Consider the following 136,209-nt stretch of genomic DNA (forward strand, 5'->3'; position numbering starts at 1 on the left):
CCTATCTCCAATCTTCCCTTCCTCGCTAAGACCCTTGAGAAATCTGTCACAAATAAATGATGTGACTTTCTACAAAACACTGCTTTGTTCAAGAATTTCCAGTCAGGATTTCGAATGCATCACAGTACAGAAACAGCACCGCTGAGAATAAAGAATGATCTTCTACTTGCATCGGACCAAGGACTTATTTCTTTTCTTGTCTTGCTGGACCTTAGTGCCGCATTTGAAACCATCGACCATTGTATCTTGGTGCAGAGACTAGAAAATTTGATTAGTATTAAAGGAACTGCACTGAGCTGTTTAAATCTTATTTATCGGATCGATCCCAGTTTGTGTTTGTGAACGGTGAATCATCGAGGACCACCAATGTTGGTCACGGAGTCCCACAAGGTTCTGTGCTTGGACCGATTCTATTTACCCAGTACATGCTTCCTTTGGGCGACGTTATCAGAAAACACCGCATAAACTTCCATTATTATGCAGACGATACTCAACTGTATCTGTCAATCAAGCCAGAAGACACCAACCAGCTTGTTAGACTTCAAATCTAGTCAAGTCTTGGAGACCTCAAAACTTGGATGACCTGCAACTTTCTGATGTTGAATAGGCCCAGAGCGCTGTTAAGAATCTTAAGTTCTCTTCGACCAGGATGTGTCCTTTAACTCTCATAGCCTTCAAGGACTTTCTTTTTTAACTGCGTAATACAGAGCGCCATTGTCCAGCATTGCCCAGCCTGCAGGCTACAGCAGATGGGTTACATCTGATGTTGGTTACGTGAGAGGGTGGTCCTCCTTGACATCTGGCTAAGTATTCTAAATATTTGAATCATTTCTGTCATATATAATGAACATATTGTGAATCTTCTACATTTTTCATTCTGTAGGACATCTATAATCTAAAGAACGTTATTCCTCCTTCTCTATCCACACCAACTCTCTCGGCTCCATCATTCGCTCGCATGGTTTCTACGTCGATGACACCCAACTAATTCTCTCCTTCCCTCACTCGGACACTCAGGTGGAGGCACAGATGTCTGCCTGTCTGACTGACATCTCTCAGTGGAGGTCCGCTCACCACCTGAAGATCAACCCTGACCAGACTGAACTACTTCTCCTCCCCAGAACTCTCCCACCAAGGACCTGACTGTTAACTTCAACAACTCTGTGTCAATGTCCACTCTGACTGATGGAACCTCGATGTGAGACCTGACTGCCAACATCACAGCAACATCACGATCCTGTAGGTCCACGCTCTTCAACATCAGGAGAACACGACCCCTTCTCACTCAGAAGGAGGCGCAGGTACTGATCCAGGCTCTTGTCATCTCCTGGACTATTGTAACTGTCTCCTGGCAGGTCTCCCTGCTCCATTCCACCTCTGCAGCAGGGCAACTGGTCTTCAACCTAAATTCTCCCACACTCCTCCTCTCTTCACTGGTTACCAGTAGCTGCCTCATCCAGTTCAAAGCCCTGGTGCTCACGGAGCATGCTGTGAATGGATGGGGTCCAGTCTCCATCCAGGACCTGGTGAAACCCTCCATCCCAACATCAAGCTGCTTGTTCCTCACTGAGAGCAGAACACTGGACTAGATCTCCACTCTTTGCTGTCCTGCTCCTAGATGGTGGAAGGAGCTCTGTGATGACATCAGGACCACAGAGAGCCTTCACATCTTCACACTAAAGACACACCTCTTCAGACTAAACACTAACACACTGCAGACCTTAAACTGGACTTATAATGGCACTTTTCTATAACATGTTTTGAAACTGCTTATTTGATGAAAAATGTACTTTCTTGTTCTTCTGAGTTTGTATCTATGTGTGGAAATGCACTTATTGTAAGTCGCTTTGAATAAAAGCGTCAGCTAAATGACATGTAATTATATATTATATGCCTCCTCTGCCGATCTCCCTAAGGTCTAGCGTATCTTACTTCAATTGTTGCAGAAGTAAAAAACACTCATTTTTCTGCATCACTTTGAGACAGGAAGTTCCTGATTTCCGATTACGTAGATGAAAAAAGGAAGTCCTTGAAGTCTTCTTAAATGAGAGTTAAAGGACATATCCTGGTCAAAGAGAACTTGAGGGTGCTGCTGGATACCAGAGCTCTTCCATCCAGAGAAACTGTATCACATGAGAGGTGACTTTGAAGGCGCTCTGGGCACATCAAGATAAACCATCTTGTCTGAGTTGTAACCAACTGACCGCACTGCTGGTGAGCTGAAGCAGAGCCCAAAGCAGACCGGACTCTGATTGGACGCTGCTGCTGGTGGATGAATCTGATTGGCTGGGGGGTGGCGTTGGCTCAATCCTGTGGTTGGAGGATTGTGTGTCGGAATGTGATTGGTCAGAAGCCAGTGCCCTGGCTGCTGGAGAATCCACAATCTGAAAGCAAAATTTCACCCCAGAAATGAAATAAAATGGACTAATTGAGAGCATTGTTATAGTCATTAGTGGTTGTTACCTGTAAGATGTTTTTGAGCGTGGGCGGGTCCTGTTTAACCCTAGAGCAGACAACCAATAAGAACTGTGCCTCCTCCACCTCAGTCTGGGAACCAGGAAGTGCACAGAGACCAATCAGCTTCTGGGAGCAGAGAAAGGTGGATGATACCATCACGACGCCAAACTACAGAAGCTGTGTCTCAGAGTCGCTCAAAGGCTGCATCCTTGTAGCCTCCAGCAGCCTTCTAGTCTACCTGGGCTGCTCCTCCAACAAACACATAGGCTGAACCGAGCCTCTCTGAAATGGGACGGTCTGTCCTACTTCCTGCTTGCGTTATCAGCTTCACCTCCATTGCTCCCGATGCCCAGCAACCTGTTGCGCTTGACAGGAAAAGCCTTGAAAGCAAAGTTATTTCATTTATTTTAGGAAGATATGCTTCTCTTGCGCAGCATGATATATTTCAGGCTTAAAGAAAAATATTTTCTGGCCATTTAAAATTCAAATGAAATCAGTTAAGCGTTGAACTATATATAAAACCGCCACAGCGTTAGTAAGATATTAGTCAGCCGCTAAAGTGTGAAAGTTTAGTCAAAAAAGTGACTTTTCACTAATAACTACAGAGCTGCTTGTTGTGCGTTTGTTATAAATGTGTGTTGGTACATTGAAGGATAACATGGATGGACTTAGGACCCAGGGGGGTTCAGGTGAGGGGACAGTCTGGGGGGGGGGGCTCAGTTATGAATAAGAGAGGTTTATTCTGGTCTTGTGTGTCATTAAAACACGTAACTTAAGCCGTTCATAAGCTAATATGTTATGTTTTATAACATTTATATTGGTTGATATTCGAGTGAATTTAAAAGAACTCTTCACCCGCCTCCGTCCTGATTAAAGTCCTCGTCGTCCTCCACATCGTCCCGCCGAGCCGAAGTGACCTATGCGTCCTTAAGGATGCACAGCGGAGACACAGCGCGTGTCTTATTTGGTCAGATCCTGCTCCTCAGGCTGCTCTGTCCATCATTCACTATGCGTCACACACTCCTTCAACGTGGCAGGCCGCTGCCCTGCAGGCCCCATGTGGAGGACACATCTGACACCCTATGCGGCCCAGCATATCCCATCATGCACTGCAAGCCCATGAGGATTTCATTTATTCGGGATGGAGGCAGGTGAATACACAATGGAACTGAACTTGTTGTTTAGTGGTGTGATTATAAACTAACGATACATTTAGTTAAATTCAATTAATTTTATTTTGTTTAGACAAAAATCACAAATCTGCCTCAGAGGGCTTTACAGTCTGTACACATGAGACATCCTGTGTCCCCAAACCATCACATCGGCACAGGAACAACTCCCCAAAGAATAAAAACCCTTCCATGGGGAGAAAAGGGAAGAAACCTGAGTGCGAGACGGAGGAGGACGCCTCTATCAGGACGTCATGTGTACAGAAGGAACAACGTAAAAGATGTACAATACGTTCTTCCTTAAGATACAACTATTACTTTTAGCTAAAAGTTCACACCTTGACTGATTTGAACTTAATATGACAGTAAAATGTTCCGTCTCAGACTGTCCAACTTCAGAGACTGCTTGGTTCAGTCTATGCACTCTTTCAAGGATGCGGCCTACGTAGACTAGAAGGCCGGGTCCTCACAAGGACGCAGTCTACCAAATCAAACTGAAGGTAGACAAATAACAACATGCAAGAGTATGGATTTTACCAGTGGTTCTAGTCATGTGCCCCAATAATAATAATATTATTATTAATCTTATCTCCAGAGAGCTGCACACTCAAACACACCTGAACAGGCCTGTAGACGTTCACCAGCTGGAGCAGAGGCTTCTGGATCTGAGACAAGAACTTAGAGAAGAACAACAAGACCTGCTGGACCATACCGGGAGGATACTGAGGAGGAAGGGGGATGTTTTATCAGTCATGTCCACAAAGAGTAATCATTATTCTATAGAAGGGGGCTGATTCATACCTGAGCTTTACCCAGAGTGCACAGAGTCTCCAACAGTTTGTGTTGTAGCAGATACTCCAGGCAGGCTCCCGTCTCCGCCACCTGTGGGTCAATGCATGAGAGACCCATTGTGTCCCCCAGGGTTACAGGGGGGGGGGGGGGGGGGGGCATTCACTGACGTCTAGAGAGCCCCCCCTGATTTAAGCATAGGGGAAACACTGGGGATCAATTCCAAGTACATATAGAAACTCTCAATGTAGTTATTGTACTGTGAGCAGAATACTGTAGTACTTGTAGCATGAGAATAGTACCATAGAAGTATAATACTGTGGTACTTGTACGGTAATATTCAGACTGTGTGTGGTACCTGCTGCTTCTCTTCGTACACCAGGATGTCCAGCATCTGTCTGAGACACCAGGGGATCTCAGTCTGTCTCACAGGACGCGAGTCATCTACACACAGATGCACACACGCTCAATGGGACTCATACAGGTAACAATGTCTGGATGTGAAAACTCACCTGTGGTCTTGATGTAATAATTAGTTATCGATTTCCAATGATTCACAAAGGACTCCAACAGGTCGACTGTGGGCTCCCTCTGACGGACAGGTAAAGAGACAGAGGTGAATAACCGATTCGGGGCGGGACACATTCCTCCACGTCCACAGGCTCACCTGGACAAGCTAGCTTTAGCTAAGCTAAGTGAGCTAACAGATGCTAGGTGGGCTAAAGCCAGCTAGCACTAACTCACCGTCTCCAGCGCGTGCAGCAGCATGCTGCTCAATTTACTAAAGGTCTCCATCCCCCGGTGTCCCGGTTAAACTCGGTTGCACCCAGTTAATTCCCGGTTTGCAGCATGTTGAAAATTATACTGACATCTGATCGACCTGTTCCAAAACGGAAAAACAAAAATGAAAACATCCGGGGACATCTTTCAGAATAAAAGAACGAATTTGATCCGTTTCAGAATAATGGTCCATCTGCGTCGCCGTCTTCTAGACCCAAAGTGTCCTTACGGACTCCGTGACGGTTTGGTTCCTTTTATCACAGTGAGTTTTTGACAACGTGAAAAAATATGATTTACAGCTGAGAGGATTTATTTAATACTTTTTAGTGTCCGATTTGAAGGTCTTTCCTCTCGTAAAGTGGGGGTGTTTTAAAATGATTTAGTATATTTTTTTTTGTCCAAATTGCTTCAATGACAAAATGTAATATTTATTTACATGAATAAATGAATAAATATTGTCTGAGTTCCCTTTGTTTCACTGGTTATCCTGTTTTTGACGTCACATTACAATGACGTCTGTGGTTTGATACATAAAACCTGTCTGGACGGTTGTGTGTTCGAAGTTGTGGTTCATTGCCATAGCGACAGTTTTGTATATTAATAGTTTATTGGAGCATCTCTTGAAAATAAATAACAAGAATGGAGACAGAAGCCACAGTAAAGGTCCGTAGAGTCCAGTAGAGGTCTCTTGAACTCAGCAGATGTTTGTGTCATCACAAACTATTCATTACAATTTTTAGTGTTTACTGTTTTACAACAAATCTTATGTTAACATTAAAATAAGTAAATAAGCTGAAATACAAACTAGCGTCAAACTCTCTGAAGTACTGAAGCCTAGAGTAGCCAAGACATTGAGTAACGCTAACAGTTCCTGGGTTCCACACCTCCTCCAAAGTGTCATACAGGTTCTTTAAGACAAATTCTTAACAGAGAGCCTAGAAATGATTATATTCACAATTTGTGTGTCATCTCTTTAAAATGTAACTTTCAAATAAACACCTGAGCCATATACAGACAGAGCGACAACAACACTAGGACCCAAGCTTTATATAAAGCATCATTATGGTTAGACCAAAGCCATATAAAGGTGGAGTTGTTTCAGTTAGTGCAGTTAAACCAGTTATTCTAGAGCCATATACATGTGGAGCTGTTCTAGTTATTCCAGAGACATGTGGGGTTATTCTTGTTAGTCCATAGACATGTACAGGTGGAGTTGTTCCAGTTAGTCCAGAGACATGTACATGTAAATTTGTTCGAGTTAGTCCAGAGACATGTAAATTTGTTCCAGTTAGTCCAGAGACATGTACATGTAAAGTTGTTCCAGTTAGTCCAGAGACATGTACATGTAAAGTTGTTCTAGTTAGTCCAGAGACATGTGGAGTTGTTCCAGTTAGTCCAGAGACATGTACAGGTAAAGTTGTTCCAGTTAGTCCAGAGGCATGTACAGGTAAAGTTGTTCCAGTTAGTCCAGAGACATGTACATGTAAAGTTGTTCTAGTTATTCCAGAGACATGTGGGGTTATTCTTGTTAGTCATAGACATGTACAGGTGGAGTTGTTCCAGTTAGTCCAGAGACATGTACATGTAAATTTGTTCCAGTTAGTCCAGAGACATGTACATGTAAATTTGTTCCAGTTAGTCCAGAGACATGTACATGTAAATTTGTTCCAGTTAGTCCAGAGACATGTACATGTAAATTTGTTCCAGTTAGTCCAGAGACATGTACATGTAAATTTGTTCCAGTTAGTCCAGAGACATGTACATGTAAATTTGTTCCAGTTAGTCCAGAGACATGTACATGTAAATTTGTTCCAGTTAGTCCAGAGACATGTACAGATAAAGTTATTCCAGTTAGTCCAGAGACATGTGGAGTTGTTCCAGTTAGTCCAGAGACATATACAGGTAAAGTTCTTCGGGTTAGTCCAGAGACATGTACAGGTAAAGTTGTTCCAGTAAGTCCAGAGACATGTACAGGTAAAGTTGTTCCAGTTAGTCCAGAGACATGTACATGTAAAGTTGTTCTAGTTAGTCCAGAGACATGTGGACTTGTTCCAGTTAATCCAGAGACATGTACAGGTAAAGTTATTCCAGTTAGTCCAGAGACATGTACAGGTTAAGTTGTTCCAGTTAGTCCAGAGACATGTGGAGTTGTTCCAGTTAGTCCAGAGACATGTGGAGTTGTTCCAGTTAGTCCAGAGACATTTACAGGTAAAGTTGTTCCAGTTAGTCCAGAGACATGTACATGTATAGTTGTTCCAGTTAGTCCAGAGACATGTACATGTAAAGTTGTTCTAGTTAGTCCAGAGACATGTGGAGTTGTTCCAGTTAGTCCAGAGACATGTGGAGTTGTTCCAGTTAGTCCAGAGACATGTACAGATAAAGTTATTCCAGTTAGTCCAGAGACATGTGGAGTTGTTCCAGTTAGTCCAGAGACATATACAGGTAAAGTTCTTCGGGTTAGTCCAGAGACATGTACAGGTAAAGTTGTTCCAGTAAGTCCAGAGACATGTACATGTATAGTTGTTCCAGTTAGTCCAGAGACATGTACAGGTAAAGTTGTTCCAGTTAGTCCAGAGACATGTGGAGTTGTTCTAGGCAGTCCAGAGGTGAGCGTGCACTTTATTGGAGGTTTCAGGATACAGTAAAACCAAAAAACAGAGATGATGCCAGACTGTTCAAAAAGGAAACATGCGTTGTAGAGTAACCTAGCATCAGGGGTTGAAATACTTCTGAGGTCAGATCCAACTCTGGTGAGGTGAGAGTTGATTGACAGGTTTGAGATTGGTTGATTAGAGTACCAATCAGAGAGGAACCGCCTGTTATTCAGCTGTTGCCGGAGTTCCGGAATTCACCATTCTCTGTGATCTGCAGAGATGAGGCGTTGCTCGGAGAAAGGCCGTTCCTCTGTGAGGTCACAGCAAACCGCTCCTTCAGTTGAGTCACAGCTGCCATCAGACGACTGTTAGCTGCATCCAGAGTAGATATCCTCTTCTCCTGGGAGACAGACAGACAGAGAGACAGACAAGAAGGGGTCAGCTCGTTATAATGAAACCCTGAGTGGATATCCATTTCTCCTGCGAGACGGACGGGAAGACAGAAAGCTAGAAAGGTACCTGTGCATCAATGATCTTCTGTTTGGAGTCCACCACAGCCTGCATGTCTGAGTGATCCTTCTTCAGCTCCTCCTCCACTGCCATCAACCTACAAAAGGTCATAGGTCAGAAAGGTGAGTAGAGCCAGACAATTGAGTGAGAAAGACAGGTGAGTGAGACCGGTAGGGGAGACACACCTGCTGATTATGCTGTTCATCTGAAGATCTTTATCATCCTGCAATCGCCTCAGTCGGCTCTCTGTGTCCTCCAACCGCACCTGAAACACACACACACACACACACAAATGCACACAGCAGAGTCAAGTACGAACTTTCAGTATCTGAATGTTCAGACAGCTGGGATCTGGAGTCATTCCCAATGATGTTGCAGGTGTGACTCCAGGCGGATCAGGTCTCAGGTCACACACCTGGTACTCCTGCAGCATGCGCTGGTTCTGCTGATCCTGGACCAGCAGTCGGGCCTCACACTCGTCCTGCCGCATCGCCGCAACTCGCAACTTCTCCTGCAGCAAGGCAATCTCCTGCTGGTACTGCACACACGCATGCACACACACAGAGTCAGAGCCAGTAGAACCAGTAGAACCAGTAGTACCAGTGGTCTCTTACCTTCTCTACCAGGGCGTCGTCGTGGCGGTCATCCTCTACCTCGCCGTAGGAGGAAGCAGAGTTCATATTAAGCAGCCAGGCGGCGGTCCGGTCCAAAGCACATGGAGACGGAGCCTGAGCACACACACATTTACACAGTGTTAAAGGGGTCAGAGGTCAGAGTGGGTTACCATGGTTAGGATAGCGCACACCACCTTGGCAGTAGGTCGTTGTTTCTCCGGGCTGTCTCCCTTAGATGACGACGACGTCTGTCGAAGTCGTGACTGGCCGCTGCTCGGCCAATCAGGACTCGATGACATCATGCTGCCCGAGGTAGGGCGAGTAGGGTGGGTGATGCCTCCGCTGCCGCTCAGCAAGCTGGGAGGAGTGCGACCTCGAGGAGGTCCAGGAGGAGCACATGAAGGAGGAGGGGGCTGGTCTATGCGTCTCTGAGGACCCGAGGTAGTCTGACGAGAGGGGGCGGTGCAACCTGAGGACCAACAACAGTGACATCCTTAGGAGAGTAAAGCTGAACACGAGGAACAAGCAACCAATCACCTGTCGTACCTGTGAGTGTGTCAGACAAAGCTCGCCGAGAGTATTCTTCTCCACTGCTGCTGCTGGACATGGCCGACATCCTTTCCCCCCCGCCGAGCCCCACAGACATCTGTGTAAGAAACGCTGGTTTGGTTGCAATGGTGTTTCTGTCTTCAGGATTTCCCTGCGACCCCGCTGAACCATCCGAGGGTGTGGCGTCCATTGGTTGCCTTGGCGACGTGGCAGTCATGTGATACACAGGGTTCTGGAAGGAGAGGGGGAGGAGCCCTGTCCTGATCTGCCACTGGCTGTCGTCGAGGCCGTCGCTCGGGGAAGAGTCCTGCAAGTCGACCAGAGACAGACTACGGCTCTCATTGGTCAGATCAGGCCCCTCCCTCCTGCTCCCATTGGTCATTTCAAAACCCGCCTCATTCTCATTAGGCTCAGAGTATGACGAGCTCACTGCAGGAGAGCCCTGCTGACCTGCAGGAAGGGACATCAGCATAACACCAGAGGTCAGATTCAGAGGTCAAAGATCACACACCGAGCTTGGGTCTCATTGGTTGGATAGAGGTCAGAGGTTACCTGATGCGGGCTGCAGACTGGATCCTTTGGTGACGAAGAACAAGTCTTTGTTCTCTGGAGTCGGAGAGGGAAGTCTGGTAAAGTCTACCAAACTACATATGTGCACATATACATGCACACACACACAAAAACACACAAACACACTCATGAGACTTAAAGAAAATTCACCACTATAAATACAAAAATGTGTTATTACTATGGTGTGTTATTAAAGTTCTGTTGTGACACTTTGTTTGTGCAGTAAGTGTGTTGTTACTACAGCTTATTATTACAGTTTTTCATGTATGTATTACTGCGCAGTGTTGTTGTCAAGTTCCTTTGCTAAACGTGTGCAGGTTCTCTTTTTGATAAGAATTGATGCACCTACCCGAAAATTTAACTGGACTTTCCTCAATGACCAACAACTCTTCCTTTTCCTCCTTTTATTCAGTTCCAGCCAGTTGACATAATTTACTGTGCTTCCACCACCATTTGATTAGTGAACAGAAGTAGTCCCTGGACCATCAACCGATGTTTGGACAATAGTTAACTACTGCCACACTGCGGGGGGGCTACGGACCGCGTGACGTAGAGATCATGCTCGCACTAACCGCACTGGCCGTGCGCTTCAATACAAAGACTTCATGGCTCTTACCGGCTGCCTCTCCTTTATAGACGAACACTTCCGTCAGTGCGGCGTTATTTAACGAGATCCTCACCTGTCACTGCGTACCTGCTGCTTTCCTTTCTGAGTGATCCGACTGTCCGTATATGCTCATTGTTATTTTGTTATTTGTGTTATTTTGTGTTACTACAGTGTGTAATTACAGTATGCTATTTCTAGAGTGTGTTATTACAATAGCTTATCAAAGGCTGTTATTATACTATTACTGTATGACTGGTGAATCTGAACTAACCTTTAAACAATGTTGGTTAAACCAGTGTTGTGCCTGAACGCGTTCATTGAACGATAGTTCGTGAACTGAACGTACTGTATAAATGCCCGATGAACGTTACTGTGAACTCGTTCATTCTGGTGTCTGAACGGCGCGTTCTTTCAGGTTAACGTTGTTCAAATAGGATGCCAGATTTCTATAGAAAACACACCGTAAACGCGCCTTAATAAGTAGCGGAAAAAACACCCAATCTGGCAACACCAGCCTCCAGCGTCGCACCGCGCATGTGCTGCATCAGCGAGCGTCTCATCAGCGCTGTGGCAATAATTTTGAAAAATAATAGCTTGCAACAACGTATGGAAAAAAAGAACTGAACTAGTTCATTTTTTCGAACTGTGAACTTAGTTAAAAAATGTTGAAGTTTGAACTATGAACTGAACTCGTTCATTTTAAAATTTGTGAACTAAACTTTGAACTAATTTGTGTAGAAAGTTCACTTTCTACACAAACTAGAACACTGGTTGCGTCTGTATATGACATGAACCAAGCTGAAAGCTAATGCTAGCAAGACACATGATACTAACCCTCCATCCAGTCCAACGCCGCCCTGCAGGCCAATAGATGGATTACACGCTGCAAGAGGAGGGGAGAGAGGCGGGGACAGAGGGGGCGGGGAAACCACACGCTGAGGCTCTGGAGACGACTTGGACACGCCCCCGGGGTTAACCAGGGCCACTGAAACCTCTCTGATTATCCGAGGGAGGGGGCCGAGCTTCGACAGGCACGTCTGCAGACAGACAGGTAAGGGAGCGACAGGTGTCAGATTGTCACCAATATGTTGTCTGTCTGTTAGATATATATGTGTGTAGATATATATAGATATATATGCCAGATGTCCTGGTTATAAAGTTATTCTTATTGACCAGACATTTTCCCATTACTGTAATTTTGAATTGCCTTACTGCCAATGAAGATTGCTGACGGATATTTATTTATTTGATTCATACTGAATAGAAATGAGACCAATCATCTTTATTGTCCATCATTTCTGAGAGGCTGTCCAATCAGGAAGCTCCATGGGGTTGTGAGGAAGGCTCAGGTAAGGACCCCGGGTCACCTGATCAGGTGTGTTACCTGATCCAGCTCAGCCAGCAGGGTGTGCAGGCTGGAGAGCTCTCGGCCGAGGTCGATGTATCCATCGAAGCCGGCGGTGTGGTTCAGTCCGTCGGGATTGGAGATCTCCTGCAGGAAACGTTGCATGCTGCTCCACTGGCGCTCCACAAAGTCATTCATGAACAGCATGTACTCTTCTTTAGTCCCAAACCTGCAACCAGAAGTGAGAGGAAACGCCTTCAGTGCACCTGTACAGGTAGAGGTAGGTACAGGTACAAGTAACAAGCACGGCTAGGCATGCGGTATACGGCTAAACAAGTAAATAACGTATATGAGACTCACTTGCTGAAGTTGGCGAGGTTCTGGATGACCTTGGCGATGAGGGTCAGGGTTCTGGCAGAGCGCTCGTCGGGGTATTCCTGCATGAGGTCGAACAGTGACGGTGACATCACAGCCGGACAAAGGAAGCGCAGGAACAACGAGGCGCTGATGAGACGCTCGCTGATGTCTGGTCGCCCCCGGTTACCGCATTCCTGTCGCCATGACGCAAAAACCTCCTTCAGCTCCCGGGGGAAGAACCTGAGTTAGAGGCAGAGGTTCTAATAACTTTGTTTTATACAGTGTGTGTCCAGTATGTGAAATGTGAGTACAGTGTGTACAGCATGTACAGTGTGTGAGGAGTGTGACTGAGTGTATATACAGTGTACCTGTATGAGTCAAGGATCTTGCAGAAGGCGAGTTCACAGCACATCCTCAGGTTGGCCTGATGCTCAGCGAGGTCAGAGGTCGCACAGCGAGACGAGTCGACCTCACAGTTCTCGTCTGACTCGTATAGAGCTTTAATGAACTCACCTGAACACACAAAAACATAAACACTAAACACCCTCTCTATCACACCAATAACCCTCTACATCATAAAAAAATACAACCATACACCTCTATATTCCAATAATCCTCTAAATCACAATAATTAGCCCTCTTCTTGTTCACAATGAACCAGATTGAGTATCTGTACATTACAACACGTCATTTAGCTGATGCTTTAATCCAAAGGAATTTACATTGCATTATAACTCATGTGTTACATTTTGCATGGGGAGTAATTAGGGGTCAGGTGTCTCTCTCAGGGACACTTCAACAAGCCAGGATTCGAACCACCAACCGTGCGGCTCCCAGCGCATCACACTACTCCATGACCACCATCGCCCCGCGTGTACATGTGTGTTGGTTAACGTTCTTTTTGTATTTTGTTTAATTTTTGTTTACCAAGGGCGTCCTGCAGGTACTTCTGTCCAATCAGCTTCAGATATTCTTCAATGCTCTTTGTTGCCAGTGTGTTCTCTCTGAAAATCAGCTGGTCGTTGTCACGGCAGCGGTCCACCTCCGACATCATCAGGTCCGTCAAGAAGTCCTAAAGAGAGTTCCTTTGAGTCATGTGAATCTCTTGATTACACTGGATAGCACTAACACTTTTAACACCTTTACTTCGGTCGAATACTTTTCTACTTACACAGAGAGCGAGAGAACGTTTGGAGTCAAATTGTAAATGTTCTCAGGAAGGTAATATTTAAATAGTGGCTTATCATTGGTCCGTTCAGGAGGAATATCCATCATGACGTAGAAGCGTAGATCATTTGAGTAACCGTGACTCGTGTATGTCAATAAAGTTTTCCTTTGAAGTCACGTCTCCTCCATCAGAACTACGTAGCTCAGTGGAAGTGGAATCCCTAAACACCGTCTTGTTCATGGAGGCGACAGCTGCGTGTAGCAAAGAGGCGTATAATAATTTAAAAGAGTTTTATGAAGTTACTGACAAGGTCGGTGAGGATGGGATGAATCTGACCGTCTTTGCAAACATTTGCACCTTAATGATAACTGTCGTGTTTTTATTCCTTATTTAAAAAAGACCATTCAAGCAGCATGTGTTTAAGGATGTACTGTAGGGGTGAACGCGGCAGCTGCTGCTAGTGTGGAGTGAATGGACAGCAACATTAAAGCAACAATTCCCTCAATGCTAATGTAAACCCTGGTTGGATAAGGATTCAAAATTGGATATGAAGATTAAATCTGATGCATAGCTTCAGTGTTAAAACTGATCAAATAATTGCTGTCTGTGGTTCTGGGCTTTGGAAATAATTTAGAAAAATAATACCTTGCAGCAACATATGGAAAAAAAGCACTGAACTAGTTCATTTTTTCGAACTTAGTTCAAAAATATTGAACATCACATCATATCTACGTAGCTCAGTGGAAGTGGAATCCCTAAACACCGTCTTGTTCTTTCCTAACTCCTCATCAACTCTCCTAAGCATCTTTACTTGATCCCGTGACGTTTTCCACGGAGGTCAAGGAATAGACGTTAGGAATAGACGTTAGGAATAGACGTTAGAGGTCGTTTATCCTGCAGGTCCTACAGAACTCCCCATCTTTAGTGCCCCTCAGCTGTTTAAAGTAAGACACTGTAACACTCAACAAAACACAAAAACAAAAAGACACGTGGGAGAATATACAGAAATGACTGGGTGAAGGCGAGGTCACGTAAAGTGGGCGGGGTCCTTCTTAGCAGCTGTGTCATGTACAGAGGCGGTGTCATAGCCAGTGGGCGTTACCTTGGCCTTCCCTGTGCTGTGCAAAATGTGGACCAATGCAGAGGCGAGCTCTTCCTTGGATCTCAGGCTGATGGAGGCTTCCAGAGTGTTGCAGAGCAGCAGGTAGTTGGAGCTGATGTATTCTGCAAACTCTTTGTACTGTTCCATCGGCAGGATGACGATGCTCTGGTAGCGAGCTTTGACTCGCACCGTTGGAACAGATGACTTTGCTGCAATAGGAAGCAGCGTGAGCATCACACTTGCGACTAGGACTCATTACTAGTAACGTGCTACCTACCACGTATGGTGCTGGGCGTGCTTAACGAGTACCACTTCTCCACCAGCTGTCTACCGGTCACCATGGCAACAGGGATATTGACCAACCCCACGTAGCTGCTCTTGTCCTTCTTCCTCTTCCTGTCAGTGTCTTTGTAAAGATGAAGAGTGATGGAGGCGACGGAGGGCAGGCTGCCGAAGTCAAAGCGCTCCCCCCAAAATATGTTGTCCGTCTTCAGCTTACAGGACGTCCGGGCGTAAAGACAGTCATCCAGACACAGCTCACAGAAGTACCTGAAGTACATCAGTATAACTGTGGGTGTGGTAGACTGTGGGTGTAGCAGAGTGTAGGTGTAGCAGACTCTGGCTGTAATGCCCCCTACCTTTTCTTTGAAGGCAGGTCTTTGGCTTCAATGACCCACACCGTCAGGACGTTCTCCACCCTCCTGCTGTTGTCCTTGTTGGGATGCACGGCCCTCCTCAGGTTCTCCATCCATTTATCCCTCTCTGCCGCCGAGCGGCACGAGAAGCACTTTGTTCCTGTCGAGGTCGTCACCTAGGAGACATGGGGTCAGAGGTTAGGGTCAGAGGTCGGATATTGTTGGGATTCACGATCCTTTTATACCCCCCCCCCCTTAAGATCTGGTCAACAATGGCTCGTCTCACAATATACAGGTTGTCATTGTGGGCTTAGAGAGTGTCACCTCGAAGCAGTAGTCCTGTCCCAGGAGGGAGGAGTGAACAGGTTTGATGATCACTGATTGGTCCATCCTGAGCTCCAGAGATGACACGCAGCCGGCGCTTAGCAACGACTCCTGGCTACCACGGTGAAGCTGCTGCATCACACACCTGAAAGAGGTAGTGTAACAAATGATTCAGCCAATCACAGGCCTGGAATCCGTCTATTGCTTCATTCACTTTTCATCGCTCACACCCTAATATGAAGGTGTGAGAATGCTGAACAATGTATATACATGTGTGAGGTGTTCATATAGAGGGAGGAGGGGGGTGTGGACGACACCGGATCAACAGGACGATCAGATGTTCCTCCGTTAGCTTTTGTTATCATTTAAATAGCAGCTTACAGTCACACTCCTATGTGTGTGTGTGTACTGCTGCTTCCTAACCTTGTTTAGCTAAACGTGTCAACTAGCATTGTGTGTCTATCATAGCAACATGCTAACGTTCCAGGCTAACTGTGCAAACCACAGCCAGTCCAACTACACCCCCCCCACACACACACACACACACACACACATAGAAACGCTTGCATAGTCATGCAAATCAGGTTGAAGACCCCAACCCCCAACAAGCAAACGCACACACACACACACACAGACACGCACACACGCACACGCACTCTTCAGTGGACAAAGGCTGTGCAAAGGATCAGATACTCACCGAGCATCCTGTGAATGCTGAGGAGGAGGAAAGGAGGAAAGGAGGAGAGGAGGAGAGGAGGAGAGGAGGAAAGGAGGAGAGGGGGGGGTTACAGATGCATGTTCTTCTTCAGCAGTAAACAGAGCAGTAAGAAAAGGAGGAGGAGAGAAGAAAGATGGAGAACCTACTGATGTTCAGTCGAATGTCTGTCTGTCTGCCTGTCTGTGTGTCTGTTAGCTTGCTGCTACCGATGCTACGCAGCTCCAGTAGCTCTCTGTCATCACTGGCCCCTCCCCTGCAGTGAGACTGCCCTACTTCCTCTAGTCCTCCCGTCTTCTCCTCTTTGCTCCTCCCTCCATCTCCTCTTCTCTTCTCCTCTTCCTTTTCCTGGGGTGGCTGATCAATAACTGATTGATTAGTATCGGCTTGTTTCCCCCTTTCTTTGCCTTCTAACCTCCAGACTATGAACACACCACCCGTAAAATGTAAAATGAGTAATGAGTCAAGTATCACTCACCACCTAAAGACCTAAAGAACCCCTCCACCCCAACACCCTGAACACCATCAGGACCAAGCGTCGGACCTGAGGAGCAGGGCCTTCTCAGCTGCTGCCCCCCCCTCTGGAAGGTCCTCCCCATCCAAATCCGCCACTGCATCATCATTCAAACGAGCCCTCAAATGCTAACCGGACGGGACTCATTCCGTTTGTCTCCAGATCTTCTTCTGTGTTCTGTGTGCTTCTTTTATCTGCTCGTTTCTTTCCTTTTTGCCTGGATGCCTCAAAATAACGCGTTAATCTATGTGTTTAATGTGGCCGAGATTAATGCAATGAAATATTTTTATAGTATATATTCTGGTCTTCTGAAGGTAAAAAAAAGTTGACCCTGGAAACAAAATGTCAGATCGGAGTCAGAAGCTGAAGATGGAGAGAACAAACAAATAGAGGCGCGACACACATTACATTTACATCACATGTCATTTATCTGAGGCTTTTATCCAAAGCGACTTACAATAAGTGCATTTTAAAACCTAACAAACAAGAAACAAGAAAGTTCCATTTCATCAAATAAGCTGATGTACAACTTGTTCTAGATCAGATCCATTATAAGTCCAGTTTAAGGTCTATAGTGTGTTAGTGTTTAGTCTGAAGAGGTGAGTCTTTAGTGTGAAGATGTGAAGGCTCTCTGTGGTCCTGATGTCATCACAGAGCTCCTTCCACCATCTAGCAGCAGGACAGCAAAGAGTGGAGATCTAGGCCAGTGTTTTGCTCTCAGGGAGGAACAAGCAGCTTGATGTTGGGATGGAGGGTTTCACCAGATCCTGGATGGAGACTGGACCTCATCCATTCACAGCATGCTACGTGAGCACCAGGGCTTTGAACTGGATGAGACAGCCACTGGTAACCAGTGAAGAGAGGAGTGGAGCATTGTGGGAGAACTTAGCTCTGCTGCATTGTGGATGAGCTGCAGAGGTGGAATGGAGCAGGGAGACAGTTACAATAATCCAGACAAGAGCCTGAATCAGTACCTGCGCCTCCTTCTGAGTGAATGGAGAACTATTCAAAGGAATTCCATCATGTGTCAAACAGACCACTTCACGCACAACTAGGCTAAGCTAGCTAGCTGCCAGGCAACTTTCATCCCAACATCTACCCTGCAGAGGACCACCACTGTGTAAAAAGACCCACATGACAAGTAGGCGTAGACATGTAGACACAGACTGGTGGTCACTCTACGGTGAGTTACAACACCCTGAAAAAGAATTGTTTGAATTTGTTTTTTACGCAGATTCTGCTCCAGTGTGCGCTTGTGTCTTCATGTGCACACCAGCGTTCACTTGGATTTAGTCTTTAGACGAGAATGCATGTTAGTTGTAGTCATTTTAATCTTTCTTAGTTTGACTCTAGTTTTAGTCCCATTTAATAGCCATATTAAACTCCTTTTCTGCCCCCAGTGGTGACGATGGGACGAGTTGCTGCACTGAGGGGAAACACCAATTCCAATAATCAATAGATACGGAATGAAAAGGGGAATCTTTGTTTTCTTTTTGGTTTTAGCAATGTTCTGACATGAAGACGCATTAACAGGAAGCTGAGAGAGGAAGCCTGTCCCTGCAGTCCTACCTGAAGGACACTCGGTGGACCTGTCCCACCACAGGGAGTTCTATCAGGATTTAATAACCGGCACGTACACACACTGATAAAATTAATATTCTTTCTGCTGCAAATTTTGTAAATGAGATAATTCAATGTTGTGCATCTCACACACACACACACACACACACGGTTAGACAAGTTTTTTTATTATAGAGAAAGCTGATTGGTCAGCTGAAGGGAACAAAGGCCAAACATCCAGTCATGTGATCAAAACAGTCCAATAAAAGGGGAGCATGGTTTCCATGGCAACAAGGGAAAGCTTCATGGTTAAAGTGACAGTGACACCACTAGCAGTGTTAGCATTACTCATTCAAACCAAGAGGCTGAGTTAGCATGGAGCTAGCTGCTGTTGAACTGCTCACTAATGGTGTTCATGTTTGCATAGATGTGAATGGGACAATAGTGCAAGAAGCCCCACATGAAGCACTGGACTCTCAGATTGTAGTCTTTATCTTTAGTGAATATGAAGCTTTGTGAAGAAACGTTTTCAAATTCCTTTGATTATCATTACACTTATGATTTGTGGGAGGGGCTCTAACTTCCATGCACCTCCCTAGAAGGTGGGGAAGGAGGAGAAGAGGTGCTGCAGTGAGCTGTTTGACAGCTTGGGGGCGTTAGAGCACATTTGTTTTTTTTCTTCTTTGACATCAGAGACATCTGATGTCTGGACTGAGGCAGGAAGAACATGCAGGTTCCACCCACAAAGGGGCTCGTGGGTCCATAGGTAACCAAGGTAACCAATGTAACCAGCACACCACCGGTCCTGTGAGTCCGTCTGTTCCATTTCTAAAGGACTAATTTCCCCGATAAGCAACACGTTTGAGGGTAGGGTGTGTGAGTGTGTTTAAGGTCTTTGGCACTATTTAAACTCTTTGTTATCACTAAATAGTCTCCTGATAATCTTTGATACCTGGTTCCTCCAAACTCACCTCAGCATGCAGACATCTCACAGGGGTTCATACCAGGGCTGTCAACACATATTCTAGATTCGAATAATTGTTCAAATGTGAAAATATTTTAATGTAAAAAACAGCATCAGCGGCTGTACGGACTTTAAATTGCATGAATAATCTAATAGATTAGATCACACAAAACTCTGCATTTGTTCATTGTTGTTGTCACTGGCCATGAGTTCATTTACTCCTTTTTGTGTAGGTAATACGTTGTTAAATGACCTATACAAGATGTTGTGTCTCGTTGTATTCATTTGTCCTGTTATCGACACACAACCTGAGGAAAGACGCTGCAGGATCAGACCTTCAGTCTGGGCCAGACGTAGCAACCAGATGCTCAAATATATTCCAATATGTGTGTTTTTAAGTGATATTCAAACGGCATTTTTGAGCAATTTTGACAGCCCTAGTGCAAAAGTGAGACGCTATTTCAAACTTGATTGGTCCACACAATGTGACCAATCAGCAGCTCTCTGTGCGTGTGGAGGAAGAGGAATCCAAACATCTCATCTAACCTGTTCTGTTAACGTCCTAATAAGGTGTCGTCCCCTCCCACTCCAGCAGGTACTGGACTGTCCCCTGAGGAGTGATGCGGCGAGCCAACACCTGGTACGTCTCCCCGTTGGTCAGTCTGCCCGCTACTCCAAAATAAGAGGAGATGGAGGAGTGGAGGTGGGCGGAGTCAGATGGGATCTGGGTCGGGTCAGACAGGAAGTGGGAGGAGTCTGTGGTCAAGTGGGTAAGAGCTTCTTGGTCTTCAAGCATCCCAGGAGGCTCCTCCCCTCTAAGCTCCTCCCCTCCCTCGCTGCGACTGGCCCAGTGTCTGTAGCTGTTGCTAGGCAACTTCCTTTTCCGGCTGCCAACCTTCCTTCTGAGGACACAGAGGAAAGAGGTATGAAGAAGAAAGATGATGATGGTGGAGGATGAGAATGAAGATGAGGATAAAGATAAAGGATGAAGAACGAGCAGGAAGAATCAGAATCAGCCCTTTTGGTCATTAGTATTTAACTAAAATGGAAAAACGGACAATATTTATTGTCACGTAACAAAGAAGTGAACAAACATGTATGACTGAAAATATAAACAATGTTAGTTAGTTAGCTCCAGTAAACACAATAAAGGTGAAGCAGGTGGTTACCTGAAGTGATAGGAGGCGCTGGTTGTAGCAGAACCTGAAGTGGAGGCATCAGTGGAGTCCTGATCAATACTGACTGATGGGCTGGAGCCACTGAACCAGAACAAAATCAACTGATATTCACACTGATGGATTATGGCTTTGTGTACTGGTGGATTATTGTTCCATGTCTCACCTTTTGAGGCTCTGGAGCTCATCTAGGGTGAAGTCAAAGATGTTTGCCATGTGATGGTTGGAGATCCAACTGCAGGACAGTTTGTTCTAGACACACACACATACTTTAGTGCTTTGGATCTACTTCTTTACTATTTATTTTTTAGACTTAAGTCTTACATTCGGAATCGCATCTTCTAGGAGCCACTTGGACTTCTTCTTCCTCTTCTCTGCAGAAGCACTGAAAACACACACACACTTAAAGGACTACACAGTGGACTCCCTGGTGGTCTTAGGACTACACAGTGGACTACCTGGTGGTCTTAGGACTGCACAGTGGACTACCTGGTGGTCTTAGGACTGCACAGTGGACTACCTGGTGGTCTTAGGACTGCACAGTGGACTACCTGGTGGTCTTAGGACTGCACAGTGGACTCCCTGGTGGTCTTAGGACTACACAGTGGACTACCTGGTGGTCTTAGGACTACACAGTGGACTACCTGGTGGTCTTAGGACTACACAGTGGACTCCCTGGTGGTCTTAGGACTACACAGTGGACTACCTGGTGGTCTTAGGACTACACAGTGGACTACCTGGTGGTCTTAGGACTACACAGTGGACTCCCTGGTGGTCTTAGGACTGCACAGTGGACTACCTGGTGGTCTTAGGACTACACAGTGGACTACCTGGTGGTCTTAGGACTACACAGTGGACTACCTGGTGGTCTTAGGACTACACAGTGGACTACCTGGTGGTCTTAGGACTACACAGTGGACTACCTGGTGGTCTTAGGACTACACAGTGGACTACCTGGTGGTCTTAGGACTACACAGTGGACTACCTGGTGGTCTTAGGACTACACAGTGGACTACCTGGTGGACTACCTACCTGTTTCTGATGGGGCATTTCTTTTGCCCCAACCCTGCGTCACTCTGAGAGCGCTCAGGAAACAGTTTGGAGGGGGGGTTTGGAGGGACTCTGGTCCTCAGGCGGAAGATGCATTTCCTCTTCTTGATCTCTTTTCCACACAGAAACCTCAACACACACACACACAACCGTCAATACACATGATCATATGTATTGACGGTGATGGTAGAAGCTGTAGAAAGTATGGTTTTGGTCTTACTTGCTCTTGTATTTATTCAGAGCATCCAGCAGGTGCTGCCCCCTCTCTGACGGAGGAGTGTGGGACAGCTAAAAGACAGACAGGAGGGTTAAGATCAGGCTTGTTGGGTCCCGTTTAGTCCGGTCCAGGTTGGTTCTGGTACCTTTCCGAGCTGTAGGGCTTCCCAGCTTGCAGACACTAAGGTGAGGATCTCGTCCAGCTCAAAGTATTTCTTCTTGCTGCTTACTGACAGGTTGTAGAGGACCAGGTGAACCAGATCCACCCAGCGCAGAGAAAGACGACGGACATACTCTGATCCTTTATTACAGACCGAACACAGGAAGAGGTAGAACCTGAGGAGGAGGAGGAGGAGGAGGAGGTCACTGTTTCACTACAGACGGAGGAGGACGTAAGAGGTCACGGTCTCACTACAATCAGAGGAGCCTCCTCACCTATCTCCAAACATCATAGAGTCCTGCAGACACTGAGTGCAGGCTTCATGGAACCACTGCTGACATCTGAAACACTGCAGCATCTTCAGGTACCACCTGTAGACGAAACACAGGTGAGTCTGTGATGTCACAGTGAGTGTGAGAGGCTCTCATAGGTCAGTCTTACTCTCCAGGGCCTCCACAGTAACAGTAACACTGTTGGTGATTGGTCCGGTGCTGAGAGTCCCAGTCCAGAGAGTCCAGGTCGTAGGGTAACACCTGCTTCATGGCTGACAGAGCTTTCGCTATTGGTCCTTTCTTTAGAGCGCCACCTTTCTGAGGAGACAGACAGGTCATCAAACAGGGAGAGAGGTAGTCAGACAGGTACACAGATACCCAGCCAGAGACACACAGGTGTTCAAACAAGGAGACAGAGGGGGAATAAGACAGACAGGTAGTGACACAGGAAGAGAAGTAGCCACACAGGTAAACAAGGCATAGACAAAGACAGGTGGTCAGACATGACGTCAGAGAGAAGACAAAGACAGCAGCACAGAGTGAAACAGAGACAGACAGGTAGTAAGAGCGATGGAAGGACCTAAAGACAGACTGGTAGATGTTTTATACCCGAACAGCCAGAGCGAAGACACAGCGTCTACAGAACCAAGGACTGAGACTAATGCTGCCCTCTACAGGAGGGAGGTGGCACTGCTGGTGGAAACCTGGGGAGACACGTTAGTATTAGTATTATTATTAGGGCTGTCAATAGATTATTAGATAAAAATTAACTATTAATTTTTACTTACTTTATAAAGCCTGTATTTTATACACTGTTGTTTAATTGAATTTTAAACACAAAACTACACACATTTGATGGTCTTGGAGGTGGAACATGTTGAACTAGCAACTCTTCCTGATGTCCTCGTGCACTTTGCTCTCAGCGTGCAAACAACACCCCACATTCAACAGGACGTTTTACAGGTGTTTGACAGACACAGTGGAGTCCTCTGCAGACGGAGCAGGGTAACGTTAGATGTTTAGATGAAGTAGCCTAGCAGCTAGCGGTGCGTAAAGTGGTCCGTTTGCCACTTCGTCCCCTTCTGCAGTTTCAGCCAGTTTAGTTTCAGGGGTCAACGTTTGAAAGACCGTAAGTAAACAAAGTAGAAAATATTTTATCGCATTCATCTTGGCCACATTAATTGCATAGATTAATGTTATTATTATTAAAGACCTGTTTCTACTGTACTGTTGAACACAGGAGACCCTAAGGATTTGTTTACTTTGTAATCTTACACACATGGACTTCATGACTAGTTTAACCAGCTCCCTAGTCTGCATCCTTGTAGCCTCCACCAGCCTCCAGAGACCTTCTGCTCCTCCAACAACCGCATAGGCGGAACCAAAAGGTCTCTGACATGGGACGGTCTGTCCTACAGGAGGACTTCCTGCTTGTGTTATCAGCGCTGCTTCCGTTGCTTAGCAACCTGCGCAGCTTAATTTATGAGTACAGAGAAGGAAGATCAATTGAAGTGACGTATGCGGTCGAGCGACTCTGAGAGACAGACCTGTCTCACTGCCCGTCATACATACCGATGCCACATTTTCCACAGATGAGGATCTGGTTGTTTGGGTTTGATTGGCTGTCCGAGTTTGGTTCCGCCTCCTGACAAACCGAGCAGCGAGGCTCCTCCCCCGGCACTCCGGCTACAACGTGATTGGACAGAGATTGTGATTTACAGCCTAACAGAATCAGCATAATGGTGGGACACACTGACTGTGCCCTCTATTTTTAAGACATAAGAAGCGGAATGTGAAACATATATCCTAAATAAATAAATAATAATAAATACACAGAGTGGGGGTGGAGCATCTGGCTTTTAATTAATTTTGGTGCAATAATCCCTTAAACAAAAAGTAGTGATCGTTACAGCCCTTGATGACTCTCTCACTACCTGTCTGTCTGTCTGTCTGTCTGTCTGTCTGTCTGTCTGTGTACATATTGGATGTCTTTCTCTCGATTAGTCTGTATCTCACCATGTTGGATGTCCTTACAGAGGACCCAGAACTTGGAGTTGTCCTCGAAGGTGACGAAGCAGCTCAGCCGTGGAGGGCTTACCTGTCCACCAATCAGAGACCAGAGATCAGCAACGACCAATCAGAGACAAACACCAGCCAATGACGAAATAATTGTGTCTTACTCTCTGGATCTTGCCCAGGTAGTAGAGTCCATCTGACCAATGACAGAGGACGAACTGTCCAACACTCAAACTAAACTGCGCCTCCTCTCTTGGGCTGTGCACTTTCCGACATGCCCCGCCCCCTTGAGCTACCTGAGGCTCCAGAGCACAGAAGGCTTCAATCAGGTCCTCAAACATCCTACAGGTAGAGAGAGACAGGAAGAGAGAGACAGGTTGAGTTCTCACCTCAACAACTCCTCTACTTTTAACAGTGATTCAGGTCAATCAAAATAAAAAATATTTAGTTTCATAATTGTTTACATGAAACATTCAACAACAATAAACTGTCAATAATTCTAATCAATAACAAGAAGCTTCAGTCAAAAATAAATGAACGTTTTTATTATTAAACTTTTATGAAGATCAATATAAGCAATCGGTTTCATTGGGTTAGGGTTTCATTGTTCTTGATCAGTTGCATTGATTTTGACCCATTTTATAGATGAGTGTCTCTCTGACAGGTTGTGGCTGTCATTCATTCTGAACTGTCAGCTTGGCGCATGCGCATAGACTCTCCCTTCATCACACCGCCCCCGGAGACAATTAACGGACAAGTCTGACACCAGTAACCCGGGTAACATCCTGTCAATCACACACACACGGACGCACGCGCACACACACGCACACACGCACGCACCGCCAGCTGCGGTGGAAGTCTAACGGCTTTGGTAACTCAGCTGTAAAAACTGTTTACCGACATGAAGCTTCCGTTTACCGCAGATATCAACATGTTTATGAATAATACATATAAATATACTAATGTATTAGTACATGCGTATAAAATGTGGAGCTGATCGGATGAAACGAAGCAAAGCTGTCTTACGTCCTGTGGTCCGGTATGTGTCCTCTCAGTGCCCCGGACTCCAGGGAGACAAACACACAAATGTCCCGTCTCACTCTCCGTTAATCTATGTCTCGTCTATGCATCCGTATCTCTATCCGCCTTCTCTCTCTCTCACTTTCTCTGCTTTCGTCGCGCTAAACTTCAAACTTCGGCCGTCGCCATTTTGCACTTTTCCCGCGAATCACAGGAGGAGGTTTTCCATCAGCTACATAGCGTCATCATCGTCATCACGTTCATTGGCGTGGTCCTCACGTCACACCCGGAAGTAACGTGTTGCCATTCAGATTATAGACATTTATGTCATGATTCAGACCATCCAATCCTGAACTGAACTTTATCTTTTATTTTAAAAGAGACTGAATTACTGGCCCTTATTCTTTTAAATTTCTTGGCTTTTATAACCATTCATATTTGATAAATATAATCAATAATTTATTATACATTAACAACAATATGAAAGTCAATCAGCTTTATTAATCAATTGTTTAATTAGTCAGAGCTTAAACGTGTGAAGGATTTATTCTTTGAATAAAATCACAGATTATTGAATCATATGCTTTGAATCCATCCATCAATCAATATGAAAAGCATTTGGTCAGAATCAGCAGGAAACAAAACAAACTTAAATACGATAGCTATTAGTATAATTATTAGTACTAATAATTATTAGTACTAATAATTATACTAATAGCTATCGTTGACAAAATGGGTCAATTTAAGTTAAGGATTAACGATTCAGAAGTCAGGTTTAGGGGTTCAGAAATCAGGCTTAAAGGGCAGAAGTAAGGTTTAGGGGTCAGAGGGCAGCCTTGGGGCCCAAAGAATAGGTTCAAGAGTCAGAGGTTGGGTTTGAGGGCCCAAAAGTCAGGCTTGTAGGTCAGTGGTCAGAGGTCAGGTTTAAGTTCCAGGGGTCAAATGTAAGGGTCAGGGGCTCACAGATCTGGTTCAAGGATCAAAGGTCAGATGTACTATTTAGGATCATTTGATAAGGAGCCTGGTTTAGCATTGGGTCGTATCTTCATCTCTGTGAATCTGAGCGAGTATTGCCAGCCCGTCCAGCTGGACCATTCCACCCCATCGGCGTAGGAGGCGTGGCCTCCTTTCAGATACTGCCCGTTCAGGTTGGAAGTGTGGCAGTTACGGTACCACCAGGCGCCCTGGTAGTAGGCTGCACAGTTGTTCTCTGACTGGTCCTGGTCCCGGTCTTTGGTGGTGAACTGCATCCCAGAGTGCTTCAGGAGGGAGTCACCTGGAGCCCAGAAGAACACCTGATAGTACTTTGCCCATTTATACCTCCATAGTACAGCATCAGTACTTGTGCGCATACCTGCGGTCCCTGAGTACTGGTCCACCTCCAGCGGGTATCCGTCCTCCTCGGGGTTCACTGAGTCCCGACCCACAGAGAAGTCCCCGTAACGAGCGAAGGCTGTGGTGTTATCGAAGTCAGCCATGTCGATCCTTAACTCATAACCACCAGATCTGGTGAGGGAGTACATCCGCTGGAGACCTGAGAGACAGACAAGCAGGGAGACGCTATGTATGTTTATTTGGGTCCCAATGTGTATGTGTGGGTCTCAATATATATGTGTGTGTATTTGTTTGTGTGTGTATGTGTACCTAGCCAGTGTTCTCCGGTATTTCTTCCAAATCCATCTCTGTAAGCCGTCCAGTCCCTGAAAAAGTTCACTGATCCGTCTTCTCTCCTCTGAATCACCTGAAAACAGTTGTTGATGATGATGTGATTGGTGGGATGTGATTGGTGGAATGTGATTGGTGGGATGTGATTGGTGGAATGTGATTGGTGGGATGTGATTGGTGGGATGTGATTGGTGGGATGTGATTGGTGGAATGTGATTGGTGGGATGTGATTGGTTGGATGTGATTGGTGGAATGTGATTGGTGGGATGTGATTGGTGAAATGTCATTGGTTGAATGTGATTGGTGGGATGTGATTGGTTGGATGTGATTGGTGGAATGTGATTGGTGGGATGTGATTGGTTGAATGTGATTGGTGGGATGTGATTGTTTGAATGTGATTGGTGGGATGTGATTGGTGGGATGTGATTGGTGGAATGTGATTGGTGGGATGTGATTGGTGGGATGTAATTGGTGGAATGTGATTGGTGGGATGTGATTGGTGGGATGTAATTGGTGGGATGTAATTGGTTGGATGGGATTGGTGGAATGCGTGGTGGACTGTTAATGGTGGGATTGAGATATGAAAGTCAGATGAAAAAACTCTTGACACTCGAACAAAATAACTCCGTGCTGTGTGTGTGTCTGTATAAATGTGTGATAGTTTGTGTGTTACACACTGTCCAGCCCCCTCCATCAGTGCTCATGTCGCAGTAAACCATGAAGCCTTCAGGATCATGAGTTGGAAATACAGAATAAACTCCATCCTCAGAACCACCGGAACTCAAGACCTCCGAGCAGTCTCTGGGTCTGAGAGCTGAGAGACAGAAATGTAGAGAGATTCAGATGGACAGAGAGAGAGACAAGTACAGAGAGACAAGCACCGAGAGACAGACAAGTACAGAGAGACAAGCACAGAGAGAGAAAGGTAAAAGGAGATATAGAGGGAGGGAGAAAGAGAGAGATTGACAGAGAGAGACCACATGTAGACTGGACCGCCAGGACCCGGTTGTGAGGGTAATCCTGATATTGAGGGTGTATTACGTACTCTGTATCATATTACGTAATTTAATGTGTATATTAATGTGTATCAATGTGGAATAGGGTGATTACCTTGGGGGTTGCTGTCACCCAGGTGCAGGTCTTTGTTGACCCTCCTCATATTCTCTGTCTCTCTCTGGAGGCTCAGTAGAGAATCACTGAAACCTGAGACCAGCTTCAACACACCTGACTGACTGTCAGACAGTACCTGTTCATGTAAGAAATATCACTTAAGGGAACATATATACGTACATATATACATATATATGTACGTATATATGTATATATACGTATATATATATATAATATATATTGGAGAGAGAAGGAGACGGGAGTTACAGAGTTACAGATTTGTTATTATTATTTTTATAATGACCTGGATGATGCGGCTTTGCTCGCTCTGCAACCCGTCCAGTCGCTGGTCCAAAACACCTTGACCTCTCTTCAGCGAATCAGCTTCCAGCCTCAGGTTGTGGGCGTGGCCTGACAGCACCTTTAGCTCCTCGGCCAGCTTGTGGTCCAACCCCGTGTCTTGCCAATCTTCTGCCTTGTGATTAGCGAGCGTCCGCAGCAGAGAGGTCTGCAGCGCCTCCCAGCGCAGGAAGCTCTCGCTGTAGTCAGGACAGTTTGGGTCCAGGAAGATGCTGATTGGCTCTCCTTCTGTGACACGTGACACCGACACCAGGGCGCCAGACTCTGTGGGATTGGTTGAGATCACGGGCGAAGAGGAGGACGGGGAGAAGACTCGGTCCCTGTTGCCGTTACATCAGCAACAGACACAGAGGTCAGAGAGAGATACTAACAAAAAACAGACAGACAGACAGACAGGTGTGTTTACCTGCTAATGAAGGGCAGAGGATACTGGTTCAGGTACAGAATGATGACCGTTGCTGTGACAACAATGACTGCTGTGACGACCAGCGTAAAGACGGACCACAACAGGAAGCAACAGCATCTCTGAGTGCACACACACACACTCACAATCATGAGTGAGCTTAAGACACGGTTACCGCCCCTCACTTCCCAGCATGCCTTGAGTCTTAAAGTTAACATCTTAATGGAGCTTAGTTGAAGAAATTTAGCCTGGTCTTCACTTCCCTTCTCACCTTGTCCACACCTCCCTTCTCACCAGGTCTTCACCTCCCTTCTCACCTGCTCCACACCTTACTTCTCAAAACTGAAAAACTCTTCAATGTGGAAAAAAGGGAGGAAACAATTTGGGGTTCCAGTACTAAAGCCTGATATTTATGATGCTATGAGATGTGTTAAGGTGCTTTGCTGGCATTCTGCTTTGGAAGTGTCACGGTGCTTTGGTTTTGTGGTGCTGTTGAAGGTGTTAGGGTCCTTTGGGTGGGTGGGGTGTTGTTGTGTTATTGACCATGGTGGGTTAGGGTTGTTAGAGGTGGTGCTGTGTGTTGTTTAGTTATAGCTGGGTGTTATTGGAGGTGTTGTGGAGCTGTGGGTGGTGTTGTTGAAGTTTGGGTGGTGTTATAGTGCTATTGGTGGTGTTATTGGAGCTGTGGTGTTGCTTTGGGTATTGCCCTGGGGTAACGTAACCCCTGCAGTGTAAATCCTATCTCTGTGTTTATCTGTAGATCCTAAGAAGATCTCCGTAAAGGAGGCAGCTGTTTCAGATTAGAGACTCCAGATTAACAGGATTTAACTCACTGAAGGTCTGTTACCGTCTCTCTGTCTGTCTCTCTGTCTGTCCTCTCTCTGTCGTTCTCACTATCTATCCGTCTGACTTTCTCTCACTGTCTGTCCTTCCTGTTTATCTGTCTGCCTGTCCGTCTGTCTTTCTTACAGTCTATCTGTCTATCATTTTCTCTGTCTGCTCCTCTTCCTCAGTCTCACTATCCATATCTCTGTCTGTCCTTCAGGTGTATTTGTCTCTCACTGTCTGTCTCCCTGCCTTGCTGTCTATCTGTCGGTCTACCTTTCTGTCTATTGTCCTGTCTGTCCGTCTGTATTGTTGCCTGAGAGGTGTCATGAGGCTAATTATCATAGCATGTACCTTGTGTTTGTTTGGTTGTTTGCTGCCAAGTTCGGAGCTGCTGTTGTTCATGATGGTCCACCGGTCGTTCATCATCATCCTGAAACACAGACACAACTGAACTCAAACAAAGCTCGAAAAGGGACCTTTAGAGAGCTTGTTCCAGTAGACCTTCTCAGGAATCATTTGTAGACCTTTAGAGGAACTATTAACATTTTTATAATTGAGTTTATAACCTTTTTATATTTGCTTGTTTTAAGTTTACTTAGTTGATATTTTGTTTCATGTACGGTGTAGTAATTCGTGTTTTTGTTCATTTCTGCTGCTGCTAATGTTAAGTGTATAACATTGAGTTATTATCTGTATCCATAAGGGGATACATGGGGTACACAGGGAACGTAGGGTACACGGGTACCAAGGGCACACAAGGTTCTTTGGGTGGCACATGTATTATATAATACATGGTTATATTAATGAAACACTCTTTCAACTAATGTGAGAACATATACATTCATAAAGAAACCTTCTTGCTGTCACACCACCACTAGCTTCTCACACCACATGAATGATTGGTTTGTCTTTAAGATAGTAGGCTTGTTAATGTACACTGAGAGTGGTGACTTGATCATTCTTGAATAAATATTGAATGAATAAATATTACCAAAAATGACTTGACATTAGTAAATATTAGTATATATTAAAAGACATGGTTCATGGTAATCATTTAATTGATAATGTCAATAAACACTAGCACACATTAATATAGATGAGTTAATATTAGTACAGATTATTAAATATTAGTGAACAAAAGTACATATTAATAAACATTAGCACACGGTAGTACAGTGTTAGAGACTTGTCACTAAGACTTGTTATAAACACGTGTCACTAAAGACTTGTTTAGCTGTGAAGCCTTTGATCTGATCTCTAAACGTCTCTAAATGTTTCTGTCAGATTCAATTAAATTTGACTGATGTCTCAAAGTGATTTTAAACTTAAGTATTTATACATACTCTCTCTTTTTAGAGAATTTAAAGTATTTACCAGTACCATTCAGAGAATTTATGCATAAAGACATTTTTTTACATTTGGTTCATATAGAACACTTGTTTTGAAATGTTACTGAAACATTTTTACAAATGAAACAAAGTTAGTACTAAATACATAAATATAGTTAAATCAAGCAAGTCAAATGATAAGATGGTTACAAACTCTCGGCCTGTTTAAAATTTTAAATCAATTTTACTCACATGAAACTCATAATAAAAATAATAATTTATTGATCACTGGTAGAAATAATTAATAACGTTACCTCGCTGTCTCCAGAAGACGATAATTTAAAGAGACTTTAGATGCATAATGTTTTCCGATCGGTACGGAAACGACCATCTGCTGTGCAACCAGGCGAGAGACACCGACTAAGCCTGTGAGAGAGAGAGAGAGAGAGAGAGACAGAGAGACAGAGAGAGAGAGAGAGAGAGAGAGAGAGACAGAGATTGATTTTTAAAAAACCTTTATTTTTACGTAAAGCAATATTGATTTGTGGACAATCTAACAGGTATATAATATAAAATGTATTTAATATAATCAATTTGGACGATCTGGACTCCTCCGTACTCCTCCAGCATCCTTTTCAATGGGCCGCCCCGCTCAGGAACCTCCTCAGCCGGACTGACGCCTCACTCGGTCCCGGTAGTGCTCCCCCCTTCTCGGTTGAGCTTGAGGAGGAGCTTCCTCAGCCTGTAGACCTCCTGCTGGGTGAAGTCTCCAGCTCCCTTCTTCGTGCTGCCGTGTCGGGCAGAGCGAGCAAACTTCTCCACGTCAGAGAAGTACTCCTCCAGCCTCACTCCCCTCTCGTTCTTGGTTAGCAGCAGGAACTCCTTCACCTGCCCCACCCCGTACCTCCTGGAGACCGTCCCACCTGAGGAGACGCTGATGGCAGAGCCCCACCCCGAAGAGGAGTCGGACTCCCCACCCCCCACCTCCCCTCTGCTCGACACCCCTCCCCTCTTTGCCTGAGAGCCTCCTCTGCCGCCCCTCTCTCTTCAGGTGGGGGACCTTAAAGCCCACCCTCCCCTCCTCCATCTCCTCCTCACTGTCGGAGACGCCCATCCCACCATCGAGCGACCCCCGAGCTCCTTTACAGTCGCTCTCACGACTCGTCCCACTCGTCCCCTCTTTCACTCTGTCACTCACGAGACTCGCCCGCTGGGCTACATTCTCTTCTCCATTTACTCCTACACTCACCGAGCCGCAAGGTTGGCGGTTCGAATCCCGGCTGCCCCATGTGCCGTGTCAAAGTGTCCCTGAACAAAACACCTGACCCCTGATTGCTCCCCATGCAAAATGTAACGCATGGGTTTTAATAAAGCTAAATGACGTGATGTTATGAGACAGACTGAGAGACAAACAGGCAAAAGTGTTTCTGTGATAATCCGTAGTAGTATTATTATCAATAGTTTATTAGTAGTAGTATATAGGAGTGGTATTACTAAGAGCAAAAGCAGTAACGGTAGTAGTAGTAGTATTAGCGGTAGTATCAGTAGTATTATTAGTATCAATAGTAGTTTTATGAGTGGTAGTATCAGTGGTATTAGTAAGAGCAACAGTAGTATCAGTAGTAGTAGTTCCAGCATTAGCAGTATCAGTAAAATTAATAGCAGTAGTAGTAGTACGAGTAACAGTAGTAGCAGTTGTAACAGCAGATGAAGTAGTATCATTATTAGTATCAGTAGTAGCATTTAGTAGTACAGTACAATAAGTGAAAAATTTAAATTAAAAGTACATTTAATCTTATACTTAAATGTATACTTGATGTTGTCACAGGGCTGGTGCAGGTAGGCAGAGGCAGGACTCAGACCTCCGAAAAAGTATCATTCAATTAAGCCAAAAAAGCGGACAAAACCACCGACAGTAGTGTTGTTACCTCCGACTCTCCTGCTTCGAAGCTTGTGTCGAAATATGAACCAGTGCAAGGTGAAGCAAATGTATCGGTGCTTGGTTCGTTCGCTGCTGATCACGTGATCAGTAACGTCCGAAGCTTCGTTCTAGCGCACAGTCACGTGACCGCTTCGATTTGAGTCAAATGGGTGCGAAACAGGGTTCAGGCTCGTCTGTCTGACTCAAAGTCAGTGTTGTTGAGAGTAGCAAAGAGCAAATTTACAATGGAACCTTTTGGCAAAGAGGTCGCTCCGAGATGTGGGAGCCCTTCAGTTTGATTTCCTCTAACAAGGTTGGCAATAGCCAAGCCAAGTCTGTCACTTGTATTGTGTAATTATTAATTAATTATGGATGTTTATTATATCTCTAAAAAAATCAATAATTTCATGCCCCATCCCATGTGTCCACAAGCACCTCAATATCCTGTCATAACAAACCTGGACAATCACTGCCCCACTGACCTTTCCTCTGTAAATCACTTCCCACATTCCAGATAAGTCCCTATGACTGCCATGAACTGCACATGCAGTAGGAAGTAAAAATTATACCTGCTTACATACATATATATATATATATATGTAAGCAATATAATTTAAAATACCTTTTATAATTGTTACCTCCGACTCCCATTCCCCATTGAAGGGTATATATATATATATATATATATATATTCTATTAATCATTCTGCTACTACGATCAAGAACATACATGCAGAAAGACACATAGATAAGTGTCTATTCCCCTTCTACCCAATATACAGAGAATTGAAATACACGAACAAGGACACAATTCAAACCTGAAAAACAATAGTTGTATTCATATAGGAATACATGTATTTATTAGATGATTTATTGGTTCAACTTTTCATAATCATGTTCAACCCACAGAGACTGGGCTGGTAGGCTATTTGAAACATGCACTACAAGTATTCAACAGCAGAGGTCATCATAGAGTTTTCGATGCATTGAATGAATTAACCTTTTTCCAATACAATTGGCTGGAAAGCTTTACTTTGCCATCACTAACCGACAGGGACCAGGGACATTCACCAACAACATGTAGACAATGCCCATGCAACATGCAAACAATGACGCGCCAAGGGACACGAGACACACAGGGCTTAAATACACAAGGGCGGTGCAAGTGATTGGACACAGGTGGAAACAATCATGGACAATCACAGGGGAAGACAGGAAGTGAAGTTACCCCAGGGACACAAGAGGCATGAGACTAAAAAATAAATCAGGACGAAAACCCAAACTGTGACAGAACCCCCCCCTCAAGGACCGAATTCCAGACGGTTCTTAACACTCCAGAAGGGTGGGCGGAACCGGGGGGCGAAGCAAACAAGGGGCGGGAGGGCAGGGACCCGAAGGTGATGGCCTGCCTGGGGAACCGGGGGTTGGCGGCCAGGCGTGGGGGTCTCTGTGTCACGGTTTGGGTTCATGTCTTGTTTTATTTTGTAGTTTCATGTCTCTTGTGTCCCTGTGGTAACTTCACTTCCTGTCAGAACCCATTCTGGGGAACCCGTCTCTTAGGTGGGCCCCGCAGCGTTCAGCGGGGTCCCTGGGATCCCCAGCTGCCTTCCTGCCAGCGGCTTCCCCAGAGCCTCCGGAAGGCGCCGCTCTCCGTGCGCCACACTGACCTCGGAGGTGGAAGCCAGCTGCCAGTTTACGGTACCCGGACCCCGGATAGTTTTGCGGTCTTTCCCGGGTGTCGATGCACATGTTGACTGGGTAATGAAACTGGCTGTCCGCCTCCAGGCCGCCTACGACCCCGCTGATTTCCGCGCTGGGTCGCAGCGCACCGCTTCCAGCACTGGGCCTCCAGTCCCGTTAACATAAACCAGCATTGCCCACTATGCTTCTTACCTGAATTCTTTGTGCTTTCACATCCCATTGTTTCTGTGGATGGTTCTATATGATGGTGATTCTACCTGATGGTGGTTCTACCTGATGGTGGTTGTCCCTGCAGTGGTCCTGCAGTACACTTGTGTTACTACTCTACATATTTGAATCATTTCTGTCATATGAACTGAACGTATTGCACATCTTTTACATTGTTCCTTCTGTACACATGACATCCTGTAGTCTGTCCATCCTGATAGAGGGGTCCTCCTCTGTCTCTCACTGAGGTTTCTTCCCCTTTTCTCCTGTTTGGTGAAGAAAGATCTGTATACATCTACCAGAATATTTAAATCAATTACGGAGCTCCACATCACCTGACCTCCACTGCTTGTCTTCCCCACCTGAAGTCTGGAGTCAAACCACTCTTGGAGTCGTTTCAGCCTGACGCTTTGTTTCTCTGAGGCTGTGGCCTTTTTAAGTCACACAGGCAGGCAACCATTGCAAGTTGTATTTACAGTGCAGCAGCGGTAGCAGGTCTCCGTGAATCATAGTTCCGTCTGGACCCCGGTTCTGACTCCTGGCTCATGGCTCTGCTGACACCTGCTGCTGCCATCATCATTACTTTAAATATGATTCATATTACTGTCATCATAACCCAACATCTTTCTGCTCTCCCTCCCCACAGAAGCCTCTATCTATAAGTTCTATCTGATGGTGGTTGTCCCTGCAGTGGTCCTGCCGTACACCTGTTCTGCTACTTGCAATTACTTGTATCATTTCTGTTAGAGGAGTTGAATGTATTGTACATCTTTTACATTGTTGATTCTGTACACATGACATCCATTGCAGTCTGTCCATCCCGGGAGAAGGATCCCTCCTCTGACGTTCTCCCTAAGGTTTCTTCCCCCTTTTCCCCATTGAAGGGTTTTTTTCATATTTTGGGGAGTTTTTCCTGTGCCGATGTGAGGATTTCGGGGCAGAGGATGTTGCATGTGTACAGACTGTAAAGCCCTCTGAGGCAAATTGCAATTTTGGGCTTTACAACATAAAATGAATTGAATTGAATAGATTCAACGGTAGATTAAGATTAAAACTGAATCTCTCTATCATCTCCCCGAGGGTCCACGCTGTTACCATGGTGACAAAAAGCTGCCCTGTAACTATGTGACTCTCACAATACCTCCATCCCTTTGTAGCTTAAACCCCCCCACTCCTTCTATCTCAGCGTAAACCACTCCCCCCGCTCTTTCACACTGTGAGCTTAGTTCTTTTTTCGGTCTCATCAGAGGAGGACAGACGAGAGGAATCAGAAGTATTTGTTTCTCTTCATTCACAGTGTGAATCATAGAGATTGAACCTAAATAATTTCAGGAAACAGTTTGGATGAAACTTAATAAAAGAAGACCACAGTAGTTAAGTGAGAGGAGTTCAGATTTATCTAAGCATCTAGCCGTCCACTTCAGGTTGAGTTGAAGTACAAGACCACCTTGGTCTCTCCTGGTCTGGTCATGTTTCTCATGCTTCGGCCTCCTCTAGTCTCTCCTGGTTTGTTTTGAGAGCTAACAGGATGTTCTGGAAAAACAGTGCATGGTCTTGGGACAATGCAGCAGATAATGATGACGGTGGCTATTTGCTTCCAGTAGAGGAGCTCAGGAGGACTCCGGACTCCACTTCTGATGTGGACCTAAACCGCATCACCACCACCACTGGACTCAAGTCATCAACAAACCACAAGGCATCGACAAACCATAACCCCACCATCCTTACCGACGCCCGAGAGAGCAGTGGCACCCAGCAGCTAACGGTGAGTGCACATGTAGCTTCAAGGGCTTAAGCAAGTATCATTTAAAAGACTGGACTCAGTATTAATATTGAACTTGTTTGTAGTGACCTGCAATTTGAGACTGGGCGGTCTTGAACTTTTCTTTGGTCACATGGTGGTCTTGACTTGTAATTTTGGACTTGGTAATCTTGAATTATAATTTGATGATTTTGTAGTTTTGATCAGTGATTTGTAACTTGTTGGTTCAATATGTACTTTTGTGACTTGGTGGTGTTGACTTGTGATTTGGTGACGTTGGTCTTCATTTGTAATTTGGAACTTGGTGGTCTTGATCTGTGATTTTCATCCATATTGTTTATATTATACGTCATGTTGTTGTTTAGCCACTTTGTTAAACTGCTCCAGTTTTTGTGTATTTTGAAGCATCTCCACTAAGCCTAGCAGCTAACTAGCTTCTATCTAGTGATATGTTATTGACGACCAATCAGATGAGTGCTGTTGTAATCAGAAAAGTCAAAAATGTGTGTTTTTCTAAGACTAATTAAATATGTGATGAATTATGTAGTGAATCTTCTTTTACCGCCAGACACAGGTGACACCACCTTATTCCCTGAAACCAAAACCCGATCGATCCAAAACAGAACCCAAACAGTGAAGACAGAAATTAGATGTCCCCACTGTCACGGTCTGAAGCTCAGATACGTCCTCACGAAAATAGCAACTCTGAGGAGGACGAGTTTCTTTTTCCCAGTGAACCAACAGCCGGCTTCTTGTGTCATTGATGCATTAGTTACCATGGGGACACATGTCAGGTCCGTGACGGCAGGCAGAACTAGGATACGGTCTACAGTACAGGTCTATGTCAAGATCAGGACACAATCTAGATCAACAAGGGCGAACAGAACCTGGAAAGGGTGTACTCTTCTGGTCTTTTAGAGCAAAACAGACCCAAACAGAAGTCCTTGAAGGCAAACCGGACCAGGACACATCGACAGTTCAGTGCAGAGCTGAAAACAGTCGATACTAACTGATGACAGCGTGACAGCATTCACACAGGGGGCGAAGTATGTGTGCTTATATGTTTGTGTTTGGGAACCTTCAGTGAGAAGAATAGCAGGAAACAACACACTCAGTGGATGTATCCGTACGATAAGATTTACACTTCCTGGTTGCTCTGCTCACTAACATCCAGTAGACCGCTGAGCCTCTCACTCGCTGGTTCATCTGGACAGGTACCTCTGGATTGGACTTGTTTTGTTGCTGGTATTTTGACATCCTGATTTGGATTAGTCTGTATTCTTCGTCTCTAAAGGCTGAGCCTGGAATACATGTATTGCATAACATCCGGCTAAGATAGATATAGTTCTGGTTATGTAAATGCAGACCTGCTTTGGATGATCCAGCACTCTGAATCCGAGCTGGCTTCTATCTGGCTCTGGTTTTGTTGAAGATAGGATCTGAAGATGGCCGGGCAGACCTGCAGGATCTGAACCATCAACCTGCCGTTATGCACACGATCCACAGGCTGTGTCAAATCTGCATCGGACAGAACCTGCCGCAGGTCTGACTTCATCAATTTTGTATAAATGTTCACTCGGTCTGATCAGAACTCTGATGGGTTCTGGACCTGATCTCTTCTTGATGAGGTTCTTAAGGAAGTGAATCTGCTTTAACGGGTTTTCAAGATCTGAGGGTCTACATTTAGTGGAGTCCCAGTAGAGTTTGTGTGTGTTTGTGTATGAGTGTGTTTGAATAGGCTTTACAAACACAAACACCTAACTGTTCAGTTCATGAGCCTCTGGAGCTCATTCAGCCCTGACATCTGTCTTCAGGCCTCCTGCTGCAGCTTGCATTCAGCCATAAGCTGTAGAGCTGCACTATGTAACAGTGATGTCACTGTGAAGTTACCCGTTGGTTATGGGAACACAATATGAAAAGGACTATATGAAAGGACTAACTAGCACTGCTACTGTGGATCCTCACTGGCCCACTAAGCATGCTCAGTAGCGTTTCCTTTAGCCCCGCCTCCTCATTCTATTGATGTGACGAGTGTCATGATGAACCAGACGAGTGAAAGATTAAACCTGTGATGAATAGGAAGCTGATGGTGTCACAGTGAGGTCACATCTATCACTGTTCTTAAACACCAGCTGTCTCTGAGAATGTGTGAACTAATCTAAACCTGCAGAGAAGTACAAACACTTAGGGTCCTCCTTAGATACCTCCTCCATGGTGTTTTAATATCCGCCTGTCAGTCTCAGCTCAGGGACATTTAACTTTCTTTGTGCAGAGAAAACTCTCAGGCAGACGCAACCTTTCTTGGTTGTCATAGTGACACACCAACTCGTGAATGTGTCAACCTTGCTAAACACCAGCAGCCACTAAAATCTGCAGTGATCATCCTCTGGAGAGCAGGAATTTAATTCATCCTGTGGATGTCTGGAAGAGAAAGAACTCCAGTGATGATCTTGGTAGTTATAAAAACTAACTTTGAATATTGTCACAATGTATTAACAGCCACAGGAACAATGGCCATATGAACATGCATATGTGCAGTACCAGTCAAAGGAGTGGACACACAAATCTATGTAGATTTGTACTTGCACTGCATAGATCCATCTCACTGTGTTTTTCTCCAGGTGACGGTTGTTCGAGGAGAAGATGGATTTGGATTCATAATCTTCTCCGACGGTCCAGTAAGAGTTCAGGGGGTCGAACTAGGTGATACATTTTATGAACTTGACTATTAAAGACATTATAAAGAGTATAAATATTCTAACATTTATAGACATTACAAATGATTATAAACACAGTGGAAATACTTATTTGTTCAAAGTAGAAACAACATAATAAAAAAAGTAAACCGTTCAAAAAGTATATGCTGTATGAACTATGTCACCTCATTGGACGAGGCATCACATCCTGGTTATTGGCCCAAACTGTATAAATGTAGTATCTGTTTGAGGAGAAAAAAGGATCTCCGGTCCAGAGGTGTAGTTAACACTCATAATGTGTTTATAGGAGGTCCGGCTCATCGCTCCGGCCTTCGTCGCGGAGACTCCGTCCTGCAGCTCAACGGTCTTCCTGTCGAAAACTGGAAGTGTGTGGACCTCGCCAATGCCATCAGGTAGCCCCGCCCCCTCAGAGTCAGACATGCTACCTGTTACCCGTTTGGTTTACTCTCAGTCTAGTTAAGCTTTATGTGCAAAGGCCATTCACTAGTTGGGTCTCTGCAGTCCTCAATCCTGATAGAGAGCAGATTAGAATCTCAGGTCAACAGCTTCTGTCACACAGTTTACATTAGAAGATGTAATTGGAAAAGGATTTTTCTGGGGTTATATTCATATATCCGTTAATCAGGAGGGTCAAACTCATTTCAGGTACGGCCAGACCATTAAAAATCAATGCGACCAGCAGGCGCCGGGGACGGTACGGCCAACCGGGGGGGCAAAACGAATCGATATGGAAGCGCATGCGTGGAGACCTTTCTGTAATTCTAAAGTCATCCAGCGGACTTGTCACAAGCGAGGGTGCAGGTTGAAGGCAGGCAGGACTCAAACGCAGGAGTTTCCAGAAGGTGCTCTTTAGTCACCACAAAATCAAAAAAAAAAAAGGCCAAAGGACGTGCACCAACGACGACTGGTAACAAAGACAATGACGCGACAAGGGACAACAAGCACACAGGGCTTAAATACACTAGGGAGGTGCAGGTGATTGGACACTGGTGGAAACACTCAGGCAATCACAGGACAAGGCAGGAAGTGAAGCTCACCCAGGGACACAAGAGACATGAAAACTACAACCAAAGACAGGAAGCAGAACCAAACCGTGACAGGACTTGAGTTTGACATATGTGATCAGGAATCAGGAAATATATCCACATTAATTAAATGTGTCTTGGACCAGGAGCTGTTTGTCTCAGATTGTGTTGGTGGTGTGGCGAGGTCTACCTGAGCTCAGGTCAGGATGTGAGGAGTTTCTCCAACCACCAACAAACAAACAGGTGAGGCTCTAAAAGAAACAGCACCCGCTGTTCACAAACACTAATGACTGTTTTGTTATTGTTTCCTAGACAACCAGCAGAAAGCTGCTGCCTAAACCCACCAACAGTAAACATGGCCGCCGACGCGGTCAAGGATCTGGGGTCCGGTCTAGTTTGGGGGTTCTGGGTTCTCTGTGGAAGGACAGGATGGAGGAACAGGATGAGGGGGATAGAGAGGGGGCGGCGACCCAGAACTCTTGCACCACCACACTAAAGGGTACCCGAGTGACATCATCAGATGGAGACAACTATATCTTTCTTTCCCCTGTGATCCGAGGAGGACAGGTGAGCCTGAAAGTGTCTTCTTGCCACAACCTTTGGAATATCCAAGTCTATTCTCACTAGAACCTTTAATCAGATCTAGAAAAACTACTTTAATCAGAACCAGAGCAAACACTAGAAACCTTTAAGGCTTGAGTAGAACCCTGAAGCTTTCATAGAACCCTGAAGCTTACGTAGAACATTTCAGTCTGATGTTGTTTTTTTACGATAATGATATTAATGCCTTTGTGTTCTAGCTGCTGCAGCCGGTTTACCATGACAGTAATGGAACCATCGGTAATACCACACCGACTATTGATCGTTCACACAGCATCAATGAATATATTGATTATATGTTAACTGTGTTGTTTATCTTCAGGCCGTCTGTACCAGACTCATCCCAGTAGAGGTCAAAACCTCGTCCACGACCCTCAACCTGGGTTGTCAGGGCAACTTCTCAATAGTTACACCTCTACCCTGCCACCGCCTCTATGCACCACCTCTTCATCAGCCCCGCCCAGTAACTACAATGACTATCAAAACTGCAACATTGTCCAATCACACCTGGCCTGCTCTGGCTATGGAACCTACGTCACCCTGGCGCCCAAAACCCTCATCTTCCCCATCTTTGTCCAGGTCCGAACTCTAAACGTGAAACAAGAAAGAATTCTGTTATATCTTAGGACAAAAAACACCAATTTTTTGATGAATCTAGTGTGGGATTAACACGGATATGAACATTCCTGGAGCCTCAATCATTAAATGTCTTTCTGTAAAAAATGAAATCACTTTCAGGAGGAGCACATATGTTACTTAAGTTATTAACATGCCTATATTTTCCCTCTCTGCACTTTTTGTGATATAAAAATTGCCACGGCTCTCCTACAGCCTGATTTATAAGATGAATAATATAACCTATGAAGCCCCATTCTATTTCATTTTTCATGTTCTGATGAGGTGAGGTGTGTCTATTATAAGAGCACAACATTTTACTTTTCACTTTGGACAGTATTTGAATTCTCTTAGCTGGGTTTAAGATCCCTTTCACATTAAATGAAATAACCTAAAGACGCTCTCATTCATAGTTTCAAACATTAATAATCACAGATGGAAGCTCTCTCAATATCCCTAATAACATACAGTTGTACGCTGAAATCGTATCATCCAAGAAACAAACACAGAACACAGAACAAAGAAAGTGAAACAACTTTTAACAGAAAATCCTGATGGTTTAGAACAGCTGTTTCTGGCGTAGAGGCTTGTTTCAAATGAGCCTTAGAGGACTTTATAAAGTCAAGTGTGGCTGCAAGCTATCCAAAATCCACAAAAAAGTAAAATTAAACTCTGGATAGCAAGCCAATTAAGTCCCGACAATCACTAGAAATCCTTGTGTAGCCATGTCTCTTGTTGCCTCTTGGAACAGCCGAGGGCCATCATCGTAGAATACCCGCATCTTTGCAGGGTACGGAGACTGAATCATGATCATGCACCGTGCATATTAGCAATAAGATAGGAAAAACCCTTCGGAGGTTACACACAAGTATCTTAAACAACACACAATTTAAGACCCAAATGCGAAAGGAAATAGAAATATCTATTGATCGGATCTAATCTATTGACAGCCCTAATTATAAGCAAGATGGTGCTACATATCTTTATATACACAACCACAATTAGCAAAAAAATCCTTGTTTCATCAGAAGATCAAAATCCAATAATAACAACAGCAATAACTGAGACAGAACCATCTCTAGCCTTAAAGCAAATAACTCACCTGATCCAGATAAGACAGACAGAAAACATTTGTATAAACAAATCAGACCACAAGATGGCCCTATTTGCCAATGATCTCTTGAAGTTATTTAAGTGCACACTCTTAACTCCTTTTCCGAATCAATCAACCTACTAAAATCAGTTGGGTGCATACATACATATAACCTATTAAGTCTGCAAAAAAACACAAATCTTTTAATTGTACACCTCTTGAAAACATTAGAGAAATTTCACCTCAACTCTGACCAGAACTTGCTGAACTACCCACCAGAAAATATCTCAACATTAGCAGAGACAAATTACACCTCGTCTTAACAAAATATTTCTTACCTCAGACTAAGCCATATAAATAAATCTGTAAAAATGAATATTCTCTGTCTGTTCTTAATTCAAGCACTTCCTGTGAAAACTCCCCCAAAACAGCTCTCTGATTTGGATATCATTTTAAGATTTATTTGGCAAGGGGAAGACAATACAACTCCCAAGAGAAGAAGGAGGAATGGCTTCACCCAATTACTTCTTTGCTGTCCAGATTAAACATTGTAATCACCATGTGAACCCCAAATGATTGTGCTATATGGAAAGATGTTGAACTTTCCATTATGAATGATTCCCCAATTCATGCAGTATTGGCCCACAAAAAGTTGGGAAAACTTATAGACTAAACCCATTTATTAAATTGCCTCTAAAAGAGAAACAGGATAAGAAAATATAGATATTAAACTACAAATACTTAAATGGTGTGCCTATGATCTGGGAGTCAACCCAAATAAAATGTATTGTAGACTTAAATCCTGGATCCTGAAAGGTACAACAACACTCTATTCAGAAAAGGGACAACTAAAGGGACTTGCCAACATTCAAGGAAAGACTATACTTTTGAAAAATAAGATTTTTACAGACACAAAACCATTTTTAACATTACATTAAAAAACACCACAAACCTTGGTGACCCAATACTGAAAATATTTCTCAGTGCCTACCAAAATTATCTAAATAAGGGAATTATCTCTAGATCCTACGAAGGCCCTATGAAAAAAACCCACTATGCATTATATATTAAGGAAAAATGGGAAAGAGAAGGCAACCTCTCAATAGCACATGACGACTGGTTTGATGTCGGTATATTTCAGTCAAGGCAAGACAACTGTTAAAAAAACTGAAAGTAGAATAAAATGTTCAGTGTAGTTTACGAATTTCTTTAAATGGTGAATTGCAGGCTGCAGCAAACAGAAAAGTCTTTAATGTAGTAAAGTGTAATTTAAAGGAGCAGAGGAAACTGAAGCTGCTTCTCCATGTTTAGTTCTGACTCTGGGAACAGGAAGTAGACCAGTCCCAGCCGACCTGAGGGTTTATGGCGATTCATCAGGCATCAGTAGATCAGAAATGTACTTTGGCACTGAACCATTCACTGCTTTAAACCAACAGCAGGATTTTGACGTCAACTCTTTGTTTGACAGGAAGCCAGTGTAGAGACCTGAGAACTGGAGTCATGTGATCCACTTTCCTGGTCCTAGCAAGGACTTGAGCTGCAGCATTCTGGATCTGCTGGAGCTTTCTGATAGACTCTTTACAGAGACATGTAAAATCACCGTTACATTAGTTGAGTCTACTAAAGATAAAAGCATAGACAAGTTTTTCAAAATCCTTGATATATTCTTTAGGTGGCAGGAAATGGAAATGCAGCAAATCTCATGTGTTTCTGCATTATTTTTGGGGAAAAATCAATTTCCAAAGAGTGCGTCCAGGTGAATGCCTGTTTGGCAGCCTACAAAAAAGCATTCACAAGGCGCGTGTTGCTTCCTGAGCGGCCCACGATACAGGAGTGGATAGATATGGTAAACTAGATCTATGTAATGGAAAGGATCACTTTATCCCTTCACCTTTGTGAAATTGTATTGCGCTACCTCATTCATTCATTCTATGTATTAAACTTGTCTTACACGGTTTTCTGTATTACGGGATGTTAGGTTTTTGGTGTTTGGTTTTTGATGTCGGGTTTTTGATGTTGGGTTCCATATGTGTTCCTTGAATTTTCAGCCTCTGAACCTCTGCAGTCCAGACAGAACCCTGCTGATGTTGGAGAAAATGATTCTCCACCAGGCCCACATCCTGCCTGCAAAGGTAACAGTACAAGTACAAGTAAATGTATTACGTCTTAAAAATACACACTGTTTATCCAAATGTCTGAAGCATATGACAGACGCTAACACGTAGTAACACACAGACACACAAATAAATGCACACACAAACTGACACACAGACACACACACAGGGAATCTGCTGCTCTTTAGTTTCATGTTTTCAGTGAAGATGATACGGCTTCTGCACAACTCTAGCAGAGGTCAAATGTCACAGTAACGTTGTTCTGACTACATAATGGTGACATCATTACTACTTCTATGTGTGTCTGTGTCTCTGTCTGTTTTTTTGTGCGTCAGGTGACAGTGTTGATCTACAGTGATCTCCTGCTTTTCACCAGAGAGGACGAAGCTGGACGTTGTAACGTCCTTCAGAGTCCTCTGTACCTGAACACCCTGCAGCTCAGAGAGGGTACACACACGTCCTCTCTTTTCATTAATTATTTTTCGATGTGTTTATGATCCCAGCCAATCAGAAGGTGGTATTGGTCAGCTGTACTGTGTGTGTGTGTGTGTTTGTGTGTGTTGGGGTAGTGCCCTCTGAGCCGCTGCACATCTACTTCCTGCAGAGCTCCCAGACTCGGTGGCGTCGTATCTTCATTCTCGAGGCGTTCAGCGTCGAGCAGAGACTTAGAGTCAGTCTCTGTCTCCATGACAACGTACAGTCGTTAGCTCAAAACCACCAGGTAACAGGAGAAGAAGTGACACGTGACCATTTTGCATCCCCTGTATACCTTGGTGTCCCTTTGTCATCGTGTCTTCGCCCTTGTCTCTGTACCTCATCCTTGCTGCCCCATCCTCAACGCCTCGACCATGACACCTTGTCCTGGACGCCGTGTCCTTGTCGCCTTGTCCCCATCGCCTCGTTCCTGTGTTGTCGCCTCGATGCATCGCCATGTCCCATTGCCATGTCTCATCGCCCTGTCCCGTCTCGTCCCCTCGTCCTTGTCTCATCGCCTCGCCATCTTCTTGTGTCGTTGTCCATGTCACCTCGTCTTGCTTCTGTCTCAGTGCCTCGTTCTTGTCTTGCCGCCTCGTCTCAGTTCGTTGTCACTTTTTCGTTCTTTAACCACAAATGTTTTATTCTGATTTTTGAGTCCAATCTGCTCGGAATTTTCTGTTTTATGAAATATTAACACCTTCTTTTTCCTCCTCCTCAGCTCTCAGACCTTCCCTCAGATTTTTGCCTCCTCTCCCTCGGTCAGTCTGACCATCTCACTCAGGGTTCCTTCTCTTCCTCTTCATCTGATCCTCCCCTCACCCACCCAACTTCCTCACCCTGTGACCTACTCACACCCCCCCGCCTGTCTACCTACAACTCCACCACTACCTTCCCCTACTCCATTCCTCCTTCCCCCTTCTCAACTTTCTCCCCATACACTTCCGCCTCTTCACCTAATTCTATATCTTGTCAGCGCCTTCTCCAGCCTTCTCCCTCTCCAATGGGGAAGGAGAGAGGAGGAGCAGAGGAAACCTCAGAAACATTAGAGAATGTGGAAAGAGTTGGAGGGCGGGGCTTCTTGCTCAGCTCTTACCATCTCCACATGATGGAAGAAGAGGAGATGAGTGATGAAGAGGAGGAGGTGTTCACCTTCACCCCTAGACTTGCAGATCTGCGACGCTCTCTCTCCGAGGGTTCTCTAGTGCAGGAACCTCGGGCGCACCGCTCCGTGTCCGACAGCAGCATCCATCGACTAACCAGCCCCTTGAACTTTGACCCTGAACCCGGCACAGGGTCCTTCCCCCGCCTCCCTTCCATCCACGCCCTGAGGAAACAGCTGACCAAGGAAGAGGGGTCACTGCACCACATGCTGCTGCTGCTCAATGGCACCAAGGTAGACCATTGTACAGTCTGTCATAAAAATAATACAGAGCAAACCAGCAGAAACCAGTCAGTAGCATCTGATGGAGTTCACTAGGCGCCAGTAGAGCTCAATAGTGTCTGATGGAATTCACTAGGGACAGGTGGAGCTCAGTAAAGTCCGATGGAGTTCACTGGGGACCAATAGAGTCTGATAGTTCACTATGGACCAGTAGAGCAGCAGTAGATTCTGGGGGAACCATGTAGAGTCTGATAAGTTGTCTATTTATTTGTTCAGGATGAAGATGTTAGAAGCTTTCAACCGAGGAAGAAGACCAAGAATCTGTAAGTACACACACACACACACACACAAACTGCCTCTTTACTTCCTGTCTCTTTGACTCGTCATCATCTCCTCCTCAGGGCCGCTGGAGTGCGTAGCCGCCTGCTGTTTCTACGGCGGCAAGAAGACAGCACCTTTTCCCATTGTAACAGTCTGGAGAAAGCTCTGAGGAACAGGTGGGAACAAGGATGTACTTAAGACGATGCGAAATGAGTTCACCTGGGTCATACCTGGTCCTTGTGTTCTAAGGTACCTGTGTTTTGTCTTACAGGCCGTCTACAGGAGAGGTGATCAGGTGGGGGACGGGTTTGGAAGCTCTGTTGACCAATCAGTGTAAGACAACAGTTCTTAAGGGCATCTGCTTGATTTTGTAATCCTTTTTCAGACCAGGGGGGACTGAATGTTTATGATTTAAGAGATATGATAATAATACATGTAACTAACTTCTGTGTGTTGTGTTGTATGTTGTGTGATTGCTGTATGTTACTCTTTTTCCTGTCCTTGTCGTGGCGTTCTTCACCATTTAACCATCTTCCTGCTCACTTCCCATTTTTCAGATGGTCTGGCGGTGTTCCGCCACTTCCTGAAGTCAGAGTTCAGCGAGGAGAACTTGGATTTCTGGTTGGCAGTGGAGAAATTCAAGAGGACACGCTCCCACAGCAAGATGGCCTCCAGAGCTGCCAAAATCTACGACGAGTTTGTTGCCGTCAACGCATGGAGACAGGTACTTGTCTGTCTGCCGGTTTGTCTTCTGGTTGATATAAAGACCAGTCATGTGACTGCTCCTGCTCCCTGCCTCCAGGTCAATGTGGACTCTTCTGTCAGGGAATCAACCAATCGGGGCCTGCGTGTCGGCGTTGACCCAATGTCTTTCCAGCTGGCTCAGGATCAGATCTTGAGCCTGATGGAGAGTGACAGTTACCCACGATTCCTCAAGTCCCGCATCTACGCCCAGTTGGCCAATAAGGGCAGGCAGACAGCCACTGAGTCGTCCACTCAGAGTATTCCCGGGCCTCTATCGGTTGGCCAATCATGAGTGAGTAGGAGACATAGGCTTCATCTGACTCACGGGTTTAGAAAGAGCTTGCCAATGACATGAAACTTCAGTTGCATCATGGAAATTATAAGGATCAAATTGTTCTGGTCTCCTGCTCAGTTTGGTTTCTATACTCTATACTATAAAAAATAACTTTATATCTCAAAAGAGACAGATGGAAATACTTTCTTGTTCAATGATGTTAGCTTGTGTTAGCATTTACATTTTGAGTTTACAGAAGTAAAACCCATCCAGATGTTTGCTTCAGTTTTACTCTTTAGTTTCTTCTTGCAAAGCTAAAGAACTAATGTTGTGATGTTTATATGTCCTTTGTACTTTGAGTTTAGTGGTAATCAGCTAATGTTAGGATCACTATAACCAACATGTTAGCATCTGGATATTAGCAGTTTGTTGGTGTAACATTTTAACTGTTAGCATGGTAACACTCTAAACTATGATGTTAGCTTCTGTTAGCATTTACATTTTGATTGATTTTTGTTTGCTTTTCTTTTTTAGAAGAAGTTGGGGGAATTTGTGTTTTTTAGACATTAGAGATTAAGTTGAGGTTAAATTAACAGAATACGATTAGAAAACCGTTCTCACCTGTTGGATGAAGAGAGGTGATGAAAAATAAATGATGATGTCAGACTTTCTGCTTCTTCTGCAGTTTTATTTCCCGTAGTTTGATGACATATATCTATATATCTACACTCACCGGCCACTTTATTAGGTACCCCATGCTAGTAACGGGTTGGACCCCCTTTTGCCTTCAGAACTGCCTCAATTCTTCGTGGCATAGATTCAACAAGGTGCTGGAAGCATTCCTCAGGGAGTTTGGTCCATATTGACATGATGGCATCACACAATTGCCGCAGATTTGTCGGCTGCACATCCATGATGCGAATCTCCCGTTCCACCACATCCCAAACATGCTCTATTGGATTGAGATCTGGTGATTGTGGAGGCCATTTGAGTACAGCGAACTCATTGTCATGTTCAAGAAACCAGTCTGAGATGATTCCAGCTTTATGACATGGCGCATTATCCTGCTGAAAGTAGCCATCAGAAGTTGGGTACATTGTGGTCATAAAGGGATGGACATGGTCAGCAACAATACTCAGGTAGGCTGTGGCGTTGCAACGATGCTCAATTGGTACCAAGGGGCCCAAAGAGTGCCAAGAAAATATTCCCCACACCATGACACCACCACCACCAGCCTGAACCGTTGATACAAGGCAGGATGGATCCATGCTTTCATGTTGTAGACGCCAAATTCTGACCCTACCATCCGAATGTCGCAGCAGAAATCGAGACTCATCAGACCAGGCAACGTTTTTCCAATCTTCTATTGTCCAATTTCGATGAGCTTGTGCAAATTGTAGCCTCAGTTTCCTGTTCTTAGCTGAAAGGAGTGGCACCCGGTGTGGTCTTCTGCTGCTGTAGCCCATCTGCCTCAAAGTTGGACGTACTGTGCGTTCAGAGATGCTCTTATGCCCACCTTGGTTGTAACGGGTGGTTATTTGAGTCACTGTTGCCCTTCTATCAGCTCGAACCAGTCTGGCCATTCTCCTCTGACCTCTGGCATCAACAAGGCATTTCCGCCCACAGAACTGCCGCTCACTGGATGTTTTTTCTTTTTCGGACCATTCTCTGTAAACCCTAGAGATGGTTGTGCGTGAAAATCCCAGTAGATTAGCAGTTTCTGAAATACTCAGACCAGCCCTTCTGGCACCAACAATCATGCCACGTTCAAAGTCACTCAAATCACCTTTCTTCCCCATACTGATGCTCGGTTTGAACTGCAGGAGATTGTCTTGACAATGTCTACATGCCTAAATGCACTGAGTTGCCGCCATGTGATTGGCTGCTTAGAAATTAAGTGTTAACGAGCAGTTGGACAGGTGTACCTAATAAAGTGGCCGGTGAGTGTATATCTATGTATAGATTGACAGATTATGCTTATTGAACACTTTTTCCCCCTTCTAATACTTTAAGCTTTATCCTGAAACTCTAAATATTGTAAGTTATACAAAATGCTATTTTATTATACAAAAGAAATGTCCTCCTAAAGCTGAAAATATGATGTTAAATTTATGAAATTTCTCCAATAACAGAGACCTATCAAAGGTACATATTATACAGACATTATTTAATGGTAATAAAAATAATCAAAATGCCTCATTTTCACATTTTCCCCAGGTACTATACATATATAAACATATGCCAGAGTACTACTAGTAGCCCAATAACAATCATACAATAACAATAGCAAGACTATGACTAATGATAAGAAAAACTAATAATATTCATGATATAAATAATAATGATAATACTAAAAAAACAGCAACAATAATAATGATTATATGAAGAATTATAATAATGATATCAATAAATAATTACAGCAGTTTTTTGGTGCTTTTGCAGAAAATCTCCAAGATCAGAAGTTTAAAGAAATCAGTTCTGAGCTTTCTTATTAATGGTAAATAACAGGAGAAACTGAGAGAAGGACTGAAGATGTTTTATTAGAGAAACAGAGAGGAAACATTCAGGGACATCAGGGACCAATAGAACCTCCGACCATCAGGTGAACTCACTGGTGGTCCTACCCGGCCAGGATGTGCTTGACAAACTCTGTGTAGTTGATGAGTCCGTTGGCGTCCTCCTGTCCCACCATCAGCCGGTCAACCTCGTCCTCAGTCATCTTCTCCCCCAGTGTGGACAAGACGTGGCGTAGCTCCGCCCCCATCACCGTGCCGTTGCCCTCCTTGTCGAAGACCCTCAGGCCCTCCACAAAGTCCTCCAAGCTGCCTTGCTCTTTGGACCGGGCCACATGCTGCAGCATGGGCAGGAAGCTGTCGAAGTCCAGCAACTTGACGTTCATCTCTTCGGCCTTGGGCCTCCCCAGGAGCTTCAACACCTCTCCGTTGGTGGGGTTGTGACCCAGCGCTCGCATCACGTCACCGCACTGAGCGAAACGGATCTTCATCTCGGCCCCTGGCGTCTCGTCGAACAATGTGAAGGCGTCTCTGAACTCGTCCATTTGATCGGGGGTGAACTCCACCACGATGCTCTTTAGGTCCACCTCAGGGGGATTTGACTCTGGCTCTGAAGTTTTGGGTGGAGGAGGGGGCTCTTCCTTCTTCGCCTCCACCTTCTTCACCTCCGTCTTCTTTGGCTCCACTTTCTTTGGTGCCATAGTGCAGAGAAAAAGGACGCAGATGGCAGGTTTTTATAGGAGATAGCCTGAAAGAGACTGAGATAGAGAGGGAGAGGAAGAGAGAGAGAGAGAGAGCAGCAGGCCAAATATGGAAGGAACCTGGAATAGAAGCACTCAAAGAGAAGATAAGCGCAGATAAGCGAAGAAGAGAAGCTAACAAGAAAAAGATTGTCATGATGCAGCGACTCAAAGTATATATTAGTGAGTTAGTAGCATTTATTCAGTCATTATGACACAATACAATGTGTAAAGCATGTATACAAACAAATATATATTGTGCGTGAAAAAGGTATGTATAATAAGTATAATGTTTCTACATTAAGTACATATACTTTTGTCAAATATGTACTATATATACATATAGATATACACATACATATATGCATACCTATATATTGTTGTGGAAGATTTTGCACAGACAATTGTTAAATAAGAATAAAGGTTCAGAGTCAAATATGTCCTTGTAAGGCAAAGAAGGTCACAACAGCTACGTGCTCAGTAGACTGCCAAGAACCTTCCCCTCACAACAGGGCAGTTCTTCTACCTACAGGTGGCCTCCAGACCTACTTGTGTCTCTACAGCCAAGAGACTGGCTTCTTATCAGTGTGAGACACTCCAGCTCAAGTCTTTTCATGGCCACACCATCCCAGCACTTGCAATTATGAAATAAAAGTGCCATGAAATAAATAAATGTGTACTTATGAAATAAAAGTACCATGAGATGATTACATGTATTTAATATTTATGTATTTATTGCCTCATTTATTTATTTAACGATTTCAATATGCATATTTCAATTATTAATGTATTTTTTCATTTATTTAATTTTGAATAAAACGGCATTCCATAGATGCACTCCCCCCACAATCATGACGTGCTTCGAGAGGCAAATCCTGTTTGCCTCCCACACTGGACTCCTACACTTTGCCTACTGCAAGAATATTATGCCATCTTGATGGCATCTCACCCATCTCATTCTTTACACGTTAATGTTGACATCCCTAATATATTATATATATATATATATATAAATATATATATATATAACATTACGGGTTGTCATTCAGTGACTTATTGTCTACAAGCACGGAACGTAGAGGCTGCTCGACCATAGACATGATTTATGAACAACATGGACGATGTGATTGATAGAAAGATGAAATATGTTGAGTATCTGGAGGGGAAATCAGATTTTAACCTTTTAGTAAATATAGAAGAGTTCATGCTTTTCTTCTCATGTTCTATCCCTTTTTCCTTCTGTCTCCTGGTTATTTATTTTAGTCTCTCTATCTCGTGGTGAGCTATAACAAACTATCTGTGACATTAACATTCCCCTGTGATAAGGACAGTGATTACCCACAATGCTTGCGGTGTCCTTCAGCCTTTAAATAAAAGTGATGACAGACTCAAGACATGCAGATTGTTTCACTTAATTTAAAACTAAAAAACAATTAAACACAAACTTTTTTCAGGTGAAATGTTCTTTTGAGAATAACTATTTTTATTTGTAATGATATGTCATTATATAATGTCGATATATTATGTATAATACAAACATAACTATTACACTTGTTATTTATATTATTTTACTACAATACATAGAATGACAATTAAAAATTTAACTTCAATTTAACTTCATAACTTTACAATACACAAAATACTAAATAAATATTAATACGACACCTAATTATGACACAAAGAATTACATAAATTACATGAAATGTCTGATGAAGGTTGTGATGATGGGAAGTTATTTGAGATTAGCATCTCAACTATTTCATACCGTTTTAACATCATTAGGGAAAACATATAATACAACTGACATCATTACAATAAAAAGGTGTTATTGTTGGAAAGATCTTGGGTCCGTTTCAAGAAGCGTGCTAAGTGTAAACTCAGAGTTTGTTGTGGGAAACTCTGGTTGTCTGTTTCAGAAAGGGAGGTAACTAAAGCTCAGGGTCAGTCGCTATGGTAACTGAGCGAAACTGCCCAGTGGGGAGTGAACAATTGTAAACGTGAGGAGGGCGATTTCTAAAGTCCATTCACCTGTTTCTTCCTGCACCATGATGTCCACTTCTGAACCCGGTGTTGCATGAAGAAGCTCTGATATTAAGACGTGCTTTCAGACGTCAGAGGGTGTTCAGATCAGACCCTTTAGCTGTTCCCCACGAGTACCTCTGTGCAGACTGCTGGGTCTGAAGCCTGCTCTCACCATCCCAGATGGTCTGTGTGGCACTGCGCTCTTTAGCAAGCAGCATGTTTTGTATGCCGCGGGAGATGTATTCCCTTTTTTGCGTATGAAATGCTTCACTTCCTCATACGTTTCATTACAAGTTGCTGCTCAGCAGGTGAGAAATATGCTGCATCAGTAAATCTGTGATGGATATCGTGGTCTACTTAAGAAAGCTGTGGACGTGCACTGATCCCAGACATGTGCTCCTGGTCCACTCAGCGCGATGAGCAGGTCACACTAAGTCAAGCGGAGCTTTATCACTTAGCCCCGATTTCTTTGTTTTAGTTTTGTGCAATACCCCCCTGGTCCTCTGAATCAGTTTCCACATACAAATAATATAATAATAACAAAATAAGATCCTGTTACGTTAAAGACTAAAATGTCTTCTGGAACATGGATGTCCTTTTCTGGACGATCCTGTTGATACAGAAGCTGTTTTACTTTACAACATCGGTGATGGAGAATATTAGTAAACTTCTGTATGCAGAGCCATGAGGAAAGTGTGAAACGTCTTTGTTCCCTGGACACAAACCAGTGAGCCATTAAAGAGGAATAAAACACATTATAGGTTCAATACCATTGGACCAGTTTGTATTCTAGTGGTTAATATGAGCATGGTGTGTGTTTCCAGCCTGTGTGTAGTGCGTTCTAACAGAGTGTAAAAAAAATTCGACTAGAAATTAGAAAACGTATGGATTATGATTAGTGTGTCCATTAAATATTGACTGACAACAGCAGCAGTTTTCTCCCACGTTTCTCTGTCTTTTGCTGCAGTAGCGTGTTGCTTTGTTTCTAATCACGGTTCAAACTCTGCATGCTTGCATTAATATTTACACCTCACAGGCGTGACGTATGCCGACCGATGGTTTGTGGCGGTTGCCATGGTAACTCGACCCTGGATGGGAGAGGAGACAGCAGGGACAGTTGTAATGCATTCTGGTGCATCAGTAGGACCTGGAGACACAAAATCAATCAACACAAACTCTTTAGTGCAGGGGTTTTCAAATGGGGTGAATGTGAGCCTCCCCTTAGAGTAGGTAAGGATAGCCGAGCACCCCCTTCCCCAAAATCCTGTCCGCCTGCCCTAACCCACACATGCCTCTGCATTAAATGCCATAAGGTTCAAAAACAAATGATAAAATGTAAATATCTTTCTTTAATATTGTATTTGAAGACATTTTATTATTTAATTTTATTTCTACAACTTTTTTAACCCTCCCTTAATGCCTTCTGTTGACTTTGGACTAGGAAACGATGCATTTTACAGCTAATAAATGTTTTCTTCACGTGTTGCCAACAGTCCCGTATTACACGAGACATCCCGAATTATGGGCATTTTTGAAAGTCAATGGCACGCAGAAAACTCCCGCTTGTTGTGACGCATCAGACCGGTGCGCGCGGGGGCCGGGTGGCCAGAGGCATGTGAGGTGAGAGCTGTCTGTTAAAATGAGCAGTGAAAAAACCCTTTTACACTGTGAAATGATACACAGCCCGGCCGCCGACAGCTAGCCCCCCCCCCCCGTCAGCCCGCGAAAGTGTCTCTGGTTTGGGGTTGGGAGAATTGGCAACCCTGTGTCAAGCCTCCCCTGTGGCTCTTTGGCGCCCCCCAGGGGAGGCGCGTCTCACCTATTGAAAACCGCTGGATTAGAATATAAAATTACATGACAGTACACACCCCAGTACAGTAGGTGGCGGCATGCACCTAAACGTTGGTTGCAGTCTGCCATTAAAAAAGAGAAGAAGAAGAACCTGCGAGTCAGGACTCCCGAGTCCGTTCTCACCGTCTCAGGTATTGAAGGAGGGCCACATTCTTTGGGCTTTAAGACTCACTGCGCATGCGCTGTTAGGAAACCGGAAGTAAAAAAGCCCACGAGCCTCTGGAGACGAGCGTGTGAGACGGTTAGTAATTTAAATTTAAATTTAATAACTAAATGTTCAGAAACCTTTCAGACCCGCAACCACACTGGGTTTGCATCGTTATCGTCCTTTTGGCGGAGGTTCCTCACTGAGTAAAACGAAAGTATTGTACGTGGCCGCCATGAAAAGAGCCCTGAATTCTCTAAACGCGAAGGAGCTTCAATGCTTGGAAACCAGTGCTGAGTCATGTAAGACGACACAAAGAAGCAGGTTCAAAGTAAAACTTTATTAACAAGGATGCAACATGAAAGGATAATGCCAACGGTTGCTCTGCATGATACGGAACGGAGAGGTCCACTGGTTCCTATGCTAAAGGAGCTAAGTAAGGACGTTTTGAAGCTCCTTCCCTTAGCATTAGACAGTCAAACAGCTCTCATTTCGGCTAATTTTAATCCATCTGAACTGTCAATTTTATTTAGGAAGGTTCCTAGCAGTGAAATGACCCGGAAGTAGTATAAGTGGCCTAAAAAGAGCTGTTTGAGTTCTCCAAACGCTTAGCAAAGGAGCTTTAATGCTTCCTTACTCAGCTCCTTTAGCATAGGAGCTACTGGACCCCCCTTTACCAAAGGAATGGAGATCATTCCAGCAGCAGATTCTCAAGCATTTAATAGAATATCCATTATACTAATTATACTAACGTACTTTTAATATCTAAACTGTTAATCTGCTTTTTCGACTTTGAACAATTAACCTGTGAAGCTAAATTGTTTCTTGTTTTACGGCTTTAACAACCACAGCCTCCTTCTTTATTACCTCGTTCATCTACACCATCACTTCCTACTACATCATCTCCTCCTCTTCCACCTGTCATCCCTCCAAAAGGTTCCCATGGTTATCAGAAGAAGATGAAGAGGTCAGGAGTAGAGGAACATCCTGTAGCTGTTCACATTGATACGCTGGAGAGAGTAAAGAAGACAAAAAGAAAGATGGAGACAGAGATCAGTTTAACTTCTGAAGACTCAAGCAGACGGAAGAAGAAGAGAAGGAAGAGGCCAGAAGTGTTTGAGGAGACACGGCTCGCTGTAGACACAACGGAGGTAAAGAAGAAGAAACTGAAAACAGAGCTGAGTGAGAAACGCGTAACAGACCATAATCACACAGGAACAGATTTCTTCGTTTCCATGGAAACCAACAGAACAGGAAAGAAGAAGAACAACAACAACAACCAAGATGGGAATATAATGGAAGTAATGTTACAGGGAGAGGAGAAGAACAAGAGAGCTGTAGGAGAGAAGAAGAAGAAGAAGAAAACAAAGAGGAGGCCAGAAGGAGGAAGAGGAGCAGAGAATAGTGCAACGACATCGGCTCCAAATGAGCAGTGAGTGCTTCTGTTTTTCTTATCAAGGCTATTTGATTGATTGCAAGGATCAACATGATGGGGGTGGTGTAACTTTGTAAGATGCATTAAAAGCACAGGAGTGACGCGTACCATGTGCTGCTCATCAGGCTGAACTTGTTGGAGGAGCTGCAGGAGTTTCTCCCAGACATCAAGAAGACATCAGCCATTCACATCAATAGACTGCTTAAATACGACCTGCATCGCTTCAAACAATTCAAACAGCAAGGTACTATTAACAAGGGGCTACTAGTGTGGTGGAGAGGACGACACAGCAGCTGCTATTGGTCACAGAGACATTTCTTCCTCTCCAGGTGTGTCTCTGTGTCTGGGGAGGTTTTCTCTGCAGGAGAACCAGCAAATCAGAGACAACGTCAGAGACTTTCTGGCTCTGACGGGCATCAGCTCGGCCAAACGCCTCATGTTTCCTCAGAGGTACCCAGAGCAGAAGAAGCAGATCAAGAAGCTCAAAGCACAGCATCACTTCCTGGAGAGGATTGGTATGTAATGAAACAAGATGGTCCTCCTGTTGCTGCAGTCCTTCATGCTACCGTACTGTAACCCCCCCCCCCTGGTCTTTGTCTCTGTCCACAGCTGAGGGGATTCCTCGTTCCTGTCAACAGATTTACATTAGAGCCCAGAAGATGTTTGACAAGTGCAACTACATGGGCAGGTCAGTGAGACCTGAAGGGTCAGACGTTAGACCAGAAGGTCACATGTTATGGTGCGTCCACACAAACCCAATCCAGAATTACCCAGAAGTCATCAACGCCCAAATACAAAGGTTCAAATTTCAATGTTGGCAACATCACGCCTTCCAGCGTGAGACGCTTCCCGTCCTCACTGACGTCCTGCAGCTGGATCAGAACATATGGATGAATAGTAATGCTAGCTGTGTGAAGGTACCAAGAGCTGTCTGATGGATCCAGGAAAGATCTCCCACTTGAGGATCCAACCATATGTGCCTTTCTATAGTGCATCTAGTGTAGGATAATTGTTAAAGGACCCACTGCTACTCGATATGAAGTAATAACGCAGGATGTTTGTGTGTAACGAGGTCACATGGTCTCTATGGGACAGTCTCCAGGCGATGAACTCCGCTAACAAGCTATCGGCTAACAGCTAGCATCATGACGCCCTTCCTGTAGAAGCTGTCTCACCTGCGGATGCTGTTTTGTACCAAACACGGCGGCGTTTGGTCCGACGTGAGGCGCCTTTCTTTTAGAGAGTTTGAGGTCACGCACCATTACGCCGTTGGTCAGATGTTAGACCTCCAGCTACCTCCATCTTTGGGCTGTCCAGCCAGGACGTGAAGACTTGGCGGCCTGATGTTCACCTTCCACTTGTCCTCACTCAGGTTCTCCAAGGAGGAGGTGCACAATCTGACCAAGTTTCAGAACCTGTACGGTAACGACTGGAAGAAGATCTCGGTGAAGATGGGCCGCAGCGTGTTCGCTTTAGAGAAGCGCTTCGCACAAGTCGGTAAGCAGCTGACGCTTCTATCCAATAAGAACGTTTCAACCATAAGGAACAGACTCAGAAGAACAAGAAACAAAGTGCAATTTCATCAAATAAGCCCATTTACAACTAGTTATAGATACGACTTTATAAGTAAATTGAAGTGCTAAAGCTTGTTTTAGTGGAGCTTTAGTCTGAGTCGGACGTATTGATCAGTTTAGAAGATCCTTAAATGGATGTTTGTGAGAAGTATAACGTGTCCTCCCTTCAGCGGCGGCTCGGGGTGCATGGAGTCCAGATGAGACCTCCAGGTTGAAGCGGGCTGTGAGGGATTACCTTGAGGTTCTGGTCCAGCAGAATTCTTCGGGTCCTCGTCTGAGCAGGCAGCAGCTGTCTAACAATCTGCCCTGGAATGTGATCTGTCGGAAGGTCGGGACCAGAGGCGTGTGCCAGTGTCGCCTCAAGTGGTCCGTTCTCCTTCCCGTTCTCGCCTGTAGGTCCTAAAGTGGTCGGTTCTTCAGGTGGTAACATCTCCAGGTGTTTTATGTGTACTTGTTCCAGGTTCTCCATCCTGAAGGTAAAAATGGCTTCAGGTGTCAGCACCAGAGGAGTTGAAGGAGTTGAGGCTAAAATCCAAGTCATCAACACGTAAGAACATACGACACCTTCCAAAATAAAAGTCCACCCACTGCTGCTGTTTCAGATGTTTGATTTTGAAAGTCACCATGAAAAGAAAAAGTTATAATTCGGGCCTTAATTAGAGGCTTTGTACTAAAAGGGTTAGGGTTAAAATAATCTCATTTTAATTGCATAAATATCTGACGTGAGAAGTAATTTTTTGGATATTTAAGGCAAATGAGTGAAGACGTCAATAAAGTGTCCCGTCACACCAGAGATGGGGACTCGAGTTTGAGACTCGGACTCGAGTGCGACTCGAGTCGAACACACGCGTGACTTTCGACTCGGACTCGAGCTTTGGGACTCGTGAGCATCTCTGCGTCACACCGAAGTCCTTTGAGTTGTTACTGAGGTCCAATGATCTCCAGTCAGGGAAACACAATAAATCCTCTTCATCTTCGTGAAGCTGCTGGAGTCTTCGTCAGCAGCTCGTAGGTCGTGTCACACGACGCAGTCTGTAGGACACTCAGGACCTTATGGTCTACCTCTCCAAGGTCCACAGAGGAGTGCATCAGTGAGCCGATGGTTATTGTTTCACACCCCGGTCCTTAAAGCAGTCCTCTGGTGGGGGGGGGGGGGGGGGGGGGGGTCCTTGTACTCAGAATGTTGAGGTGATACGTGAAGCTGCACACAACCTTCAGTTAATGTTGTTCTAACGAGGGATCGCTGTCATTTGGTTTTTCTGATCAGACGCTCCTTGTCTGTCTCTTTATTGACGTCCATCACGTGGACGGAGTCTGCTGCTGGGAGCATGTGTGTCCCGTAGGTACGGCTTGTGTAGAAATATGCCACCCAGACCGAGTTTAAAGTATATACAGAATACATGATAGTAGTAGTGAGCAGGTATAAATCCTAGTTAGTGAATATACTGAGACTAAGTGTGTGTTGCAGGCTGTACAACATGCGCGTGGACGACATCGCAGACATCGACTGGGAAGAGCTCGCGCACAGCGTGGGGTGAGGTCAAAGGTCAAACTGGACGGGTTCACAGTATTTCTGTGAGCACTAGTACTACAGTGTAGAATAAGTATTACAGGTGTTTTACATAGTACTACTACTACCCGTTGTATCGAGTGTGTACTTTGTTCCTGTGTTTCAGCAAAGTGACGACTGTGTGCGTTCAGAAGATCTTCCACAGAATGAAAGTCTCCAAAGTTCCCAACTGGACCACTTTATCCTACGGAGGTCAGTACTGCAGGACTCTGCCTGATCTGCACTACTTGCACTCTTCATTAAAGGCGTCACTGATGTAAGCTGTGATGTCACTTCCTGTCAGAAATCATCGACTTCCTGCAGATGAACGTGTCTCCTCTCCTGAAGGAGAAGCTGAAGAAGGCCAGCAGAGAGGAGGTGCAGGAGGAGGTGCGGGGGGAGGTCAGCTTCCTGCTGTCTGACATTTTCTCCTCACATGAAGAGGACGATGACGGCTGACCTGCGCGTCATTAAATGAGCTCAACAAGTATTATGATTTATAAACATGAAGTGCATCATTTTATTTAGAATTATGATCTTCAGGCTGATGTTTTATGTCTTTGTTTAATGAAATATTTCCTAAAAATAAACACTGTACATCTGAAAGGATTATCACATGTATTATTTTCAAATACTTAAATCGTTATTAGTAGACAAATAGTGTGCAGGATTTAAGAATGAGATCAAAATTGTACCATGTTGTTTAAATTAAGGTCCTAAAACATATCATGTTCATCACTAGACAGTTCTCAGTCACATGATCACTTGGTTCTCCAGCAGCAGTAAGCATGAGATCGGTGGAAAGAGATAAATAAGTGCATTGTGGGTAATGGCGTTCATCTGGCAGTGATGGCTTGCAGGCTGCTGGTCCTCTTCATGATGTTCGGAACAAAGTGAAGTCCTGAAGCTCTCTCAATGGTTTCTATGGGAACCAGGAACCGCTCCAGAGGAATCTTCTCCTCTATTGGCTCATTAGGTAAAACATATGACCGAAGCTCCACCCCCTTTCCATCTGCCTTCTCCAGGATTAGCACCTGTGAAAGCAAATGAGCAGCCATCTGCGGTGAGGTCACCGGCATCATCATCATCATCATCATCATCATACAAGTGGACTAACCTTGAAGAAGTGCGTTGGCACGGCAACATGATTTCGTCCTAACACTTGATACTTGACGTAGAGTTTCCCATCAGCCTGTTGACTAAAACACACAGTGATGTCGTCCTGTAGCCCCTACGACAGTACTCCGACACCACAGAAGAAGAAGTGGTTACCTGGGCAGGTAGAGTGGCCCCGTGCAGACGTAGACGTTGAGGTAATGTCTGGTTAGAGAGCGACACAGTTTCTCCAGATTGTTCCAGGCGTTCTGATTCATATGAGGGTTCTGACAACATTAGTAAATGAACGTCGTCATCACAGCATTTCACAAAAGTAGAACAAAGAAATCGGGGCTGAGTGATGAAGCTCCGCTGACTTAGTGTGACCTGCTCATCGCGCTGAGTGGACCAGGAGCACATGTCTGGGATCAGTGCACGTCCACGGCTTTCTGAAGTAGACCATGATATCCATCACAGATTTACTGATGCAGCATATTTCTCACCTGAGCAGCAACTTGTAATGAAACGTATGAGGAAGTGAAGCATTTCATACGCAGCTGTGACTAAACAAAGAGGAAAAGCAGACAATCGCAGGCCGACTGAATGCGGAAGGATATAAAAATATCTCCTTACTAGGAAAGTTGTGCACTCTGTTGTAATTGCTTTAATATGATTTAAACCCTTATCCACAATGCGAGGATACGTTTTACAACCAGGAAGAAACAGGTGAATGGACTTTAGAAATCGCCCTCCTCACGTTTACAATTGTTCACTCCCCACTGCGCAGTTCCCCCCTAACCCCCCCCCAAGTCGGTCAGTCTGTCTGGAACGACTTTACCCCCCCGGTGGTATTTCGACGTGATTATAATCCGTCGGACCGTCTTGCGGTCCACAAAATATTGTTTGACATGAAAACGGTCCGTGAGGTAAAAAATCTGCAAAAGTAGAGTTTAAAACCAAACTGGTGACAGCAATAATAACAAGTGATGCATGTTAGTAAAATAAATCAGAACGCATTCAGAAACCAACGGAATAACTGTTAAACCTGTTTGGGGTCAAAGCGGCAGCTGATTTAACACATGAGGCTGCAGGATTCATCTTAGCCTGGTCTGAAGCAGGTTAGCTTCAAAGAATAAATCGCCATGGTTACTTGGCCGGATTTAATTCAACCTGCTTTTGTGCAACTAAGTCGGAGCTAAATTCCTGCAGGATAACCTGGATAGCCCGACTTAATCCCTCATCCGGGTTTCGTGCAATAGCCCTCAGGTGAGGTAGACTTGTGTACACACACACACACACACACACACACACACACACACACACACACACACCTGTGGGGCCACGTTGCTCAGGTAGAAGGTGTCTTCCATTGCTTTCTGACTCCACTTGTGATTGGCTGCAGCTGCCATGTGACCTCTGTCAAAGCCACTCCCTTTGAAGTCTGCGTTGGTCGCCCTGTGAAAGATGTGGATGCTGGGGGGGGGATTGTGTTGTCAGCACTTCCTGTCCGACACCATGTTTTCACCTGCTTTCCTGTTTATTTCTGTCTCACCTTTCGTCCTCTTTGAAGTTGCAGTACTTCCTGTCTGACGGTCCGTTGAGGGAGGCTGGGGTAAGCCTTTCTATTACCCAGGATGCAGTGCGTGTGCGGGAGTCGTACGAGGAGACATAGGACTCTCTGGTTTTGATATTGGCCAATGAGGGAAATCCATACTTCATCACTGCTCCTGACCCACCTGGACTCACCTGGACAAGACCGACAGGTAGACACAGTGTGAGACAGACATAAGTCATATGATATTAATATTGTGATATACAGACTTTGTAAACAGCAACTAAATATCCGTTATAACGTGTTTATAAATGACATCCGTTATACATAACGTGTTATAACTAGTGGCGGCTGGTCCATAGAAGGCAATGGGGCGAGTCTTTTGTCTTGTATTTATATGAATTAATTAACTTTTTTCCTAATGTTACCAAGGTAACCGCTGGCATCGCAGACGGATTTCCATTGCGTTGTCTCTTACTGCGGAAATCTACCTACTTCCGGTTTAGCGGCCGACTACTTCCGTTTTCTCGTTTTTGATTTAAAACGAAAAAGGAGAAAACTGTGTTGACAGCGTTTTATGGTTTTTACGGTAAAAGAGACTATCCAAAGGTACACTGACCGCGCACGCTCCCGAACACACGCACACATATGGGCTCACCGTCAGCTCGGAGGCCTGGACTCTCGGTACCGGGAGCACCGGGACTTTGCTCAGTAGACCCAGGGGAGTACCGGGTTCCTCTTCCTCCTCTTTCCGGCCTCTGACGCCCAGTAGGCGGCTCACTGAAGCTCCAAAACCCGCACCGACCAGCAAAGTCGCTCCGGTTTGCAACAAGCGCATCATGCTCAAGGTGCTCTGCTAGTGGCGCACTGTGATGACGTCAGGATTTGACATGACTTTTTCCGATAAACAAAAACATGTTTCCTTTTTCTTTTATAGAATAATGTATTAATTGAAATAGTTTTTTATTGACAATCTTTATATTTATTAAGAAATAAAAAAAATATTTAGTTATAATAAAAACAATACTTAGTAAGCAGTAAAAACCATACAGAAAGCAGTAATACACAATACACACACACACACACACACACACATATATATATATACAATACTTAGTAAGCAGTAAAAACCATACAGAAAGCAGTAATACACAATACACACACACACACACACACACACATATATATATATACAATACTTAGTAAGCAGTAAAAACCATACAGAAAGCAGTAATACACAATACACACACACACACACACACACACACATATATATATACAATACTTAGTAAGTAGTAAAAAACATACTTTGTCTTTAATTCAAACAATTCTATACTGAGTAAATTTAAAAAGTGAATCAAGAAAAACAATAACAAGCACACTATATATATATTTAGATAGATATATAGATGTATGTACATATATACACTTTTTATACACATTCATCTCACTATTTTCATTATTATTTTTACAAATAAATTCACATCATCAGGCCAAACACAATGGGGAAGTTTGTTTCCATAGCAGTGGCGGCTGGTCCATAGAGGGCCATGGGGTGTGACCCCACCAGGAATATCCAGTAATATTTAGGCAGCCCCTCCCCTGTGCCGCTAATCGGACTTTGTTGAGTGACTTGTGGTCTTTGCAGCGGGGGGGCGTTGCGGTGCAGGCTGTCTTCTTGTCTGCAAGAGTTAATATTTCACAAAAGAGAGTAACGCGAGTAACGAACTCATTTAAATTTTAGTAATTGTAACTGTTACTTGATTTAAAAAAATAATTTGTTACATGCTCGTTACCGCTAAAAGTAGTGGAATTACAGTAACGCGTTACTTTGTAACTGGTAATAACTGTTGCGTCGCCATGTTAAAAGTTAACATCGCTACCCAGCTGAGACGCACACAGGACTGATGAGGACACACAACAAGGACGTGGATAAAAACAAGGACATTTTATCGAAAATGATTCATTGTGTGAATTAATGATATCATGATACCTTTTTTTTGCGATGAATCATACTGATTAGCTGGCTCTACCCCAAAAAAAATCCACCAGCCGCAACTGGTCAATAGTATAAGGTTATAACCCTAAGGTTACAGTATAGTATTTATGATAGTAGTTGTGCTAGTGGTCGTAGTTCTAGAGATTGTTGTAGTTGTAGTGTCTAGTGGTAGTTGCGGTAGGAGTACTAGTTGTGGAAGTGGTAGTAGACACAGTGGTAGAGGTAGCAGTGGTAGTGGAAGTGGTGGTTGTATTAGTAATAGTTTCTTTAAATGTGCTTTACAGGAGATGAAGAAACACAGGTCAATCCAAGTAGACAGAGGTGTTTCACTTCTTCATTGTCTATAATGTTCATCGCTCTAGGGTTAGGGTTAGGGTTTCATGCCGTCACTTTGAATGGCGTGGGGTTTGTGAGCGAGATTAACAGTGGAGGAGTCCACTGGAGACAGAAAGTGTCAGCAGGTAAAGGTGTGAGCTCAGAGAGGAGGAGGCCTCAGCCTTGTTGAGACAACCACTCTTCTTCAGACAGACCTTCTTCTCACAGAATGCACCTGCAAATACAACATCAGACACATGAGCTGTGACATCATCAGTCCCTCTCCACATTACCGGAGCTGTTACTTCATCCAGGTTTGTTACCTGTGAAGCCGTCCAGACAGACGCAGCGCTCGAGGTTGACGCAGGTTCCGCCATTTTGACAAATCAAACCCTCCTCATCACACACGTTAACTGAGGGACAAGAATGATTGATTATTAATAATGTTATTGATTACAAAGTTTGGTTCCGCCCTTATCCAGAAGGATGGCTGAAGCCCGCTGTACCTGTGCAGCTGGCACCACTTCCTCTCCAGGTGTATCCAGGTAAACAGGTGTCACAGCGCTTCCCAGTGGCTCCATCTTTACACTGACAGAAACCAGAGTCAGAGCAGTGAGGAGAAGCACTGCGGTCCACATCACACTCGCAGTCTGAGGACACAGAGATCATCATAAATATCCTCTCATCATTATCACCGTCATCATCACCATCGTCATCATCCTCAGATCACCCTCATCATCATCACATCATCATAATAATCCTCTCATCATCATGACCTTCACCATCAAACTCATTATCATGGTGCCAGACTTCCAGCTGGGAAAACACTGCACTCCCGAACCAGTTAACATCCAGCGAAAGGAAACATCCTGCGTTATTACTTCATATCGAGTAGCAGTGGGTCCTTTAACAATTATCCTACACTAGATGCACTATAGAAAGGCACATATGGTTGGATCCTCAAGTGGGAGATCTTTCCTTCACACAGCTAGCATTACTATTCATCCATATGTTCTGATCCAGCTGCAGGACGTCAGTGAGGACGGGAAGCGTCTCAACGCTGATTCAAACAAAGCTGCGTCAAATTTGTATTGCGTGTGAACGCACCATAAGGCACTCTATAAGAATCCTCCAGGTTACTTAGTTTAATAGTTTTACATTACATCACATATCATTTTATCCAAAACAACTTACAATCAGAGCATTTCAACCATAAGGAAACAAACTCAGAAGAACAAGAAAGTACATTTAATCAAATAAGCTGAATTACAACTTGTTATAGATAAGAACCATTATCAGTCCAGTTTAAGGTCTACAGTGTGTTAGTGTTTATTCTGAAGAGGTGTGTCTTTAGTGTGAAGATGTGAAGGCTCTCTGTGGTCCTGATGTCATCACAGAGCTCCTTCCACCATCTAGGAGCAGGACAGCAAAGAGTGGAGATCTAGGCCAGTGTTTTTCTCTACTATTAGTAGTTGAAGTAGTTCAATTCAATTCAATTCATTTTATTTTGTATAGCCCAAAATCGCAAATTACAAATTAGTAGTAGTAGGAGTAGTAGTAGTAGAGATAGTTTTGTGTAATAGAGGTATGGCAGGTCCTTCCTCCACACACTGGGTTAGATAGTTAGGTAATAGTAGTTGTAGTAATAGTAATAGTGTATAATATATGTGCTGCAGGTCCTTCTTCCACACATTGTGTTAGTTAGTTAGGTAAATGTAGTAGTAATAGTAGTAGTAGTAGAGTAGAAGTAGTACATAACAGAGGTACGCAGGTCCTTTCTTCCTACCGTCATCATGTGTAATAACTGTTATAATAGATCTTTCTGTATAGTATAGTATAGTATGTCCCAATTCCCTAGCAGGCCTTATGCTCTGGCCCACGTGTAGGCCTAGATAAACATTTTGCTAGGCAGGTCCAAGCCCACAGCACCAGCAGGATTATCATATTTTTTAATCCTCATTATCATTACCCTCATCCTCTTCACCCTCATCCTGATTACCATCATTTATCTTCATCATCATCCCACACCATCCAGATCGTCATCCTCACCATCCCCGTCATCCCTTATTACCATCCATTATCAATATTCTGTGTATTGTGTGTGCGTGTCACTGACCGACACAAACGTTCTCGTTGTCCAGAGACAGCAGGGCGTTGCTATAGTAACCGGGACGACAAAACTGACAGTTCTGTCCTCGTGTGTTGTGTTTACAGCTCACACATGTGACCACGTTGATGAAGTCAATGTAGCTGCAGCGGTTGGAGTGACCGTTACACTCACAGTCTGATGGAAACACAAGAAACACAAGGACAGGTGACTGAGAGACACGTGAGAGGAGGGGACAGACAGGTAAAACACACAATAGTGAAAGGACATACAGGTGAGAGTAGAGACAGGTGAATCACAGATAGGTGAGAGGACATATATGTGACATAGACAGGTGACACACAGACTTGTCACTCACAGACAGATAACAGATAGGTGAGAAGAAGAAAAAAGGGGACACAGAGACAGACCAGTGGAGCTACCAAGGTGGGATGGCACTAGCAAGTAGACCTGCAGAAGGGAGTTACAGTAGTGAAGTCACCTTGGTTACAATGTGAAATGAGAAGACACGGCCTGATGCCTCCCCCTCATATGGTTGTCAGTCACCTTTCTTCTCTGGTTAACCGTGCCTGCTCTCATCCCTTTCTAACAATGGTTCTTGCGTACTGTCTCATAGAGGGGGAGGTGAATAAGGAGAGTTAAAGGACCGGTGAAGGTCAGATCTTCAGAGGTGGTCTTACCCTGGAAGGTCACGTAGGCAATTTTGGACAGCTGGCTGAACTTTGGTCCTCCTGGAATCAGAATCTTCTGGGTCGCTTGGAATAAGAACAGTGTGTATAACCATGGTAACGGACAGGTAGACCCAGGGGTCAGAGGGGATCATCAAAAAAACCTGTGTCTTCCTACTGTTACTTCTACTATTACTACTTCTACTAGTACTACTACTTCTACTACTGATACTATTACTTCTACCTGTAATTGTACCTCTATTACTACTACAACTACTTCTTCTTCTACTACTACTTCTAATTATACTACTTCTACTACTACTACTACAAGTACTGACACAACTTCTAAAACCACTCCTACTACAACTGCTACTCCTACTACTACTACTACTAATAATAATAATACTGTTACTGCTACAGTTGAGTTTGACTATCCTCTGCCTTTCACACAATTAGTTTCATTCAGTGCACCCGTTGCTCATAATATGACATAATATATATAATTCAAAATAATATATATATATTTATATATATATAAAAATATATATATATATATATATATTACGGCTATCAAGATTAACAAGTTATTCTTTGAGATTATTGTGGCCGAGTTTAATGCGATGAAATATTTTAACGCAGCTTTTTTACTTTCAGGAATGCGTCAACGGGACGGGAAAAGTGTGTTAGGGAGGTATTAAAGGAGATACCGGAAAAGGCGCGTATATATTATACATTAATAAAGAAATTGTAATATACCCTGTGGAAAAAATAAAAATAAAGAAAAAACATTGAATGAGAAAGTGTCTTTAAACTTTTGACTGGTACTGTGTATGTATATATATATATATATATACAATATCATGTATCATAACTAGTGCTCGTGATTTATAATCGCATGATTTATTCTATTTTGTTTTTTTTATTTTGTTGTTTACAATATAACAAGCACCTTCAAACAGCAAGTTAACATGTATAAATATGTTAACAGGTCAAGTGTGTAGAAGAGTTAAAAAATGAAAATGTCCATGAAAGACTTCCTTTTTCAAATTTCTTTGTCCCCGGCAGTTGGTTCATCTGAGCTTTGAAGATCAGTGTCACTGTGACCCATAGTGTGTGTTTTATGTGTTCAGAGAAAGTGAGCGATGCAGTTTCAAAGTAATAATAAAAAACTGCGTTAATGCAAAATAAAATTGTTGTGGTTAATTAATGAATTTGTTAATGCGATAATAATGTGTTGTGCCCAGCACTAATCATCACATCTTGTATATATACCATATATATTATAACTGCATATTTAAATGGAAAAACTGACATAATGTTGTTGTGTCACATGATGAAGAGTGAGCTGAAGGTAAGTAAACGTCACTTCTACGACTGTTGACACATGTACCTTTCTTTCCGTATCCTTTCTCCTCTTTCTCCTTCTTTCCTTCTTTACTTTCCTCTTTTTCCTCAGTGACTGTTTGGTCCAACAGAGAAGGACACTTTTACACAGAGATTATTGGAGTATAGTTTGATTTGTTCATGTGAAGATGCTGATCAAAATCTGATACAACTTGAGGTTTACGTAGGTGATCTGTAGTAACTCTAGTTTGTTATTGTTTGTTCTTCATGTTTAACATCCTAGCCTGAAGCCTTTTCAACTTGCAGGAAGAGGTAGATCAGGATGATGTGATAAATAAAACGAATATGAAAATCAATAATCACAGAAATGATCAATTACTCATGGGGAAATCTATTTAATGTCTCGGTATCCAACTTACTTACTATAAGTAGCATATACTGAGGTTAATTTGTAATATATATATATAATATATATATATATATATATATATAAATACAGTGCACCTTTCTCTTCTTCCTTTTCATCCGACTCTGAACCTTCTGCCGGTCCCCTGACAGCTGTTTCTTCTCCAGGAGACTTTCCTTCCATCTGAGTTGCAGTAGATTTGACTCCTTGATCATCTACTGCTGGACGAGAATCCGATAGAGAATCTAGAGCAGCACTTGTAGTGATTGGTGATTCCATTCCATCATTTCCTACTTTCTCTGTATATGTCCCATCTGTCTCTTCTAAGACAGAATCCAGTCCAGGAACAGATTTGCCGGAGTCAAATGGTAAGATCTCAGGCTGTGGTCCAAAATCTGGTGCAGGGTAACCTGAATCTTGACCATTTGGAAAAGGGAAGCGGAAGTCAACCGGAGCCAAATCCCCAGGAGGCCTAGACTGATCTAAGGAGGGGGTGCTCTTGTCTGGTACGGCATCACCTCCTCCTTCAGAAGGAGACGACAAGAGTTCTGCAGGAGCATCCGTAGGAGAGGCATTTGGAAGAGGGCCATCTGGAGGAGGTCCATCCAGAGGAGGAGTATCTGGAGGCTGATTTTCAGTAGAAGTTACATCTGGAGGACCTTCATCAAGGGAAGATACATCCAGAGGAAGTTCATTTGGAGGGCGTTCATCTGGAGGAGATACATCTTGTGGACTTTCATCAGAGGGAGATGAATCCGCAGGACGATCATCTGGGGGAGGTATAGCTGAAGTACTTTTCTCAGGAAGAGGTACATCGGGGTAAGGTATATCTGGAGAAGGTACATCTGGAGGAAATGCATTAGGAGGAGATACATTTGGCGGAGGTACATCTGGGGAGGGAAAGGGATCCGGGAAAGGTATATATGGAGGTGCATCAGAGGAAGGTGTATCTGGAGGCGGTAAATCAGGAGATGGAATATCTGGAGGAGGTACATCAGGAGGAGGTTCATCAGAGGAAGGTACATCTGACGGAGGTACATTAAAGGAAGGTATATTTGGAGGAAGTGCAACAGAGGAAGATATATCTGGAGAAGGTATAGCTGGAGCATTTACATTTGCAGGAGGAGATTCTGGAGGGGGTACGTTGGGAAGCGGTAATTCTGGCAGAGATATATTAGATTGAGATTCTTCAGGTGAAGGAAGCTTGAAAGCTGGTGCTTCCAATGGTACATCAGTCGGAGGTAAATCAACAGGTGCTACATCATCAGGAGGTATATTAGTCACAGTTTCTGGAAAAATATCAGGGGAAGCTGTGTCAGCTCCTGTAGTGGGTGGAATATCTTTGGCTTTATTGGTTAAATCTGATCCGGTAGATGTAGTATCTCCAGGGGAAGCCCTGTCACTGGCCTGGGTTATTTCTGAGATGCTTGTTGTTGGTGTTCCAGCGGATGTTGTAGACCTCTCATCAGGTAAGGTACTGCTGCTGATCAAGTTGGTAGTACCAGTCCCAGAGAGAGTGAAGTCTTTGTTGTCTGCTGAGTTGGTGGAGTCAGAGGGCGTCACTGGGTCAGAAATAGACACCTCAGAGTCAGTACCGAGGCCTGGGATAGTGGGGCTGTTAGTACTGGTGGAACTGGAGGTGCTAATACTGGTATAGGAAGCAGTGTTGCACAAAGTGTCTCCATTCTCCATAGCTGGACTGCTGGATGAAGCTATGTCCACAGTAGATTGTATTGTACTGCTAAAGTCGGGAAATGCATCCGATTCTGCTTTAATAAAGTCCCTAGTTTCACTTGTACTAATGAGGTAATCTTCAGAACTCATAACAGTCGTGATGGTATTGATAGTAAGATCATTGTCAGAGTCAACTACATTGGTATAACTCGTAAGACTTCGTTCTTCTGCAAAAATACTGTCAGTTGAAGTAAACGCACTGACAGCATCAAAATTCAACATGTATATAAAAACAGGTGTGAGGTCAGTACTAGTAGTGCCAGTAGGTGTGATATATTCAGTACTAGTAGTGCCAGTACTCTCAATAGGGGTGATCAAATCAGTTACAGTGGTAATAGTACTGTCAGTAGGGGTGGTATATGTAGTTATAGTTGAAGTTCTGTCAGTAGGTGTGGTATATTCAGATATAGTAGTACTGTCAATATAAATGGTATATTCAGTTATAGAAGTAGTACTGTCAGTATATTCAGCCGTAGTAGTCGTACTGTCACTAGGGGTATATTCAGTTATAGGAAAAATATCACGTAGATTAGCGTCAGTCGTGATAGTATATGGAGATATGATACTCTGAGTAGTAGCGCTAGTAGTAGTTTTAGTAGTAGTGGTAGTAGTAGTAGTGGTAGTAGCAGTAGTCTCAGTCACTCCATCAGATGAGTCAGAGTCACCAGCCGCTGTCAGAGAAGAAGAGTTAAGTCTCTTTAGTAAATCTCAGATTTAATATATATTATATTATTATATATTATACATTGTTTTACAAACTACTACCTTTACTACAATGTGAAAAGAAGCAAACCCTCACTGAGACCATCATACCAGCAGGAGCCCTAAACAAAAACCAAGTCTGAGACTGGTTACTTCTGATCACTCAGTCGGGTTGGTTGATGGTGAAAAGTAATAGTTCTTTCTGTCACTAAGTCTGTATATGTCCTCACTCACAAAACTTTGATCTTTTAGGACAAATCCAATATTTTCCAGTTCTACAATAAATCTGACCTGAGATCAGCTGTGTTTGGAACTGCTGGACCCAAGTTTAAAGTATAAGAATCGGGTGTGTGTTTGTGTGTGGGTTTGTGTGTGTATTTCTGTGTGTGTCTCTGTTTTTGTGTGTGAGTATGTGTTTCTGTGTGTGTTTGGAGGGATTCACGTTGTTAAAACACACTAACACAGATAAAACACCACCTATCATTGTGTTAACGCCAATAAACGACGGATTAACATTCAGCCGTTTCTCCCAGGTTATGCACCAACCGTCATTTCTTGTATGTCTAACATACTTGCAAAAAATGATCCTGATTCCTGACCTTGAATTAACTCACTTAATTAAAGGTGAAATAATAATATATTATATATATATAGAAATAATATAGATATCTTAATTTATCCTTACAAAGCTCTTTACCATATTTTATTTGACTGTGGTTGTTGTTCAATATAACGATGTACATGATGAAGTAACACTTACCACACAATTGGAGGAAGGGGATAGGGGGGAGGGTGGGGGTATGGAACTTGACAAACAAGTGAACAGTACTTACTGTATGTTGTTTCTGCTGCCTCACCTGAAAATGGACAACATGTTAGAGTGTTAAATTGTTCAGGAATCAGGAATCAAGAAAGGTTTATTGCCATAATATCTCAGTCAGGAATTTGACTTGGCGATTGGTGCATGACGGCAGACAGTACAATAATGGGCAACAGACAACGTAGTAGTGTTGTGTGACAACCAGCGACTGATCTCTGAGTAGATGTGGAGGGTCAGTACCTACAGGTGCTAGTGCTATCTGTATCTTATTGTATCTGAAGGTATTAGCATTACATTTCTTCTGGTACTTACAGGTATATGTATGTGATAGTACTTACAGGTGTTGGCAGTGCCTTTGGGCAAGGGTAGGTATGATCCTGGTCTCCAGCTGCGGGATTTGAACCCCTGGATGCAGAGCTGACAGTCTTGTCCACTTGTGTTGTGGTCGCATTCACACTGCAGCGTTGCATCACGTAATACACACTGAGATGCATGCAGGTTGCACTTACACCTAAAAGAAACAAACACAGGTGATTCTCAAGGTTCTCAACGGGGACCCTGAACCTGCAGAGCTGCTTGTCGGCCGCTGTGGGTACCTGGCAGGTACATCGATGTTAGAGATAGCATAGAAGTATTTCAGCAGGTTGTCTCTTTGAACGTAGGTGCCTCCCAGTGCCGGACGGAGAAGTCTTAGGCGGAGGTTGGTGAAAGTGAAGAAGTCTCTCAGACCCTTCATGGTCTCCATACGGAGGTACAGGGCATCCATGTTGATCAACTTTGGACCTGCGAACACCCCGAACCGAGCGCGCACCTCGAAAACCATGTTTTTCTCCTCCTGTTGGTAGAATCCTAATGGTCAATTGACATGTTTTTCCAACATTGCTTAAGGGCCAAAAAAAGGGCCAGTGTTATCCTGTTCCCAGTATGACCAGTGTCTGGACCAGTTACCAACCTTGGCTCCAACCCAGCGCGAGTACTGCTCGGTACAGATGATCCGGGTCAAGTTACTCGGTGCTAAATCTGAGACCCGTTTAGGAGACATGCCAAACACTTCCAGACAGTCGTCGGCGTAGTACTGATACGGCTGCCACGTTTTACCTGTAACACAAACACTGACAGTTATGTGAGTGTTAATAACTCATTGCTAGGTTATGTTACGTTACTACCAAGTTCATGCTTTGGCTCTTTACTCAACTTACTGGTCACACTTTGATTTGGCAGCCCACATTGCTCAGTACTGGTCCTAGTACTTCTGTCTGGTTTCTCTAACGTGTCCTCAGATCCTTCACTTAACGTCAGAGTATGGATTCTACAATATTTTACATACCAGGTATTTACACAGTACACTGCTTATTTAATGAAAATGTACTTTCTTGTTACTTGTTCTTCTGTGTTTGTATCTCTATGTAGAAATGCACTTATTGTACGTCGCTTTGGATAAAAGCGTCAGCTAAATGACATGTAATAATAAGTAATGTAATAATTAAGAGTGTTTGGAGGGTGCGTAACAGTACTCAATAGCCGCACTGTTAGCTCAGCAACACCCATCAGTCATAAACCAACCATTTTTTGAAGGGCAGCTTCAGCTAACAGAAGTAGGAACCCTAGAGTAAACTTACACTGTGAAAGTTAAGAATACAAATAATAATATATTTTATTTTATACAGCACTTTTCAAAATACTCAAAGATGCTGTACATGGTAAAAATAAACATAAAATGAAGAGGTCATATAAAAACACAGCATTACTTACACATTAAAAGCAGATCTAAAAAGGTGCGTTTTGACTAGGGATTTAAGTAGAAGTGCACACCTAGTGGTGGGAGGTATATTACCTGTAGTAATGTTTAGTGTAGAATTGTAGTTTGTGTGATGTTAGAGACTAGATATTACATTTGTATGTTAGATGAAGTGAATGCATTATAGTAAATAACAATTTAGTCATGTAAATCATATAAATACTTATATCCTGTCACGATGCAATGTTAAACCTGCGGACGGAAGCTAATTGCCGTCCTTTATGGATTTCTCCCAACTTTCTCCCCAAAGAGGGTTTTATGGGAGTTTTTTATTAAATAGGCAATTGGATGCAAAGTACTGCACCACATAAACGGTGATAAACCACGAATAACTGATCTTATATGTTGTGTTGTACTTGAAGTGTACTAGTTATAAGATGAAAACAAACTATTTTTGCTGTTATATTCACTCATTGAGGCATAAAGCCAAATGTTTCTACATAGAGTGCATTGGAATGTGAGGGAAAGATAAGACAGGTTTCAGGTTACTGCAGCAGTTTCACACTTGGATGTGAAGAGGATGAACCAGGGGGAGACACTTTAAAGAAGAAGCCAATGACACTCAAATGCAACAAAAGTCAGCCCTCCCGGGAGTTTTCAAAGTACCAAACTGAGAGAAGAACTGTTAAAATTTTCTTGCAGCCGCTTTGATAAGTCACCTTTGACTTGGTCAGAGAATTCTCTATTTCGCGAAATACATCACTGCTCACATTGTATTTCACTATGTAAATGGTATTCCTTATCACTTTGTTTATATATTTAATACATTTAAAATTCGAGCCAGGTGACTTTTGATTCATCGTAGTGTGATCTCCCCCGAGGGGCCTTCAGAACCCTAACACTAGTGTTTTAAAAGAAACTAAAAATTATGTTTCAAATGTCATCCGCTGCAGTTTTCATTCATCCAGATCACGTTAGTAACAGCTTTCCGAACTTGGACCATTCACCTTTGTCCATAGACTTCTCCAGTACCATGGCCGTGGGTCGGCCATACTCAAAGCTAACAATGATGTCATCGACCACCTCCAGGCTCTTGTTCCAGGACAGAGTGATGTTGGCCAATAACGGTTCAGGATACCTCGACCATGTGACTGTCTGCCAATAGGTGATGAGCCCCCCCCTCTCCCTGTCTCCCATCAGCTGAGGAGGGTGAGACAGGTCGGGGCTGGATGCATCACACTCATCGCTGCACAGATATGGGTTCTCCTGCAGAAAGACCAACACACAGTCAGAAAGGAGGAGCAGAATCTAGGGTTTGTGTGTCACAAGAAGCAAATTCTAGGTTCTAGTTTATAATGACGCAGTTTGTCTATCTAAACTGATTCATATTATTTATGCTACTATTACATGAAAAACTAATTAGGGCCAATTTACAATTATTTTGATAATCAGTTAATCTGTTTTTTTAAAACTAAAAAGCATTTATTTGCAACACTGTGAAATAACAGAGTGCAAATACCTCCTGGGTGGCTTTATCTAGTCAGAGAAGTCATCGAACCTTTTACTTCTATCTTCTTTTGCACCCTCACTCAGCAGGCCTCCGCCCACTTACAAAGCCACGATTTGGGCTGACTCTCTGTAGTTTCATGCCTTTTTGTGTCCCTGGGGTAACTTCACTTCCTGCCTTGTCCTGTCATCCCTGTAATTGTCTGCAGTGTCCATGATTGTTTCCACCTGTATCCAATCACCTGCACCTCCCCAGTGTATTTAAACCTTGTCTGTCTCGTGCCCCTGGTCGTGTCATTGTATGTTCTGTATGAATGCAGGTTCCTGGTGCCTGTCTGCGGTTTTCCTGTTGGCCTTTTTGATTCAGATTTATGTGTGAAGTCTGTGTTTGGGTCCTCCTTCCTGCCTCTGCGTAACCCGTCCCTGACACCTTGACTACATCTCTCATTGAGACTCATCTCAAACATTGGTACTCATGTACCATGCTGTGAATGGATCGGGTCTAGTCTAAATCCACGACATGGTCAAACGCTACATTCCAACCCGCACACTTCGCTCTACATCAAGCTGCTTGTTCTCCCTCACTGAGAGCAAAGCACTTGACTAAATTACGACTCATTGCAATTTGGATAAAAGCGTCAGCTAAATGACATGGAATGTAATGCCAATCCACGGTAAAAAAAATCTTCAGAAAGCGCATAAAGAGGTGTTATGAATTAAAAGAAAAAAAATTTGACCAAGACAAAAAAACATGCATGCTTTACATCCAGCAAATATATAGGTCTTTTAAAATAAAGTACACAAGAGATGTATATTTTTGTTTAAAAGGTAAACTAAATTATTCATTAAAAAAAATACGAAAAAGGCAAATCAGAAAATTAACAGCATTTGTTTGAATGTCAGAACTTGTTCTCTTCACCAGTGGTACCAGTCAGTGGGCCACTTTGTACCAGGCCACATACAGCAGGTGAAATAAGTATTGAACACGTCACCATTTTTCTCAGTAAATATATTTCAAAAGGAGCTATTGACATGACATTTTTCACCAGATGTTGGTAACAACCCAAGTAATACATACATACACCAACAATAAACCAAAACAAATAAGTTTGGAAATAAAGTTATGTGTAATCAGGTGAAATGACACAGGGAAAAAGTATTGAACACCTGAAAAAAGGGAGGTGCAAAAAGGTATGGAAAGCCAAGACAACAGCTGAAAAGTCAGTAATTAAAAAGCAATCCAGACCCTTGTCAGTGCAAACTAATATCAGCTGGTTCAGTCCCAACTGATGGCCTACAAAAAGGTCTCATTGCCAAGGTGTCACACAAGACACATCCTATGATGGGTCAAAGCAAAGAGCTGTCTCAAGACCATCACAACCTAATTGTTACAAAACACAATGAGGGAATTGGTTATAGGTGCATTTCTAAGCTTCTGAATGTTCCAGTGAGCACTGTTGGAGCCATAATAAAGAAGTGGAAAGACAATCACTTCACCTGACAGAGTAAAAAGAAGTAAGAGTTGTCCAAAAGCCAAGGACCACTTGTGGAGAGCTTCAAAAAGACTTGCAATTAGCAGGTACTGTTGTCTCAAAGAAACCTGTAAGTAATGCACTCCACCGCGAAGTGAAATACTGGGAGAATGTAGAGTGGTCAGATGAGAGCAACATTTAAATGTTTGGATGCCATAATACACACCATGTTTGGAGAAGAAATGGCACTGCACATCACAACAGTGAAGTTTGGAGGTGGGAACATCATGGTGGGCTGCTTTTCAGCAAATGGTACTGGCAAACTTCACATAATTGAAGGAAGTATGAATGGGAAAATTTACAGAGACATTCTTGAAAGAAATCTACTGCCGTCTACCAGGATGATGAAGATGAAACGAGGGTGGACATTTCAGCAAGACAATGATCCCAAACACACAGCCATGGAAACACTCAACTGGTTTCAAAGAAAGAAAATAAAGCTGCTAGAATGGTCCACAATCACCTGACTTAAATCCCATTGAAAATCTATGGAAAGAACTGAAGATCAAGATTCATAGAAGAGGCCCACGGAACCTTCAAGATTTGAAGACTGTTTTTGTGGAAGAATGGGCCGAAATCACACCAGAGCAATGCATGGACTAGTTTCTCCATAAAGGAGGCATCTTGAAGCTGTCATTACCAACAAAGGCTTTTGTACAAAGTATTGTATAAATATCGGTAAGCGTGTTCAATACATTTTTCCCTGTGTCATTTCACATTATGCACAACTTTATTTCTGAACTTCTTTGTTTTGGTTTCTTTCTCTGTATTACTTGGTTTGTTACCAACATCTGGTGCAAATTTTATGTGAGACCGCTCCTTTGGAAATATATTTACTGAGAAAAATGGTGACGTGTTCAATACTTATTTCACCCGCTCTAGATATTTAAAAAGAATGACCAGATTCTCTCCTAATTACATGCCATTGTCACTCTTGACAGAGTATATCAGAGTTTTTGTGCTTTCTCTCCTTGCAAATTTTCATGGATCATGGTCCTGCTGACACCTACCGCTTCTAACCCCATTATTAGTTCCATAACTGTTACCGTCAACATTATTGCACATCACTAAACTTTGTTTATTCCAGAGCATTTGAGCTTCCTCTCCTCACAGGTTGCCATAGATACTGCTTCTATCTGGACTCTGTTCCTACCTCCTTGCATGGCCCTGCTGACATCTACTGCCACGATCATCATTATAAATATTAATCACATTACTGTTACTGTCATCATAAACCAACATTACCCGCTTTGCTTCTTTCCTGAAGTCTTTGGGTCTTCCCTCCCCACAGGTTTCAGTCGATGGTTGTTAATTCTATCAGGATGTTGCACATGTATAGACTGTAAAGCCCTTGTAGGCAACTTTGTAATTTCAATTATGGGCTAAATAAAATAATGATTACTATAGTTATTGTCATTATATAGGCAGTTAAATAATGTAGTTATAGTGGTGTAGTTACTATTGGACACAGGTAAAGAATGCATCAGCTCAAGGAGAGATATATATCTCTCTCCTTGAGCTGATGCATTCTGTAATTCCTCACCTATATCTTCAATTCTAACATCACCTGGTTGTTTGTGAAAAAGAAGTAGGAAGCTGTGGGGTAGTTTCCTGTAGATTGTTGTAGCGAGGTGTTATGTGTATCTGTGTTAATCTCATTAGAGGTTAAACATGTGACTTAAGCTTCAGGAGCCAGCTGCCACACTGAAGATAATCAGTAAACTCAACAAGATTAAAGTTCCATCTTGTCAAGTTGATTTAACTACAAATTAACCAACAAACTCTTTCTGTTTCATTCCTACCAACAAATTATTTACACTTGTACTACAGGAAACTATGCACCACAGGGCACTAAGTAGGGGAGAACAGTGTTGGTTGTCATATTCATTATATCTCTCCACCAGAAGGTGATTTATTTCTCAAATGTAGGTACGCAATTGTCCGCAATTAAGGTTAGTTACATTCTATTTGGTATTGGTTTTCACATTCTCTTTGGGGTTGGTTATCTGATGGGACCCCATCAAACTGTTGCTTTGTGATACACATGCAACCAGTGGGCACACAAGCTCTGCTTAGGAGTGTGCAGACCATACATTTGCATCACTTTAACGTGGATAGCGAATCTGTTGAGTCTAGTTTAGTAGGCTATTAATGTGAGGGCATCATTTTTTGTTATTTATCCTGGCCTAAAGATGTGTTTCAGGTCCATGTTTCTATCTTACTTTGCTTAATACGTATTAAGTTATTTGTCAACTTATCAATGCAATTCAACTTTTAAATTTACGGCTACCATTTACGCTTCTGTTTTAAGACTCCCATTGGAATAACATTGATTAACCAACCCTGTAATGGGGTGTAGTACTATGGACTAAATTCGTCTAAATTAGAGTAAATATTTAATTACGGCTGCATTTTACTTTACTTTATTTACTATGTTGTCATTAATTACATGTTTATAAAGCGTCTAACCGTATAAAATACTTTTAGTTAATGAATCAAGGGCCACCATGGGAACGGCATCAATGTTTCTGTTGAACTTCATCTTGCACTGTATTTTCGTTTGATTTTTTTTTACCATTTCATATTCTTTATTTTGTAAATGTAATTGTACATATGTTTCATATTTTATGCATATTTCTTCCACTATGTACATTTTGTCCAACATACCTTGCAAAAATGGTTGATTCTTGATGTTTCATTTATTTTATGGTTATTTTTTGTTTTGAGGGAATTGAACTGATCAATTATTAACATATCTTTTTTGCTTCATTACATCTTTTACATTTATCAATAATTCAGACATGACTTAAGCTACCCAAAGGATCAATTAGACAGACAAAGCGTGTGGCTCCCAACCCGTGGGTCAGGACCCCCCAGGAGGTCTCAAGGGGAATCTAAGGTGTAATTAAATGATTGACAAGTGACACAAGAATAGAGATTTACAATTAAATGTAAAGAGATAAAATACCATTCTATGTCATTTAGGGAGATCATCTGCAGTCGGATTAATTAGTTCCTGATTAAAGATTATGATATTACCGTCTGACAAAAGACAAAATAGAGACATTTGTATTAATATTATCAATTTTACCTGCTGTTGAAGATAAAGATACTGTTGCTACAAATTTTTTGTTGCTGTGAAACCACAGTCATCTATTTTCTTCCGTAGAATCCCTTCTGTAGTTATTTCAAAGCAAACTACAATCTCTTCTTAAACCTAAACTTTCAAGAAGGTGTTGGAAACATTCCTCAGAGGTTTTGGTCGTTACTGGGGCGACAGCATCACCTAGTTGCTGCAGATATGTCAGCTGCACATCTATGATGTGAATCTCCCGTTCCAACACATCCCAAAGGTGCTCTATTGAGATGTGGTGACTTGTGGCCATTGGAGTATTAATAATGTTCTCTCAATTAACTACAAGTAGGGCTGCATTTAAAATAAAGGAAAGCTTGAATATCCCCTATATATATCCACTCTCCCACTTTTTTGGTAAGTGGGAGAACTAAGATCTAGTTTTTCCTGAACCTGTAGCTGAATGCATCAGGGCCGTTCTCCTCCTCACGTGGAGGAGCTCATAGAGCCTCATGATGATGTTTCAACAGGTTCTGAGCACATGAGACACTGGTTTAGTGCTGCAGTGGGAAGTATAAACAGAAACCAGTCCATCCATTATAGATTAAATGCTATACTTTCGCTGTCCATCTGTTCTTCCTACTGTCTTTTTATTTGTCATTTGCCGCTACTTCACTCGTCTGTCCGCAGTATTGAGACAATATCATCCTGCCTGGAATGCAAGGACTCGATTGGTTGAGTAGGGTTACATGGGATGGTTTAACTCAAATGCAATTGGTCTGTGCTTTAAGCCCCTACCGTAAAGACGAGTAGAGCTGTGCCGGTCGAAAAGTGTGCTGTCATGTTTAAATCACAAGTCTTTTGTTAGTTATTAACAGACTGCTCTCATATATGGTTCATTATGGTAATTCAACCTGAAACTATGAACATACCTCAATGCTCTTATATTATTCATCAGGGTCATTTAACCTCAAAATCTATTCATATGATGAAGGAGAAATAAAATCACATCTTTTAATCACAGCAACATTTAAATGTGAAACAAGTCAGAGATGATCTTTACTTTAATGTTGTGTGAATGATTCAGGTGATGATTCAGGTGTGTGTACTCTGGTGTTTTCAAATGCGTGCATGTTTAAATGTGTGTGATCAGGTGTGCGTGTCCATGTTCAGGTCTCTGTATTCAGATGTGTGTGATCAGGTGTGTACATGACTAACCAAAGTGCAGAATCTCTCAGGTGGGTTGCCACACGTGACACCGGGGGGGTCGACTCTGATCTGCATCACTTCCTTCATGTTGGCAGTTGAAGGCTGACAGCTATAAAACTCCAACACGGGCCCTGCCTCCGAGCTGCGCAGAGAGCGACACACGTCAAACTGACACCGGCCCAATGCCAGTATGACGAGGAGGGGGAGGAGTCTTGGAAGTAGACAGTTGGGTACGAGGGACATGGTGGAGTCAGACAAACAGGTAGGTTGTCCGGAGATCACATCCAAAATTCACCGCCCACATTTATAATCCACAGGTTCAGTGTCCGACCTTCTTCAAAAGGGACGTGGTTGTCATGGTTATAATCTAACATCCAAGTAATGGTTCACACCGGAAGTCTTCAGATAGCCAACTGCCGGTCTGCAACCAGACAACAACCAGACATCAAAGACAAAGACACAATGAGACTGCCTGCCTGACTCTTGTCAATGTTTGTTTTTGTTTGAACTGATGACAAATATCATTACACTGAGACCTCTTAATCAAATAACCTTTATCCACCCTGATCCTACACCACGTCTTGCAATAGATTCATCCACCGTAATCCTCCACTTTACCTTTAGATTCATTCACCCTGATCCTATATTTGTTGGAACTGTTCCTGTCCATCTCTCCACCTGTCTGTCTCTCTAGTTCTGTATTACATACCTGTTAGAATGCTCCTCTGTCTCTGTAGTTTGTTTCTTCAGGATGATTCTTGATAAGCTGATTGAATATTCAACACAAATCTTCTACTTCTTTTAAGTAACATTCTTCTCTTTTCTTGTCCGTCTGATCTGTTTCTTCTTCTTAGGTTGAACACTTTTTCCCCCTCTTAAACTCCTCCTGCTCTTCCTTCCTCCCCCTCTTCTTTACTGGTAAACCTCTCAGAGCTCAGACTCTATCCCCTCCTACCTCTCTCTCTCTGAGTGAAGGAGTGTTGAGCATACAGAGGGTGGAGCTGAGAGTAATATAGCTATTTTTTTTGTGTACCGTTGGATGTGGAGAAAATAGACGGTTGTGGTTTAAAAGTGTGTTGATGTTTCTGTGGACTTGTTTGGGGTTAATTATTCCTCATCTCACCCTAGTTTCTTTTGCTTTGCAAAATAAAATCTGCTCGCACTGGTCGGCGTGTCACTACGGACCTCACCCGAGTGACAAGGAAGCACAAGAAGCCCGGCATTAAGGTCTTGGTGGAAGAGCTGTCATCTCAGACTTGATAGCATGGGAACACTTAGACATCCTGCAGGAAAGACAGAGTGAAACACACAATGAAGCGGACCAAGGTTTGTGATGAAGAGAGAATGCTGTTGGTAGCTATTGATGCACATAGTAAGTGGCCAGAAGTGGAAATTATGAGATCAACTACAGGCCAGAAAACAATTGAGAAGCTGGCGGAAATGTTCTGTTGTTTTAGTTTTCCAGAACAGCTGGTGAGCAACAATGGTCTGCAATTTGTCTCTGCCGGGCCCCGATTGACTCGCACTCCATGTACATACACTTTGTCACTTTCACTCGTCACTTTCTGTTAGCTGGTGCACTGTATCTTTATTTTTTTTATTTTATCTTTATTTCTTAACTTACTAACTCATAGCTTTAGCATACTAACCCATAGCATACATTTTATTATGTTTTTTATCTTATTCCTGCACTACATTGTCTGCTGTCATGCACCAACCCCCAAGTCAAATTCCATGTATGTCTGACATATTATGGCAATAAACGATTCCTGATTTAACTTTTTTTTTTAAACTTATTCCTTTATTTTGAAACTACCCCATGGCCTTATATACTGACCCATATCATTATATATCTTTTTTCCTCTTGCACTATGTTGTCTTATCTGTCTTGTTGTCCATTGTCTGTTTGCTGCTAATAAGAAATAAATAATAATAATAATACAAAAGATTCCTGAAGTTCTTGGAAAGATTTCAAACTTAAATGAATATGGGCGGGACCTCTTAATTTTTGACATACGGTACGGATTAAGCCGGCCGGGCACATTTGACCTTGATCTTCCGGATCAGTCCTGCTGAGTACTTGCTATCTGGGCAGTCAGAGACGATGCTTCTGAACTTTTAAATTTGTTCTTTCTTTTGTATAATTTGCCTTTGATGAATAGCAAAGCTGTAAACTAAATTGAACTATAAACCATGCATTTTGGGGGGGGGGGGCTTATATATATATATATATATATATATATATATATATATATATATATATATATATACATCACCTATATATATATATATATATATATATATATATATATATATATATATATATATACATCACCTATATATATATATATATATATATATATATATATATATATATATATATACATCACCTATATATATATATATATATATATATATATATATATATACGATATATATATATATATATATATATATATATATATATATATATATATATATATATATATATATATATATATATATATATATATAAGCCCCCCCCCCCAAAATGCATGGTTTATAGTTCAATTTAGTTTACAGCTTTGCTATATATATCTCACTGCAGCAAACAGAGGAGAGACAGAGACTTTTCTACAGCCTCAGATGACATACCACATATTTTTCGGACGTAACAAACGTCGCTTTAACTGGAGATCCTGTGACGTCATTACCGAGCGCCAACGGCAGCAAACAGAGAAGATGGCGGACTTGGTGAATGTTGGCGTGAATCTGGACGCGTTCTCTCATGCGATCAGCGGCATACAGGCACTCCGCTCCAGTGTGACACGCGTGTTCGAGTCCCTGAAGGATGGCATGAAAAACCGGTCGACCCTGGAGGGTCGAGAGAAGCAGTTTATTGCCGAGTTCCAGGACAATCTGCAGGCAGTCAACAGAGACCTGAAGTGAGTCCAGACCACATCCTGCGGGCTGCTGCACAAAGCCAATCGGATAAGGGATTAAGCCGCGATATGCAGGTTATCCTGGATGAACTTACCTATGACTTAGTTGAGTTAAACCCGGTGTTACACCCCTACTGGTTTTTACACCTACTGGTTTTACCCGACAGCAGCAGATGCGTCTGTTTCCTGATTCTCACACATTCACAAACATATTGGTGGAAATCTACAAAACGCATCAAAATCCACTGCAGCGTTCACGATTGTATGAGTGAGCACTTCATCACAACCACGTGTGAAAATAGATTTAGATCGGAACGATTGGGATTCGAACCCGTGGGTCAAAACCCAAAAGCCATCGAGCTGCGGTAAGGTACGAAGACCTTTATGTAATAAATATATTACAGACTCATCTGCTGCTGTCGGGTAAAACCAGTAGGGGTAAAAACCAGTAGGGGTAAAAACCAGTAGGGGTAAAAACCAGTAGGTGTAAAAACCAGTAGGGGTAAAAACCAGTAGGTGTAAAAACCAGTAGGGGTGAAAACCAGTAGGGGTGAAATACTGTGGATATTTTAAAATCCTTCTGCATTCAGTTGGTCTGCGATGGTCTGCAGCCTTTTTCTCTGTTTAATCACAGCTGCCGTATTTCCTTTTTTGCATATTAAATGCTTCACCTCCTCATTTATTTGATGTAATAAATTCTATTTGCTCAGCGGGTGAGAAAGATGCTGCTTGTGTCTTGATTTGTGCATCAGTGAGTCTGTGATGGACAGCGTGGTCCACTTCAGACGTGCACCTGGATCCACTGAAGCCTAGTTTGCGTTTTCAGAGAAACGCTCACACAAAAACCAGCAAAGACAGAAAGTCCCAAACTGCTGTATTAGAAAAATGAAGTGAATTGAACGTGTGCTTTGTGGTTAACCCTCCACCTGTATGTGTGTCTGTGTCCACCTGTCCCTCAGTGAGTTGGAGCGTCTCAGTGGGCTCGTGGGTCGTCCCTCAGAGTCTCATCCTCTCCATAACAGCGGCCTTCTCAGTCTGGATCCAGTTCAGGACAAAACGCCTTTGTACTCTCAGCTGCTTCAGGCCTACAAATGGTCCAACAAGGTAAACCGGCTGATGTGTCATCTCACACAAAGATGACTCCGAGCTGCTGGATTTTGATCAATAACATCACTGCACAAGTGATGAAAAACCTGTGTTTAGTCAGCATTGTATCTCCAAAGCTTCCTCAAGTTAAGCGAGCTGGTTTGTGAAAATACTTTGGTGTTGTCTCCATAACAATGGAATGGTTTTCTGATAACGTTCACTAAAAGAAGCTGTTTTGTACCTGGTTGTGTATGTTTGTGTGTAGTTGCAGTACCACGCTGGTCTGGCCTCCAGTTTATTAAATCAACAATCACTCAAACGATCGGCCAATCAAATGGGAGCTTCAGCCAAGCGCCGCCCTAAAGTCCAACCCAGTACTCTAGTACTACCTCCTCAGTGAGTACAGCAGCCACCCAACAGGGTTATGAACTGTTATTAACATAGTTTTAAAGTGATTATTAACATGGTTATGAACAGTGTTATAAACTATTGAAAATGGGTAATAAAAACGTATCTGTCCATATCTTGGTTATAAACTTTATCAACTCTATTAAATAGGTCATTAGCGTGTTTACCGAATTCAATATGAATTAAGCTCATGTTTTCATTATTTATTTTCATTTTTATTTGTTAATTATTTTGTTAGTGAAATGTTTCATCATCTTGTTCCTCTGTGTACAGGTATGTGGATGATGTCATCGCTCGGATCGGCAGGATGTTTCCTGATATGACCATCGAGCTGTTCAGACCCAACGGAACGTCTGCCGTGCTGCTGGTAATACTGTGTGTGTGTGTGTGTGTGTGTGTGTGTGTGTGTGTGTGTGTGTGTGTGTGTGTGTGTGTGTGTGTGTGTGTGTGTGTGTGTGTGTGTGTGTGTGTGTGTGTGTGTGTGTGTGTGTGTGTGTGTGTGTGTGTGTGTGCGTGCGCGTGCGTGCGTGCGTGTGTGTGCAGAGCAGGTAACAGGTGTGTGTCGTCCCTCAGGTGACCCTGGGGAAGGTGTTGAAGGCGATCGTGGTGATGCGTTCGCTGTTCATTGACCGAACGATTGTACGAGGATTCAACGAAAATGTTTACAACGAGGACGGAAAGGTGGGAGGTTGAAGTAACCGGAGAGGACCCCTAATACCTGTCTGTCTCCATATTCACCTGTCTGTTTTCCTCAGCTTGACATATGGACCAAGTCCCAGTACCAGGTGTTCCAAAAGGTAAGATTTACCTTTTAAGATTTAACTCTTGCAGACCTGAGCTGAGCTGTGACAGATTGTGTTGTTGCTAGGTAACCGACCACGCAACAACAGCCCTGCTTCACTACCAGCTGCCCCAGATGCCTGACGTGGTGGTCCGGTCCTTTATGGTATGATGCGTCTATCATTCTGTCTCCCCACCTGTCTGTCTGTCAGTATAGAGCTGCATTAAACCTACCTGTCTGTCTGTCTGTCAGTATAGAGCTGCATTAAACCTACCTGTCTGTCTGTCAGTATAGAGCTGCATTAAACCTACCTGTCTGTCAGTATAGAGCTGCATTAAACCCCACCTGTCTGTCTGTCAGTATAGAGCTGCATTAAACCCCACCTGTCTGTCTGTCAGTATAGAGCTGCATTAAACCTACCTGTCTGTCTGTCAGTATAGAGCTGCATTAAACCTGTCTGTCTGTCTGTCAGTATAGAGCTGCATTAAACCTGTCTGTCTGTCTGTCAGTATAGAGCTGCATTAAACCTGTCTGTCTGTCTGTCAGTATAGAGCTGCATTAAACCTGTCTGTCTGTCTGTCAGTATAGAGCTGCATTAAACCTACCTGTCTGTCTGTCAGTATAGAGCTGCATTAAACCTACCTGTCTGTCTGTCAGTATAGAGCTGCATTAAACCTGTCTGTCTGTCTGTCAGTATAGAGCTGCATTAAACCTGTCTGTCTGTCTGTCAGTATAGAGCTGCATTAAACCTGTCTGTCTGTCAGTATAGAGCTGCATTAAACCCCACCTGTCTGTCTGTCAGTATAGAGCTGCATTAAACCCCACCTGTCTGTCTGTCAGTATAGAGCTGCATTAAACCTACCTGTCTGTCTGTCAGTATAGAGCTGCATTAAACCTGTCTGTCTGTCTGTCAGTATAGAGCTGCATTAAACCTGTCTGTCTGTCTGTCAGTATAGAGCTGCATTAAACCTGTCTGTCTGTCTGTCAGTATAGAGCTGCATTAAACCTGTCTGTCTGTCTGTCAGTATAGAGCTGCATTAAACCTACCTGTCTGTCTGTCAGTATAGAGCTGCATTAAACCTACCTGTCTGTCTGTCAGTATAGAGCTGCATTAAACCTGTCTGTCTGTCTGTCAGTATAGAGCTGCATTAAACCTGTCTGTCTGTCTGTCAGTATAGAGCTGCATTAAACCTGTCTGTCTGTCTGTCAGTATAGAGCTGCATTAAACCCACCTGTCTGTCTGTCAGCATAGAGCTGCATTAAACCTACCTGTCTGTCTGTCAGTATAGAGCTGCATTAAACCTACCTGTCTGTCTGTCAGTATAGAGCTGCATTAAACCTGTCTGTCAGTATAGAGCTGCATTAAACCTACCTGTCTGTCTGTCAGTATAGAGCTGCATTAAACCTGTCTGTCTGTCTGTCAGTATAGAGCTGCATTAAACCTGTCTGTCTGTCTGTCAGTATAGAGCTGCATTAAACCTGTCTGTCTGTCTGTCAGTATAGAGCTGCATTAAACCTGTCTGTCTGTCTGTCAGTATAGAGCTGCATTAAACCTGTCTGTCTGTCTGTCAGTATAGAGCTGCATTAAACCTGTCTGTCTGTCTGTCAGTATAGAGCTGCATTAAACCTGTCTGTCTGTCTGTCAGTATAGAGCTGCATTAAACCTGTCTGTCTGTCTGTCAGTATAGAGCTGCATTAAACCTGTCTGTCTGTCTGTCAGTCAGTATAGAGCTGCATTAAACCCACCTGTCTGTCTGTCAGCATAGAGCTGCATTAAACCTGTCTGTCTGTCTGTCAGTATAGAGCTGCATTAAACCTGTCTGTCTGTCTGTCAGTCAGCATAGAGCTGCATTAAACCTACCTGTCTGTCTGTCAGTATAGAGCTGCATTAAACCTGTCTGTCTCTCTCTAGACGTGGCTGCGGAGCTACATTAAACTCTTCCAGTCTTCTTGTCAGCGCTGTGGTCGTTTCCTGCAGGATGGACTTCCACCAACATGGAGAGACTTTAGGACACTGGAAGCGTTTCATGACACCTGTCGCATGTAAACAAAACGTTCTGTTTATATGAACTATTTTTTGTACAAATGTTTGAATAAAATTGGCTTATAATGTTATCACAGTTGTGTTTTTTACAAAACAAAATATAACCCAGGTCAATTTAAACTTTTCTATATTTTGAGTATTATTTCCTTGTTTTACAAACAAACTGCACTATAAAGACGATATAGACATGAAAAATCTGATTTTGTTCAGAGGCTGATTTATTTGTATGTACGATATTCCATTTAAATGTGTCCGTGCAGCTTTTAGATCACATGTCAAACTCGCCCTTCGCCGGTTGGACCGTCGGCTCCGTTTGGATTTGTGTTCTTTGTTTGTTGAAAACAGATGTTTTTCCTGGTTGGATTGTCTTTCTTGTTTGTATTTGTGAGTTTTGATTTGTTTCCTTTTGCGGGGGGGGGGGGGGGGGTCACCCAGCTGGTTAGCTTAATTATTATCCTTGTTTGGAGGATACAATTAGAAATGTGCCGGGGAATAACGTAGTAGATAATAGATTATAGATTATTTGCTTGTCTGGCGCCCAACGTATCTTTAAATCAAAAACCTTCAGGCAGATAGAAACTGCTTCTCAAAGGAGAAGTTCAACTGAGATGAAAGTCGGGTCGAGATATTCACGGATTCTTGGAGGAAAAAGTCATCAAATTGTCAAATGAGTTTGACTTATTAGGGTCAAAACTGGTCCTTCTAACGGACCTGATACTGGTCTTTACTAACTGGTGCAAACACATCTTTAACCATCTGTCTTACACCGTTCATTCAGTCCAAAGGAGAGGAGAGGAATCTTCCTCTGTCTCTCACTAAGGTTTCTTCCTTTTTTTGCTCTCCTTCGAAGGTTTTTTTAAAAACTTTTTGGGGGAGTTTTTCCTGTGCCAGCCAGGTCCCTATTGATATATATCTTACCAACTTTCAATACCGATCGATATTTGGAAAATAGAAATAGTATAAATCAAAATTATGAGACATATAGAAACCTACGCATTGGTCCTAATGTGAGGCTGAAATGTCGGCAATGTGGTAAATTAGGGTTATAAGAGGTTGTCATCTACGGTTACACAGGTGTCGTTTGTGTTGAAACAACGTGGTATCTCATGTATTGCTCACATAGCATGCTGTGAATGGATGGGGTCCAGTCTCCATCCAGGACCTGGTGGAACCCCCCATCCCAACATCAAGCTGCTTGTTCCTCACTGAGAGCAAAACACTGGACTAGATCTCCACTCTTTGCTGTCCTGCTCCTAGATGGTGGAAGGAGCTCTGTGATGACATCAGGACCACAGAGAGCCTTCACATCTTCACACTAAAGACTCACCTCTTCAGACCAAACACTAACACACTGTAGACCTTAAAAATTGTACTTATCTCTTATCTATAGCAAGTTGTATACTGGCCTTTTTAATGAAATTGCACTTTCTTGTTTCATGTTTTTCTGGGTTTGGATAAAAGCGTCAGCTAAATGACAATCTCAGGTATCTTTTTTATTGTAATTATTATTACTGTTATTTCATGTATGATGATTAAATGGGTTATTGATTGTATATTTAGGCGTCAGTGCTTTGACAAACTGGAGCACAGCAGGGCGGGGCTGCTACTGCGCATGCGCAGTCTTCACTTACACACTCAGCATCTTGTCACTGATGACAAAGGCTCCTCCCGGGAGAAGCGGTGCGCGTGACCACGCTCCGTGCTCGCGTGACGCTGCAGACCGATTCAAGGTGATAGCGACGGGATGCGCGTGGCGCTCTGCAGCAGCTCGCGCTGATTGTTGCTACCGGACACCATGAGCTGTAATTGGGGCACCGAGCTGTGGGTACGTACACCGGGTTCCGTTCATCCCGGTCACTTTGTGTGTGCGTGTTGCGTGTTGCGTGTTGCGTGAGGCCCTCGTGCATCTGTCTGCTCTGCCATAGCAACACAGAGAGTGACGACAGCGCCTCACGATGCTGCAAATACCACTTTAGTGATAACGTGATTATATGAATGAATATATGATTGTTTCATTGGCTCCTGTCACACGTCAGCTTTGTAAGATTACATTTGAAACCGTTTTATGAAAAAATCAGATGAAACTCCTCCACGTGTGGTTTGACGAGCATAAATAATGATGCATTATCTATATTAATTAACTAAACTAATAAACCTTTATGCTTTGTAAAGAAATGCGTTCAGGTCACCTCGCAGCAATAATTAATCATATAACATCATTTAGATAAAAACGTTTCACTAAAGTTCTTAATGAGAGAATGAATGCCCATTTGATGTTTGGTACAAAATATCAATAAGGCCTAAAAAACTGTAGAAGCATTCAAAGTGATCCCTTATTAAAACAGTGTAATCATCTAATTATTCCAGATTTGCTTCTGTAGCTTTGTCTGAAAAATACTTCTCTTCTGTCAATTATGTCACTGCATCAATTGTTATTGAATGTATATTATGTATATATTACATATACCCTATACCTATATGAATGAAGTAGTGCATTTTACACACATTAAGATAAAAATAAATGTAATCAAATATAAAACCAAAGCTAGCGTTAACAGTTTACTCCAGATTGAAGTAACACCACATGATGTGTCTGTGGCCGTAGACACTGAGGTATGAACCACAGATTGCCCCCTGCAGCCCACCCCCACCCCACTGACCAGCCCCCCCACGCCCTCCACCCTGTCGACCGGACCCTAACCCTTAACAATCACCTTTTACATTTTATCAATAGTTCTCCTGCAAGTAGTCTGCTGAGGTTTGGCCGAGTACTTCAAGCTCATAGTATTTCAAGCTTGTTGTACTTTATAATACTCGTGTCCAGTTTGCAGTGGTTACAAACAGCGTTCATCCAACACGGCGTCTGGTAGAAGTACAGCTATCAGTGTTCATGTAAATGGTTAACTGAAACTTTTAAGACTGATTTGTGTTTTCTGATTCAGGACCAGTTTGATAACCTGGAGAAACACACCAGTTGGGGAATTGACTTCCTGGAAAGATACAGCAAGTTTGTTAGAGAGAGGGCCGACATTGAGCTGAGTTACGCCAAACAGATCAGGTAGCTCACTCACCTGTACATACATATATATATATATATATATATATATATATATATATTAGTATCTGGGTGTCTGTATAGGCCTCCCTGTCCCTATACCTCTTCCTCAATTGTCTTTTTACCTTCCCGTCTCTCCCTATTTGTCTCTCTACCCATCTTTCTCCCGTCTCTACACCTGTCTCTCTAATCGGGTTTCTCCCTCTCTACCCATCTCTGGGTGCCCACACTTTTATGGCCCGCAAGCCACTGTTCAACTGACCAAGTCATGGTCAGTTGAACAGTGGACAGTGGACAGTGTAATAGGAACAACAGCGCTGCATACTGTCAGAGAAAAATGAGTCGATATGAAGAAAACAACAGCTTCTAATCTGTCAGAAGGGAACCGGCACAACCATTGCACACATTCTTGTTCATTACCTTACTGGATGACTTGCACTGATTGGAGTCAGCCTGGGTTTCTTTTGAATGAAATGAATGTGTCCGTTAGTAAGACGTGTCACATGCTTCTTTATAAAATCAATGGCACTGCCTTCGCCTCTGTCTCTCTACAGTCTCTTTAGTTCTCTCACTTGTTCCTCTGTCCTCCTGTCTGCAGGAGTCTGTCTAAGAAGTATCATCCCAAAAGAAGCAGAGAGGATGAGAGCAGGTCAGCTTTTCTTTTTTAATATTTTATATAATTGTGGCTCAGTGACTAAACTCACCTTGATTGATGTTTGTGGTATATAGCACCTATGGTAACTACGGTTTCGGTCATGAGGTCATGGATACAAGAAACAGAATGAGTTTCCTCCTCAGCCTGATGCTGCGTTCACACCAAAAGCGAAGCAAATTATTTGTGCGAGCAAATTCCATACAAGTCACTGCACAGACACGTCTGTTCGCCAATGAGGAGAATTTTAAACAGGCGGCAAAGTCCGAAAAAGCGAATAATTCGCCCGACGCTGTCTTCCGAAAGCCAATCAACGTTTGAGATGCTCCACTCGTCATCACCGCCGTCCTGCTGCCACAGCGTGAAGACATTTCATTAAAAAGGGAGTCATGGGAGACACACACAGGAAGCTGAGACTGTAAGTTAGTTTGTGTCTAACCGAGAGACGCTGACACCGAGCGACACAACAGGTCGTCAAACCTGAAGCAGCTGGAAGCAGCGTCATCCAGACGCACCTCCTGGAGGAGTCGGTGAAATTCAAGCTGTGTGCGGCGACGGATGATGTCACGAACCCCAACACAACACCGTTTGTGTAATTCACACAACAAATAAAGAGCACAAATAGTGGTTATTTATTTCCATGGTGGATAGTGGAAATGATTACTGTCTCTATGGAAAAAATCAGGAGATAAGCCACGCCCCTTTTCAGGCGCGTAAACTCGCACGGGTAAAGCGTTGCAATAATTTGCTTCGGTTTTGGTGTGAACGCAGCTTTAGAGACGGGGCGAGGAGCTTGGTCATCCGTAAGGACCTGTTAATGTCACAGCGGTAAGGTGTCTGATTGGCTCCTGAATCACTAGTCTCTTATTGGTTATTGCAGGTACACCTGGTGTTTAGCCTTTTCGGCAACTCTCCGTCAGCTGAATGAACTTGCGACTCAGAGAGAAGAACTTGCTGAGAACCTCAACACACAGATTGTGTGTGAGTTGACGCGATACACACAGGAAGTAAAAGCTGATAGGAAGACGGTGAGTAAAATAACACACAGACACTAGCATTTAAATGTGTTCTAAGCCCCGCCCTTTTTGTTGTTCTTTTGTGCTTATTTATAATAGAAATGTCGATCTCAGTCCCTTCTGCTGAATCTGCTGATACATCCAAAATATAAGAATAGATTTCATATTACTCTTCTACCCCAAAGAGAATGTGGGAAAACTGTCCAACAGGCTTTTAGGTGCACTTTTGTGATATTTATGGAGTGCTGCTTGGTTGGTTAGTCCATTCCACACGGAAGGACTGAAGAGATTTATCAAAATATATAATATTCCTTCTGTACACATGACATCCATTGTAGTCTATCCATCCTGATAGAGGGGTCCTCCTCTGACCTTTTTCCCCATTGAAGTGTTTTTCATGTTTTGGGGAGTTGTTCCTGTGTCGATGTGAGGGTTCCAGGACAGAGGATGCTGCATGTGTACACACTGTAAAGCCCTCTGAAGGAGATTTGTAATTTGCGATTTTGGGCTATACAAATAAAATGAATTGAATTGAAAATATATGACGATTGAACAGATTGCTGAGGAGGTTTTTTATACCAATAATATTGATGAAAAATAACTTGTTGTTATATCATCGCATTAAGAATCATTCAGTAGAAACTCACTGGACACACACTCACTGAGTTGATTTATATTTTGTACTTGGTAAAAAATAACGGAAAGCATTCCGAGCTCGAGAGAAAGCTTCAATTGTCATAATGTTAATACAGCATATTAATAATTATATATTATACTAAAAAGTGATACAATATGTGGTTGCAAACCCAAATGCAGATGAATCAAGCAGAAACAGGAGGACCCGGGGTAGATTTACTGCAGGGAGATTAGCGGATAGACGGCAGCTCGGATGCCTGAGCAAGTGAGCTGAAATTATTGAAGTAAAAGTACAAATATTAAATATACTTAAAGCATTAAAATTGAAAATATTCAGTGCAAATATATAAAGAATCGTATTAGCTAACTCATGTAGAGTATATTAATATTTAACATTGCTATTATTGAGGTACTTTTAATCTTCTGGTTGGTTGATTTTAGATGACTCTTACTCTATACTTTACTTATATTGTATCAGCCTACAATATGAATAGAATCTTAATTTGATAAAGGAATTGAACAGGTTTTTTGTTACGAACAAAGTATTTACATGTTTTCAGAATCTAGTGAGTCAGATGATCTGTGGCTACCAGCCAATCAGAACGCAGGAAGGTCTCTGTCTCATTCAATATTTCTGAAATCTCATGACAAACATCTGCAAGAAAAGACACGTCTGTGTGTTAGTCTTTGTATGACTGAATGTGGGTTTGCGTGTCTATGTGCGGATTTGTGTTTATCTTCCAACAAAATAAATACAAAATCAAAAACATGGGAAATAAGACTCAAGTTTCTTCCCAAAAAAGAAATACATGAGATAAGAAAGTCAAATCAAAACCGAAGAGGAGGTCCGACCAATGAAATAAAAAGAGTTGTTTTGTTGTTGCAGCATTTCCAAGATGGCCGCCGAGCACAGCAGCACATTGAGAGCTCCTGGAAACAGCTGGAGTCTGTGAGTGTCAACAACACCCACAAATACAAGCCCTTCTAACTCCCCCCACATAGACAAAACAAAGACACATAATAAAACATAACATCACCCTCTCATAACCTTCTATTTACTGCATAATGTATCTCGTTAAAAGGAGGTCAAAGACTGTGATGTTGCTATTCATTTTATTTTTTTGTTATCCTGTTGTAAACCAGAGTAAACGTCGGTTTGAGCGTGACTGTAAGGAGGCGGAGCGAACGCAGCAAGTCTCTGACAGAATTGACCTCGACAACAAGACGGACGGAGAGAAGGTGAATAATAAGAATAACCTGATTCTTAGTAGTCGTACGTTTTAAAGCTATATGAATCTAATCAATGTTAAACTTTGACAAAGTGAAAGCCTCTTAGTTTAATATTATTTTGGTGTATCATCTGTGCTGATATCTAACTAATCTGGACTCCTGTCTGTCTGTCTGTCTGCCTGTCTGTCTGTCTGTCTGTCTGTCTGTCTGTCTGTCTGTCTGTTTCTCTGTCTGTCTGTCTGCCTGTTTCTCTGTCTGTCTGTCTGTCTGTCTGTCTGTCTGTCTGCCTGTCTGTCTCTCAGCGCTGCTCGCTGAAGGTAAGTTCCTTTATCTACATTATTTTAAACTCAGTAAAAGTATTCCAATATCAATAACCATGTAATATATAACTATACAATACACCATACCATACAACCATAACTCTATGCAATATATGACAAAACTATAACACTATCTTTATGTAATAAATAACAATAGCTATAACTGTAATATATAACACTATAATGATAAAATAACTCTATTTGTTTTTCACACTGACATTAATATGTTGCCAGAGGTGGAAAGAGTAACAAAATGTTCTACTCAAGTAAAAGTACTGTTACTTAAGTAAAATTTTACTGAAGTACAAGTAAAGTTACCAGTCTAAAAATGTACTCAAGTAAAAGTAAAAAGTAGCTCATTAAAAATGTACTCAGAGTAAAAGTTACTGAGTTACTTTTTTAACAGCTGGCTGGGGTGCGGATTCTAGTGTAGTTAAAAAAAAACAAAGGAAAATAAATTTCAATCTAGTTGTTTGTAATTGAAGGAAGACCTTTACAATTTAAAGCAAAAATAATAAAATAAAAATAAATGGGGGGGGTGCTGACGGGGGGGTGGTGCTGGCTGTCGGGTCGTATGCACTCCAGCGTTTACTCTGATCTCCTTAAACTGTCTCTGCTCACTGAAGCAAAACGTGGACAATAAATATCAGAGCCAAGAGCAGCGAGTGTAGTCACCTGCTGCTGCTAACACATCCCGTCAGACCAGGGTTATTCATTCATATCCGTTAATCAACTTTTCTCCTCTTGTTACCCTGGTAACCGCTGTCATTACATCGATTCTTACTGTGAAAATCGACGTACTTCCGGTTTAGCGGCTACGCTTCGTATTCTCACTGGATTTCAGCTGGGTTTGAGTCTGTTTTGTCCGTCTCCATCGTTCTTGTTTACCGCCTTCGTTCATCACTCAATCACTGCAGTGACTTTTTTTTTTCTTTACATTTTTTTTTCTTTGCATTTTATTTTCTTTGCATTTTTTTTTACTCAGTAACGGATATGATTTAAAATGTAGCAAAGTACAATGACTCAAACAAAAAATACTTAAGTAAAAGTAATTACAGATTTAAAAAAATACTTTAAAAAGTAGAAGTACACAAAAAAACTACTCAATTACAGTAACGCGAGTAAATGTAATTCGTTTCCACCTCTGTATGTTGCAAATATGTCCGTGTGGCGCTCGCAGCAAAGGGGCAAAGAGCCCAACTAATACCCCCCCCAGGCCGACTGAGCTGTACCAGCGTCTCTCCTTCCTGAGACTAAAGACGATCGACTTTTGAGCATCCTAAATAACTGCATTATAGTTTGGTATGAGAACTGCTCTGCCTAAAACCACAATTACTACTACTACAGAGGGTGGTTAAAATTGCCCAATGCATCACTGGTACATCACTGCCTGAGATTGAGTCCATCCATGGACAGCATCATGAGGGACACACAGTCTGTGTAAGTCTGTATTGATATCAAAGGGAGCCTTAAAAACATCTGGTCGGGACAGCAGGTAGAAACTAGCCTCTCTGGCTATTGGCTATAAATACTATTTTATATAAATACCTCTTCTGGTTTTCAGGCTCGGCAGGCGGCTGAACAGAAGAAACAAGCTGCTGAAGAGTCAAGGAAAGACTATCTGACTAGTTTAAACCAGTTTAACCAGGACCAGAACCAGCACTACCACACCCTGGTACCAGTTATATACCAGGTAAAACAACTCTACCACCCACTGGTACCAGCTATATACCAGGGAAAATAGCAGTGCCACCCTGGTACCAGTTATGGTACCAGGAAATAATATAATATATGCTAGGAAATATTAACATATTATGCTTTTGTGCAGCGTATCCAAGACATGGAGGAGCGCCGCATTGAGAGAATTTGTGATGCAATGCGTTCATCAGCTGAGGCTGAGAGGAAGGTTCTTCCTGTTATGAGTCGCTGTCTGGACGTCATGATGGATGCTGCAGAGGGAATCCAGCCACGGATGGTTAGTGTCTTCTGTCATCTCTCTGTTTCCATGTCTATCCATCTGTCTGAAGCTAGTCTCCACAAAGCCTACCGAGGGACAAACTGCTGTTGTGAACGGTTAGCAGTGTGTTAATTAGGCTACATTATTGACATCAATAGAATTATACATTTTCAAAACAATCATTCACAGGTAATAATAAAATAAATCATAATAACAGCGGCACAGGGACCAATAACCAAACTATGAATGAAATAATCAAGGTAATGCTATTACACAGTTTATTAACTTTGAACAATGCAAATCAGGTCCATACAATCTGAACTGAACAAAATATATTATACAAGAAACATGCTGCCTCGTTGGCAGTGGTGTCGCTAGGAGGTTTCATTGATATGCCACAAAAAAGACTCGAAGCACAGTCAGTCTTATCCACCACTACGTCGGTGACTCTACCTCATAGACACATGACTCACGTTTAACTCTATATAGGTAGTAACATGTCATAACAATACAGGAATATTTACGCAACATGTAATGGAGCTCAGCAGTAAACAAACATAATGACTAAAACACCACAGTAAACTTAAAACTAACAAAACATGGTTAGATTTTTGTGCAGATACTTAATCCATACTAGAAGAGCATTTGATGGGTTTCACTGCATCAACTCCATCCTTAGTTTTTGAGAATAATTTAATCTGTTGCTCTACAAAAGGTACAAACTTTGTTATAAATGTATATCACAAATTGTGTACTTTGTTTACACACTTTGTGTACTTGAATACAGGTGTACCCTATGGGGACCATGATCAACATCTTGTAACTTGTAACACAACAAACCTTTAATATCAATATATTGTGACGTGTGAAATAACGTTTTAATTGGTTTATTCGTATGCACATAGTCACGCTGCTACTGTGTGTGTGTGTGTGTGTGTGTGTGTGTGTGTAGGACACCCAGCAGGTGGTGGAGGTGTATAAATCAGGCTTCGACCCTCCAGGTGACGTAGAGTTTGATGACTACAGTGCCTCCATGAGAAGGAGCATCTCTGAATCTAGTTACCTAGACAACCGGATGGAGGGCCGGAGACACAGCCGAAAGCTTTGGCCCTTCATACGAAAGAACAAGGTACACACACACAGTTACACTCACCGGATAGGTACACACACACATGGCAGGTACAATTGCCCATGATAGACACACACACCTGACAGGTTTGCACACAAATGGCCACACACACACCTGACCAGTACACACACGACAGGTACTCTACAACCAGCTCACTACTCTCTCTCTCTCTCCAGCTGTTGACCCTCCTCTCCTCCCCCCGGCAGCCCCCTCCACCCCCCCCAACCTCACCGTCACCTGGGGGAGTGGCCAACAGTCCCCAGTCCCCTCCCCCTGCCTCCCGAGAACCAATCACACAGCGACTGAACGACCTCATGACCTCTGGCTCCAGAACAAGGAAGCAGTGTCTGCGCAGCCTCAAGCGAGGGGTACAAACTTTAGTTTAAATAAACACAAATGTATTTCAGCCCAAACCTTTTGTTGTTAATGTTGTCACCCTTTCTCCATAATCCTCTCTGATTGGATAGCTGTCACTTAAACTGGTGAGTATCGCCCGTTTCTATATGAAACTAATGAATTAGTTAGTGTGTAGCTATGATACAACATATTGTGATGTCATATTGCAGGGCTCCGCTCCACCAGACTGCAGTCATCTTCCTCCTGAGCAGAGAAGGAAGAAACTTCAGAGCAGAATCAACAACATCAACCAGGAGATGGAAAAAGAGAGGGAGCAGAGGTACATGGCAGATATATACACATCCAGAGAGGTACACCCAGACACTACCAATATCCTTTTATGTTTTCACACCGGTCCGTTGTCTGCTTGTGAGTTCAGGCTGATCTGAGTCCAGCTGTTTCGCCTCTAGTTCTTCTCTCATACCGAGTTCGGGTCGGTTCTTCTTGAAAGGACGCTGCCGGTGATCGATCAGGGTGACAGAGTAGGGCGGCGAAGGGCAAGCCCAAAACTGAAGAAATGTATTTTAGGACTCTTGAATTATATGTGACTCATTAACTTGATCAGTGATTGGCTAACTGCTTCTTAGACCCGCCTCTTTGGGACGCCGAGCCCAGCTGAGACGTGCAGGAAAAGCAGATATTTTGCCCAGATATCTTAATTTACAAATATTACTGAATGTATTCCATGTTTCAAAAACACAAATGGACACACACTGAATATTTGTAAAATGTATTTTTTATATAATTTTAAAAAATGAAAATCTTTTTAACTTGGTGGGGCCACGCCCCATTGCCCTCTATGATCTACACCGCTCTACACACACACACACATCAACACACACACACATACAGAGTGAAGCTACACACATTTCTACAAATACACAGTTTATTGTTAACTCCTGGAAATATTGATCTGCTATTAACTATCATTAATATTATTAATTATGATTTGAATGAAATCTAAGTCAGTAATTAATTATCTTTTTCCTTCAGAGACGCTTTGTTGAAAATGAGAGAAGTTTATGAACGAAATCCTCAAATGGGCGACGTCGTCAGTTTAGAGCCTCGACTGGAGGAGGTGAAAGAGACCCTGCAGAGACTGGAGGAGGAGCTTAGGAAGAACCAGGTACCTTTAATAATATCTACTTCTACTAGTACGTACACAGTACTGTATATGCATAGTTAGTATACATAGTACAACACACACACACACACACACTACTGTAGGAGTTGAAGAAGAGCCTGCAGAAACTGGAGGATGAAGGTAGTCAGTACACCTTAAATAATATCTACATATACTACTTTCTTAGTACTACGCACTACTTTTTTCATATGCTTATCAGTATCACAGTAACGCAGTACTTTCTCTCTTTTACGTGTCTTGTGTACTTGTCAGTATCACAACAACACAGTACTTGTCTCATGTACTCTGGTTCTGTAGACTTGGCTCTCTGAAACCGACACCAGATCCTCAGATCAAAGCAGTAGGAGACAAAGTGGAGGTTGTGGGTTAAATTCCCAGGTTACCACACCAGGCAGCAGCAGCTTGAAACAGCTGGACAACCAGAGTCCCGCCAGCAGAGAGAGGTACAGATGAACCAATGTTCATTATTGATTATTATAATGATGCTCTCTTACTTGTGAAAGGATTGAAGGTTTGCTTTTACCCTTCTCTCTGTGTACCTGGCTCCCCCCTAACCCTAACCCTGACCCCTGACCCTAACCCTGACCCTCTCTCAGTCCTGACGGCAGCTACACTGAAGACCACAGTGCAGAACATCAGTTTAAATCTCGTGGTTCAGAGTTTGGTGATGACTTTGAAGACGAAGAGCCGTTACCCAGCATTGGCACCTGCAAGTCCCTTTACCCGTTCTTAGGTACTGTTTACTACCACTACTACTAGTAATGTATCTTCTACACCTACTAGTGCTACTACCACGATATCTACTTCTCCCCCAGGTCTGATCTGACATTTGGTAGGGGGAAGAATAGGTCCTCTTTGGTCTTAGCATGTTTTTCATCTTCTACAGGACAAAATGAAGGGACTCTGTCGATGGTGGAAGGAGAACTACTTTCTGTGGTGGAAGAGGATAAAGGCGATGGCTGGACCAGAGTACGGAGGAACTTGGAGGAGGAGGGATACGTCCCCACCTCGTACATCAAAGTCTTCCTGGATAGCAGTGCCAAAGGTGCCATGACCTACATTTGACCATTACGTGACATTTACACCACCTACACCGTACCTCAGTAGGACCTAATGACAAGAGTAAAAAAAGGAAATATTTAGCTAATTTATGAATGATCACAAGACAGTTCAGTCTCCTTCCGCCGTATTTATCGCTCTTTAAAGGGATCTCAAAGTGATCTAATGAGGTATTCGTTATAGTTATAGTTTGGACTTCATAATTATAATTATATATATTTATATTCATATATATGTCCATATATCTTATTGGTCAGGACTTGCCATCCAGGGTTTAAAATAAATATATTATAATATATCTAAAATAAATATATTAGAAGAAATATATATATATATATGTGTAGATCTCCTTGATCTACCACCATACAGGAATTATGATATTCATGAATTTAAATATGTACATAATTATAATGCGATTCATTTATAATCCTCATCCTTGTTTTTCATGATTTTTTTTATACATAATCCAAATTATTCATAGAATGATGAGGACATTAATATGTAGTAATAATAATGATATTCATATATTTAATCAATTATATTCATATATAATTACATTCTTTGTGTGGATGGCCCTTAAATGGCCTCTCAGATGTCGACCTGCAGATGAACTTTGAAAAAAAGAAAATATAGGTACTCTTGACCCCTCCCCTCCCCCACGACCTGTTATCTCTGAATGTCACCACGTTGGTTGCCGTGGTTTCAACAGCAGCTTGTTTTTGATTATATATATTGCTCTGCCTGTCTGTGCTGGAGTGTAACGCCTCTATAGATTTAATGATTATATTCTCTATTAAACCTTTCCTTATTTGGTCAATGAAATTCTGAATGTTACATAAAACAGACAAACAGAAACAAAAGTTGAAAGATTACCTTGGATCTGAGGTCTGATTTGTAACTGAAAAAGCATCAAAACAGAAATGAATTAAACAATGAGGTTCATTTTGGTTACACCATGAAGCTCATTTTATACTTACTACTATTAAACACATATTTGTATTCAGCAGTACCAACTGAGTGTAGCTTTAGTGAAGTTGTCTCACCACCTGTCTCATTCTCATCTACCTGTCTGTCTCCCTCTCTGTCCCTCTGTCGGCCTACTGGCTTCTGTGTGTCTGTATCTTGTAGGCTTTGTGCAGAGTAGTCGGCTAGTCTAGTAATCCACCAGTGAGGACGTCTCGCCACAGGAAAGGGATGTAAAGGAAAGGTAACAGCTCCTCATTGGACAGTGTATTTCTTCAGGTATCTTGGCCAATCAGATGACAGACTGGTGTCGATGCAAGATGGAAGACAGGTTGTACGGGCGACTGAGAAATGAAGCATTGAATGAGAGATAAGGGATCAGAGATCAAATATTAGACAGGTCACTTTCCCAGGAGCTCCGATCAATAAACCCTATATTTATTGAAGATTCACATTATCACATTTTCGTCATTTTCTGAAAAAGTCGGGTTTTCCTCTTTATTTGTTGAAATGTGAAGAAATACACATGAAGGTTTTCATGATATTAATAAATGAAATGGGTATTAAAAGGAATTCTAATCTTCTGATTAAATTAATTTCTTTCTAAAAACAAAAATTCACTTTTCAGCCCAAAATGACGTGTTTGTTTTTTGTGCTTGAAACTTGTTCTGTTCAGTTGAACCTGCTGTATTTGAACGTTTTAAAATGAATGTTTGTAATAATGTGTCGTTGTAAAGAAAATGCTTGACGACACTTTTGATTGGCTGAAAAAAAACAGTGTACATGTCTGTCAGTGATGACACAGACATGTCATAGTGATGTCATAGTGAACATTGTGTAAATAGAAACTCTAGATGCATTGGTGTAGCCCCGCCCCTTGTGTACTGCTGATATTAGGCCCCGCCTGCAGATTACCCAGTGTCTATTTATCCCCCCCGTGATTGACCCCCCCCCCTGCTTGCTGTTGATGATGAAGATGCTATTGATTGTTTGAAATGTGAACTTTTTTTGTTCCATAGTGAAATATAGATCAGTTATTGACTTTTTAAATTAAGACGTGAGACTGCCGATCACGCACTTTTCAACTTCCTGTGTGTTAACTTTCAAAATAAACCAAACTCAAAAAAGCAGTTGGTAAACTGTGTTTATTCAGATGGGAAGACCTCTCCCAGGTGTGTGAGGCACTTTCTCCAATATGTAAAACACTTTGTAAATAAATGCAATAGAGGCTGCAGAAAAAAGGCTAAAGACCCTTCCGCTGCTGAACATTACATGCTGATTACAGACTGATGTGTACAATAATTAAATTACATATGAATACGTTTAATTCATATAACAGTTTTTAATCTAACATACTAATATAAAAACTCACACAAACTACAATTCTAACACTAGTCATGATCACATTCAGGATAATTCCTACCCTTAAGAATTCTCTTTTGCTTAAATTCCGAACACTTCTCCAGGCCGGACTCAGTCTGTGCTGCACCACTACCCCCCTGCCTGCCTCCATGTTCCTTCACCTGGACTACACATGCCCCCTCTTCCCTCACCTCCCTCAACCCACCACTCCCTTCCTGATGTCCCTTCCCCTTTGGACCTCACCTGCCCCCCCCTCTCCCCGCCGGTTCAGAACGGGGAAGAAGTCACCGTTCACCTCGATCCCATTTTCTACCACAAGGTCTGCATCTTCAATACCAACAAAAATGATCACAGCCCCATTCATCCCTGCAGCAGGTTTCCAGTTACTGTGGCCGACCATCTCCTACCAACGTCAGAAGAGAAAGCTCTGATTCTAGGGATGTGAGCTGTTGCCTGCTGCATGATGAGGTTCAGCTGATGCACATAGCAGTGGACGTAGTGAGCATTGACTTCCCTTAAGACTGCTAGCTTGACGGAGTTATGCATAGGTTTCTTGGTGTTTTTATTTTTCACACACGTCTTTCATGTGCCTTACTGCATCCACAGCCAAACCTTGCAGGTGCACCAGTCTCTGCAGAAGCTTCCCTTTCACAGCAGTCTGCTGACTGACTGTGAGGTTCGGCTGATTGAGACCAGTAACCTGAGTCAAATCTGATCTCTCCTCTATCAAACTACATTCATTTTATCCTTCAGTTTGTTGATTCCAGTATTTTAAACTGATTTGTTTTTTATGATAACCTCCACCCAAATGGTAACCATGGAAACCTTGTCCTCCAACCAAAGGGGTTAACCAATCCCCTAACATACATAAGGCCACGTCTTCTACCCAACCCTTCATAACAAGAGTAAGCTTAACTCTATGGTGCAGGACCCTAACCCTGAAAACTCAACATTGCTGTATTGGCAAGTTATCATTATCATTTCTTTTTGTAGAGATATAGTACCCACACTACTAGTGACTTTAAATGTATTTTGAATTTATTTAGATAACAAAAGAAAGTACATCAGATATTACTGAAAACATTCAGGTGAGGTAGGAAAACAAATTTCAGTTGTTTTGAGCATCACGACATCTTCTGAAAGACGAATACCAGGTAGATACCTGCACACAACAGAGAGAGCAGGCAAAGGATTCATTTCATCATACAGATATACAGAATGAGGTTTCCATCACCTCAGGATTAGCAAAGTAAATTCAAACAGTCCAATACTCCTCAACAGTAACAATGAAGTTGAGATCAAACAGTGACACAGACGACTAAACCAAAAGTGTCAACGATGATGAAATGAAGACCAAAGTGTAAAGTGGGACACTAAATAAACTTACTTGCTGCTTCCCACTCAGATCTGCTGAGAGTTCCCTGCACACAAACAAACAGTGCTGTCAAAATGGGAAAAGTCTTCAACAGAAACCCAACTGGAAAGGTGTGCGTTTAGAAGACCCACCACTGGCGGTTGGACTCCGGCTCTGGCACAGTGCTCCTCAGCATGGCGGTATTCTTCTCTGCTGTCTGTAACCTGTTTGCCCCCCTCGTCACAAGGAAACGGCTGGAAACACAACATATGCTCACTGCACACAACGCTCAGCAAACAGGAAATAATGCATGAATATATTATATTATATGAAGAGAGGAGGTGATGCATAAGATAAGAATAAGGAAGGAGAGTGTGAGATGGAGATAGAACTGACTAAAATAAAAAGATTTTGGTCAGATCTATACACTCGGTCTGCAGCGTCTAAGGCCCGCCCCCAAGGCTCTGATTGGGTTGGGACTTGTGATGAAACCCCTCCCAAGCCAACACTGATGTACATCGCACCCCGACTGTGTCCCATGGGTTTCTCTATGTATTCAGAGCCAGTGAGCAATTGGTTTGAAAAAAAAGATAAGGATTTATTTATTTATTTTTAAATGGTGTTAACATGTTTTGACGTCGGAATTATGAGTTAAATACTAAATATAATATACAGTACCAGCCAAGTATGGACTGACTTTGTCATTCAATTGAAAATGTGTCCAAACTTTAGACTGGCACTGTATATTTATATAATATATTTGTGTGATATAAAATATATTCATTAGACCTAGGCATTTTCACGTTAACACATGAATAATGATTATTATTATATAATAATTATTTTATCGCACATTAACACTGTTCTTAATTATCATTATTATGGTTCTAATAATCCGTAGCTCTCTGCCTACAGAAACCCCCTGGGTCACAGTGGGGGGGGGTGGGTTCATCAGCTTTGGAGGGGCATCCTCACAAGAAACATGGAGAAAGGGGGCTCACTAAATCTCTTCCACACTTTGAGTTGATGTAACCAAAGTTATTATTAAACACTATAGTCACGAAGGTCAGTGTTTCCCCAAGGGTTACAACGTCAGGGGGGGGGGGGGGGGGGTGTAGTTGATTATTGGAGCGGAGCCGTGAGCGACGGCAAAAGGAGAGTTGTAAACGTCAAGTACAGCAGACTAAATAAACGCTAACTGGTCAGTTTACTGCAGCTATGAAGGCGTTTGGGACGGGGTCAGAAATTCATTCGATTAATAGCAATCCTTGATTGTTGACTAGAATATATATTTATTTATATATAATAAAGTAGAATATTCAGATAGAGTGGAGATATTACAGTTAGAAGTTACACTTTGAGTTATGCGGCTTCTTTTTATAGTTTTAACTAGTGTTTATCTTACATCAACTGATGAAACGTTACACTGAGCCAAAGGCTCCAGAGACGAATTATTATTATTTTTTACCTGGAGAGCCATCATCTTCATCATGAGGCTGCGATGAGGCTCCTTCTTCACTTTGTCTTCAAAATACTCGGAGAACCTCTGCTTCAACACCAGGTGCATGTTGTACCGCTTTGCCATGCTGAGACACAGGGACATGTGAACCTTCACAACCAATCAGGGGCTACACAGCAGTGACATTAAATCCTCATCATATATACATACATATATATATATATATCCGTTTGCTATTGGTTCCCCTTCCGTTTGACACATTGTTCTTCTGTTTGTTGCGTTAACAGCGTTCAAATATTTTATAATCTCTGACACAATAATTTCAACGTGTTAACTTTTACAGCCTTAGCTTTTATGTTTTTCCTGTTGATTAAAGTAAACTGATCTATTAAATGTTCCATTACAACACACAAATCTTACTGTTGAAAAAGAGGGAAGTAGACAAGGGACTCTGGAACATTGACAACGTCCTCCAGGCTGAAGTGATACTGACATCCAAACAGAGGGTAGGAACCTTTGGACTGAAAGGACACCTTAAAAACCTCGTTTCCAAACGACAGAGAGTCCGATGCCTCCAAGCGTTTACTGCAGAGGACGAGCACAAGAGGCATTATGGACCTAGTTAGTGTATTTATACACAGAAGTTTGGAAACCATTCAGTTACTCATAAGATTACTATATACTATATAGTGATATAAAACACAGTATTTGTTCTTACACAAGTTCAAAAGCATCAGGTGTCGTTCCGATGAAGAAACCGCCAGGTTTCAGACGCTCACAGGCGTTTCGCAGCATCATGTCGGCCTTTTGTTCGCTCTCAAATGAGTAATGATAAACAAACTGACAGCTGCAGATGTCAAACATCAGCGCCGGGTTGTCCAGCTTCTCTGACAAAACCTCCTGTAGAGACAGGACAAAGGAGTTGGTACACACACACACACACACACACACACACACACACACACACACCTTGGAACAGTCTGCATTGATGAATTGAGCACTGAAGATGTCCTCGCCGTGGCTTTTCTTCTTCATGTCTTCGTAACGACTCTGACATTGTTCCACTGACACTCCAGCTATATCTGAGAATACAGAGTATCAATCATGTCATATAAAACAGATGTGATCGCCCGTGAGGAGTGTAATGGCAAAATATAATGATGCCATAATGTTTTATTAGATTAATGTCTAAAACCAGCTGTGTAGGAACTATCTGAGCAGAAGAATCTCAGAGCACCTCTCCTCTTTGATCCCATTGGTCTTTGCATGACATCGCTGCATGGAGGAAGGAGAAGTCCTAGATCTAATCAAACATCTGCTGTAAGCACCTTGAGTTCCCTTCAGGTCTGGGACCTCCTCGCCTCTCAAACTCTTTAGCATTAACAAAACCAAGGTGTCGACTCTGTCAATGTATAAATATAGCCGTCTCCCTCTCAAACATTAAGAAGAAGCTGCCTATCCATGTAAAGCTGTTGCAGACCTCTTCTTCCTTGCAAGAATTAAACAGAAAATGCAACTTTGATTCACAAGAGACTTTACAACTGATTCCCGATTGGATGAGAAAATCTTCCACGACAGGAGTGTGTCATAAAGAACTAATGACAAATCACCTGCACAGACCAGGTGGTTGATTCCTCCTCTCCTCCACTTCAGCAGATCTCCTCCTTTTCCACAGCCGAGGTCCAACACAGACACCTGCTGAGGAGGCCCCGCCCCCCTCACCTGCTCCAGGATCTCACCTGTCAATCAAATAAAAGAAATTGCTGATTCAGGGCCCCGTTCCTCGTACATGGTTCACTGAGTAAACGGATCATTTTCAGGATGAGATGATCCGGCTCTTCGGTTCCCTGAAGCAGGTTTGTCTAAATCACCATAGCAACACACCTGCAGGTTCATCTGAGCTGATGGATTAGTTCACCGCTCTCTTCCTCAATGATGAAGGAGCGACATGAACGTTTTATAGGGCGAGTTCTATGACATCACAAAGACTCGTTATGACATCACTTCCTGTACGAGCGCCATTGATTCATATCGTGTACTTTCTAAAGTTCTGTTGGTTTATTTGTTGATTAATAAACTTCTGGATGTTTTGTTTGTCTGTCCATCCCGGGAGAGGGATCCCTCCTCTGACGTTCTCCCTAAGGTTTCTTCCCTTTTTTCCCCATTGAAGGGTTTTTTCATATTTTGGGGAGTTTTTCCTGTGCCGATGTGAGGGTTTCGGGACAGAGGATGTTGCATGTGTACAGACTGTAAAGCCCTCTGAGGCAAATTTGTAATTTGCGATTTTGGGCTATACAAAATAAAATGAATTGAATTGAATTTGTTTCACTGCTTCAATTGATTGGTTATGAATAATAGAAAAATACTGATCCGCCCAGAAAGGGAATCACACACATAAAAAACTCCCACTTCTATATGGTCATCTACATATATATATATATATATATATATATACATACACACATAGGTATGACACATAAGCTGATACAGTACATACATCCTGATATCTATCAATCAGACTCTTTAGAAAGAGCTCATCAATAACATTAAAATATAATAGTCTATAAATGTAAAAACACATCTCTTCAGACTACACATTTGATAAGGAGGACGTTAGTAACAGAACTCTGTGGTTTGGATCTTGTTCCAGGTCTGAACCCTCGTGATGCAATGGACGTATTGTAAGTCGCTTTTGATCAAAGCCTCAGGTGAATTAAATGTGATGTCATAATGGATAGTATTGATTAATAATCAGTTACCAATCAGGACACTCTTCAGCCAGTTGTTGAAGTTCCTCATGAAAAATATTTTGCTTCGACTTCGTGCAGCCAGACCGACTTCCTGCAGGCTGTTGTAGTGACTCGCCACCTTCACACTGTGATCAATCAGCTGATGGAGAAACCACACGGATCAATAACTTCAGACCATCAAAAACATCAACCCTAACCCTAAAAGTCAGTATATCTACCGGCTTCTTTGTCTGTGGCGACTGGTGCCCTTCCTCTTCCACATGTCTCTTTTTCACGTTGTGTCCTGGTTCCCTCTCTCCTTCCCTTGGTCTCTTTCCTGGCTCAGTCGCTCTTTCCTCGCTCCTCTCTCCTCCCCTTGGTTTCTCTTCTTGCTCCTTCTCTCCTCCTCTCGGTTTCTCTTCTTGCTCCTTCTCTCCTCCTCTCGGTTTCTCTTCTTGCTCCTTCTCTCCTCCCTCCATCTCTCCTTCGTCCCCATCGCCTTCCTTCGGTTTCTCTCCTCCGTCCTTCAGCGTCTCCATTTCTCAAACTGAAACACAGAAACAAGAAGAATCTTGTTACATTAAAGTTATTATTAATAATCATATTGTCACATGACTATTCAAGTTATTGGTGAAGTGCATCGGTTGCTTAGTTACATAAAATACAGAGTATTACTGTCGTCTTGAATAAACTTAGTTAAAAGGCTTCTTCTCTATTTAGACTTTGAAACGTTAACGACTCGGATAATGTCCTTATTTAGACACTGTGAGGATGATGATAATGAATAACAATGGGACAGTCTCACTTAGACTCGTCGCTTTTACTTGTAGAAGAAGATCGATTTATTTTGGGGACTTGCAAACTGACTATCGTTAGCCGTTAGCTGTTAGCATGCTAACAAAAACGAGACGGACGTAACGATGAATATATTCAGATCTGATCAGGAAATCACAGCCAAAATGACCAATAACGTCATAATATCCTTCTAATTACCAACAACAATGAAGCATATCAACTCACGATGCGGTGGAGACTGGTTGCGTGAACGCAGAGTGATTTCCGGAAGTGTTCTCGATGCAGCTACGTCATATTTCCGTGTCACGTGACGTCGGTGAAGCACCAGTTGGGCTTCTTCTTCTTTAGGTTTGAATGGCGGATTGCAACCAACCTGTCTAAGTGTATACCGCCCCCTACTGTACCGGAGTGTGCAGATTCGCGAAATACTGCTCGATCCTACGGCCTTGTTCTGTCTCTTTTACAAATCGAGATTACATCATTCACGCCAGAACATCCTCCACACTTTCACATCTTTCATCTCCGTTGGCAAATTTTAACCTTCAAGTTGTCTTTCAGTGTTGTATTTTCAATACTTTATGATAACATGCTCCACATATTCAATCTCATTGCAAATATTGCACTAATCTGATCCTGTTTGTGCCATTAAGAACAGAGTTGAGTTCAGTCCCGTGTGTCCAAATCTTACTGTATCAGACACAGTATGGTCTGAAGTATAATTATGAGGATGGGATTCTTGGATGTGGAGTGCCTCAAGGGCCCCAGTGGTGGAGGTGAGCTTCAGGTTGCAGGGTTAGATGGACAGAGAATACGATGCAGTCTCTTTTTAGAGCAGCCATCACAATACCCTGAACCCTAAGCCTAATTTCAAAATATTTTTGTGGGAAGGATCTTCTAAAAAAGAACCGCCTGCAGGTTTTAATGTATTTTTATTAAAGGCTAATTAAATACTTTTAGGCATTGGAATTGAAAAGTTAAAAAAGCAGAAAATCAAGTCCATGATCAAATAAACAAAACATTGAGGTAGTTTGATATTAACAACGTGTACATCTGTTCAACTTTTGTTGACCAAAAAAACACCTACAAAATTTCAGGAGATAAGTACAAACAAATAATAGATGATTGCTGAATAGCAATCCTGGTTATTATCCAACCCCAAAGTAGAATAGAACACAAGTTTTTCCGACCATGATCCTTTTTCTCACCTAATACAAACACAAACAAGGTTGTAAGGTTCATGTGAAGTGGAGCATTTTATTTAACCTTTGTTCAAAACAATAATAGTATTACATTGTGCTTCGGTGACTCAATGCAAAATAATTCACATGTTAAGGCGAGAAGATACAAACACGGACCAATCCATTTACTTCTACGCAGTCTGTGAATAATTATGTTCTTTCTTATAGCTCAGTACAATCACTGCTGTTCTACCAGTTGCCAACACTGTAAATCCTGAAAGTAAGTTAAGACATCTTAGTACATGGAAAGTAACAATATAAAATGAACCACTAAACTCCAGGGATGTGTTTATTTGTCTAAAAGTACTTTCTAACACAGACATTTAATTTTCATAAACATGTAAAATATGATAATGTAATAATTGGTGATAGCAGTAGAGAAGAACAAACAATAATCCTAATTTAATAATCGTTTTATCTAAATGTGACAGATCCTCACTGACATGCATGTCAGTGACAACACCCACCTTTTATTCAAAGACGTTACATTTCAAATATGCTCAACTTTGAGCTTAAATATAATTATAACCAGAAAGTTCTATGAAAGTTCTCCCCCCATATGTTATGTAATGTTATTCCAGCTTCTAAACATGTTTATTTCTGCTGTAAAGTTTTCCTTTTAACGTGGAGGGTTAAAGGTAACTCTTTTCAGGGACAGCATATCTTCCCTATTGGCTTCATTATTTTTTAGCCTGCCGCTAGTTAGCCATTTTATGAAGACAGTTGAACTTGTTGCTGCAGTTAATAATGTGAGGACACAAAGTCTATCACTCTACTTCATATGCTCATTAGCATCATTAATGCCAGACAAGTTCACCATAACTACATTTAACCAGGTTAACAGTTTTGTTCATCTAACACATTTCTTCCTCCATTTTGTGTCATTTTTAATGTTTAATGCTGCATGATGGATGCATTAAAGGATTTATTTTTTAAAGCAATCTTCTTTGTAGCTGATTCCAAAGAAGCATCAGGCCTATCAAAACCAATGTGCTTTGTAATAACCATTTGTTACAAGTTGATGGCATTGAATTAAAGTTCAAGTGTGCATTGGCAGACAAAAAAGGTTGTATAAATCTAAAGTCTGGATCCTATTTAATTGAAGGAGTGATGATTAAATATCATGACAACACACCGACAGCAGAGTGGACGGATGTCCTTTTGAGCCCTCGTCAATTTACCTCAAATAAAAATTCGAGATATGGTAATGGCATTGTTGCAAATGATTTATCGCTGTGTAATACTCAATAGTACGAAAATACATTACAATTGTTATTACTTCAATATATGAACAATAAGTCTGCTATCATTAAGTCTTAAAACAAAGTCTCATCTTCCGTATCCACACTAATATGATTTCAACGTTTCAGTGTCTGTATATGTGAAAGATAATTTGTGATTTCTTTGTGATTAGTGTTTAATGTGATCTTGACGATGAAGGGATTGATTTCATGCAACTCAAACCTAATATGGAAGTTAACAGTCTAACACTTTGGAGACGCTCCAGTAAGGAAATAGGTCCGGTTGAGGTTTAGCATAGCTTAGCACAAAGACTAAGTGTAGGGAGACTACTAGCCCAGCTCCACACAAGAAAATATCTTGTGGTCTTATTTCCATGTTGGTACATCTTACAGGGGTAAAATTAAAATGTCTAATCAAAACATTGACGTTTTAGCAAGTTTAACTGAACAGTAAAATAAAGCAACTGATTACAGGATGGAACATGCAACGGTTACACCTGATTTCAAAAGAAGGTGGATTTTCTTTGCATGTGGCTAAGGAAAGAGTTTATGCTAAGCTAGGCTAATATACTTCTCTGTCCCAGGGACACAGATAGGACCCAATTATTTTGTCCAAGAGCCTTTGAGAATTTTTGTAAACCACGTCTTTATATTCCATGATTTTACCCCTCTCCTACGTTCGTGTTACTGTATGATGTGGTAGAGAGTCACATTGTAGAGGACTTGGTGGCCATTGTTCCAGGCGTAGAGCGCTCTGTCTCGGGGGTTGTAGTCCAGCATGGACAGGTGGCTGTATTTATTGGTCAGAGGAATGTCAATGTACTCGTAGGTGGAGGAATTAGTGGAGTAGGCGTAGTACACTTTTGTTCCACCCGAGTAGCCGTTAGTGACATACAGAGTTCCACAGATCATGAATGCCTCGCCAGCGCTGCGTTTCGGGTGGTTGGTGGTCCAGCTGTGGATGATCTGAAGAGTGTTTGGATTTAACTGGCTGAGGACAATGTTTCCAGCGTTCTGATTGGTGGCGTAAACGGCCCATAGCCCTCCCTCGTCCACCATGAGGTCGATGTCTGAGTGCCCCCCCCAGGCGTAATGGTACATGTTGTTGTATCCGGCAAAGTCCAGTTGCCGTGAGCGGCTGATAAGGGATGTGCTGAAGTCGAACTTGATGATTGTGTGACTCTGAAATTTGTTGAAGTAAATGGATCCATTATAAACCACCTGACCGGTACCAGACCAGGGGTGAGGCAGCCGATGAGAGGTGAAATTATCTGCAGTTATGAAGTCATTCATTGACTGATACTCCCGAACAAAGCGATTGTTATGGTAACCATCCATGTACCATACCTATAAAGGAAGAAGCAAAAAAATATCTAAAAATGTGTAAATATTTCGATTGTGTTTTGTAGGTCATAACCCTCATTTTGACAAGACTATGTTCCACAAATGATAAACATAAGATGTATATACCTTATATTGCATGTATTATTTCATCATAACACAAACTAAAGTTGAAACTTAAGCTACCATCCTCTGCTACAATTAAACAGAGACCCGATCAGTTTGTGCAGAATTCGGAATCCATTTGTCTCAATTACGAACAATGAAGTCATAACTCTAAGGACGAGCGCTGAGGATGTTTATTTTAGGGGTTTCTGTAGATATCCTGGCTGATACGTCTTTGGTTTGCTGCTTGTTTTTTACCTTGCAATGAACAACTTGAGATTGAACGTTTGAAACCAGATTTGTTTCACAAGTAGATTATAGATGAATTAAATGCTAAATCATCATCACTGATGTGTTTCTTCTCTTTTGTGCTTTGTGCCTGCATTCACCCAAAACGCTAATGTAATCGGTCAATACTATTCAGTTCACTAAGTGTAAGTAGCACTCTTCCAATAACAAACTGTCCCCTTGACCTGCAGAATGTCTATAAAACTATGACTGTGGTGTTTTTTCTTGACTCACTCTGCTGTCTCCAGCCGGGGCTAGCGGGTCCGTCATCCACGATCCAAACCTCGATCCAGACGTCTTGATAGTGATTGGCTCAGAGATTCCTGTCAGCTTCCCACAGGCTAAAATTATTACGGCACGAATGGACAAAATTACATTAGACATTAGGGAAATGGACGGACACATGTAGGCACAGGAATCAGGAATTTGGAAACATTTATTACCATAATATGTCGGACATACAAGGAATTTGACTTGGCCGTTGGTGCATGACAGTAGACAGTTTAACAACAAAACAACATAGTGCAAGAGGGGTCAAATAAAATATAACAAAATCTAATGCTATGTGTTAGTAATCTACGGCTTTGGGTTGACATAAAATATAACATGTAAAGCTATGAGTTAGTAATCTAAGGCTATGGGTCAGTTTGAAAATGAAGTTTAAAACGTATTTAAAAATAAAGTGCACCAGCGAACAAAAAGTGAAAGTGAAATAAAGTGCAGACAAAATACAGTAACACTTGCAAATACCACAGCTGTGATTTTGTAAGCATTTCATAGCTTTGAAAGTATAAACATCAAAAACGACGCTTTCCCTGTTAAGTCCCTGTTAGCTGGATAATCCACAGAAATACTGTTAAAAGTTTTCTGAGAGAACGCTGTCTACTTGAGAATATCCCATGATTTCTGTTGTTCTCTTGAGTGATCCATTATATTCTGTGTTTAACGTCTTTTTAATGCTTGGATGTTTACTCACCCAGCCTCTGCATGCAGGCCCTAAGCCGGTCCTCCAGGTCCATCACTCGACTGTGGAGCTCCTGGTAGTCCAGACTTCCCAGTTTTTCCTGCAGTGATCCCAGCAGCTCTGTCACATTGGCCACCTCCTCTTTAAACTGTCGGACCAGCAGAGCATCCTCCTTGTAGGCCTCCAGGACCAATATCAGAGGACGTAACTCTTCCATCTTTGCTTTGATGGACTGATCAACAGACAACAGAAAGCAAGAACCCTCCAAACATCAGTGACATCAATACTATGGCACTGCTTTTCTGAAGGGATAATCGGGGAGTTAGAGACTTGATTTCATACTAGGATTGGTAGTGTAAACTATGACGTCACAATTTGGGTGGTACCTTGTACTGTCTGGCGATGTTGCTTTCGTGTCCGTTTTCCACTTGTTTGAATTTGTTTTCCAGACCCTTTAGCTGAACTTCCATTTTCTCCAAAAACTGCAGATCTCTCTGAGTCCTCTGATCCAGGACATTGATGGACTGACTCATATTCTGAACCTAAACAATCCAAAAACATCATAAAACATTCATATATATATGCATGTATTAATATATACACACATATCGGTGGGGTGTGAGGGCTGGCTAAGCATTCTCTGCTGAACCGAATCACATTGCACAGCTGGTTTTAAAGAGAGCTTTTATTCATTCGGATTCAGCCCCTTTGTATCTATATAAGGGAGACCCGAGGTCCTCTAGGTAGACTTTAAGGTTAATGGGGACCATATAGATGATTGTCATGGTCTTCCACCTTTCAGATCTTTAGTTTGCCATGTGGGACGTATTCTTTGACAGTAGCACCAAGATAGCCTCATAAGTACGTCAGCATTAACCGAGGTGTGGACTCGAGTCATGTGACTTGGACTCGAGTCAGACTCGAGTCATGAATTTGATGACTTCAGACTCGACTCGACAAAACGTACAAAGACTTGCAACTCGACTTGGACTTTAACATCGATGACTCGTGACTTCACTTGGACTCGAGCCTTTTAACTCGAGAAGACTTGCTACTCCCCATGAAAACTGGGGGAAAACATTTTCACACGGCCGCGCCGCTCTGTATGCAGAGAGCGCTGCCTGCACGACATCCAATCACTGCAGTCCCACCTGGTTCTGATTCGACAGCATCTAAACAGGCACATTGCAAGACAACCAATGAAGCGCAACAACGCGCCAGTTGAAAAAATGATACCGAAGATAGTTTCGTTTGGCTATAAAATTACGAGGTAGTCGACAAAAAACGAGTTGCTATTTGCAAAACATGCGGGTCGAAGATTACAGACGGAACTGCCACAACGTCCAACTTTGTTCGACACCTGAAGTTGCACAAAGAAAGGTAAGTTTTGAACGAATCAACGTCACGTCCGTTTTAAAGTACTATAACACAGTCACAATCGATCCACCATTACCCTTCCCTTCGTAGTCTAGGTCTTTGAGGCAGCGCACCATCACCCAGGGTTCCCCGTCCCCACCATAATAAGAGGACTTGAAAAGACTCGAAACTAAAATGGTAAGACTTTGGACTCGACTTGAGACATGTTGGCTTTGACTTTTGACTCGACTTGGGACTTGCCTCATCTTTGACTCGACTTGACTCAGGACTCGAGGGCAACGACTTGAGACTTACTTGTGACTTGCATAACAATGACTTTGTCCCACCTCTGGCATTAACTCACAGCGCAGTATTAACGTCCAGTGCATCAATAACATGCGGCATGGCATCAAGCGCAACATCAATGTGAACACACGCAATTGGCAAAATTCAGTGTGTCAAACAGAAAGCTAGCTAGCAGATCTGAACTTTAGAAAACTTAAATAGAAAACTGCATTCGTGGTGAACTGCTTTTGTGTTTTTATATTTGTAGCTGTTTGTTAATTTGTCTATCGTGTTGTTTTGATTATATAGTTCTTTCCCTCTATGTAAATCGTTTTCATATCAGAGGGAGACAGCATCATTTTTAATTGGATTGTTTCGTCATGCTTTCTTTGAAAATAAATGTGAATGGTCCTTGACTTTGCTCTTGTCATTAACTACATTGATTCGACGATATGAAGCTTGGGCATAAATTCAGGCAGGAACACTTGAAAAGCAGTGATCACCCCTCCACCACCCCTGACACCTCTAATCGGCAGAAAAACCCGGCACATCAGAGGATTGGAGCAACTTATTCTCTACCACGACCACCACTAGTGTCCGGACTTCAAAGGGAGAATTTGCCTCATCTCATCATCCCACAGGGATGGACTTGCAAGCTGGACTCTAGCAGGGGTGGCCAATAGGTAGACCCCAATTGACCGGTCGATTGCCAAGGCAGTGCCAGTAGATTGCCGTCCATTGGAACAAACAAAAATCACGTCAGGTCACCATGCATTCTGTGTGGTCACCTCTGCTCTATCTGTGGAAAATCAACGAAAATGTATTAAAGTTGAAGTCACTTGATATCATAAACGATATATAAGCCTCGATATTCACAGTAGCAACATTTCTAATCAGCAGTGGTGGCATCAGCATTATTATCATCATTAGTAGTAGTAGTATCTTCTACCTTCTCCAGCAGCTGTCTAAGCTGCTTGGTTCTGGCGTCTCTGGAGCAGACAGTCTGCTGGGGAGCGACCACTGTACAAACACATCGACCTTCAGAGTCCTGAGCCGAACTGTACACCTGCCATCCATCCTCGGGGACGGAAGGACCCACCTGTCAGGCAGAAGACCAGAGGACAACCACCTAAATCATACGTCCTGATTATTGTAACTTCTGCTATGTAGAGCTTACATTGGTTGACCTAGAGACTCCATTCTGCAGAGAGACTCCGTAAGATTGACTTGAAGCTTACTTTTTTGTTTTACTAGCACACAGTCGTCCTTACATGAACCCATATATTTACCTACACAAAGAGGTTTATCTATACTAGGAGACCCGTGGTGTAGAGATGCAGCCGCCTAGCAACACCTCCGCCATTTTATAGTCAGTCTTAGTTTTGAGCTTCATCCCGTGTCTCTCTCTCTCTCTCTCTCGCACACACACACACACAAACACAGAGATAACATTTCCACACCCTCCTCCTGCACTCATCATTAGTGAAGAACGTTTTATTCAAACAAAACACCTAATGTTCTTTAGTTACTACAGGAAGAACCTATTTTACCACTTTCGCTTTGTGTGCTCATGTTTACATCTTAACGCTTCAAACTAATTATTGATATAATATAGAAGATAATATAGAAAAACTGAAAAATGTAGAATAGAGCAGAAGATAGTAGAATTTAAATAGAAGGCAGAATATTAGAAAATGCCGTAGAACATAGAAAGAAACATTAAGTACTCACCACAGTTAAGTGGGATCCCATAAGCAGCAGCAGAAAAACGTTCAGCAAATTCTCTTCAGACTCCATCTGTGTCCAATTAATAAACCCAGTTATCTAGTCTGTTTTCTATCGTTCTTTATTCGGCGGTCCTTCCTCCTCCTTCTCCCCTTTATCTGCTCTTCCTCCTTCCTCCCTCTGCTTAATTTCCTTGGTTTCCTCCCTCCTCCCTTTGCTTTTGCCTCCTCTCTGTCGTTCATCCCTCGGATCCCCCCCTGCTCTCCCTCCCTCTGCTCTTACTCCTTCCTCCCTCTACTCTCCCTCCCTCAGCTCTTACCCTTGATCACTCTGCTCATACTCCTTCCTCCCTCTGCTCTTACTCCCCCTGCTCTTTCCCTTGGTTCCTCTGCACTTCCTCCCTCTGCTCTTACTCATTCCTCCCTCTGCTGTTCCTTCTTCATCTTTGGTTTCCTGGAAACAAGAACCTCTTGCTGATGGTGTCAGTATTTGAAACAGCCGTGAACCACAGCATACACTAACGCTATAGTACATATCAGTACATAGTATACACTACTGCTATATTACATAGCAGTTGTGTGCACTATTGTTGCTGCCTGTGCTAAGCGTGAGTATGTTTGTTTGATCGTATTATATTATCAGAGTGGACACAAAGCTGTGATCCATCTGTCAATAAACCGAACAGCTTCCCGTCTGATCAAACGCTAATCAAACAAAACCAAAAATCAGATATGAATGAGTCTGAAGAGTTTATCAGGTCGGAAGAAAAGATGTTTCAGTCCCAATGAGACACAAAGAAAGGAAGAAGGAAAACAGATGAAGAAGAAAAAAAGCTCTAAATGAATAATGATTTTCCTCATTTGGTTGTCATGGAAACAACATCTCTATCAACGTGTGTGAGGCAGATTCTCTCTCTCTCTCTTTCTGTGAGAAAGGAGTGCGGACTTCGTGGAGCATGTCTGAGAACATTTAATGTTGCTTAATCAAACTTATTTTTAACTTGTTAATGTGGTGTATTGTAGCGTTGTTTTGGTGTGTAGGGTTCGTGGTGTTTTTCCTGAATAAAGGGTTTTTGGGGAATTTGTTTGTCGTTGTTTCCCTACGATCAGTGCGGGCTGGTCGGCGTGCTAAACACCCACATGAAGCTAAGGGAACTAACAAGGAAGCATGGCTCAGGATACCATGGAGAAGGCCTATAGCTTGGAAGGGGTAGGAGGGCAGAGGTCTCCAGTGAGGGTTTTCTGCCTTTTCGCCAGGTCACCCAAGTGAACCATTGTACTTGATCAAGTGGTTGATCATCGACTTCCTAGAGCAGGGGTGTCAAAGTCATTTCAGGTTCGGGTTCTTTTGCGCGTCTGATTGGACAAGACAAACTTCTCTGAAGTGTATTAAAGCTCCTTTTCTCCCCAAGAAGTTTGGTCCAATCTTCCTACTCCTCTGAGTGACACTTATTTCAGTCTCCTCACAGAATTTTAGGCTTTTACAGATGCAGGTCAACATTTAATTATTGAAGAAATATTTTTTTTGATTTTTTTGATTGTTTTTGATGTCATTGTTCTAAGCCTTATATGTGAAATGTGACGTATAGATAGATTTCAATTATTTTTTTGGATGTGAGACACCTCTTCCTTTTCTCCTCTCGATATGGGGCATCATTTGGACATCACTTAGCCTGCCGAGGTCACACACGCGACTAAAAGTACGTCACTTTTGATGAAAGATAAACCACATGTAATGTAATATAATGGACTAAACTATGTGTGTGTTATGATTTAATCTACGGCTTACTGGGTGCATAAACAGAGTTTGATGAAATCATCTAAATGGTGATACTGCAAAACAAGATCATCTTTGTTTGTGAAGAAGCTTAGCCTGTAAGATTATAAATCAATTATTGCCATTATAAATCATCTTTTTGTGTAGCCAGTGAGGAAATGTCCCTCCTGAGCTACTATAGATTCAGGTCAGCCTTGGTACCTCCTACTTCCTGGTTCACCAATTAGACAGGCTGTAAAAGCTTCACATAATTAAGCTGTGTCAGCATGCTTGTCCCTTTCGCTGTTGCACTCTGGCTTGAGAATTCCAAGAGCAGGTAGGTGGTTTTATTCTCAGTTCTTGGGCAAATGATTTGGCTGTTGGTGATCCTTCTGGTTTGTCTCCCAGCTCGTCAGGGCCCAGGTGCAGGAGGCTCAAAGTCCAGGCTGCGATTGTAAGCCACTGCTGTTTTTGCTATATTCTGTTCTGGTTTTGTCTTTCTTTCTTTTTGTAGTATTAGTTAAATTCCAGAAGATACTTATTGTTGAAATTGCTTCTTTTTAGGAGCGCTTGAGGATCAACAGCGTGGCTACCCAGGTGGTGGTGAGTGTGGTGATTGGGCCTCTCACCTGCACTTCACATTCTCAGTTGTTTGATGGTATATTCTTTACATAATTCTTCAGGATATTCCTTAGTTTGATCTGTATTTGTGTGGCGCATCCAAGCCAGCGAGGGCCCTGTGGCCTAGTCACCAGTAGAATTCAATTTGTTTGTTGATACCCATTCGGTTATTCTGATACTATTCCTACACCTAATCAACTTCTCATTCAATATACACACAATGCATTAGCTAAAAGTATTTACTTCATTTCAGTTAAATTAAATTAAACGATTTCTCCCTCATTCTCTCATTTAAGTGAAGTAGACGGCCCCAAAAATGGAAACGGCAATGCAAAATGGATTTTAAAAAAAGGAAGGAGAACCCCTGACTGCGATACACGGACCAAGATTTTTGCTATCACCTTTTTTTAAATTTCAATTCGAATTCTATTACTGAACTTCAGGATTTGGGGAATATTAAGATGCCAACCAGGTGTAAAATGTTTGACCTTTTGTGGAGTCACCCTGTGAGGTGAGGGGGGAAAGTAACCATTCATTTTGTTTAATATTGTAGTTTTTTTTTTGTTTTGTTTTTTACTCATTTCAGTTTGTTCCATATGCTTTGGGCAAGAAACTTAGTGGTGGAGTACAAAAACGTCAGAGACTTGGGTTATTAACAACACTACCACAGGGACCCAGCTCGTATCGCCAACGGCAAGCTTTTAATGTTTTGAATGGCTTGGTAGTCCAAAATGATGGTTCCTTATGTTCTGTAGTGTGAATTGTATGTGCGTACTCTAATGTGTAAAAATGCACTGTAAATACACATGTCTGTGGACAGTAATTAAAACTGCTTTAAAGAACTGTCATCTTGACTGAACATGATTTTTGTTGCACAATGACAAATGGGAGTGTTCTAAAGATTCATTTTAATGGATATTCAAAATTGTACAATGTAATGTTGTTGTTGGAATATTGACTCTGAAATTCGAACACTTCAATGTTACCCCCACCCTCTATGTTACGGTCTTGGTGTTAAAATGTATTCCTTTTTTACAATTCTGTGTACCTGGATTGTAATTTTGACTATAGATTAATGAAGTGAATGTATTCTGGAATCTTGTAGGAGCCACCTGCGATTGCTGATTATGGGTGGTCGACCTCAAATGACAGAACCGTCCAGGTTAAAGGAAGCTTATGGATCTTTGGTAGCAGATGGGCGAGGCTTGGACTCTTCATCCAGGTATTTGTGTAATGCTTGTCGTGCAGGCTGTGTATGGCTGTTAAAATGTCTTTACACCTCAACTGTTTGCTTCCAGTATGTCCTTGTCTGTCTAACTTTTTGGGCTCCCTTTATCTGCTGTTTAACTATTTGCTGTTCAATGTTTTAAGAATGTGTGTATTGCTGATTAATGTTGGTCTGTGTAAGGAGCTCTCAGTGTTGCCAAGATTTTTCTTGCTGCGTTCTTTATTTATGTTGTGACTTGAAACAGGGTGGTCAAGAGAACATAACGGGCTCCCTGAAGTCAAGCTAATTCTGCCTCCTGTGAGAAGTGTAGAAATGACCTCTGCCCTCCAGCTGACTTGGTTTTGGTGAGGTCAGTATCTTTTCCTCAGTACTGTTTTGTAACACTTGTTGGGCAGGCTGTTTGATGGCTCTAATAACATGTGCCTCTAACTGACTCTTCAGTACTGCCTTTGTTATGCTTTCAGGCAAAGTACTGTTGTGTTCTCTGGATGGTCCTACATCAACCTAAACGGCTCGTGCTTCAGGGCCTCCAAGAAGTGGTCCAGCAGCTTCAGCCTCCTGTGGACTGAGCCGTTAAAGTTAAGACTTTTTTTTTTTCCCCCAGTCTTTTTGTCATTCAAGTTGTGGCACAACTTTCTGATTCTATTGTATGGCCCAAAGAACTATTTTGGCTCTTTGCACTGTAACATGAAATAGTAAATGGCAAAAAATTGGTACACTAAAGTCCTTTCTGCTGAATTTGTTGCCCATACTGAATGAAAATTTGTAAAGAACTTTCTGCTGCGCAAATTTATGAAGCTAATCATTTCAAGAAACTTTTACTTGCAACGATGAGGGAGGAGAAACTTCCCGAAGATACTCCGCTGCACGTATGCGCATTTTACCGCCGCAGATGTGATTTCCGTTGAGGAGGACGCTAGAAGTGTGAAGAAAGCGCTTCTCAGTCCAGAAGGTAAGTTTCAGCTACCCTTGCACGATAAAATGTTAGTTGATTTAGCAAACTTACTCTGCAATTTGCCAGTCTTTAACTGTTTGCGGTTAACTTGTTTTTAAAGTCTAGCTTGAATGTTAACAGCTAGACTGTCACATGTGGAACCCTCTAAAATTACATTAAATATAAATTGCCTTTCAGCAGACTGCATGCTTAATAGGTTCAATGATTTGTCAAGCTTCCAGCGTAACGCTTTAATTCAGTATAAATGGTATTTATTTTTGTCTATGGTACGGTAACGCATGATTTTGAAAGAAGCAACCTCATCAGGAAAAACTTTACTCTATCACTTGGTTAGGCCCGACTCAAGTTAGCCAGGACCAGTCCTTGGTTAAGCTGTTGTAGGCAAACTGCCTGGCGACTTCTTAGGACACACCAAGCCCATCTTACACCTTCCACAATAAACCAATGTTTAAATGCACATCACTAGTTCAGCTTCTTTCCAGGAGTTTTGTTTTCTCGCCTAGCAGGTCTCCATAGATTATAGTTCTGTCTGTTCCTGACACCAGCTGCTGCCACCATTATTTTCAATAAAATTCATATTACTGTCATCATATGCCAACATCACCGTTTCATAAAGTCTTTGCTCTCCCTCTCCACAGAAGCTTCTGTGGATGGTGGTTCTGATGGTGATTGTTATCACTGGAGTGGTCCTGCTGTAGACTTGGCCTGCTACTTGCAATTATTTGTATCATTTCTGTTACAGGATTTGAATGTGTTGTACATCCTTTACAATGTTAATTCTATACACATGCCATTCATTGCAGTATTTCTATCCTGGGAGAGGGATCCTTCCAGATGGTCTCACTAAAGTCTTTCCGCCCCATTGAAGGATTCATCTGTGGAAGTTTTTCCCTGTGTGAATACAAGCATGGATGCAAGGTGATGACATCTTGTCAATGTTTCACAAATTTTTCTGAATGTTTTTGGCAATGTTGTCTTATTACTTGCAGGATGCCTTGGGCAGGAGAAGTCTTGTGAGAATTTCCATTGCACTGCAACTGATGGCAATTAGCTCACGGTGAGACCTATTTCTTTTAGTTTAGTACATGTATTAACTTAATATCCAAGAATAAAAGCCTTTGACTGCAAGAAGTCGCAAACTTGTCAATGTTTCAAGGAATTTTCTGGCTGTGTTGAGTTATGTTGTCTTATTACTTGCAGGATGCCTTGGGCAGCATTGGCCTTGTGAGAGAACTGCCACTGTGCTGCAACAGATGCGGGGTTTCGGCTAAAGGTAAGACCAAGTGTCTTGTGGGAGGGGTTGTTTTTAAGTGTCTTGTGGGAGGGGTTGTTTTTAAGTGTCTTGTGGGAGGGGTTGTTTTTAAGTGTCTTGTGGGAGGGGTTGTTTTTAAGTGTCTTGTGGGAGGGGTTGTTTTTAAGTGTCTTGTGGGAGGGGTTGTTTTTAAGTGTCTTGTGGGAGGGGTTGTTTTTAAGTGTCTTGTGGGAGGGGTTGTTTTTAAGTGTCTTGTGGGAGGGGTTGTTTTTAAGTGTCTTGTGGGAGGGGTTGTTTTTAAGTGTCTTGTGGGAGGGGTTGTTTTTAAGTGTCTTGTGGGAGGGGTTGTTTTTAAGTGTCTTGTGGGAGGGGTTGTTTTTAAGTGTCTTGTGGGAGGGGTTGTTTTTAAGTGTCTTGTGGGAGGGGTTGTTTTTAAGTGTCTTGTGGGAGGGGTTGTTTTTAAGTGTCTTGTGGGAGGGGTTGTTTTTAAGTGTCTTGTGGGAGGGGTTGTTTTTAAGTGTCTTGTGGGAGGGGTTGTTTTTAAGTGTCTTGTGGGAGGGGTTGTTTTTAAGTGTCTTGTGGGAGGGGTTGTTTTTAAGTGTCTTGTGGGAGGGGTTGTTTTTAAGTGTCTTGTGGGAGGGGTTGTTTTTAAGTGTCTTGTGGGAGGGGTTGTTTTTAAGTGTCTTGTGGGAGGGGTTGTTTTTAAGTGTCTTGTGGGAGGGGTTGTTTTTAAGTGTCTTGTGGGAGGGGTTGTTTTTAAGTGTCTTGTGGGAGGGGTTGTTTTTAAGTGTCTTGTGGGAGGGGTTGTTTTTAAGTGTCTTGTGGGAGGGGTTGTTTTTAAGTGTCTTGTGGGAGGGGTTGTTTTTAAGTGTCTTGTGGGAGGGGTTGTTTTTAAGTGTCTTGTGGGAGGGGTTGTTTTTAAGTGTCTTGTGGGAGGGGTTGTTTTTAAGTGTCTTGTGGGAGGGGTTGTTTTTAAGTGTCTTGTGGGAGGGGTTGTTTTTAAGTGTCTTGTGGGAGGGGTTGTTTTTAAGTGTCTTGTGGGAGGGGTTGTTTTTAAGTGTCTTGTGGGAGGGGTTGTTTTTAAGTGTCTTGTGGGAGGGGTTGTTTTTAAGTGTCTTGTGGGAGGGGTTGTTTTTAAGTGTCTTGTGGGAGGGGTTGTTTTTAAGTGTCTTGTGGGAGGGGTTGTTTTTAAGTGTCTTGTGGGAGGGGTTGTTTTTAAGTGTCTTGTGGGAGGGGTTGTTTTTAAGTGTCTTGTGGGAGGGGTTGTTTTTAAGTGTCTTGTGGGAGGGGTTGTTTTTAAGTGTCTTGTGGGAGGGGTTGTTTTTAAGTGTCTTGTGGGAGGGGTTGTTTTTAAGTGTCTTGTGGGAGGGGTTGTTTTTAAGTGTCTTGTGGGAGGGGTTGTTTTTAAGTGTCTTGTGGGAGGGGTTGTTTTTAAGTGTCTTGTGGGAGGGGTTGTTTTTAAGTGTCTTGTGGGAGGGGTTGTTTTTAAGTGTCTTGTGGGAGGGGTTGTTTTTAAGTGTCTTGTGGGAGGGGTTGTTTTTAAGTGTCTTGTGGGAGGGGTTGTTTTTAAGTGTCTTGTGGGAGGGGTTGTTTTTAAGTGTCTTGTGGGAGGGGTTGTTTTTAAGTGTCTTGTGGGAGGGGTTGTTTTTAAGTGTCTTGTGGGAGGGGTTGTTTTTAAGTGTCTTGTGGGAGGGGTTGTTTTTAAGTGTCTTGTGGGAGGGGTTGTTTTTAAGTGTCTTGTGGGAGGGGTTGTTTTTAAGTGTCTTGTGGGAGGGGTTGTTTTTAAGTGTCTTGTGGGAGGGGTTGTTTTTAAGTGTCTTGTGGGAGGGGTTGTTTTTAAGTGTCTTGTGGGAGGGGTTGTTTTTAAGTGTCTTGTGGGAGGGGTTGTTTTTAAGTGTCTTGTGGGAGGGGTTGTTTTTAAGTGTCTTGTGGGAGGGGTTGTTTTTAAGTGTCTTGTGGGAGGGGTTGTTTTTAAGTGTCTTGTGGGAGGGGTTGTTTTTAAGTGTCTTGTGGGAGGGGTTGTTTTTAAGTGTCTTGTGGGAGGGGTTGTTTTTAAGTGTCTTGTGGGAGGGGTTGTTTTTAAGTGTCTTGTGGGAGGGGTTGTTTTTAAGTGTCTTGTGGGAGGGGTTGTTTTTAAGTGTCTTGTGGGAGGGGTTGTTTTTAAGTGTCTTGTGGGAGGGGTTGTTTTTAAGTGTCTTGTGGGAGGGGTTGTTTTTAAGTGTCTTGTGGGAGGGGTTGTTTTTAAGTGTCTTGTGGGAGGGGTTGTTTTTAAGTGTCTTGTGGGAGGGGTTGTTTTTAAGTGTCTTGTGGGAGGGGTTGTTTTTAAGTGTCTTGTGGGAGGGGTTGTTTTTAAGTGTCTTGTGGGAGGGGTTGTTTTTAAGTGTCTTGTGGGAGGGGTTGTTTTTAAGTGTCTTGTGGGAGGGGTTGTTTTTAAGTGTCTTGTGGGAGGGGTTGTTTTTAAGTGTCTTGTGGGAGGGGTTGTTTTTAAGTGTCTTGTGGGAGGGGTTGTTTTTAAGTGTCTTGTGGGAGGGGTTGTTTTTAAGTGTCTTGTGGGAGGGGTTGTTTTTAAGTGTCTTGTGGGAGGGGTTGTTTTTAAGTGTCTTGTGGGAGGGGTTGTTTTTAAGTGTCTTGTGGGAGGGGTTGTTTTTAAGTGTCTTGTGGGAGGGGTTGTTTTTAAGTGTCTTGTGGGAGGGGTTGTTTTTAAGTGTCTTGTGGGAGGGGTTGTTTTTAAGTGTCTTGTGGGAGGGGTTGTTTTTAAGTGTCTTGTGGGAGGGGTTGTTTTTAAGTGTCTTGTGGGAGGGGTTGTTTTTAAGTGTCTTGTGGGAGGGGTTGTTTTTAAGTGTCTTGTGGGAGGGGTTGTTTTTAAGTGTCTTGTGGGAGGGGTTGTTTTTAAGTGTCTTGTGGGAGGGGTTGTTTTTAAGTGTCTTGTGGGAGGGGTTGTTTTTAAGTGTCTTGTGGGAGGGGTTGTTTTTAAGTGTCTTGTGGGAGGGGTTGTTTTTAAGTGTCTTGTGGGAGGGGTTGTTTTTAAGTGTCTTGTGGGAGGGGTTGTTTTTAAGTGTCTTGTGGGAGGGGTTGTTTTTAAGTGTCTTGTGGGAGGGGTTGTTTTTAAGTGTCTTGTGGGAGGGGTTGTTTTTAAGTGTCTTGTGGGAGGGGTTGTTTTTAAGTGTCTTGTGGGAGGGGTTGTTTTTAAGTGTCTTGTGGGAGGGGTTGTTTTTAAGTGTCTTGTGGGAGGGGTTGTTTTTAAGTGTCTTGTGGGAGGGGTTGTTTTTAAGTGTCTTGTGGGAGGGGTTGTTTTTAAGTGTCTTGTGGGAGGGGTTGTTTTTAAGTGTCTTGTGGGAGGGGTTGTTTTTAAGTGTCTTGTGGGAGGGGTTGTTTTTAAGTGTCTTGTGGGAGGGGTTGTTTTTAAGTGTCTTGTGGGAGGGGTTGTTTTTAAGTGTCTTGTGGGAGGGGTTGTTTTTAAGTGTCTTGTGGGAGGGGTTGTTTTTAAGTGTCTTGTGGGAGGGGTTGTTTTTAAGTGTCTTGTGGGAGGGGTTGTTTTTAAGTGTCTTGTGGGAGGGGTTGTTTTTAAGTGTCTTGTGGGAGGGGTTGTTTTTAAGTGTCTTGTGGGAGGGGTTGTTTTTAAGTGTCTTGTGGGAGGGGTTGTTTTTAAGTGTCTTGTGGGAGGGGTTGTTTTTAAGTGTCTTGTGGGAGGGGTTGTTTTTAAGTGTCTTGTGGGAGGGGTTGTTTTTAAGTGTCTTGTGGGAGGGGTTGTTTTTAAGTGTCTTGTGGGAGGGGTTGTTTTTAAGTGTCTTGTGGGAGGGGTTGTTTTTAAGTGTCTTGTGGGAGGGGTTGTTTTTAAGTGTCTTGTGGGAGGGGTTGTTTTTAAGTGTCTTGTGGGAGGGGTTGTTTTTAAGTGTCTTGTGGGAGGGGTTGTTTTTAAGTGTCTTGTGGGAGGGGTTGTTTTTAAGTGTCTTGTGGGAGGGGTTGTTTTTAAGTGTCTTGTGGGAGGGGTTGTTTTTAAGTGTCTTGTGGGAGGGGTTGTTTTTAAGTGTCTTGTGGGAGGGGTTGTTTTTAAGTGTCTTGTGGGAGGGGTTGTTTTTAAGTGTCTTGTGGGAGGGGTTGTTTTTAAGTGTCTTGTGGGAGGGGTTGTTTTTAAGTGTCTTGTGGGAGGGGTTGTTTTTAAGTGTCTTGTGGGAGGGGTTGTTTTTAAGTGTCTTGTGGGAGGGGTTGTTTTTAAGTGTCTTGTGGGAGGGGTTGTTTTTAAGTGTCTTGTGGGAGGGGTTGTTTTTAAGTGTCTTGTGGGAGGGGTTGTTTTTAAGTGTCTTGTGGGAGGGGTTGTTTTTAAGTGTCTTGTGGGAGGGGTTGTTTTTAAGTGTCTTGTGGGAGGGGTTGTTTTTAAGTGTCTTGTGGGAGGGGTTGTTTTTAAGTGTCTTGTGGGAGGGGTTGTTTTTAAGTGTCTTGTGGGAGGGGTTGTTTTTAAGTGTCTTGTGGGAGGGGTTGTTTTTAAGTGTCTTGTGGGAGGGGTTGTTTTTAAGTGTCTTGTGGGAGGGGTTGTTTTTAAGTGTCTTGTGGGAGGGGTTGTTTTTAAGTGTCTTGTGGGAGGGGTTGTTTTTAAGTGTCTTGTGGGAGGGGTTGTTTTTAAGTGTCTTGTGGGAGGGGTTGTTTTTAAGTGTCTTGTGGGAGGGGTTGTTTTTAAGTGTCTTGTGGGAGGGGTTGTTTTTAAGTGTCTTGTGGGAGGGGTTGTTTTTAAGTGTCTTGTGGGAGGGGTTGTTTTTAAGTGTCTTGTGGGAGGGGTTGTTTTTAAGTGTCTTGTGGGAGGGGTTGTTTTTAAGTGTCTTGTGGGAGGGGTTGTTTTTAAGTGTCTTGTGGGAGGGGTTGTTTTTAAGTGTCTTGTGGGAGGGGTTGTTTTTAAGTGTCTTGTGGGAGGGGTTGTTTTTAAGTGTCTTGTGGGAGGGGTTGTTTTTAAGTGTCTTGTGGGAGGGGTTGTTTTTAAGTGTCTTGTGGGAGGGGTTGTTTTTAAGTGTCTTGTGGGAGGGGTTGTTTTTAAGTGTCTTGTGGGAGGGGTTGTTTTTAAGTGTCTTGTGGGAGGGGTTGTTTTTAAGTGTCTTGTGGGAGGGGTTGTTTTTAAGTGTCTTGTGGGAGGGGTTGTTTTTAAGTGTCTTGTGGGAGGGGTTGTTTTTAAGTGTCTTGTGGGAGGGGTTGTTTTTAAGTGTCTTGTGGGAGGGGTTGTTTTTAAGTGTCTTGTGGGAGGGGTTGTTTTTAAGTGTCTTGTGGGAGGGGTTGTTTTTAAGTGTCTTGTGGGAGGGGTTGTTTTTAAGTGTCTTGTGGGAGGGGTTGTTTTTAAGTGTCTTGTGGGAGGGGTTGTTTTTAAGTGTCTTGTGGGAGGGGTTGTTTTTAAGTGTCTTGTGGGAGGGGTTGTTTTTAAGTGTCTTGTGGGAGGGGTTGTTTTTAAGTGTCTTGTGGGAGGGGTTGTTTTTAAGTGTCTTGTGGGAGGGGTTGTTTTTAAGTGTCTTGTGGGAGGGGTTGTTTTTAAGTGTCTTGTGGGAGGGGTTGTTTTTAAGTGTCTTGTGGGAGGGGTTGTTTTTAAGTGTCTTGTGGGAGGGGTTGTTTTTAAGTGTCTTGTGGGAGGGGTTGTTTTTAAGTGTCTTGTGGGAGGGGTTGTTTTTAAGTGTCTTGTGGGAGGGGTTGTTTTTAAGTGTCTTGTGGGAGGGGTTGTTTTTAAGTGTCTTGTGGGAGGGGTTGTTTTTAAGTGTCTTGTGGGAGGGGTTGTTTTTAAGTGTCTTGTGGGAGGGGTTGTTTTTAAGTGTCTTGTGGGAGGGGTTGTTTTTAAGTGTCTTGTGGGAGGGGTTGTTTTTAAGTGTCTTGTGGGAGGGGTTGTTTTTAAGTGTCTTGTGGGAGGGGTTGTTTTTAAGTGTCTTGTGGGAGGGGTTGTTTTTAAGTGTCTTGTGGGAGGGGTTGTTTTTAAGTGTCTTGTGGGAGGGGTTGTTTTTAAGTGTCTTGTGGGAGGGGTTGTTTTTAAGTGTCTTGTGGGAGGGGTTGTTTTTAAGTGTCTTGTGGGAGGGGTTGTTTTTAAGTGTCTTGTGGGAGGGGTTGTTTTTAAGTGTCTTGTGGGAGGGGTTGTTTTTAAGTGTCTTGTGGGAGGGGTTGTTTTTAAGTGTCTTGTGGGAGGGGTTGTTTTTAAGTGTCTTGTGGGAGGGGTTGTTTTTAAGTGTCTTGTGGGAGGGGTTGTTTTTAAGTGTCTTGTGGGAGGGGTTGTTTTTAAGTGTCTTGTGGGAGGGGTTGTTTTTAAGTGTCTTGTGGGAGGGGTTGTTTTTAAGTGTCTTGTGGGAGGGGTTGTTTTTAAGTGTCTTGTGGGAGGGGTTGTTTTTAAGTGTCTTGTGGGAGGGGTTGTTTTTAAGTGTCTTGTGGGAGGGGTTGTTTTTAAGTGTCTTGTGGGAGGGGTTGTTTTTAAGTGTCTTGTGGGAGGGGTTGTTTTTAAGTGTCTTGTGGGAGGGGTTGTTTTTAAGTGTCTTGTGGGAGGGGTTGTTTTTAAGTGTCTTGTGGGAGGGGTTGTTTTTAAGTGTCTTGTGGGAGGGGTTGTTTTTAAGTGTCTTGTGGGAGGGGTTGTTTTTAAGTGTCTTGTGGGAGGGGTTGTTTTTAAGTGTCTTGTGGGAGGGGTTGTTTTTAAGTGTCTTGTGGGAGGGGTTGTTTTTAAGTGTCTTGTGGGAGGGGTTGTTTTTAAGTGTCTTGTGGGAGGGGTTGTTTTTAAGTGTCTTGTGGGAGGGGTTGTTTTTAAGTGTCTTGTGGGAGGGGTTGTTTTTAAGTGTCTTGTGGGAGGGGTTGTTTTTAAGTGTCTTGTGGGAGGGGTTGTTTTTAAGTGTCTTGTGGGAGGGGTTGTTTTTAAGTGTCTTGTGGGAGGGGTTGTTTTTAAGTGTCTTGTGGGAGGGGTTGTTTTTAAGTGTCTTGTGGGAGGGGTTGTTTTTAAGTGTCTTGTGGGAGGGGTTGTTTTTAAGTGTCTTGTGGGAGGGGTTGTTTTTAAGTGTCTTGTGGGAGGGGTTGTTTTTAAGTGTCTTGTGGGAGGGGTTGTTTTTAAGTGTCTTGTGGGAGGGGTTGTTTTTAAGTGTCTTGTGGGAGGGGTTGTTTTTAAGTGTCTTGTGGGAGGGGTTGTTTTTAAGTGTCTTGTGGGAGGGGTTGTTTTTAAGTGTCTTGTGGGAGGGGTTGTTTTTAAGTGTCTTGTGGGAGGGGTTGTTTTTAAGTGTCTTGTGGGAGGGGTTGTTTTTAAGTGTCTTGTGGGAGGGGTTGTTTTTAAGTGTCTTGTGGGAGGGGTTGTTTTTAAGTGTCTTGTGGGAGGGGTTGTTTTTAAGTGTCTTGTGGGAGGGGTTGTTTTTAAGTGTCTTGTGGGAGGGGTTGTTTTTAAGTGTCTTGTGGGAGGGGTTGTTTTTAAGTGTCTTGTGGGAGGGGTTGTTTTTAAGTGTCTTGTGGGAGGGGTTGTTTTTAAGTGTCTTGTGGGAGGGGTTGTTTTTAAGTGTCTTGTGGGAGGGGTTGTTTTTAAGTGTCTTGTGGGAGGGGTTGTTTTTAAGTGTCTTGTGGGAGGGGTTGTTTTTAAGTGTCTTGTGGGAGGGGTTGTTTTTAAGTGTCTTGTGGGAGGGGTTGTTTTTAAGTGTCTTGTGGGAGGGGTTGTTTTTAAGTGTCTTGTGGGAGGGGTTGTTTTTAAGTGTCTTGTGGGAGGGGTTGTTTTTAAGTGTCTTGTGGGAGGGGTTGTTTTTAAGTGTCTTGTGGGAGGGGTTGTTTTTAAGTGTCTTGTGGGAGGGGTTGTTTTTAAGTGTCTTGTGGGAGGGGTTGTTTTTAAGTGTCTTGTGGGAGGGGTTGTTTTTAAGTGTCTTGTGGGAGGGGTTGTTTTTAAGTGTCTTGTGGGAGGGGTTGTTTTTAAGTGTCTTGTGGGAGGGGTTGTTTTTAAGTGTCTTGTGGGAGGGGTTGTTTTTAAGTGTCTTGTGGGAGGGGTTGTTTTTAAGTGTCTTGTGGGAGGGGTTGTTTTTAAGTGTCTTGTGGGAGGGGTTGTTTTTAAGTGTCTTGTGGGAGGGGTTGTTTTTAAGTGTCTTGTGGGAGGGGTTGTTTTTAAGTGTCTTGTGGGAGGGGTTGTTTTTAAGTGTCTTGTGGGAGGGGTTGTTTTTAAGTGTCTTGTGGGAGGGGTTGTTTTTAAGTGTCTTGTGGGAGGGGTTGTTTTTAAGTGTCTTGTGGGAGGGGTTGTTTTTAAGTGTCTTGTGGGAGGGGTTGTTTTTAAGTGTCTTGTGGGAGGGGTTGTTTTTAAGTGTCTTGTGGGAGGGGTTGTTTTTAAGTGTCTTGTGGGAGGGGTTGTTTTTAAGTGTCTTGTGGGAGGGGTTGTTTTTAAGTGTCTTGTGGGAGGGGTTGTTTTTAAGTGTCTTGTGGGAGGGGTTGTTTTTAAGTGTCTTGTGGGAGGGGTTGTTTTTAAGTGTCTTGTGGGAGGGGTTGTTTTTAAGTGTCTTGTGGGAGGGGTTGTTTTTAAGTGTCTTGTGGGAGGGGTTGTTTTTAAGTGTCTTGTGGGAGGGGTTGTTTTTAAGTGTCTTGTGGGAGGGGTTGTTTTTAAGTGTCTTGTGGGAGGGGTTGTTTTTAAGTGTCTTGTGGGAGGGGTTGTTTTTAAGTGTCTTGTGGGAGGGGTTGTTTTTAAGTGTCTTGTGGGAGGGGTTGTTTTTAAGTGTCTTGTGGGAGGGGTTGTTTTTAAGTGTCTTGTGGGAGGGGTTGTTTTTAAGTGTCTTGTGGGAGGGGTTGTTTTTAAGTGTCTTGTGGGAGGGGTTGTTTTTAAGTGTCTTGTGGGAGGGGTTGTTTTTAAGTGTCTTGGTGGGAGGGGTTGTTTTTAAGTGTCTTGTGGGAGGGGTTGTTTTTAAGTGTCTTGTGGGAGGGGTTGTTTTTAAGTGTCTTGTGGGAGGGGTTGTTTTTAAGTGTCTTGTGGGAGGGGTTGTTTTTAAGTGTCTTGTGGGAGGGGTTGTTTTTAAGTGTCTTGTGGGAGGGGTTGTTTTTAAGTGTCTTGTGGGAGGGGTTGTTTTTAAGTGTCTTGTGGGAGGGGTTGTTTTTAAGTGTCTTGTGGGAGGGGTTGTTTTTAAGTGTCTTGTGGGAGGGGTTGTTTTTAAGTGTCTTGTGGGAGGGGTTGTTTTTAAGTGTCTTGTGGGAGGGGTTGTTTTTAAGTGTCTTGTGGGAGGGGTTGTTTTTAAGTGTCTTGTGGGAGGGGTTGTTTTTAAGTGTCTTGTGGGAGGGGTTGTTTTTAAGTGTCTTGTGGGAGGGGTTGTTTTTAAGTGTCTTGTGGGAGGGGTTGTTTTTAAGTGTCTTGTGGGAGGGGTTGTTTTTAAGTGTCTTGTGGGAGGGGTTGTTTTTAAGTGTCTTGTGGGAGGGGTTGTTTTTAAGTGTCTTGTGGGAGGGGTTGTTTTTAAGTGTCTTGTGGGAGGGGTTGTTTTTAAGTGTCTTGTGGGAGGGGTTGTTTTTAAGTGTCTTGTGGGAGGGGTTGTTTTTAAGTGTCTTGTGGGAGGGGTTGTTTTTAAGTGTCTTGTGGGAGGGGTTGTTTTTAAGTGTCTTGTGGGAGGGGTTGTTTTTAAGTGTCTTGTGGGAGGGGTTGTTTTTAAGTGTCTTGTGGGAGGGGTTGTTTTTAAGTGTCTTGTGGGAGGGGTTGTTTTTAAGTGTCTTGTGGGAGGGGTTGTTTTTAAGTGTCTTGTGGGAGGGGTTGTTTTTAAGTGTCTTGTGGGAGGGGTTGTTTTTAAGTGTCTTGTGGGAGGGGTTGTTTTTAAGTGTCTTGTGGGAGGGGTTGTTTTTAAGTGTCTTGTGGGAGGGGTTGTTTTTAAGTGTCTTGTGGGAGGGGTTGTTTTTAAGTGTCTTGTGGGAGGGGTTGTTTTTAAGTGTCTTGTGGGAGGGGTTGTTTTTAAGTGTCTTGTGGGAGGGGTTGTTTTTAAGTGTCTTGTGGGAGGGGTTGTTTTTAAGTGTCTTGTGGGAGGGGTTGTTTTTAAGTGTCTTGTGGGAGGGGTTGTTTTTAAGTGTCTTGTGGGAGGGGTTGTTTTTAAGTGTCTTGTGGGAGGGGTTGTTTTTAAGTGTCTTGTGGGAGGGGTTGTTTTTAAGTGTCTTGTGGGAGGGGTTGTTTTTAAGTGTCTTGTGGGAGGGGTTGTTTTTAAGTGTCTTGTGGGAGGGGTTGTTTTTAAGTGTCTTGTGGGAGGGGTTGTTTTTAAGTGTCTTGTGGGAGGGGTTGTTTTTAAGTGTCTTGTGGGAGGGGTTGTTTTTAAGTGTCTTGTGGGAGGGGTTGTTTTTAAGTGTCTTGTGGGAGGGGTTGTTTTTAAGTGTCTTGTGGGAGGGGTTGTTTTTAAGTGTCTTGTGGGAGGGGTTGTTTTTAAGTGTCTTGTGGGAGGGGTTGTTTTTAAGTGTCTTGTGGGAGGGGTTGTTTTTAAGTGTCTTGTGGGAGGGGTTGTTTTTAAGTGTCTTGTGGGAGGGGTTGTTTTTAAGTGTCTTGTGGGAGGGGTTGTTTTTAAGTGTCTTGTGGGAGGGGTTGTTTTTAAGTGTCTTGTGGGAGGGGTTGTTTTTAAGTGTCTTGTGGGAGGGGTTGTTTTTAAGTGTCTTGTGGGAGGGGTTGTTTTTAAGTGTCTTGTGGGAGGGGTTGTTTTTAAGTGTCTTGTGGGAGGGGTTGTTTTTAAGTGTCTTGTGGGAGGGGTTGTTTTTAAGTGTCTTGTGGGAGGGGTTGTTTTTAAGTGTCTTGTGGGAGGGGTTGTTTTTAAGTGTCTTGTGGGAGGGGTTGTTTTTAAGTGTCTTGTGGGAGGGGTTGTTTTTAAGTGTCTTGTGGGAGGGGTTGTTTTTAAGTGTCTTGTGGGAGGGGTTGTTTTTAAGTGTCTTGTGGGAGGGGTTGTTTTTAAGTGTCTTGTGGGAGGGGTTGTTTTTAAGTGTCTTGTGGGAGGGGTTGTTTTTAAGTGTCTTGTGGGAGGGGTTGTTTTTAAGTGTCTTGTGGGAGGGGTTGTTTTTAAGTGTCTTGTGGGAGGGGTTGTTTTTAAGTGTCTTGTGGGAGGGGTTGTTTTTAAGTGTCTTGTGGGAGGGGTTGTTTTTAAGTGTCTTGTGGGAGGGGTTGTTTTTAAGTGTCTTGTGGGAGGGGTTGTTTTTAAGTGTCTTGTGGGAGGGGTTGTTTTTAAGTGTCTTGTGGGAGGGGTTGTTTTTAAGTGTCTTGTGGGAGGGGTTGTTTTTAAGTGTCTTGTGGGAGGGGTTGTTTTTAAGTGTCTTGTGGGAGGGGTTGTTTTTAAGTGTCTTGTGGGAGGGGTTGTTTTTAAGTGTCTTGTGGGAGGGGTTGTTTTTAAGTGTCTTGTGGGAGGGGTTGTTTTTAAGTGTCTTGTGGGAGGGGTTGTTTTTAAGTGTCTTGTGGGAGGGGTTGTTTTTAAGTGTCTTGTGGGAGGGGTTGTTTTTAAGTGTCTTGTGGGAGGGGTTGTTTTTAAGTGTCTTGTGGGAGGGGTTGTTTTTAAGTGTCTTGTGGGAGGGGTTGTTTTTAAGTGTCTTGTGGGAGGGGTTGTTTTTAAGTGTCTTGTGGGAGGGGTTGTTTTTAAGTGTCTTGTGGGAGGGGTTGTTTTTAAGTGTCTTGTGGGAGGGGTTGTTTTTAAGTGTCTTGTGGGAGGGGTTGTTTTTAAGTGTCTTGTGGGAGGGGTTGTTTTTAAGTGTCTTGTGGGAGGGGTTGTTTTTAAGTGTCTTGTGGGAGGGGTTGTTTTTAAGTGTCTTGTGGGAGGGGTTGTTTTTAAGTGTCTTGTGGGAGGGGTTGTTTTTAAGTGTCTTGTGGGAGGGGTTGTTTTTAAGTGTCTTGTGGGAGGGGTTGTTTTTAAGTGTCTTGTGGGAGGGGTTGTTTTTAAGTGTCTTGTGGGAGGGGTTGTT

General features: G+C 42.8%; 14 protein-coding genes across 20 annotated transcripts in view; 4 read left to right on the top strand and 10 right to left on the bottom strand.

The window, feature by feature from the left end:
• fhip2b (FHF complex subunit HOOK interacting protein 2B) overlaps positions 1-5,326 on the bottom strand; it is a 12,632-nt gene extending 7,306 nt beyond the window's left edge. The window contains exons 1-7 of one of the 3 annotated variants that reach the window (XM_037483418.2): positions 5,160-5,326; positions 4,928-5,006; positions 4,774-4,859; positions 4,428-4,508; positions 4,244-4,348; positions 2,464-2,547; positions 2,205-2,384 (exon numbers count right to left, since the gene is read on the bottom strand). In XM_037483418.2, coding sequence (XP_037339315.2) covers positions 2,205-2,384; positions 2,464-2,547; positions 4,244-4,348; positions 4,428-4,508; positions 4,774-4,859; positions 4,928-5,006; positions 5,160-5,210 — 666 coding nt within the window. In that variant the 5' untranslated portion in view covers positions 5,211-5,326. Of the gene's footprint in view, positions 1-2,204; positions 2,385-2,463; positions 2,584-4,243; positions 4,349-4,427; positions 4,509-4,773; positions 4,860-4,927; positions 5,007-5,159 lie in introns of those variants that run through there. The other 2 variants (XM_037483417.2, XM_062562676.1) reach the window with 2 other exon arrangements.
• Positions 5,327-7,832: 2,506 nt separating this feature from the next.
• LOC119225363 (disabled homolog 2-interacting protein-like) lies at positions 7,833-16,901 on the bottom strand. The gene is made up of 20 exons (XM_062562679.1): positions 16,764-16,901; positions 16,435-16,642; positions 16,268-16,284; positions 15,571-15,715; positions 15,250-15,422; positions 14,889-15,160; positions 14,612-14,820; positions 13,269-13,413; positions 12,710-12,854; positions 12,345-12,581; positions 12,024-12,213; positions 11,474-11,676; positions 10,015-10,106; positions 9,460-9,912; positions 9,108-9,382; positions 8,914-9,027; positions 8,715-8,837; positions 8,485-8,564; positions 8,309-8,396; positions 7,833-8,189 (listed from the first exon to the last, which is right to left on the bottom strand). The coding sequence occupies exons 4-20, from the start codon at positions 15,706-15,708 to the stop codon at positions 8,019-8,021; spliced, it is 3,108 nt and encodes a 1,035-aa protein (XP_062418663.1). The 5' UTR covers positions 15,709-15,715; positions 16,268-16,284; positions 16,435-16,642; positions 16,764-16,901; the 3' UTR covers positions 7,833-8,018.
• Positions 16,902-18,531: 1,630 nt separating this feature from the next.
• On the bottom strand, positions 18,532-25,480 carry phf19 (PHD finger protein 19). 2 transcript variants are annotated; one of them, XM_037483575.2, is made up of 14 exons: positions 25,239-25,480; positions 24,377-24,554; positions 24,213-24,294; positions 23,769-23,882; positions 22,806-22,900; positions 22,366-22,514; positions 22,200-22,295; positions 21,911-22,100; positions 21,769-21,836; positions 21,531-21,677; positions 20,823-20,883; positions 20,665-20,750; positions 20,493-20,582; positions 18,532-20,222 (listed from the first exon to the last, which is right to left on the bottom strand). In XM_037483575.2, exons 2-14 carry the CDS (start codon positions 24,551-24,553, stop codon positions 19,886-19,888), a joined length of 1,692 nt encoding a protein of 563 aa, XP_037339472.1. In that variant the 5' UTR covers position 24,554; positions 25,239-25,480; the 3' UTR covers positions 18,532-19,885. The 2 variants fall into 2 exon arrangements, with proteins under 2 accessions (XP_037339472.1, XP_037339471.1); XM_037483574.2 differs by having other exon boundaries at positions 18,532-20,225.
• Positions 25,481-25,970: 490 nt separating this feature from the next.
• fibcd1a (fibrinogen C domain containing 1a) lies at positions 25,971-31,765 on the bottom strand. 2 transcript variants are annotated; one of them, XM_037483462.2, is made up of 10 exons: positions 31,546-31,763; positions 31,241-31,352; positions 29,950-30,028; positions 28,774-28,892; positions 28,312-28,687; positions 28,008-28,143; positions 27,575-27,711; positions 26,877-26,973; positions 26,587-26,766; positions 25,971-26,508 (listed from the first exon to the last, which is right to left on the bottom strand). In XM_037483462.2, exons 2-10 carry the CDS (start codon positions 31,315-31,317, stop codon positions 26,228-26,230), a joined length of 1,482 nt encoding a protein of 493 aa, XP_037339359.1. In that variant the 5' UTR covers positions 31,318-31,352; positions 31,546-31,763; the 3' UTR covers positions 25,971-26,227. The 2 variants fall into 2 exon arrangements, with proteins under 2 accessions (XP_037339359.1, XP_062418222.1); XM_062562238.1 differs by lacking the exons at positions 25,971-26,508; positions 26,587-26,766 and having other exon boundaries at positions 26,881-27,455; positions 31,546-31,765.
• A 2,481-nt stretch (positions 31,766-34,246) lies between these two features.
• Positions 34,247-48,543, top strand: LOC119225536 (regulator of G-protein signaling 3-like). The gene is made up of 18 exons (XM_062562205.1): positions 34,247-34,283; positions 34,407-34,544; positions 36,356-36,519; positions 39,138-39,219; positions 39,520-39,625; positions 40,405-40,501; positions 40,571-40,825; positions 41,059-41,098; positions 41,181-41,437; positions 44,615-44,698; positions 45,016-45,127; positions 45,250-45,401; positions 45,876-46,550; positions 46,815-46,861; positions 46,940-47,035; positions 47,131-47,192; positions 47,417-47,583; positions 47,662-48,543. The coding sequence occupies exons 1-18, from the start codon at positions 34,247-34,249 to the stop codon at positions 47,893-47,895; spliced, it is 2,805 nt and encodes a 934-aa protein (XP_062418189.1). The 3' UTR covers positions 47,896-48,543.
• Positions 48,544-50,387: 1,844 nt separating this feature from the next.
• Positions 50,388-51,098, bottom strand: LOC119225228 (myosin light polypeptide 6-like). The gene has a single exon (XM_037482955.2). It carries the CDS (start codon positions 51,089-51,091, stop codon positions 50,498-50,500), a length of 594 nt encoding a protein of 197 aa, XP_037338852.1. The 5' UTR covers positions 51,092-51,098; the 3' UTR covers positions 50,388-50,497.
• A 3,950-nt stretch (positions 51,099-55,048) lies between these two features.
• LOC119225294 (transcription termination factor 1-like) lies at positions 55,049-60,313 on the top strand. The gene is made up of 11 exons (XM_062562680.1): positions 55,049-55,134; positions 56,085-56,580; positions 56,709-56,827; positions 56,913-57,098; positions 57,193-57,271; positions 57,956-58,080; positions 58,328-58,523; positions 58,618-58,704; positions 59,626-59,691; positions 59,834-59,919; positions 60,011-60,313. Exons 2-11 carry the CDS (start codon positions 56,108-56,110, stop codon positions 60,163-60,165), a joined length of 1,572 nt encoding a protein of 523 aa, XP_062418664.1. The 5' UTR covers positions 55,049-55,134; positions 56,085-56,107; the 3' UTR covers positions 60,166-60,313.
• On the bottom strand, positions 60,252-63,222 carry endog (endonuclease G). 2 transcript variants are annotated; one of them, XM_062562681.1, is made up of 6 exons: positions 63,012-63,222; positions 62,354-62,547; positions 62,133-62,274; positions 60,979-61,070; positions 60,824-60,905; positions 60,252-60,740 (listed from the first exon to the last, which is right to left on the bottom strand). In XM_062562681.1, exons 1-6 carry the CDS (start codon positions 63,192-63,194, stop codon positions 60,543-60,545), a joined length of 891 nt encoding a protein of 296 aa, XP_062418665.1. In that variant the 5' UTR covers positions 63,195-63,222; the 3' UTR covers positions 60,252-60,542. The 2 variants fall into 2 exon arrangements, with proteins under 2 accessions (XP_062418665.1, XP_037338959.1); XM_037483062.2 differs by having other exon boundaries at positions 60,979-61,088.
• A 157-nt stretch (positions 63,223-63,379) lies between these two features.
• LOC134129106 (netrin-G1-like) lies at positions 63,380-65,383 on the bottom strand. Its single transcript, XM_062562682.1, has 3 exons — positions 65,174-65,383; positions 64,991-65,080; positions 63,380-64,902 (listed from the first exon to the last, which is right to left on the bottom strand). Exons 1-3 carry the CDS (start codon positions 65,337-65,339, stop codon positions 64,772-64,774), a joined length of 387 nt encoding a protein of 128 aa, XP_062418666.1. The 5' UTR covers positions 65,340-65,383; the 3' UTR covers positions 63,380-64,771.
• Positions 65,384-66,775: 1,392 nt separating this feature from the next.
• LOC119224398 (cell surface glycoprotein 1-like) lies at positions 66,776-82,406 on the bottom strand. Its single transcript, XM_062562206.1, has 11 exons — positions 82,216-82,406; positions 81,516-81,927; positions 75,194-75,452; positions 73,401-73,546; positions 73,045-73,283; positions 72,787-72,959; positions 72,462-72,485; positions 69,291-70,754; positions 68,833-68,901; positions 67,455-67,529; positions 66,776-66,951 (listed from the first exon to the last, which is right to left on the bottom strand). Exons 2-11 carry the CDS (start codon positions 81,747-81,749, stop codon positions 66,776-66,778), a joined length of 2,859 nt encoding a protein of 952 aa, XP_062418190.1. The 5' UTR covers positions 81,750-81,927; positions 82,216-82,406.
• A 1,782-nt stretch (positions 82,407-84,188) lies between these two features.
• On the top strand, positions 84,189-88,817 carry med27 (mediator complex subunit 27). The gene is made up of 8 exons (XM_037482854.2): positions 84,189-84,430; positions 85,387-85,531; positions 85,779-85,909; positions 86,195-86,288; positions 86,495-86,602; positions 86,677-86,718; positions 86,790-86,867; positions 88,615-88,817. Exons 1-8 carry the CDS (start codon positions 84,228-84,230, stop codon positions 88,747-88,749), a joined length of 936 nt encoding a protein of 311 aa, XP_037338751.1. The 5' UTR covers positions 84,189-84,227; the 3' UTR covers positions 88,750-88,817.
• Positions 88,818-90,371: 1,554 nt separating this feature from the next.
• On the top strand, positions 90,372-103,433 carry fnbp1a (formin binding protein 1a). 2 transcript variants are annotated; one of them, XM_037482882.2, is made up of 18 exons: positions 90,372-90,571; positions 91,689-91,804; positions 92,400-92,450; positions 93,334-93,481; positions 94,992-95,054; positions 95,249-95,344; positions 95,638-95,652; positions 97,220-97,348; positions 97,484-97,630; positions 98,565-98,741; positions 98,918-99,109; positions 99,209-99,223; positions 99,308-99,417; positions 100,131-100,263; positions 100,579-100,724; positions 100,878-101,014; positions 101,168-101,326; positions 102,469-103,433. In XM_037482882.2, exons 1-18 carry the CDS (start codon positions 90,542-90,544, stop codon positions 102,495-102,497), a joined length of 1,893 nt encoding a protein of 630 aa, XP_037338779.1. In that variant the 5' UTR covers positions 90,372-90,541; the 3' UTR covers positions 102,498-103,433. The 2 variants fall into 2 exon arrangements, with proteins under 2 accessions (XP_037338779.1, XP_037338780.1); XM_037482883.2 differs by having other exon boundaries at positions 98,948-99,109.
• Positions 103,434-104,681: 1,248 nt separating this feature from the next.
• rnmt (RNA (guanine-7-) methyltransferase) lies at positions 104,682-110,326 on the bottom strand. The gene is made up of 11 exons (XM_037482884.2): positions 110,228-110,326; positions 109,447-109,754; positions 109,238-109,367; positions 108,089-108,217; positions 107,448-107,560; positions 107,197-107,378; positions 106,899-107,063; positions 106,488-106,605; positions 105,172-105,273; positions 105,053-105,086; positions 104,682-104,827 (listed from the first exon to the last, which is right to left on the bottom strand). The coding sequence occupies exons 2-11, from the start codon at positions 109,744-109,746 to the stop codon at positions 104,790-104,792; spliced, it is 1,311 nt and encodes a 436-aa protein (XP_037338781.2). The 5' UTR covers positions 109,747-109,754; positions 110,228-110,326; the 3' UTR covers positions 104,682-104,789.
• A 588-nt stretch (positions 110,327-110,914) lies between these two features.
• On the bottom strand, positions 110,915-118,779 carry LOC119225055 (noelin-like). The gene is made up of 6 exons (XM_037482679.2): positions 118,552-118,779; positions 117,770-117,919; positions 115,566-115,721; positions 115,192-115,411; positions 114,450-114,556; positions 110,915-113,828 (listed from the first exon to the last, which is right to left on the bottom strand). Exons 1-6 carry the CDS (start codon positions 118,615-118,617, stop codon positions 113,166-113,168), a joined length of 1,362 nt encoding a protein of 453 aa, XP_037338576.1. The 5' UTR covers positions 118,618-118,779; the 3' UTR covers positions 110,915-113,165.
• Positions 118,780-136,209: the final 17,430 nt, after the last annotated feature.

The sequence above is a fragment of the Pungitius pungitius genome, chromosome 5, assembly GCF_949316345.1.
Source record: "Pungitius pungitius chromosome 5, fPunPun2.1, whole genome shotgun sequence".
NCBI classification, from domain to species: Eukaryota; Metazoa; Chordata; class Actinopteri; order Perciformes; family Gasterosteidae; genus Pungitius; species Pungitius pungitius.

What these genes read in the sequence shown, in the direction of transcription:
- LOC119225363 (XM_062562679.1), bottom strand. Translation starts at nt 15,708, where the DNA reads ATGCAGCAGCTTCACCGTGGTAGCCAGGAGTCGTTGCTAAGCGCCGGC. An exon ending in TTTGTCTGACACACTCACAG is followed by an intron (nt 9,383 to 9,459) that starts GTACGACAGGTG and finishes GTTGGTCCTCAG; the next exon opens with GTTGCACCGCCCCCTCTCGT. An exon ending in GCATGCTGCAGGAGTACCAG is followed by an intron (nt 8,565 to 8,714) that starts GTGTGTGACCTG and finishes TGTGTGTTTCAG; the next exon opens with GTGCGGTTGGAGGACACAGA.
- endog (XM_037483062.2), bottom strand. Translation starts at nt 63,194, where the DNA reads ATGATGCGCTTGTTGCAAACCGGAGCGACTTTGCTGGTCGGTGCGGGT. An exon ending in TCCAGGCCTCCGAGCTGACG is followed by an intron (nt 62,548 to 63,011) that starts GTGAGCCCATAT and finishes GGTCTTGTCCAG; the next exon opens with GTGAGTCCAGGTGGGTCAGG. An exon ending in TGAGCAACGTGGCCCCACAG is followed by an intron (nt 61,089 to 62,132) that starts GTGTGTGTGTGT and finishes TAATGTTGTCAG; the next exon opens with AACCCTCATATGAATCAGAA.
- phf19 (XM_037483574.2), bottom strand. Translation starts at nt 24,553, where the DNA reads ATGTTTGAGGACCTGATTGAAGCCTTCTGTGCTCTGGAGCCTCAGGTA. An exon ending in TACTGTGGAGGCCCTGGAGA is followed by an intron (nt 22,296 to 22,365) that starts GTAAGACTGACC and finishes TTTCGTCTACAG; the next exon opens with GTGGTACCTGAAGATGCTGC. An exon ending in GAGCTCCAGAGCCTCAAAAG is followed by an intron (nt 20,583 to 20,664) that starts GTGAGACATGGA and finishes GTTCTGGTTCAG; the next exon opens with TGGCTCCAGCCCATCAGTCA.
- fibcd1a (XM_037483462.2), bottom strand. Translation starts at nt 31,317, where the DNA reads ATGGTCGTTTCCGTACCGATCGGAAAACATTATGCATCTAAAGTCTCT. An exon ending in AGCAAAGCCGCATCATCCAG is followed by an intron (nt 28,144 to 28,311) that starts GTCATTATAAAA and finishes TTACATGAACAG; the next exon opens with GTACTGTCTGACAGTCAGTC. An exon ending in CTGATGGAGGGGGCTGGACA is followed by an intron (nt 26,974 to 27,574) that starts GTGTGTAACACA and finishes AACTGTTTTCAG; the next exon opens with GTGATTCAGAGGAGAGAAGA.
- LOC134129106 (XM_062562682.1), bottom strand. Translation starts at nt 65,339, where the DNA reads ATGATGATCTCTGTGTCCTCAGACTGCGAGTGTGATGTGGACCGCAGT. An exon ending in AAGTGGTGCCAGCTGCACAG is followed by an intron (nt 65,081 to 65,173) that starts GTACAGCGGGCT and finishes CTTGTCCCTCAG; the next exon opens with TTAACGTGTGTGATGAGGAG. An exon ending in CTGTCTGGACGGCTTCACAG is followed by an intron (nt 64,903 to 64,990) that starts GTAACAAACCTG and finishes TTGTATTTGCAG; the next exon opens with GTGCATTCTGTGAGAAGAAG.
- med27 (XM_037482854.2), top strand. Translation starts at nt 84,228, where the DNA reads ATGGCGGACTTGGTGAATGTTGGCGTGAATCTGGACGCGTTCTCTCAT. An exon ending in GCAGTCAACAGAGACCTGAA is followed by an intron (nt 84,431 to 85,386) that starts GTGAGTCCAGAC and finishes CCTGTCCCTCAG; the next exon opens with TGAGTTGGAGCGTCTCAGTG. An exon ending in AGTACCAGGTGTTCCAAAAG is followed by an intron (nt 86,719 to 86,789) that starts GTAAGATTTACC and finishes TGTTGTTGCTAG; the next exon opens with GTAACCGACCACGCAACAAC.
- fnbp1a (XM_037482882.2), top strand. Translation starts at nt 90,542, where the DNA reads ATGAGCTGTAATTGGGGCACCGAGCTGTGG. An exon ending in AGTTACGCCAAACAGATCAG is followed by an intron (nt 91,805 to 92,399) that starts GTAGCTCACTCA and finishes TCCTGTCTGCAG; the next exon opens with GAGTCTGTCTAAGAAGTATC. An exon ending in GTCCCTTTACCCGTTCTTAG is followed by an intron (nt 101,015 to 101,167) that starts GTACTGTTTACT and finishes CATCTTCTACAG; the next exon opens with GACAAAATGAAGGGACTCTG.
- LOC119225055 (XM_037482679.2), bottom strand. Translation starts at nt 118,617, where the DNA reads ATGGAGTCTGAAGAGAATTTGCTGAACGTTTTTCTGCTGCTGCTTATG. An exon ending in ACATCGCCAGACAGTACAAG is followed by an intron (nt 115,412 to 115,565) that starts GTACCACCCAAA and finishes TCTGTTGATCAG; the next exon opens with TCCATCAAAGCAAAGATGGA. An exon ending in CCCCGGCTGGAGACAGCAGA is followed by an intron (nt 113,829 to 114,449) that starts GTGAGTCAAGAA and finishes CTTCCTTTATAG; the next exon opens with GTATGGTACATGGATGGTTA.
- LOC119225228 (XM_037482955.2), bottom strand. Translation starts at nt 51,091, where the DNA reads ATGGCACCAAAGAAAGTGGAGCCAAAGAAGACGGAGGTGAAGAAGGTG.
- LOC119225294 (XM_062562680.1), top strand. Translation starts at nt 56,108, where the DNA reads ATGAAGAGGTCAGGAGTAGAGGAACATCCTGTAGCTGTTCACATTGAT. An exon ending in ACATCGGCTCCAAATGAGCA is followed by an intron (nt 56,581 to 56,708) that starts GTGAGTGCTTCT and finishes GCTGCTCATCAG; the next exon opens with GCTGAACTTGTTGGAGGAGC. An exon ending in AAAATCCAAGTCATCAACAC is followed by an intron (nt 58,705 to 59,625) that starts GTAAGAACATAC and finishes TGTGTGTTGCAG; the next exon opens with GCTGTACAACATGCGCGTGG.
- LOC119225536 (XM_062562205.1), top strand. Translation starts at nt 34,247, where the DNA reads ATGGCCTGCCTGGGGAACCGGGGGTTGGCGGCCAGGC. An exon ending in CACCCTGCAGCTCAGAGAGG is followed by an intron (nt 45,128 to 45,249) that starts GTACACACACGT and finishes GTGTTGGGGTAG; the next exon opens with TGCCCTCTGAGCCGCTGCAC. An exon ending in GAGAAAGCTCTGAGGAACAG is followed by an intron (nt 47,036 to 47,130) that starts GTGGGAACAAGG and finishes TTTGTCTTACAG; the next exon opens with GCCGTCTACAGGAGAGGTGA.
- LOC119224398 (XM_062562206.1), bottom strand. Translation starts at nt 81,749, where the DNA reads ATGTCCCTCGTACCCAACTGTCTACTTCCAAGACTCCTCCCCCTCCTC. An exon ending in AACATCGATGTACCTGCCAG is followed by an intron (nt 72,960 to 73,044) that starts GTACCCACAGCG and finishes TGTTTCTTTTAG; the next exon opens with GTGTAAGTGCAACCTGCATG. An exon ending in TGCCTACGTGACCTTCCAGG is followed by an intron (nt 66,952 to 67,454) that starts GTAAGACCACCT and finishes TGTTTCCATCAG; the next exon opens with ACTGTGAGTGTAACGGTCAC.
- rnmt (XM_037482884.2), bottom strand. Translation starts at nt 109,746, where the DNA reads ATGGAGACGCTGAAGGACGGAGGAGAGAAACCGAAGGAAGGCGATGGG. An exon ending in TGAAGATGATGGCTCTCCAG is followed by an intron (nt 105,274 to 106,487) that starts GTAAAAAATAAT and finishes TTGTGTTTCCAG; the next exon opens with CCGTTTCCTTGTGACGAGGG. An exon ending in ATCTGAGTGGGAAGCAGCAA is followed by an intron (nt 104,828 to 105,052) that starts GTAAGTTTATTT and finishes TGTTGTGTGCAG; the next exon opens with GTATCTACCTGGTATTCGTC.